The sequence below is a fragment of the Pelmatolapia mariae genome, linkage group LG5 (genome assembly GCF_036321145.2).
Source record: "Pelmatolapia mariae isolate MD_Pm_ZW linkage group LG5, Pm_UMD_F_2, whole genome shotgun sequence".
Lineage (NCBI taxonomy): Eukaryota > Metazoa > Chordata > Actinopteri > Cichliformes > Cichlidae > Pelmatolapia > Pelmatolapia mariae.
Window position 1 is genome coordinate 232304 of NC_086231.1, and position 141336 is coordinate 373639.

The following is a 141336-nucleotide window of genomic DNA, read 5'->3' on the forward strand; positions in this document are numbered from 1 at the left end:
GTGTTCGCCCGGGGCGCCAAACAGGCTAGGACCGCCACTGTTGATGCAGAACAGCTGATTGTTCTGTAAATAGTTTGAAATGTTTATTTAAAAATGCATTGGCTGCATTTAACAAAATAGCTGCAAAAAACTTTGTTTGCCGAACTGAGTTACTTTTTTGAGGAGTAACTATATAATTAATTGCCCAGCATTGATCATTATATACTGTATTTTGCAGACAGAGAGTTACAGACTCTCTCCCAGACCACAGACTCATAATACAAGTCAGAGCTTTATAAAAAAAAAAAAAAGAAAAAAAAAAAAGAAGAAAGTTGTGTTTTCGAAATTGGAGTTCAAGTTATTTTTACTTCCAGTAGTGTTAACATACTACACAGGTCAATGACTAGATTTTTTTACATTTTCATTGTAAGTGGGCTAAAGCAGTTCAAAAGTAGTCTAACATAAATGTAAATGCTGTAATTTGATTATTTTAATAAACCATGTAACTTGGATGGATTGGATGCTGGCGTGACCACAGTGCACACGTCTGATGTCGCTCACAGTGGTCCAAGGGACCGCTCAGGGAGTTTGTGTGTTCGCTCAGACACATGAAAAATTAGAGGGAACATTGCAGTAGACATGTACGCTATGTCACTGACCGACCACAAAACTATATTGATTAAAATAAACATATCCACTAAACCTGCTACTAACTCCGGCTACTGGAAACTCAGTAGCTCACTAGTAAACAACAATTTAAATTTAGATGGAAGTAAAAGACTTGATCTCTACATTCTGGACAAAGGCTACTGAAGAAAATCGTTTTAGAATAAACTTTTTACATTTGAAACAGGGAAACTATTAAAGAAAAATGTTGTAAAAAAGCTCAATCAAAAATGATTATAAGACTCTAATTTTAGCAAAGAGGCTCAAAATGGTCCCAAGTTCCCTCATAGATGAACACAATCAGGTTTTATGGCTAACAGTCATATAACCAACAATATCAGACCAGTGCTGGCTTTTTAGACTACCGTCAACTTTTTGATGACAATGGATTGATGTTACTTTTGGATTTTTATAAACACAGTGGAACAACAGTTCATTTCACAGTCCTTACATAAAGTGACTTTTGTTCATCCACAGACACTCTACTGAAACGCTAACAGCTCAGACGCTAACTGGTGGAACCTGTCCTCGATCTGACAGTAAAATTCATGGTATTTCTGTGCTGGACAGAAATCTGATCATCACTCAGCTGGCTGATGGTGCTACTGGTATTCTAAAGATGAAACCAAAATGTCTGCAGCTCTGGAAGCAGTAAAATTGTTCTCTGGAGCTTCTGCCTAAGATGTCTTGATGCATTCTCAATCATCCACACTGTAAAAAATGGCAGTGAATTTGACATAAAAACCATGTAAAATCCCTACAGAAAAGTATAGTAAACTCAAAAACACAATTTTCCTGCTTCAGTCACAGTGGACTTTTGTAAACTATTAAATATAATGTTTTTGTTATATTTACAACATCAATCTGTGATTATAATCAATTTTTTTGGTTAAAGCTACAAATACTTTGAATAAAAACATTGAAATACCTTAACACTCATAACAAAACAATTATGTTAATTTGACATGCAAATATTGTAAAAATTATAGTTTTAGTCAGTTGTTTTTAAAAATACAAGAATTATATGTAAGTCACTTTACAACTGCATGGATATACTGGGCCTACTTTTAACATGATTCATGAAATGATGCAAATTCAGGGATAGGACTAATAAAAATGTTTTCACAGAAGATGTCATTGTGAACCTGAGAGGTTGCCTCTCTATTTATAGGTTATATAAAAATATACAATTAAAATTGTTTACATTATGTTTTTTTTAAAAAAAATCATTCGGGTTATTTGCAGCCTATTGTAGAGTAACCTATAAGAAATTATTATTATTTAAATTATTTAAGCAATGCTTCTGTTCAGTCATAATGCTTGGATTCTTTATGTTTCTTTTAATTGCAATGTGATACTTAGACTAGACTACTGTTTTGGGTTAGGTTAGCAATGTCTCATTATTTCTATGGTTACTCTTCTCCACGGAGCTGTAAGCTACTGTAGGCTACTCTCTGTTGCACTTAGCGCGCCTAATTTTGAATGTGCATCTGAAGCTCGTCTCTGATTGGATAATGACGTGAGGGCGGGAGGAGAAGAGCGCCTAGTTCATGACTATCGCTAACGAGCCAGCAGCACCATTTGCTGAGTGGAGAGAGAAGACGGGAGCAGAAAACGTCGAACTTTTAGCAACTAAGTTTGTAGGACAAATTACAAACATACGATTTCAAGTGGTTTTTTGAGGATCTGAGTTTGTTCGTCAGAAAGTTTGCACGGTAAGTTTTATATCTTGGCGACTTTTTTTCGAGATAAAAGCACCAGTTGATATTTAGACCAATGCGCCATAACCTAGCGCTAGCATGCTAGTTCAGCTGAAAAGCACGGGCAAACATTTGAAGTACTAAAAATGATCATCTGCGTCTTTTGTAAAAAGGTATTGGTCACATTAAGAGGCTATGTACTACATTGCAGAGTGCATAAGAATGAGCCTTTTTGTCTTTTTAAATGTGTTGGCGCCAATTGCAGTCAAACATTCACCACGTACTCTGCTTTCAAGGGGCATTTTTATCGTGTGCACAATGCACCTGCACTTCAAGCTGCTCCTAAAGCTCTTGTTGCAGATTTAAAATGTGCGGTTTCATTATGTGCCCGCCATTTTCAAACAGTGAAAGAGCTAGTGTCTCACTTAAATGATCATATTGCAGAGGGCAGGTCTGTGTCATGTCCAGTAAGTGGTTGTAAGCATGTGTTTACAAAAAAGTCATCATTTACTTCTCACATGTGTAGGAAGCATAAAGCATGTTCCCCAGATGGTATTGATGACATGTACAAGGAATCTCAACCTCAGCCCCCAAATGACAGTACAGAATATTCGGAAAACACACATGAAGCCATGCCATCTGCTAGTTCAGCCAGTGATATGCCAGAGAACGATAGTCAGTCTTATCTCAGAAACATGTGTCTGTTTTACCTTAAACTGCAAGGACAGCTGCTAATTCCTGCCTCTACTATACAGACTATTGCTGAGGAAATGCAGAATGTGCACGAATTGGGTCAAGCCTACAAAATAAATAAGGTAAGTTGTTTACTAAAAAATGAAATGAACCTATCAGATGAAGCAGTCACTAAAATCTGTGACTGCATTAAAGAGTCAGATTTGTTCTCTGCTTGCCATCAGGGACAACTAGGAACAACACACACCAGAAATCAAACATTCAAGAAAATGTTTAAATACACAGAACCCAAGAAGGTGCCATTGGGAATGGATGAAAACATGACAGAAAAATTTGCTTACTACATACCAGTGGGAGAAACTCTGAAGAGCTTTTTAGAGTCACAGTTATGGAGGGATACACAGTCACAACAGTTTGGGGGTCCTGATGTAGAGATTTTTAAGGATTTATATGATGGAAAAAATTTCAAATGTCACCAGTTCTTTAATGAAAACCCTGAAAGCCTCAAACTGATTTTGTACCAAGATTCATTTGAGGTGGTGAATCCCCTGGGTTCTGCTAAAAAGACGCACAAACTTCTTGCAGTCTATCTGTCATTAGCAAATTTACCCATTCATTTGCGTTCAAATACAGATAATATGTTTTTAGTCTTGTTGTGTGTTGAGAATGACTTCAAGCGTTTTGGAATAGCCAAAGTTTTTTCAGAGTTGTTGGCAGATCTGAAATCCTTGGAGACAGATGGAATAGATGTAGATGGAGAAACAGTAAAAGGGGGTCTTTACTGTATTGCTGGGGACAACTTGGGTTCTCATTGCATAGGAGGGTTTACAGAAAACTTTAGCTGCTCTCAATATTTTTGCAGGTACTGTGAAGTAACACGAAGTGAGTTTTATGCTGATCCGAATGCCTGTGGTCCTCCACGCACTCCAGAGACATATGACGCGGCTGTTGCTGATCTCCAGTCTGAAACTATCCAAGACGTCAGAGGAATAAAGGTAAACTCAATCTTCAATACCCTTCAGTCTTTTCACGTATCCCAGCCTGGTCTCCCACCTTGTCTGGGTCATGACCTCTTTGAAGGAGTTGTGTCATATGATCTAGCACTGTACCTGAAGAACATTATAAAAAATAAAAAATGGTTCACATACTCCCTTTTAAACAGACGCATTAAACAGTTTAAATATAAAGGATCCGAAGCACTTACAAAGCCATGTACTGTCAAACCTGACGGATCCAAATTATCAGGGCAAGCCGTTCAAAACTGGAACCTTTTGAGATTGCTGCCAGTTTTGATTGGTGACAAAGTACAAAACCCTGAGGATGAAGTATGGCAGTTAGCTCTCCAGTTGAAAGACATTGTGGATCTTATTTGTGCTCAGAGCATTTCCTTGTCCCAGATAGCATTTGCTGACATCTTGATCCAAGAATATTTGGAGATGAGAAAGATGTTGTTTCCTGGAATTCAACTTAAACCCAAGCACCACTATTTGCGCCATTATTCAGCACTGTTGTTGAAATTTGGTCCATTGATGCGGTTATGGACGCTTAGGTTTGAATGTAAACACAGTTACTTTAAAAGATGTGCCAGACACTTGAAGAGCTTCAAAAATATTTGTCAAACTTTGTCAACACGTCATCAGATGTATCAGGCTTATCTTTTAGCTGGGCAAGAATGCCGTGAACTGCTGCAAGTGAAGGAGAGCTGTGTGTTTTATCCCAACCTCTACAGTCACACTATTCAGCATGCAGTCAGGGAGTTAGCTTTTTCAGAAAGCAATACCACAGTTACCACAGACATTCAGTACAAGGGCACTGCATATAAAAAGGGACAGTTTCTCGTGTACAGAAATGACGAGTGTATGGAGTTTGGTGAACTTCTACTCATCTTGATTCAAAATGACACATCTGTGTATGTTCTAATGGATATCCACAAAGGCATCTTCCTCTCAGAATACCATCTGTATTCTGTGACAAAGGACAGTCTTGGGTTACAGTGTATCAACATTAATGACCTGCCTGATTTCTATCCTTTGGTATCATACATTCTTGAAGGATACCGAGTCATTCCACTAAAGCACAGTATTGTGGCAAAATAATGTCCAACTAATAGCTCACTTCTCACTGTAAATAGTTTAACATTAATATAAGTGTTACCTGATCCATACCCTGCTCCATTAAGTGTATGAACTGTATGTGATTTTCTATTTTGTTTGGAGGTGGCATTTCTTCTTCAGTGCAAGTATGAGTGACTCAGAGCGAACCTTCCTAGATGTCGCCATCACGGAAGTCCTACCAGAACTTCAAGCGGTGAACAAAAGCATCCTGGAAGAGCACTTGCAGTCCATTGGAGTTGAGACAAGTGATGATCTACTCTTCGTAACGGAGGCAGATTTGATGACAGTATTAAGACCTGTACAAGCAAGAAAGCTTCTTTCTGCTTGGAAACAGAAATGTAAGTAAAAACAACAGACAACTCTTCAAAATAAAAAGTAGAGATGGTCATGGACAGACATACAGTGTGAATCGTAATTGTATTTTTGTTTTTTGTAATTTAAAGACCAAACTCCAGAGAACAGCTCACTGTCATCTGTGGAAGCCTCATCCACCCAGTCGCTGTCATTGCTCTCTGTTTCACCCCAAAGTCTATCGTCGACCTCCTCCAGCAGCCCAGGATGTGACACACATTGGGATGACAACTTTGAAATTCCATGGAGTAAACTTCCTGCAGAAGTGGTGCATTTTCTGGAGAGGGGGAAAAGGCCTTGCCCAAAACTGAGGAGGCAAATGGTCCGGATTGTTGTGACTGAGATGATGGAAAAATGCCCTCATGTAGGTAGAAAACATTCAGTTGACGTTGCAAAAAAAATGGTGGCAAAATATCCCAATTCTCTGCAAGATGTAATAGAGGGTGATATTGTTGGCGCAGGCTACCTTTCCCTTGTCAAACAGTTGCAGAACAGAATTGAAAATGTAAGGCGCACTTCAACACCCAAAATAAGAAAAAGAAAACATCAGACTGACTCAGACCACACAGACGAGATCCCTTTGGAAGAAAGAGCAGCAATGCAGGATACATACGGGTGCATTAAATGGAATGTAGAATTTCTGCCTCTTGAAGAAACTCCAGAGAGCCAACAGCAAAAGATGGAAAAACTCAAGGTGATGTTCCAGCAAGCTGATGCCAATCCAGATGAGGTAAAAAGTCTAATGAAGTCCACTTATTACACACAACGTCAGCATGTCAATCAGGGGAAAAGTATCAAATGCCTTAGAGAGGAGTGGCCGTTTTGGTTTGATGAACTTGGCATGTCTGTCCACTTCAAGGAACTTACTGGGATTGACCTCAAAGAGACATTCACACAAAATTTGGATTTGAAGGGGAAAAGGCTTCTGGACTACATGACCACAGTTGCTGTCAGCAAAAGCAAGGCGTTCCTTCAGACTTATGCAAGGCTTCAGAGGATGCGGGGACCGCAGAGTGGCTGCTCAGATGATGTGAAAGAGATGGTCCTGCTTCTGCTCAGCTACTTTGAAGAGAAGGAGGAGTCCATGCTTTTCTGTGTTGAAGATACATGTCTGGCAGATGAGGTACAACTGGAGCAAGTGCCTCTGACACCCACTATTATTGTGTGTGGTAAGTCTGTTTCATAGCTCTCTCTCTCTCTTTTTTTTTAAAGTGCACTTTTTATAGAATGTCATGTGACTGCCGTGCTTATTGATATACCCTGTTAAATAATTTGTTCACAGGACAGTCCTGCTATTCGTCAAGAAGATACATGCTGAGTATTGATCGGAACCTCGTCAGCACAAACATATCCTCCTTCATTTCTGCACTGTGCCTCATGTTCGGGAGCTACTACAATTTTAACATCCATTATCCATCTGAGCTGGCTTCCACTCTAGAGTTTCTTCAGAGGTGAGCAAATATGGCTTTGTTATTTCTCATAACTGAGACTCTGTGATCTGGAGTCTCGCTTTGTTGTGGTTGGAGTCCAGGTCTGGCTCTGAGTCTCGGTCGGGTTTGGAGCCAGATTCAGTGTGGGTGTTTGTTTGTTTGTTTTAATAAAATATCAGTCTGAATCCGGGTCCAAGTCTGGCCGAGACTCAGGGCTAGACCAAAGGTTAGCTGACGTCTGACTACCTATAACCTTTGCTTTGGATTTTAAAAATGCTAGTGTGGTATATCACTGCAAAAGACACTTGTGAAGGGTGCCAATACTTTTGACCATGCATTGTTCACTTCCCCACAGCATTTTGGTTATACTTTGTCTTGAACGTGGTGAAACCAATTGTTGTTGCAGTTTGGCCATGACTGTGTATATATGTGTATATACTTAATTTTTACTTACTTTGTACTTGTATTTTAACTGATCAATTATAAAATGCTTAATAAACTTTTATGATTTTATTCTACAGGTGTTTCTTCTCCATAAACCCAGAAAAAGGAACCAAAGTAGAGAACAAAAACTCAAAGCGTCGTCTCAGTGTGAACCCTCGAGTCCTCACCCTGATTCAGGATCTCGCCGACCACGAGTGGCGCCAAGCCTAAATCTTGACTCTCTGTGGACTCTTAGTTTTACTTTGTTAATTGTGTTCCACAATGTGTACTGAAACCTTTTACTGGTCGAATGCATGAAGCCAATTCATGAAGATTTTCTTGCTTTGAAGGAATGTTCTTTATAAAAAAAAAAACATGCTGCTACTGCAGTGTAGTTTTGTTTCACCACGTGGTTTTCGGATGTGTTTTCTGACCAAGGCCATGGTTGTGGTGACAGCAGGGTGCGTGTTGCGTTGCATGGTGATTGTGCCAAAAATGATCATAATGTGATTTTTGTTTTAAAGTCTTAACAGGTTATTTAACTTTTTCTGGTAGAGGGTCTAACAAATGCTTGTTTCATGAACATGGTTCTTGCTTTGCAGGAATGTTCCACAGCTTTTATAGCTTATATTTTGATTGAATTGTGTAGTTGCTGTGTGCCCTGCATATTGTTAGTTGGAAAAAATGCATCCAATTGCTGTCATTTGGCTAACCTGGCTGCAAAATAAATTTCCCAAAAGTGAAATTTTCCTCTCTTGTGTTTTCTCAAGATGTATTTTTGCATGTTTGGGTGTAGGCTTAGCAGTAATAAATTTGCTGGTGTATGGTTAAAAATTTACATTAAAACATAAAAATACAACATAATAGATTTTTATGTATATTATGCACAGTTTCACCGTTGTTCTACCATTTTAAATTGTTTTTTTGTTCGATATTTTCCTGTTAATTTTACAATTTATGGATCCACAATAAGCATTTATTACTTGTAAAAGATACAGGAAATAGTCTATTTATATATAACATCAATTTGTGAAATTAACTTCTTTTTTCTGTAGATTTAACAGTTTTAATGTGAGTTTCATTCACTGTAAATCAATTTACATATTGCATATGTAAAGCGACATACTGTGCTGCTGTATTTTTTACAGGAAGTCCCTGGTAACCCCAGCTGCCAGCGTTTTCCTGTAAAAACAGCACTTTTTTTTTTGCAGTGCAGGAAAGTAAATCTCCAAAAGTTGATTCTGTTCATCTGGACGTAGCATTTTGTGGGAGAAACGTTTGGTCTTGAGACCACTTGCGACATTCATGAGTGTCATCACCAAAAACAGCTTATTTTTGTGGCCATTACTTTATTTCTTTTAATCTCTGTTTATTATCGTTGTTTAACAGCTGCTAACATCGTTTATTGAGATGTGCACAAGATCTTTGTTCTGTAATGTTCTGTGTTTGAAATAAAGTACGTAAAAAAAAAAAGGAAAAAAAAGTAGTTTTTTCTGCCATCCCGCCTTAAACGAACTGTGATTAATATTTGCAATGGAAATTACACATGATATAAAAAATTACACATAATGAAATCAGCTGTTTTTTTTGAAGAAAACAAATCATTTAAAAGAGTTTTTAAGTACAAAATTGGCCTTTACATCTGATCTGTTTCACTGTGTCTAATAAGCTTCATGCAGCTGCGCACCAGCAGAAATCACTACATGACTGAAACACAAACTTCATGTCTATATTAGATAGTGTGCACAGCTCACGCAGTGGATTGGATAACAACAAACAGGTTAGATGTTAGAATGCTTTTATTTTTACTTTAGTTGACAGAGTTTAGAAGAGAACAAATATGAAAGCATCATTTGATCATGTGTGGAGCATGTTCAGCATCTCCATGCATCAACATGATGTTTCTCCTCCTGTAGGAGCGCTGCAACATTCCTGGAGAAAGAAACCTGACATTTATATTTGTCCATGCACAACTTTGCCAAACACTGGGGACGAACCTCTATGACCAAACGTCCATCCTTGGACTCTATAAACACACAGAGCTGCTGAGCAGAGGGAACTATAGGGACTCACTCCCTGCTTAGAAACAGCATACGGGCTTTTCAATAGCGTCCTCCCCGCCACAGTCAGACTGATGCAAACAAAAACTACTGAACAATGTGCAACAATAACCTCACAAAGCTCAAAAATGTGCATAACTGTACGACATCTGCAATGTAAATATCTTGTAAAGGGGGTTAGAATGTATAATCTATCATTTACAGTAGTATAGTATTTTGTATTGTCTTATTTATTCTTGTCTTTTTCTAACACACTTACTGTGACTGAGCGAGAGCGCTGCACAGGACTCCAACATGCCAACAAAGAACCTGCAACCTTAACTCCTCAAAGTTGTCAGATGTAAGTGGTAGCTTACATTTAGTGTAAATCTTTTATGTAAATGTTTATTTAGGAGTATATATTTGGTTGTGATTTTAATATTAGGCAAAGAAAAACCAAACAGCTGACCCAGTCTCGATGGACGTTTCCACTTCATAAATGAGTCATTTAGACAAAATCACTTCTTAACTCTTTAACACACTGCGTCCATTCAAAACAGGCTTTGTTGGATTTATCTCCGAAGCCACAAAGACGCAGTACGCCTCTCCATTACAGATGTTTGGTGGGCAGCATTGTACAGTTTTAACATTTATTTAAAATACAAAATATAAGTAACTATATTCAGTTACAGATATTTATGTTATGGAGTAGTTCTATTTGGCCTAAGTACATATGTAAGCAATCAAAGGGGATTGTGGGTACAGCAAATCTTCTCCAAACATTTGTGGATATCTTCCCAGTAACTTTGGGGCAGGACCAGAATACATGGTAGTGATTCACCTTTGGACTTTGATGGGATTTTTTGGTTTGGGGTTGGGAAAAAACAAACCATCCAAACTCTCTCCAGTTGGATGAGCAGGTTGCATTTTACATAACAAATCATAACAAATCCCTCAAATTTGTGTCATCTATTACTGAGCCTGTATCTTTGTCCCATTTCTTTTTAACATGTAAGGTATTGGTGGATTTGTTTTCTTGAAATCCTTGATAAAACTTTCTGAACAATTTTCCAAACTATAGTATTATTATTATAAGAATTTGAAATACTTTTAGAAGTCTATTGCTCTTTTCCTCAGCATTGGTCCCCACAATTTCATTACATCTAGTTCTCATCTGTAGGTATCTAAAGGAATCTTGATTATTTAAACCGTGTTTTGTCTTAAGAGTCTGAAGTTCTGCTAGTGCCAACACACGGTTGAATGTGAAATAAAAAGTAAGGCCTGTCGCTACCCGATCCGTACCGGAAACCCGCATGCGCAAATCCTACGTCACTTCCTCTCTTTGCCAACATTGCGACATTCAATATATTTGAATGATGCGGTTAGCGCCCGGTTAGCTCCTAGCATTTCTCAACAGCTCTACCTCATTTTCGACTGCCCGGGACATTTAAACAGTGGATAATCCGTGTACAAACAAAATTCACGCTTTTCTCCTCAACAGAGAGCGTCTCCGATTGAACAACAGCGCCGTAAAATAAGAAGAATGGTGCCGAATTACCAACTTAATAATACTGACTTAGTAATGTGTCACGTAAAGATTCATCAGTCAGATTAAGCGTTTTCTGACAATTGACAGTGATAGCGGACATCATCATCACTATTCCAATCAATCCTCTCCACACAGACAAGCACAAAAACAATCGACTATCACTAAATCAAATTAAACATGCATTTGTAATGACGCTGCTTCAGTTTACAATACGGTTCATTCGTTTGGTCAGCAGGTGGCAGTATCCTCGAACACTGGGGAGTAAGCTGCCATTAAACGAACAGAAGAAGAAGAAAACCCCTGCACATGCGCAGTACGGATCGGGTAGACCCGATTTGTACGGTCCGACTTTGCACATGCGCAGTAAGGCTCGGGGAGTCCTAATCCGTAACTATCTTTTTATTTTTTTGTTTTTGTCTACATTATATTAAACGTTTCATTATCGGAAACATTTTAAGAGACACTTATTATTCTTAACATCTTAACAGATACTCTGACCAGTAACTATCGTAAAACGCTTCGACCGGAAGTAGACACCTTTCGCGCATGCGGGGTACCGATCGGGTTTCCGGTACGGATCGGGTAGTGACATTGTCGCTACCCGATCCGTACCGGAAACCCAATCGGTACCCCGCATGCGCAAATCCTACGTCACTTCCTCTCTTTCCCAACATTGCGACATTCAATATATTTGAATGATACGGTTAGCGCCCAGTTAGCTCCTAGCATTTCTCAACAGCTCTACCTCATTTTCGACTGCCCGGGACATTTAAACAATGGATAATCCGTATACAAACAAATTCATGCTTTTCTCCTCAACAGAGAGCGTTCCCCGATTGAACAACAGCGCCGTAAAATAAGAAGAATGGCGCCTAATTACAGAGTTAATAATACAGACTTTGCAATATGTCACGTGAAGATTCATCAGCCAGATCAAGTGTTTACTGACAATTGATAGTGATAGCGGACATCATCATCACTATTCCAACAATCCTCTCCACACAGACAAGTATAAACACACTCGACTATCACTAAATCAAATTTAACACACGTTTGTAATGACGTTAATTCAGTTTACAATAGGGTTCATTCGCTCGGTCAGCAGGTGGCGGTATCCTCGTACACTGGGGAGTAAGCTGCCATTAAACAAACAGAAGAAGAAGAAAACCCCTGCACATGCGCGGTACGGATCGGGTAGACCCGATTTGTACGGTCCGACTTTGCACATGCGCAGTAAGGATCGGGGAGTCCTGATCCGTAACTATCTTTTTATTTTTCGTTTTTGTCTACATTATATTAAACGTTTCATTATTGGAAACATTTAAGAGATACTTATTATTCTTAACATCTTAACAGATACTCTGACCCGTTACTATCGTAAAACGCTTCGACCGGAAGTAGACACCTTTCGCGCATGCGGGGTACCGATCGGATTTCCGGTACGGATCGGGTAGTGACAGATACGGTTAGCGCCCAGTTAGCTCCTAGCATTTCTCAACAGCTCTGCCTCCTTTTCGACTACCGGGACATTTAAACAATGGATAATCCGTATACAAACAAATTCATGCTTTTCTCCTCAACAGAGAGCGTTCCCTGATTGAACAACAGCGCCGTAAAATAAGAAGAATGGCGCCTAATTACAGACTTAATAATACAGACTTTGTAATATGTCACGTGAAGATTCATCAGCCAGATGAAGTTTTTACTGACAATTGACAGTGATAGCGGACATTATCATCACTATTCCAACAATCCTCTCCACACAGACAAGCATAAACACACTCGACTATCACTAAATCAAATTTAACACACGTTTGTAATGACGCTAATTCAGTTTACAATAGGGTTCATTCGCTCGGTCAGCAGGTGGCGGTATCCTCGTACACTGGGGAGTAAACTGCCATTAAACGAACAGAAGAAGAAGAAAACATCTGCACATGCGCAGTAAGGATTGGGAAGTCCTGATCCGTAACTATCTTTTTATTTTTCGTTTTTGTCTTCATTATATTGAAATGTTTCATTATTGCAAAAATTTTAAGAAGTACTTATTATTCTTAACATCTTAACAGATACTCTGACCCGTAACTATCGTAAAACACTTCGACTGGAAGTAGAAGCCTTTCGCACATGCGTGGTACCGATCGGGTTTCCGGTACGGATCGGGTAGTGACAAGGCCCTCCAACGCCCATAGACTGTGTGCACCTTAGCATGTGCTACTTCCGGTGGGGAAACTCCTGTAGGGCGCTTCGTTTCCGGTGTGATATTCGCTCCTTGTTTACGGTCGGGTTTTCCAAAACAAGTCAACCAAATGGATGAATCAGAATCAGAATACTTTATTGATCCCTGGGGGAAATTATTTTTTTTGTTACAGTGCTCCATTATAAACCAACATTAACAAAACAGACAACACGCTAACTAAGAATAGTACAATATATATATATATATATATATATATATATATATATATGTACATAAGTCACACAAGCAGCGATTTACATTTCTCGAGATGTCTTGGGCATTTACCAAATATATCTGTAGATGATGTTCATTGACTTGTTGATATTTTTTCCCCCGCGCTTCAGAGAGAAAGGATTCAAATTTTATATTTCTCAGTATTTGTATAGAGCGGTCCCTCGTGTATCGCGGGTGTTATGATCTAAAAATAACCCGCAATAGGTGAAATCCGCGAAGTAGCCAACTTTATTTTTTACAATGATTATAGATGTTTTAAGGCTCTAAAACCCCTCACTACACACTTTATACACTTTTCTCAGACAGGCATGAACATTTTCACACTTTTCTCTCTTGTTTAAACTCTCAGTTCAAACCTTTGTAGAAAAATAAGTCCAGTATTACAGAACGAAACCAAAGATCAAACCCTGTTTTCAGGTCCAGAACATTTAAATAGAGCAGCTGCCAGAGAATTCAACATTAATGAATCACTAATGAATCAATGAATCAGAAGTCCAACTTTTTGTGCGATGGTTATCTTCTTCAGAGTCACACTGCTAGCCATCGATATCGCGATTCTGTACTGTACAGGAGAGAGGGCACGGAGGAGATCGACAATGGTCTGCAGCCAATCAGGACGCAGAACAAAATGCGATGTAAAAAAAAAAAGCATGCAAAATTGCACTAAAAAAATCTGCGAAACAGCGCAGCCGCGAAAGGTGAACCACGTTATAGCGAGGGACCGCTGTCATTTTGAAGGTAAGTCACAACATACCCGTTGCAAATACTAATGCATAGAGACCCTTACCAGCAATTGTTTATTTATTTTTTTCTGTGGCTTTTTTTTTTACGGTTTGCTGACATGCTGTGTAGGTGTGTACTGATATCGACATAACGAGGAAACATCTGTGACTATTGTTCACCTGTAGTTTGAATGCTGAACATTTGCCTGTTTAAATCATAAGCACTGTCACTATACAGAGATGTGCTTCTGAATGTGGACGATGTGTCTTCTGCATGCAGTAATGCAGTTCTGCTTGTGTTGAGTGATGTAAACAAACAATCGATCTACACGCTTCAAACGTCAAAACTGATCATTAGATTTTTTTATGACACAGCAGTGGTGAGTGTTCCCACCTTCTGCTCTTTGTAACTTAACGCGATCTTTCCGTTTTCGTGTTTTGGAGATGATTTTGGAGTATATCTTCGCAGTAGCAATTGACCGCAAAGTAAAGCTACCGGAAATGTACAACCCTACATCCGGTCTCAAACCAGGAAGTTAGCATTTTCTCGTGCACAGTGTCTATTCTCTGCATCTCTGTGTCAAACACACACCGTCTTAGCATCATCTCTGCCTTGTTTAGTTCTCTCTGCACACCTCATTCCAGATCGTAAAAGTTCATTTTATCCGGGGATTTCAGGGTCTTTCAGATACGACTTTAATTTGAAATCTGCTATCATGGTTGGACCGGAGGGCCATTAGTGGCTCGTTCTTCTGTTTCCACCTAGATTTAAATGCTGAATCGCATAAACAAACTAATGGCCTTAACTGGGCAGAACAGTAGTAGTGCTTCAAACATGGTAACAATAGACCGCCCTGTCCTTTGGCAGCAGTAGCGTGCTGTATCTTACCCTGGGAGGGAAATTATCTTGTCCCCTCTGCAAACTGTTGTTTTGAGACTTCAGTGGGGAGAGTTTGATAAAGATCGTGGTCGAATGTTGATCTTTATTCATTCTGTTCTGTTACTTGGACCCGAAGTTCAGACAAGAGTTAAACTTCTTTTTTTTCTTTTTTTTGTAATTGAAGTCTTTATTTGTTTTTATTTAACCAAACGAAAACAAACCAAACCAACAAACAAAAAAAAAGACAGCTTCCAATGGTTAATTCACCTTTCTATTTTCAATAGTTACTATTAGTACACAAAAAAAGGGACAATAAAATCTAATTCTTAAGTTATTCCGTTACTGAGTGCCTAAACAAACATACAACACAGCAAGCATAAGATTTAACTAAAGATATTTGCCCTGACAAAATAAAATCCATCAATCTCAGCCCAAAACACGTCCCCATGATTTGTCAAAACCCTCCATATCATCATTAATCCTACCCAAGAATTTTTCATACGACACCATTTTCAGCAGATTTTCTTCCCACCTATTATATTCTGGAGGAGATGGCTCCTCCCACACACTGAGAATAACTCGGGCCGCTGCGATCACCCCCACCTTTATAACCACAAAATCATATTTTGAAATCCCAGGTAACACCAACCGATCCCCTAATAAGCGCAGTCTTGGTGACAAGGGTATTATCAAACCAATCCACCTTCATAGTCTGTCCAATATTTTTTACCAAAAGGGACGAACTTTCCCACATTCCCAAATAGCATGCATAAATGTCCCTGGATCTGAGCTATATTTCCAGCATGTATTATTGGGACTGATTCCAACTCTATAAAGTTTAGAAGGAGTGAAGTACCATCTGTGCATTAATTTGTACTGAGTAAATTTACCCCTGGCCTCTCTTATATATTTATCGGAGAATGACAAAATTCTACACCAATCTTCTTTAGAAATCAAATCTCTCTGCCATATAATCCTCAGGTTTTCACATATCTCTTTTTTAGATTGTTAAACAGTTTGTAGAAAACAGCTGCTCTGTGTGCTGTACTGGACAATTCTAAAAACTTCACCACCGTATTTGTGCTTTGAGTAAATTTTCCTTTGGTAATACAATCCCTTATTTCTAAATATTTCCAAAAATTATTTTCTCTTATCAAACCATATTTTTGGGTTATTTCGGCGAATGACATAAACACTCCCCCTGAGTAAAGATCATTTATCCTGTGTATGCCTTTGACAAGCCATTCCTTCCAGTACACCATTTTTTCCCCAATCTGTACAGCAGTGTTGTTCCATAGCGAGGTATAAGGTTGTCTTAAATGAGATGCTCCACACATCTTGTGCATCTCTACCCAGACAGCCTTAGAGTACCCGAGCTCTGGGTTATCATGAAAGTCTTGTCCATTAATAGCTGAGCCCTGTGAGAGAACATCCAAGGGTGTAACAGGGCTCACTAGTTCCTATTCGATCTTAATCCAGCTCAGCTCCGTCCGATCCTGTCCAGTGCTTGGCCAGTCTTGACATTTCAAATGCTCAATTATACAACTTCACATTTGGAAGGGCCATTCCCCCAATGTCTTTAGAGGCCCAGATTGTCTTTATATTCACTCTTGGCTTCTTGTTATTCCACAAAAAATCTTTAATTAGCTTCTCAAATTGACTAAATATGTGTAAAGGAATTCTTACAGGTAACATCATGGAAACATAACTGAACTGCGGGGCCACCATGATTTTAATCACATTAATTTTACCCCATAGTGTAAGATTCAGTTTACCCCATTTATCCAGATTTGTTTTTATCTTTACGAGGAGAGGTTCCATATTTGAAAGCATAATATCCTCCAGTTTGGGGTTTAATAATATTCCTAAATACTTCATACCTGAAGGTAAATACTTAAAATTGAATGGAGTGATGCATCTAGAATGACATGATGCTGATAGTGGAATGCCTTCCGATTTGTACCAATTTATCTTATAACCTGACAACCTTGAAAATGACTCAACACATGTGAGCAGCGCTGGCAGAGACTGCATGGGATCCGTTAATACTGCTAAGATGTCGTCAGCATATAGAAATAACTTGTGCTCCATACCTCCTGCATGAACACCTCTGATATCCCTGTTAGCTCGAATAGCTAAGGCCAGTGGTTCCAGAAATATTGTGAAGAGCAGCGGGGACAAAGAACACCCCTGCCGGGTCCCGCGAGTGAGATGGAAAAACTCTGACACCAATCCATTTGTCAAAACTGCTGCCTTGGACTTGAATATACAGTTTTGACCCAGTTACAAAATCCAGGCCCAAACCTGAACCTTGCAAGGGTTGTCATAAGGAAGCCTTCTCGGCATCAAGCGAGAAGGCCACAACCGGGGCTAGACTAGATTTGCTTTTGTGCATGAGACGAAGAAGTCTAATGTTATCACCTGAAGACCTATTCTTAATAAAACCAACCTGATCACCACTGATGATATCTGGTAATATAACCTTTGTCAAAACTTTGCGATCGACTCCTAAGAGGCTTACTGCCGGTAATTTGCCAGGTCATTAAATGTACTCGGTAAGGAGCCTATTTCTAGTGCCTCAAGATAAACTTTATGCAAGACTGGAGCTAAAATATCAATATATTTCTTATAATACTCAATCAGGAAGCCATCCAAGCCTGGCGATTTCCCATTTTTCATTGATGAGATCGCAGCTCTGACCTCTTCTTCAGTTATAGGCGCATCCAGTCTTGTTTTTTGTTCCTCAGAAAGAGTAGGTCATTGTAGACCTGAAGAAAATGTCCTCACCTCCTCCTCATTAAGTGCACCAGCAGAAGTATACAAATCTTGATAAAATGATTTGAAAATTGAATTTATTTCTTTTGATGAGGTTACCACTTGGCTGTCTTAATCATAGATCATCGTCATCATAGATATATTATGTACATTTTCTTGCTGCTTCAGTTGCCTTGCTAATAGTCTACCATTCTTTGTTTTAAGCCTAAATAAGGCATATTCCGCCTTTTTGTTATAAATGTCATTCAGCTGGTGTTTTAATTTACAGATAGTCTGGTATTTATCATTTGAGTATTGTCTCGCTAAATCCTTTTCCAGTTCATGTATTTCTTTATCTCTCTTTTCTTAACTTTTGTCACATATGCAATTATCTTTCCTCTTATATATGCTTTAGACGCTTCCCAAACTGTGGCTACTTTGTCTGCGGAGCCCATATTGATTTCAAAGAAACTCCTCACTAAAACTTTTGTTCTGCAACAACATCGTGTTAAGCCTCCAGCGACCCGTCTTTGTTCTATCTGTGTTTAAATCCATTTGCACCTCTACCGTGGCATGATCACTAATGACAATGGCACCAATCTCACAATCTGCAACTGAATCTACCAAAGACTTTGATATTAAGGCGAAATCTATCCTTGAACATGTTTTATGACAATTGGAGTAAAATGTATATTCCCTTGAACTAGGATTAACTAACCTCCAAATGTCTACAAGGCAAAGGTCCTCCGTCAGTAATTGAATAGCCTCTCTGTCCCTGGGTGTAGACCTACCCCTGGGTTTGCTCTTATCAGTTATCCCGTCCATCACCTGGCTGAAATCTCCGGCCAATATTACCTGCCCCTTACGATCACCTTTTTTCTTGTTAATTCTGTGAAAAAAATCTGGCTCTTCTTTATTAGGTGCATAGATATTACACAAACCCATTCGAACCCCATTAATTAAAGCTTCCAAGCATATAGTGCACCCTTCTTTATCATTATATTTTTTCAGCAACACGAAGCTTAATTTTTTATTAATAAGGATCAAAACACCATTTTGTTTACTCGAGTATGAAAAACAGAGCCACCCAGTCTCGTTTAAACTTTTTTGCCTCTTCTTCTCCAGCAGTGTGGGATTCCTGAATAAATGCTATGTCTGTGTTTTTAGATTTTAAGTATGTCAGAACCTTCCTCCTTTTAACTGGGTCCCAACATCCTTTCATGTTCCACGATATTATTTTAGTATACCTGTTCATCTCTTTCTAATAGAAATGGGGGAAGGACACTCCCTGCGCGCTTTACAACACAACACAAATATATACAGAGGCACTTAATATTACAAAACCCATCTGGTCCCATCAAACTAGCTGTCTTAAAAAAACAAACCTGAACAAAACGAACATCCTCCTTTGCATAACAACCCAGAACAACGTTGCTAAGCAACCCCTCCCTCCTACCCAATCCTAACTAACTTTAACTTGAGTCACTAAACTGTCCTTGGTCCGTGAGACACGCTGACTGTCCGACAGCAGCACAGCCGTCGCAGCCCCGTTCTACCCATTGTTTATTTGTTACCTTATTTTTTTAAAATTCACATACACTTCTCCGATCTGTTACATTATGTCCCGCACTCCTCTAAGTCGACTCCTGCAGAAATTTCTCGGCCTCTTTTCCGTCTTTGAATGTTTTCTTTTGTCCGTTCCACGTAAAAATAAGCGTTGCAGGATACACCAGCCTATGCTTCACTTGTAGCTCTCGGAGACGCTTCTTCACTGGGTTGAATACTTTCCTCTTCTCCGCCAGCTCTCTTGTAACATCTTTAATAGTGGTGACATCTTTTGCTACAACCTGAAGAGTAGCATTCATTTTCTTAATTTCCTCAAAAATGTCCCTTTGGCGCTCGCTCCCCGTACCTTCCTCCGCTGCTGCTGGAGAGGCGGCATCATATGCAGGTGTGTTTTCGGGTGGCTCTGGAACGAGGCTAATGCTTCTTCCTCGTGGTAGCTCCCTTGAAAAAGTTTGCTTTGTTATTATCTGCCATTTTTCAAAGGCTGTAATCCTTGAAAAACTTCAAAGTCGACAAGGGCTACAACTGAAGTGTACGTTTCCAAATTCAGAACATTAATCAACATGTCACGGTTCTGGGTCTGTTGGACCCAGTATTTTGAGTTATGGTTTGGTTTAATTTTGAATGATGGATTGTTTTCTTATTCTCTTGTGATGGTGATGATTATTAGAGTTTCATGTTTCTGTTATCCATGTTTTAGAAATTGTGGTTTCATGTATAGTTCAGTTCCATGTGTCATGTTCTGTCTGTCTCTGTGTTGAGTCCGTGTCTTTGAGTAGTGTTTCATGTTTCCTGTTTTATTGTGAAAGTCTTTGTCTTATGTTAGTGTGTGCTGCTTTGTTTCCCCTGTCTCGTTAGTCCTGATCTCTCCCAGCTGTGTCTCCCTCCTGTTGCCCATTCCCTCATTACTACCCTGTGTGTATATAAGCCCTGTGTTTTCCCATGCTCGGTGTCGTGTCGTACCATCAGACTATGCCTGTGTGTTTCCGTGTCAGTGTTTCAGTATTCCAGTATTCAGTACCATTGCTCAGTTTGTTTTGTTTTCGCACCAGCAATAAAGCTGTGGTTTTAAGTTACAATTCAGTGCCAGAGTCCTGCGATTGGATCCACCTCTCCATCTGCCTGCACACAGAGCCCTGACACAACAGGCTTTGGGAGCTCCTCTAGTGTGCGGCCATCTTCCTCGGCAGTCCCACGTGACTCCGTTAAACTTCACTTTTTAGTTCAATGAGCTGTAGTTCTTTTTTATTGTCACCCCAAGATATTTTATGGAGTTCTTATCCCATTTCAGATTATGCTTATTTTTTAATTCAATGCCGTGTTGGAAGTTTTTTTTATTCCAAAGTGACGTATATCTTGTGTTTAACCTCCACCGAGTGGTGAAAGCCCGCGGGGGGGTTGAAAACGATGCAGGAGTCAGGCATTCCCACCGGCTCTAACAGGCCTCGCCTCCCGGTCAGCTGACCGCTGGTTGGGTAACATGGTGTCTCTGAAAACATCAGAGCACTTTTGCAGATATGTGATGTCTCGATAAATCGAGCAGATATTTGAAGATCACACATTTGCATTCTCATCGTAAATTATCTTTTAAGTTAATTTTGTGTCACAGAAACAGTAATATTCATAAAGTTACTGTTCCAGTAAAACTGACAGTGAGGGGTTACAGGACAATGAATCATATATGTTTTATCCAGTGTATTAATCTCTGAGAACATCTTTATTCAGTGCTGTCTGTATATTTGGTCCATTTGTGTCATCATGAAACACTGTACTGAGTTCTCTCACAGATACGGGAACATCACAGGTCCAAACACAGGATATGGAAGAAAATTTTTATTTATTTATTTAACCTTTATTTAACCAGGAATGTCCCATTGAGATTAAAAACCTCTTTTTCAAGGGAGTCCTGGCCAAGAGGCAGCACATTTCCAAACAAATACATACAAACAAACAAGATTAAAAATTACACAAAACAATTACACATTATTGAGGCAGTCTGTAGGCCTTTGAGTTTAGTTTTAAAAACATTTAAAGACAACAATTCAGTCAGTTTCCAGTCTTTCTGTAACAGGTTCCATGAAAAAGGCGCAGAGTGGACAAAGGCTTTCTTACCCAACTCTGTGCGGACAAGGGGAACAGACAGCAGCAGCTGATCATTTGAACGCAAGGAGTAAGAACCACTATTTGTCCTTGTGACCAAAGTACAAATATAAGGAGGCAACAATCCAAGAATAGCTTTGTAAATAAAAGTGTACCAATGCCCCTGTCTTCTAATGGCCAAAGAAGGCCAATTTACTCTTAAGTACAAGTCACAATGATGGGTCAAATATCTACAATTGGTGATAAACCTCAAGGAAGCATGATACATCGTATCCAACATTAGAAGGCATGAAGAAGAAGCGTTCATATACAGAATGTCACCATAATCTAACACAGATAAAAAGGTTGCAGTGACAAGACGTTTTTTTACTGCAAAAGAAAAACACTGTTTATTACGGAAAAAAAAAAAACGAAGTTTCAGCCTCAGTTTCTTTACAAGTCTCTCTATATGTGGTTTAAAGGTAAAGGAGTCATCTATCCAGACACCAAGGTATTTATATTCATGAACTATCTCTATGACATTTCCTTCAAGGGTGGACACCACTGGAATAGGCTCTGGGACCTTCTTTGACTTAGAAAACAACATTAGCTTAGTCTTGTCAGCATTGAGAACTAATTTTAGCTGGATAAGTGAATGCTGGAAAGCAACAAAGGCTTTCTGTAAGGTTTCAATGGCCTGAGTAAGAGATGATCCATAACAGTAAATAACTGTATCGTCAGCATAAAAATGCAAATTTGTGTCTGAGACATTTTGACCCAAGTCATTGATATATAAAAGAAACAGAAGGGGACCCAAAACTGAGCCCTGTGGCACCCCCTTGTGGACAGCAACAAATTTAGAACAAAGACCTTCAAGTTTAATGCACTGGGTTCTATTATTCAGATAATTTGAGAACCACGCTATTGCATGTTCTGACAATCCAAGGCTGAGCAGTCTGTTTTTTAGGACAGCATGATCAACAGTGTCAAAAGCTTTTGAGAGGTCAATAAAGAGTGACGCACAGTACAATTTCTTATCAAGTGCCATAATAATATCATTTATCACTTTCATAGTGGCAGTGTTAGTACTGTGTTTTTTCCTGAAGCCTGACTGAAATTTAGAGACAATATCATTAGAGTACAAAAACTCCTTCAACTGGTCACAAACTAGCGATTCCATAATTTTGGATAAAACACACAAATTTGATATTGGCCTATAATTAGTCAACACCGATGGATCACCTCCTTTCAACAAAGGCAAGACAAAAGCTGATTTCCAAACCGATGGAATTTCTTTGGTTTTAATTGAAAAATTAAATAGAATTGAAAGTGGTTCTGCAATATAATCCGCTGCCAGCTTCAAAAAATAAGGTTCCATCAAGTCTGGACCAGGAGGTTTTCTGTGATCCAAAGCCTTTAAAGCTTTATGCACTTCATAAACACTAAAAGGTACAAAGTTAAAACGGTCTCCAGAAAACATAGAGAATTCTGGGCAAGAATTTGTTAAAAAAGTTTCTGCAGAATCAAACAAGGAACCCACTGATAAAAAGTGCTCATTAAAGCAATTCAAAATTTCAGTTTTATCATTAATTGAGACTGAATCTTTTACAACAAATTTAGGAAAGGTTTGAGTCATTTTATTGACAGAAAGGGACTTGATTACTTTCCAAAATTTCTGTGGATCGTTGAGATTCTCAGTGGTGACAGACAAAAAGTATTCGGATTTGGCCTTTTTAATAAGAGAAGTGCATTTATTTCTAAGCTGTTTGAAAGCAGACCAATCAGTGGTAGTATCTGTTTGCCTCGCCTTGTCCCATGCTCTATTACGCTTGTGTATGTTATCTGCGAGTGTCTGCGAGAACCAGGGATTTTCTCGGCCTTTAATTCTAACTTTCCGTAAGGGGGCATGTTTATTAACAATTTCCATAAAGCTTTCCTTAAAATATGTCCAGGCTAACTCTACATCTGGTAATAATCCGATTTTAACTACTGACAAATCATGATGAAAAGCCTGTTCATTGAATTGTTTAAGATTCCTTTTACACACTATGCGCGGCTTACATTTTGGGATTTTAGCATTTCTACAAACAGCAACAACACAGTGATCACTTAGGTCATTACAGAAGACACCAAGCGAAGAGAATTTATGAGGTACATTTGTTAAAACCAAATCAATTAATGTGGACTTTTCAGGGCATTTAAGATTTGGCCTGGTAGGAAGATAGACTAGCTGGGTAAGATTAATTGAATCGCAAAATTCTTTAAATTCACCAGAAGTTGCATTTAGCCAGTCCCAATTCAAATCTCCAGCCATTAGTAGTTCAGTGTAATTTAATTTAGCCAAAAGGTGCTTTAGTGAAGATAATGCCTCTTTTGAAGCAGATGGGGGCCTGTAACACCCAACAATGGTTATCGAAAGAGTATTAGCAATATCTACATTCAAAGCCAAAAACTCCATTTGTTTACATATCGATTGGGACAGAACAATCGAGGCATTAAATCTTGATTTGACATAAATAGCTACACCGCCTCCTTTTTTTGGCCTATCAGTACGATATATATTGTACCCATATATATTAATGTCTTCATTAGTAATAGATTTAGTTAACCAAGTTTCAGAGATTATAACAACATCTGCATCTGTAGATTTAACCCAAATTTTGACCATGTCCATCTTCGGTAGTAGGCTGCGCACATTAAGATGAATATATTTAACACCAGACATTATTTTAAAATCAGAAGGAGTCTGGGAATATTGCAGTTCAGGGCCAGGATTTGGTTGCACATTTCCTGACAAAAATAAAAGCAAGACAATCAACAACCTCTGTTTCACCTTTGATTTGGGTTCAGAACTTTGATATGTTGAACCCGAGCTGAAGCCTCCATTAAATGGACAAATGAAATAAGTATGCAAGACCAGAGTAGACTGAAGTTTAGGGAAGTCTCTGGGCAAAACAGGCATGAAACTAATGTCATGATCCAACTGAGCTGGTAGCTGCTCTATTTTTTGCAACATTATAGAGCATGTGCCTTTTTCAAAATTCTCTTGCAGATAAAGATCATTTTCAGAGATTCCCCTGCTATGTGTCCATATGCAATTGCTTATCCGAGGGTCCAAAAAGGCCAAGAGGAATATAAGAATAGCAAATACTGCCATCATCCACAATTTTAGTACTTAACAAAAGTAAACAGTACAGACCTGTGGGTGAAGCAAACCAGTTAGCTCCAGGAAAATGGCACAGGGCCAGACCTAAGCAAGTTAACTCCAAAAGGATAGCGCTTGGCCAGGCCTGAGCCGGTTAACTCCTGGAGGACAGTGCAGGGCCAGATCTTGGCCAGTTTGCTCCTGTGGAAAGATGCTGGACCGGGCCTAAGCCAATTAGCTCCTGAAGGACGGTGCAGGGTCAGGCCTAAGCCAGATAACTCATGGGAGATGGTACAAGGCCGGACCTAAGCCAGTTAGCTCCACAAGGATGGCACAGGGCCAGGCCTAAGCCACTTAGCTCCTGGAGGATGGTGCAGGGCCAGACCTTAGCCAGTTAGCTCCTGGAAGATGGTGTAGAGCCGGGTCTAGGCCAGTTAACTCCAGGAGGATGGTGCAGGGCCAGACCTTAGCCAGTTAGCTCCTGGAAGATGGTGTAGAGCCGGGTCTCGGCCAGTTAACTCCAGGAGAACGGTACAGGGCCAGGCTAGGCCTGTTAGCTCCAGGAAGATGCATCCATCAAATTCCAAGGCATCTACCAACCACACATTTTCCAACAATCCATGCAATATTAACAGCTGATACCCCACACTACACACTAGGTGTGCCATGTGACCTCGTGTCCTTAAATGACCTTTTTCCTTCACTAGCTGGGACACATCATTAATATTATTTTGGATCCATTTCTTGATGATCGTGATCCATCGCTCGTGAGCCACAGATCAAATCTGTTTTTCATTTTTGGATTTAAATGCTGGAAATTAGAAATGACCCTCTCAGACTGATCTCGACAGATGTTAGTTCCCAAATAAGTCACCTGTTCTTTGACAGGAAAACCTTCTTTAAGGACACGAGCCTCTCCGACAGGAACAGGACACATTTTCATGTTTAAAGTCAGACTGTAGTGGATTTTTGTATGATATGTATAACTATGTAATTATATACTCTATATATCTATGTGCACTGAACATATATATTTTAATTTTCTATGTAGAGTCTTAAGCACAAGACATTTTTGCTTCACCGAGGCTAATTAAGGTGGTACAGTAACAGGGCAGTTAATGCTGTTGAGAGTTCGCCTGAATAACTCACTCTCCAGCTCTGGTAACTAACCTCCTCCAATACACACTCAACGTCTTTCATGCAGCACAACCAAAACAGTAACACTGTAACAGAGATCCTGAACACATCACAATAAAATATCATACGATATAAACACACACACACACACACACACACACACACACACACACAATAAATGTTACATGGTAGCAGAGATACTGAAAACAACATAATGAGATCACTGTCATGTACACACACACACTATAAACCTACACTGGAGTGTTTATTTTAATGTAATGCATTTAACTCATATATTTGATGTAGTTAGGCCAAGTATTATTCACATTAATATCATAAGATTATCACAAAAACTATGCTATTTGCTGTACTAATGTGTGACCTTTGACCATGTTGTGACCTATTGTCAGAGGGTAAAGCAAAGGGTTAACCTATTGGTGTCACTTTGGACCGGGCCCTCAGCCAGCGCCAGGTGTGAACTCTGGCCGGTATTTGACCCTGCACCTGCTGTTCCTGGGTGCGTGGGAAAGTTACCCGGCAGCAGGGGGCGGGGATACTGGTCCCTATATTAGGGGACCAGAGGACGCCCCCAGAGCTCTTTTCCTCCTGCTGCTGCTACCTGTCCGTTTCTGTGTTGCTCTGCTGTCTGTGCTTAAGGCTGTACACCCCGGGGTTTTGCTTTGCTTGCTTTCTGCTTTGTAATTTTCTTGCTAAATGTCTGTTTGTATTTTTCCTGCTGTTCATATGATTCAGTGTATTAAACTCTGTTCCAAGAATTCTACTCTTTTACAGAGCATCTTTTTGAGTGTCTTGGTTTTAATTGCATTTGGATCTCCACATCGTTGGTGGAAGAAGGTTATCAGAATGGCTTCAAAATTTGCGACCACAATTGGCGACCACGAAGGGACAAGGAATTAAGGTGATTGCTGGGAGCCTTGGGGAATGCCAAAGCCTTGCACATCAGAGAACACCAAGCGGCCGCTATAATAAGGTAAGCAGAGTTTTTTTCCTGCTTAATGTTGGTGTTGTCTGAGTGCAGAAGGGGGGTTCCACCTTGGCTCCAAGTAGATTTCACCTAACCTTGAAAAGGACTTTAATCAAATGGTCGCTGTTATTCTAAGTGATAAAGTGTTACACTGTAAAAATAATGCTAGTTGCGGATGCTGAAGGAGTGGAGTTTAATACTGCATCATATGTGTGTGTGTTATTCCTGTAACTTGTGTGACCCGCGGGGGGAGTGTGAGTGAGCGCTGTATGTGTGTGTGCGTATTTGGGGTTTTTGTGTGTGAGAGGCTGCTCTGCCCTGTGCTGGAGCATGACTCCAGGGCTGTGTTGGGGGAGTTTGGGTTTATTTTTCCGCTATTCTTTAGTGTATCTGAAGAATAGGCGTAAGTTGCGCAGAAGTAAAAAAGTTGAAGTGATGAAAAGTGATAAAAGTGATGAAAAGTGATGAAAAGTGATGAAAAGTGAAATATATGTCGGCACCCTCAAGGTGGTTACCGCTGGAAACCTAGTTATCCATTTAAGTAGATAAGGTGATACAGGCTAACTAGGTTAACCATTTAATTGGTTAACCTGGTTAACCCAAGTGAATTGCTAGGTAGTCAGGACTGCTCGGGCTTTGGGGGATTTTTGGGGATAAATTCCTAGCCAGTAACGCGGGGACTTGGGGCTCACAGTAGGGATCTGAGGGCTTTCGAGTCCACCGGTCTGGACGGGCTAGATGAAATGCGCGCGTCGCGGAATGAAAGGCGACACCTTCGGCCCAAGTGTAAATATGTAAATAGCTGTTACTAACCCTTAAGTATAATCACTGCTGTAAATATTGCTAAGTAGTAGTCTAGAGTATAACCATGTATTGCTGTAAATATTGCTTAAAATAACTCTTGCTATAAATAAGAGTTAGAGGAATACGCGTAAGGGGTGGGTTTTGATAAATAAATACGGAAAAGGGAAGTTAGTAGGTAAATAAGTAAAAAGTTGTAGAGGGACTGATTTGAGAGACTAAAAAAAACTGAGCTCTCTGTGCTGCAGGGCGCTGTGTCTGCAGGCAGTTTGTGAATCATCCCTACGGTATGTGGAGGAGTGAGAAGAGCATCAGAGCAGTGAAAAGAGATAAGTCTGCAAAAATTAAGAATTGTTTAATATAAAGAGGAAAATAGACACCGCTGCTGAAATATAATGTTGTTGTTTAAGGAATTTAAACAGAAAGATCTGCAAAAATAATATTTGTTAAGCAGCAACATGAAGTAAGGTGGAAAATTTGTGGGTAAAATTGAGTAAAAGAAGATATTAATTACCAAAATAGGGATAATGAGTAAATAGGGATTGCAGGCATTTTTTGGGGGGATTATTAGCTTAATAAAAGTATGACCAAAAGTTAAATAAATTGGAAATAGAGCTGCTTGACTAAAGTAAAAAAAGAAAAGGATAACCTAACCTAGAGCTAAATTATAACATATCCAAACTAATAATAGTAAGAATGAGAACTATAAACTAATTCTAATAATAAAACATAGCTGGGATAAAACTCAGGCCTAAAATAATTAGAGGGAAAGTAAATAAATCACACAAACTAATAATAAATGAAATAGGGAGATTTGTGTTGTGTCTGGAGAAATAAAGAAGGCAGTGGTGATGATCTAAGAACATCTGAACATCTTAGTAAGGAATGAGAGATAGAGACCAAATAAAAAGAACATGTTTGGGCTACAACGGAGATAAGAGAGTCAAAACAGCATCCATAAATCGATCTCAGTAAAATGTAGGAGTTGTAGAAGAATCTAATAAATGTCTCAGAGTTTGCATGTGAAATGTATATTGAGGGTTTGTCATCACTCACCAAAGAGGAGTGCAAGAGAAGTAAATAATGAAGTTTTGCCTTTGTTAGAAAGTTCTGCAGAGGGCTCATGAACTCACCCAAAAGCATACAGAGAGTGCAAGAGGCACCTGAGTAATATGATGTGTGAAGCTTAGAGCAGTTCAGAATAAACAGGCTGACATGTGGAGTGAAGTGGTCATGAGGACAAATATGAACAAATTAACAATAAGAGACACCTGCTAGAGATCTGTTTAAAATGCTGCCGTCACAAATAAGTAGTTGGGAAGAGAAAAGAAGGTAGACAGGGTTTAAATGCAACTAAGTGAAATATTAAACCCAGAGAATAAAAGCTAAAATCACTGGATGGAAAATAGTGAAGTGAAATAGAGTTTTGTTGGAAATGGTGGTTTAATAAGTCAGAGATTGTGACTTAACAATTTAAAGTAAAGTTTAGCGCCTGTTGAGTGTGGCAGAGGGAGAAGAAGCAGAGACAGTAGCAGAGGAAAAAGGAAAAGTATTGAGAGAGCTCACATAAGCTGAGCCGCTGCTGCAGGAGGCGGCCCGTAAACAGCGTCACAGGGTGTAGCTGGCTCAAGTTGCTGTGACTGGAGTGTGTGGGGTGGGCCCCGACATCCTGCCAAGGGTGTCCTTGACCAGTGCACAGGCTTTCAAATGATCTAAGCCCAATGCAAATGTGTGAGAAGAAGAGTAAAAGACTGACCTGCATGTCTCAAAGAGGTTATTGTTATGGCGAGCTTGTGTGAAGCTCAGAGGAGTCACCTGAGACAGGAAACAAAATTGTTTGCTTAAAAAAGAAAAAGAAAAAAGAAAAAGATGTAACTTGTTTGTAAATTTTAGGTCCCACATCAGTGAAGATGCTTAAACAAGTGATCAAATGCTGAGAACAAAAAACAACAAAAAATGTAAAAAGAATAGTGCCCATTAGAGTGAGGAACAGGAAGAAAGAAGCTCTAAATTTGAGAATAAAATATTAAATTCAACACTTGGGACGAAAATGATAAGGCCAGTAAACTGGTTCTCAGGTAAATTAAAATAAATATAGCAAACTATTAAAATAAGAACAGGGAAGTAAGACAGAAGTGAAGAGAGAGGGGCATAAGACATAACAGTAGAGAAGTAGTGGAAAGAATTGAGAATAGTATAATTCAGTGAGTAAACAAAAAGCCTAAATACAATGAAAACTGATTAGAGTGTAATGGTAACAATAACAAGACAGTAACTAGAAAGCGAAAATTTCAGAAGAAATTTTAAGTGTGCCTATGCCGCTGGTAAACAGTGTAGTTTGCCATTCATACAGCTACAGAGAGCAAAACTCAGCAGAGCAGCCATTCTCCACCATGAACTATGGTAAAAACAAACACCGCTCGCACCTCACAGATGACAGCTTACAATTTTGGGTAAAGATGAAGTGACTTTGTACAGCCCCGATTTGCAGACGCTGTGCACATAGTTTCATGAGCAGAAGTCCCATTGTACCACGGCAGACCCGACAATGTTTGCATGAACACGCTTTGAAGCATTACGTTATGGACCACTTTTCACACATGGTTGGTGTACCCACACAGCCGGCTGTAGCTTTTCAACTCACAGCCTGACACACACCCAAAAAACAGCCGAGAGAGCACAGACTACGCCAGAGAGGCGTGATTGCAGATGCCGCTCAGGTGGGTCCACCTCCCCTGCAGCGGCACTGCAGACCACGCCCCGCCACACACATCAATCACGTAAAATAAATATTTATGCACTTTTGCATTCACTTTTTGTTTTTTGTTATTTTTACACAGTGTTCTGAATGATTAACAATGGTCTACAGCCAATCTTGTGTATTATTATACAAACTTTGGTTGTAAGATGCCCTACCTGGCCCCCTGGCAAAAGCTTTGCTAGATCCGCCCCTGCATAGTTACCAGCTGTCAGCTAAATAAAAAAGGAGCTTGGTGTTTATTTCTCTCAGAAAAAGTTCATAACTTCCCTTCAACTCATTCATGTCACCTAAAAAAAAGGTAAACCTGTTTCTCCATCACCAGTTCAGCTCTGATGATTCGGTAAGGTCATCTCCTGGTTTCCACCAAACTACACCTAAACTCGGTTTATATCTGACCCAAATAGAGTGCAGTTCATAACTTCTTACCTGAAATTCAGTTCACCTCACGCTCTGACCGGCAGCCGCCTGCTTCTCCTGCCTTCGGTTTCCCTGATCCACGATCTACCACCGGTTGATCGGCGGTCGCCTTGCCGCCTCGTTCCCTGCATGCTCTGTCTGACACACACTGGTGGATAGCTGCCCTCGGTTGTAGCTCCGCGTCAGCGACCACCAAACAACTCAGTTATTTTTTCCACATCGACCAGCATCTGGACAATCCACCGCCTTTCACTGTTTGTACCGTTACTAAAAAAAAACCCTCATCGGCTCATAAAAACGAAAAATAAGTCCAGCTATGACCCTGAGTCAAAAAGACAGCCAGTTAGCTAGCTAGCTGTCTAGCTCTTTGCAGGCACCGAAACCATCAGAGCTAATATGGGATGTCTTGGTAACACGAGCACATATTTGAAGTTTACATCTGGCCAATCCACCACCTTTCACTGTTTATACCGTTACTAAAATGAATAAATAAATAAATCATTTATTTATTTAAAATAAGTCCAGCTGTGACCACGAGACTTTACGAAGGACCGGGTGTGAAACCAGAGTAAGCCGCTCTCACTGTCATCCAGGCCGGCTGTAGCTTGTTAGCAAAGCCGCGCTAGCCACACTAGCCAGCTAGCCTCAAGCAGAAACGACATCGTCAGAACATTGTCGCTAATATGGGATGTTTTGACAAAATGAGCAGATATTTGAAGTTTACACACCTATATTCTCGCCTGAAAATATCTTAAAAGTTTATTTTGTGACCTAGAAACAGTATTAAGAGGAAAATAAAAACTAAGTGATGGCCGCCATTGTTTGACTCGGCAGAGGCGTGCTATGAATTGTGGGATATTGAGTTTTCCACCAAGCATTACCGTAACTATTGAATGATTTGTGCAACCTTAAAAATTCCAATGGCTCCTGAAAGCAGCGACGCTGTGCGCACCGTTGATATTGTCATCATTACGGTAATCCAAATAAGGGTAGACAGGCCGTACTACTCCCGGCATACCACTAGAGAGAGCCAACACACCACAAATGAAGTTTGAAATTTGTATCAGTGGGACCAAAAGATGGAGCCAACACACCACAAATGAAGTCTGTTTCTATGGCGCCAAAAGAAGAATCTTTCTAAATTTGCACTAAAATATTAATATTTAAAAAACTATAAAAGTCATAAACACCAAAAGTGTATACCATACTAGTCCAGCTCCAGCCGCACAAAATGATCTAACATATGTAACCCTATTGTCAAAACTGTTTGGCAGAGAAGCGCGGGAAAATTTTCACTAAAATATTAATATTTAAAAAACTATAATAGTCATAAACACCAAAAGTCATAGCACACCATTCCTGATCCAGCCGCACAAAATGAGGTAACATATATGAAGCTTGTCTCAAAACTGCGAGGCGAGATTCGCTGCAAAATTTCAGGCGGAAACTGAAGAATAATAATAATAATAATAATAATAATAATAATAATAATAAATCCGACGAATAGTAATATGTGTGCCTCTTGGCATAGGCACACATAATTAGAAAGATGTAATAAATAATGCCATTAAGTGTAATAGTAAAGTAAGAGAAAGAGTAGGTATGAATGAATGAAAAGTGATTACACTCGAGCACTGTAGAGAAAAAAAATTAAAAAAGTGTAAATTTAAATTTAAAGATTATTTGGCTGGGAAAAGAAATAACAGAAATAAAATTGTGGGAGGCATGGCTGGTTAACCTGCAGCTGTGGATCATTAGAAATGCTGATCAATAAAATAAAAGCATGATTAGATATTGTATGGGGGAAGGGATTATTAAAGGGATCATTGGTATCTAAAACACTCGCCTTGATGCTGGTCAGACTGTGTGTAATTCTTCTTCTATAGCTATGAGAGAAATAACATTTAGAGGAGCTTCAGAGGTGCGTGACATAAGAGGGCTTTAACCCTTTAATGCCTCGAGTGTCAGGCTTGAATCAGGGAATATTTAAGTTTTAAGAGTTCCAAAACATCAGAGTGCTTTTTAACACCCAAGAAAGTAAATAAATAAATAAATAAATTGCACTTTATACATTTAAGGAATAACTTGCAAAATGCTGTCTTTAGCAAATGCAATATGGTAATTCTTACATATGCAAAATTAATATTGTTTTTAATTTGTCAAGTTTAATAGGTGTTGTGACAAAATTTGGGGGTAATTGTTTCAGGAATCAGGGTTTTGAATAGTGACAGGGTTAATCCCACAGCTGCAACTTGTCACTTACAGGAAAGTTGAGCAGAAAAACATAAAACTGTTGTATATGATAATAAAGCCCCTATGATTTTGTTTTAGTTTTACAAGAAAAATAAAAGCAAATATAGATAAATCTCTGCTAAATCTAAGCTCCCTGAATAAGCAGTGTGCATCATGCAGGTGGAGATACACAGGAGCAGGGTTTGGAGGGGATGACATAGCCTTTGTTCCAGCAAAAGCTGGTAATTAGAAATAAAACACATTAACCTAAAATGCAATAAGGAGAAATCAAAAGTTGAGCCTTTGTACTAAAAAAAACTAAACAAAAAACAAAAACCATGACAAAAGTGATTATGGCTTAGAAGAGGAGAAGTAAACACGAGAAAGTTTGAGATGTAGGAAGTCAGATAAAGGAGCTGAAGAGTGAAGAGTGATTAGACAGGTGGGACAAAGACAGTTGTGAGTCAGAGGAAAGGAAGCTAAATAGGAGAATTCAAAGACCAGGAGTAAGATAATGGAGAGTAACATGAGGTCGAGCTCACAGGCAAAAACAAAAGAAAAAAGTGGAGCAAATGAAAACAGTTACTAACTGATGTATGCACATACTTCACACAACGACTCTCCTGCTATGGAAAAAAGAAATACCTCCTTACAGATGAAGGAGCTCACCAACTGAGGGGGAGAAACACAGATCACCAGTGAAAGACAGCAGGCCATGAGTCTGTGGAGTAGAGCAACACTGGCACTGCGAAGGCCTACGTCACTGATGAGGCCTGCACAAAGGTGGAGAGGAGGAGTCAGCTGTATGACGACATCCAATGGCTGGCACAGGTGAAAGCCCAGGAACTCCAGAGAGGAGCGTCCAAGGGAAGATCCACAATTCATGAAACTGAGTCTCCTCAAGTCCAATGAAAGACTGTATCTGCAGAGGGCTGGAAAAGTGTATTAAAACACACTTTTAGTCAGCTGACATACTCATCAATCTGCTGAGGACTGACAATCGGTGGCCTCTAAGAGCCAACATCGTCTGCATCTGGGATGTTCTCTGTGTGGAGAACTCCAAGAGGAATATGGGCAGCACCATAACAACAAGGAATTTACTGCCAAGAGAAATCTTCAGTACATGGACTGTGACTGATACCAGAGTACTAACTATCCATGATATCTGCAGTGAACAACATGAAGCAGCTGCATCAGTAATGCTCCCAGCAAACTAATAAGTTTAAAGCCCTGGGCTCCACTCCTTGTGTTACTCTCCCAGTAGAAAAAGAACACAAATTATAAGAACTAGGCCACATGAAAGCATTAGATAGGAGATTATTAAAAATAGATTCATTACTAACACTCTTACATTAGAATATTATTGAAAAGTTTAATACATAAAGGATGCAGACATGACTCTCATTGACACTAGAACAGATACACACAGAGCTTTAGAACCCCAGTAGGGCATGGGACAGATAAGTAAACTTAAAGAAGTTATTAATCCAGGAATGACACCTTATGAGCATTGCATTATTGAAGGGGTGAAACTTACACATGGGGATTTACTAAAAGTTGGGGTACTGATGAAACTCAGGATCCCTGGTAACACGAAATGAGATATTTAAACATCTGCTATTTCTGACCCTGGTACACTGCTCTTGGGTATCCTCCTGACATGTATGTAACTGTGTGGGTGCAAATATGTGTGAATCTGTGTGCAGATATGACAAATAATCTGTCTTTTATCTTTTTCAGTGCGGCTACATATAGACCAGTGGCAGCGACTTCTGTTCATGTATTGAAGCTAATAGTAAGATGCTAGCTCTAAATGTGTAGCACTAAACCATCCATACGGCAATAATTCAGTGTGAGCAATTTGTAGTTACTTTCAAATGGAAGAAAAATAAAAATGAATGCAGTGTGGAGGAGAAAGCAGTGAAGGATTCTGTCATAATCTTAACTGCATTGGGAAAAGGGGGGAACATATAGCTTAGCAGAGCTAAATTGCTAACTCTCCCAAAAAATGAATCCCCCCCCAAAAAAACGAGAAAATCTAAATTATCAGATATTTTGGAGGGAAAGAGGCTAAAGCCTCATCCCCTAAAAAAATGAGCAAACCTCAATTTAGAAAAATGGGGCCTAAATTAGCTTTCCTGTGTGTGGCAGGGTCCAGTTGTCTGTGGATTGACATATTTAAATTACTCAAATGCATACTCTAGTAAAAACTGCATAGTTAAATGACTCTATTCTAGTTCTATTCTAGTCACAGTGTGCAGAGGTAGAGTTTGAAGCACTGAGGAGGGACATGCAGTCTGACCGGGCACTTGGCAACCAAAAGGAAAGAGAAGAACATTTCATTGGTGTGGGGCAAACTGAGAAGATTAAGGTATGGCAGAGTTGAGTCAGCATGATTAAACCTTCATAGGTGAGCAACTATTGACCTGGTAAAATCCAAATTTACAAACTGTTGTAATAGACCTTTTACCCTGCAACTAGAACTGTTTGTTTTTCAGGAGGTCTCAATGTTCCTCATGGCCATCCAGGTGTATTGTAAATATAATACCAATTACGTGTATTATTTACGGTCCAAAATTTACTATCACTCAAGTTAAGGAAAATGGGGTGTGAAGTAATTGTCTGCCTCAGAGTCCACCACCAAAATGTGTAACAAGGTCCAATTAGGGAATTTCTTATGATTACTGTCTATGAACAACCCATGCATGAAAATTTGTATGAATAGTCTAATACAGCTGTTTTAGCTTTTCAATGGCTATTTTTCTATAAGAACAAAGGCTGTCATGCTGTATATTATTCAACTCAAGGTTGAACAGGCATGAAATCATGTTGCCAGTCATCTAAGGGCACTTTATTATCTAAGGATAAACTGCAAAATTAAAACATTACAAAACAATTATTTATCTGACCCCCTTTTAGCAAGAAATTTGGAGAAGAGGAACTCCCTTTTTAACAGGAATAAATGCCCAGTAGAACTGGGCACAGGGGGGAGTGGTCACCCGCTGCAACCAGCTGGAGTGAAGAGAAGGAGACAGGACTAAAAATATGCTGTGTAGGAGAGCCAGAGATTGATAATAACTAATAACTAATAATAACTCAAAAGAGAGACCTAAAAAAACTGGTGGCCTGGCTTCCCATTCTACTTTTAAATATTCTAGTAAGCTTAAAGTTTGAGAGTCAAGTGGGGAGATACAGTACTATAGGAGCAGGATGGTAATTTAAAAAAAACAAACAAAACAGATTTAACAAGGAGCCTATGAAGAGAAATCAATAGGAGAAATGTACTCTGTCATTCTAGTCCCTTTCAGCATTCATGTTGCAACATTTTGATGTAGATGGATGCTTTTTAAGGAGTTACAATGTCTACAACATCCTGATAAAAAACAAATTACAGTGGGACAGCCTAGAAGTAATAAATGCATGAATTTGTCTTCCAGCATCACTCTGGGACAGGACTTTAGAAATCTTGCAGAAATTGAAGAAAGCAGTCCTGAAAAAGCACATATTAGTGCATATTGGGATTTAAAAATTACTCCAAGAAACCTCACAGTGTTAATGGAGACCAAGGTAATGCCATTCAGAGCATTCCTTTAGGTTGACTGACAGGTGTGTGTTGCCTGGCTTCATGGATGGATGAGAGAGAGGGTGTCATCAGCATGGCAGAGGTATGTTGTGTCTTTTGTGGTGTTACCTGAAGGAGGCATGTGTTATGTAAATAGAAATAGATCCTGGTGTGGAACCTTGTGAAGCTCAATGGTTAGTCTTGTGTATGTGGGAGGATTCTTAGAATAACATGTTATGGTCACAAGTGTCGAACATAGAGATCAATCCACTGTCAGAGGCCTTAAGAAGATCATTTTTAACTTTCACCGAAGCTGTTTCTATACTGTGATGTGCTCTGAAACCTGACTGAAACTCTTTAAATAAGGCATTCCTCTGTGGCTATTTTAAAGCATCTCTTGTGGGGATTTTTGACATAAAGGAAAGTTGGAGGCCTATAATTGGCTAGGACAGCTAGGTCAAGTGATGGTTTTTGAGTGATGGTTTAACTACTGCCAACATGAAGAACTGTGTGGTCAATGTGGCATTGTCTAACTTAGCTTTGAAAATTCCAATTTGGTGGCTATAGAGGTGTGGGAAGTTTGATCAGCCATATAGTCAGCAATGCCAAGTCTAGGGCTAAAAGCGCTAATGATGAATTGTGAATTGGCAGCCGGTAACAGAGTTAATGTTTATTTAAAATCAGCATATAAATGTGACATGTGCTCAAATAGTGCTTAAGAACAACGAGGATCTTATAGAAGCTAACAGATCCCCAATAGTGTATTGTATGAAGAGGCAGTAACCCAGCTAGTAGTCGCCCTAAAGCTCCCTAGTCCTGTGGCTGTGATTAGATGTCTTGATCACCAGAAAACAGACACATTAATAGCTAAATGAAACAACATGTTAGAGCTTTACTATGCACTTCCTAAATTGATAGCTAGGTAAAGATAAGTAAAGCTTTCTCTTTATAACAGCATTTGGGACAAACATTTCAAAGTGCTTCACAAAATAAAGCAATGAATTGGAATTTGTTAAGGAAGAGGTCAACTGGGTACAAATATTAACTTTAGTACTAAGGTGCATGCAGTCGTGAACTAACAAGACTAAAACAACTAACATTGCATGGCATACTCACAAAGATCCATAGTTAAGTCCTCATAAAGGGCCTGTATTGGTAACTGGGAACACAACTAATGCACTCTGCAAAGCTATCTTTCTGCAGGTGGAGATGGCATCTGGATAACAGATGGAGATGCAGAGGTACTGGAGCAGGTGCTGGCGATACGAGTGCAAGGGGACAACGGAGTGAAACAGGCTGCTCCAGACAGCTGAGCCATGACCCATCCAGTAGCTGTTGAATCTGCTGCAAAGCCTACAGCCCAGGTGGAGCCGTACAGTGCCCAAACCAGCTTCCTAATGATGGATGTGCAAGATCAACTACTACCCATCGCCGACCCTGACTTTAATCAAGAGTAGGACCAAGTCGTCTCGAGTATTCTTAGAAGCTATGCAAGATCCAGCAGTCAAGAAGTACCAAGAGAGACTTTTCTCGGACTCATAAATTAGTTGAAATATAGACTGAAAAAGGGACACAAGTTGAGTAAAGGTTGAAGCTGCTGCAGAGAAATGTCAACCTTGAAGCTAACAAAGGACGTTTCAAAGCCCACACTGAGAAGTTGTTCAAAAAAGAAGTTACACCTGACCAAGATGAAATCCAAAATTGGGAATTAATTGTTTAATTGTATTGTTTTTAATGTCACACATGGTGTTGTGTAATCCATGTATGTATTATGTGTCTCTGCTGATGTGTTTTATGCCTTACTTTCATTTTCCTGTAATTAGGCTGATTTTTAAGTTTCTTGAGTATTCTGTTAAGGATACTGTGTACCATGATTTGTAAATTAAGACGAATCAAGTTGTCTTAAATTGGTTAACCAAGAGAATTGGAGTCTTGGAAAATGTTATGTTGATAACTATGAGGTTTTTGGTGGAAGGAAGGGCCTATTCATTTGAGCAACAACTGTGTGGGATCTTTATACAAATTCTTATGTTCTATGTAGAGCTTGCTTTTACGTACGTTAGCAAAAAAACAGCGCACGCATTAGTTTTCACGATTTTTGTTCTTCCTTAGTCATGGGGTCTTTTTAGGTGGTACCTTCAGGTACCACAGGGGGGAATGTAGTGGATTTTTGTATGATATGTATAACTATGTAATTATATACTCTATATATCTATGTGCACTGAACATATATATTTTAATTTTCTATGTAGAGTCTTAAGCACAAGACATTTTTGCTTCACCGAGGCTAATTAAGGTGGTACAGTAACAGGGCAGTTAATGCTGTTGAGAGTTCGCCTGAATAACTCACTCTCCAGCTCTGGTAACTAACCTCCTCCAATACACACTCAACGTCTTTCATGCAGCACAACCAAAACAGTAACACTGTAACAGAGATCCTGAACACATCACAATAAAATATCATACGATATAAACACACACACACACACACAATAAATGTTACATGGTAGCAGAGATACTGAAAACAACATAATGAGATCACTGTCATGTACACACACACACTATAAACCTACACTGGAGTGTTTATTTTAATGTAATGCATTTAACTCATATATTTGATGTAGTTAGGCCAAGTATTATTCACATTAATATCATAAGATTATCACAAAAACTATGCTATTTGCTGTACTAATGTGTGACCTTTGACCATGTTGTGACCTATTGTCAGAGGGTAAAGCAAAGGGTTAACCTATTGGTGTCACTTTGGACCGGGCCCTCAGCCAGCGCCAGGTGTGAACTCTGGCCGGTATTTGACCCTGCACCTGCTGTTCCTGGGTGCGTGGGAAAGTTACCCGGCAGCAGGGGGCGGGGATACTGGTCCCTATATTAGGGGACCAGAGGACGCCCCCAGAGCTCTTTTCCTCCTGCTGCTGCTACCTGTCCGTTTCTGTGTTGCTCTGCTGTCTGTGCTTAAGGCTGTACACCCCGGGGTTTTGCTTTGCTTGCTTTCTGCTTTGTAATTTTCTTGCTAAATGTCTGTTTGTATTTTTCCTGCTGTTCATATGATTCAGTGTATTAAACTCTGTTCCAAGAATTCTACTCTTTTACAGAGCATCTTTTTGAGTGTCTTGGTTTTAATTGCATTTGGATCTCCACATCGTTGGTGGAAGAAGGTTATCAGAATGGCTTCAAAATTTGCGACCACAAGACCTGATACTCCAGAGACAGCATTAATGCAGTTTATCATCTTTGTTTTGAACTCATCTTTAATGAAGACAGCTGTATCACCTGTGAGCTGACAGCATTTCATTTCCTGACCTGAGACGGTGATCCGTCAAATGTGTCATTTTAACAGAAAGAAGAAAGGTTCTCTAGCACAGCGGTCCCCAACCTTTTTTGCGCCACGGACCGGTTTATGCCCGACAATATTTTCACGGACCGGCCTTCAAGGTGTCGTGGATAAATACAACAAAATAAAACTAGTACTGCTATCAAAAAAAAGAAGATTTATTCATAACACACGTGAAAAGACCCAGGAAAACCGAGTTAACGATAAAAACGATAACAAAATAACGCTGAAAACCGATAAAAACCCTGAAAACCATACATTTCACACCTGAGCCTCAACTCTTGCTGCCCGGTACCAAACGACTCACGGACCGGTACCGGTCTGAGGCCCGGGGGTTGGGGACCGCTGCTCTAGCATATCGAGACTATCTCTCCACACCGTTACATATTCCATATGTACGGGGTATGACCCCCCTTGGTCGTGGCGTGTGGATTGAAGATATTTGTAGCTTATTTTAGGATATAGAAATGTGTTAGATATGATGTAGAAGTATAGTAGAGACACTGACACTGCCCTGGATGTAATAAAAGCCTAAACGTGTCATAAACTTAGGAGTAAACTTGTAAGAGACCCACCCCCACCTTGAGCTGTGAAAATAAGACAAAGAGAAGCTAAAGCTGAGTGGAGACCCCCACCCAGGTATCCCCTGGGTGGGGGTCTCAATAACTGGATAACTTTGGTCTGGAAAGGAGATGGACTTTTATGACCCACAGGAAGTTACCTACGCAGAGGTACATACACATATATACACATGCACTTACACACAGGTACGTGCACACGCAGGCACTCATGTGCTCGCACACACACAAACATACAAACACAGTGTTTAGTTTTATGGCACCTCGTAGAGGGCTTAGAATGGGGGTCACTTCTATAAAACTGTGTGTAACAGACAAAGGAGTTGAGATCTGCAGAGGAATTCAGGGGTCCTGTACATCTCCCTTCTAGAAGCTGTATTAATGAGTGTGGATGAACAAAAGTGTTGTTAGTTGACTGCTGAGTCTTGGTGTTGTCTCTGGAGGCCTGAGGAATCCAAGAACCGGGGTGAAACTGTTCAGAGGTAACAGGATATTTCTTTAAGACACTCCAGCTCGCCCCCACAGCTCAAGTATAAAACAGCTGTGCAGATGTGACACTGGTGATCGCTTGATCTCCACTTGTGTTATGTGTGTGTGCTTTGCCTTGAGAGTGCTGTATGTATGTGCGTCCGTCAGGAGCGTGTTTTTGCATCCTCCGTGGGCGCTGCCTCTCCCCTGGTATTCCCCGGTATTCCCCTGGTAGCCCCGGTAAGCCCCGGTATTCCCCTGGTATCCCTTAGCTTGGTTCCCCCTAGCTGGCCCTTTGCTTCTGCTTGGTTGGTCTCCCTTCCCCGGCTTATCACCTCGAAAAATAGGCTTATGCGCTGGTCGGACCACGCTGTGCGGCTGCCGGCTAGTGAGTAGCTCGGCTACAGTGAGGAAACACAGCAGGGACGGCTTCAGCGTTCAAGCATACGCTGTCGCCTGGGCACTGTGCAGCTCGGCTGCTATGTGTGTTAACACAGAGGGGATACAGCTTCAGCGTTCCAAGCGTTTGCTGTTGGCATGCTTAACACTGTGGGGAATGAACAGTGGGGAATTAGGCTGTTGCCAGCACGAACTAGGCAGACTGTGCTTGGTTTTTTGAAAACATTAAATGTCCCGCCCCTCCCCCTTCTCCTGCCTCCAAAAAAGAGAGAGCAGGCTACTATGGGGAACATGGCTGCCGCTGTTGTGACACCAGTTAGGCAGGCCATGGGCTGGGTCCCCTCCCACAGCATCCCTCCCATGGCTCCGCCTCTGTGAGGTCTGAACTGGTGAAGGTTGACTATCAGGTGGCAGATGTTGAAGAAGCTTCCATCCTCTCCTCCGGTGTTGCCCACCTGTCCCTGGGCTGCCCCCTGTTGGTCCCCAGGCACAGTGTCGGGCGAGATGGGTCCCTTCAGCTCTTGATTGGAGCATGCTGGGTGTGGGAATTAGCCCCTCCCGAGGTCCCGTCTACTAGAGCGGACCTCAAGGTTGATGCTATCACGCAGCCACAGCGCCTCCTGTCTCAGGTGCCACTGCTACCTGATTGGTCTCAGGCAGCAGTGGCAGTTCGCCGGCTCACACGCCAGTCCGACCTCGCTGTGTCTGATACGTCAGCCAGCGAGTGAGTGTTCTCCAGCACGCAGCGCTGGCTCTCTGTCTAGTGCGTTGCCCCTGTGTCGCGGGTCACATGGCTAGCAGGTGCCCGCTCAGTGAGCTGAAACTTCCCGACTGTCCACCAGTGTCTCATCAGGCCTACTCTTGCTGGCCCCCTGACGGTGCAGAGTGGCTGCTATGCCCTGGTGACAATTCTTGAGTCGCTCCTCACTTGGGCCCTCAGTGGCCTGAGCCACCAGCCCCTCCCCTGTCGTGGATGGTGCAGGTCGGCTGCTCAGCTCCTGGGACAGGCCCTGGGCCTCGTCCTACCTCGGCCATCCACTGAGTGGCCAAGCTGCTGCGAAAGGCTCTCTCTCCCTGGCACTGTGTCACTGCCTAGTGCCAGACGGGAATCTGTTGTGACTTGGCTTCTCCAGCCGGCGGCTCCGACTTCCCATCTGGAGCATCATCCGCATATCGCGGATTTCTGTCACGGCGATAGCCAGCTGCCGTGCTCGAGTGGCTTGGTAGGCTGTGTTCCCCTGGCGTATTGCCCACGTTCGCCGGCTTACACGCCAGTCTGACCTCACTACGGCAAGTGACAGTTTTCCAGCCTAGTGTAGCCTGTTCTTTCTGGCTTGTTGCCCACAGTGCGCAGTTCACACGGCCAGCAGGGCTCCTGTCATTGCTCGAGTGGGGCTGCTTCTTGGCTCTGACTGCAGCTTAAGCCGCCGCTGCTGCTGCTGCAGCTGCAGGCTGTGTTTCCCTGGTGTATTGCCCACGCTTCAGCGAGTGATTGTTCTCCAGCCTGCAGCGCCAGGCCAGGCTCCCTGCAGGCAGTTCGGCGGTTACACGATAGCCGGGCCTTGCTGTGTCTGATACGCCAGCCAGCGAGTGTGTTGTGTTCCAGCCTGCAGCGCCGGCTGTACACGAGTGTCTCGTCATTGAGTTCAGTCTTGTCTGCTCCCCTGTCTACGGACGGCACTCAGCAGCCGCTTGGCCCTGGGGCGACCTGCAGGTCGTGTCCCTGGCTTGGCCCTCTGCTTCAGCAGCTGCACTGCAGCTGTCGGCTGTGTTCCCCTGGCATATTGCCCGCGGTTTACCGGCTTACACGTCAGTCGGACCTCGCTGCCTCTGACGGCTTGGCCAGCGAGTGTGTGTTCTCCAGCCTCTTTAGCCAGTCTCTGTCTGGCATGTGAGCTGCTGCGGCTGCAGGTTGTGTTCCCGATCAAACTATCACCGGTGTCACATCTGCACAGCTGTTTTATAGCTGTGGGGCGTGGCTGGGCGAGTTGGAGTGTCTTAAAGAAATATCCACATGCCACGACCAAGGTCGGGTCGTACCCTGTACGTATGGAATATGTAACGGTGTGGAGAGATAGTCTCTCATTAAGAGAACCAAGGTTACACCGTAACCGTACGTTCAGCAGGACCTCCGTGTTTAACGCCTGAGAAATGGGAACTCTCCGAGTGGTTTCCACCAAAGTTTAACCCAAACATTACCATTATTATAAAATGTTTTAATGCTTTTTTGAAGTACTGACCAAAATGTAGTCCAAAACATCGATTAAGAATTTGTGGTTTACAGAATCAAAGGCTTCAAATATATCAATAAAGAACATAAACCTGTTTTCAGTTCTGATCCGTCACATCCAGAATCAACCTGACTTTGGTACTTACATGTGTTCCTTGCATAAAGACTGACGGTCATCTCTAATGGTATCCAAACACGACTGCAGTCTTTCTGCTACAATATCAGATTGTAATTTCACATTATTGTTAATCAGTGCCCTCTGAACTGTGTGAAATCTTTTTTTAAAGAACAAATATCCGTCAAACATGCTGTGAAACATGTCTGAACCTTTCTGTGGTGCCTGTTTTATTTACAGCCACATTAGAGACAGGCATGTTTACATTCAGCTCTCCAAAATAAAAGCTGAAAGCTGTGTTTTATTGTGTTATGTCGTTTTTGTGGAAAGTACAAGTTACAGTGATTTAATGATGTTTAAAATGATTGATGATGAATCATCTTATAAATCAGGACACACTGTTCTTTCCGACAGGCTTCCTGAAGGATTAAAAGCGTTTCTATCGGTAACACTGGTCCTGTATTTACTTGGTATCCAATCGATAACAAAATTTGCAGTATTGACACACACGCGTGGATACTTCTTTAATATACTATGGCACGCCCCACAGCTTGCATATAAAACAGCTGTGCAGAAGTGAAACCGGCGATTGTTTGATGTCCACTTGGTAGTGCATGTGTGTGCTTAGTGAGCTCCACCCAACCCACTTTGAGTCTGTCACTCAGAGAACCAAGGTTACAGTGTAACCACACAGTTTGTTGGCCTTCACACCAAACTGCAGAACATGAATCTTCATATTTACAAGATCATCTTGTCTTTCCTACGGAGCTGCTCGCACAGAGAGATTATCAACAACATTCAAACTCGATAAGACTGAGTTTAAATGAAACAAACACGTCTCTAAGCTCCACAGCTCTACATTTACAGATTCAAAGACTAATAAACATCTCATTTTATTATAAAAGTTTTATTCTGACCCATGAATGTAGAAAGTTATTAGTACTTATGTATGCCTGGAATGTTTGTGGATGAAGCATGTATCTGTGATCTGCTCCTCGCAGCTTTTGGTGGCTGACCGTGACAGGCTGTCAGTGAGAGCAGAAGTCTGTGTCTGTACTCGGATACAAATGGAGATAAAGCTGCTCTCTTTCTGTCATTCTCCCCTCAGGATACGTGATGATATCTGCCAAAAAATATCAAAATAAAAACACGATTCAAAGATTTCTAAACTTTATTCAACACACTGATGATCAGCTGCTGCAGGACTTTTTCCAAAGTCAGAGCATCACCTGACAGCAAAACAACCAATCAGAGTAGGAGAGAGTGTGTCCCTCCAGGCAATCTAATTTAGCACCAGCTCTGATTAAAGGCAGAGGAGTATGTTGATGAGAACCAGGTGCAGGTTTCTCGTTGTGAAGGTCAGAGGTCAGAGCCCTCCTGCTGCAGCAGCAGGTCCACAGCAGCCTCCACGTCCTCCACCATGTGACTCGGCTCCATCAGGTCAGGCTCCGGTACCAGGTCTCTGTGACCGTGAAACACCGTCTCCATGATGCTGCTATTCTGGTCACTAGGCAGTGGGAAACGGGGATTGTAGACACCTGTGCACACCTGAGGACAGGTACATGAGAAGATAAGCATTTTTGCACTCTTATTATTTTCAACTCAGATGTCTTCAGATGTGCTTTTATTTTGAAGGACTAAATCGCTGATGCTCAAAATCAAAATTAGGCTTAATAGCCCTAATTTACTGACTTGGTGTTGGCTCTCTCTGCAATACAGTATCACTTCCTGTTTCTGTTACAGTTCACAGAGATGTTTTTGTTTAGCCTGTTTAGTTTTAGATAATGACTTATCTTATGGTGTGATCGTCACATGCTTTATCCAAAGAGCACTCTCTGTTGATTCACCCACTAATTATAGTCACAGTATTCACTCACTGTCTTTAGGGATTCACTAACTTAGCTTAGCTTAGCTTGCTAGCAGCAGGGCCTCTTCACCTGTTCGTCCTACACTTTCATGCTCCTTGTGTCAGACATTTAATCACTCCTCGGCCTCCTTTACTAATAACAATACATGTCATAAATGTAGCCTGTTTAAAGCTCTGGAGGCCAGGATTACTGAATTGGGGAGGTGGGAAGTAACCAGGTAATCATACATCGTTACTGTGCTGAAGTAGAAATTTCAAGTATCTGTAACTGAGTATTTAATTTTTGACAATTTCCTACATTTTGCTCCTCATGTTTTCATTACTTTAGGTTCAATGATATAATTTATAGTGTTTATACTTGGAAGTTAAAGCAGGCTGGAGTGAGTGCAGACGTGCTCATAGTAATCCTTCCCACTTTAACCTATGACTGTACTCATTTTTGTGTCCAGATGTGGAGGTAAAGTCACAGTTATTATAATAATAATAATCATATTGATAATGCACAAAGCTCAGTTTATATACAAATAGGTGGTAGAATTGTTGTTCAAGGAACTACTTTTTATTTTCTTACTTTGAGTACATTTCAGAGCCCGTACTTTTCAGTTTTACTTGAGTAAAGAAGTTGATTCAATACTTTTTTTTTTTAAAACAAAAGTGCCTGTACTTCTACTTAAATAAAGAATGTCTGTACTTTTGTCACCTCTGCTAAATTGGAGACTCGGCTTCGCACCCTTCATTCACCCGTAGCTAGCCAGGCCCCTATAGCTGGTGCAGCCCCGCTAGCTGTTCCCCGGCAGACCCCAAGCAGCTGGGGAAAGAGGGCGGCTGGGTGACGGTGAGGAGGAAGCATAGTCTTAAACAGAAGCCCCAGGTACACCACCAACCTGTTCATGTGTCTAACGGTTTTTCCCCACTCGGCGACACACCCGCCGGGGGTCAAACTCTGGTAATTGGTGAGTCTGTTCTCAGACATGTGAAGCTAGAGACACCGGCAACCATAGTCAATTGTCTTCCAGGGGCCAGAGCAGGCGACATTGAAGGAAATTTAAAACTGCTGGCTAAGGGTAAACGTAAATACAGTAAGATCATAATTCACGTCGGCAGTAATGACACCCGGTTACGCCAATCGGAGGTCACTAAAGTCAATATTGAATCGGTGTGTAACTTTGCCAAAACAATGTGGGACTCTGTAGTTTTCTCTGGTCCCCTCCCCAATCAGACCAGGCGTGACATGTTTAGCCGCATGTTCTCCTTAAAGGAGAGATCGTGTGTCAGCAATTTTTCACACCAGCCTATTAATCAACCAAAGACCAAGACAGACTTTTAATTCATTTGAAAGCCTGATGCTTAGCCTTGTCCACCGCAGCTGTGAAACTCAGAAACCAGTCTTGCTTGTTATCATCTATCGTCCACCTGGGCCTTACACAGAGTTTCTGTCTGATTTCTCAGACTTTTTATCTGATTTAGTGCTCAGCTCAGATAAAATAATTATTGTGGGTGATTTTAACATCCATGTAGATGCTAGAATCACAGCCTTTGCACTCCGACCTCATTATTTAAATTCATTTTTTAATGACCATCCACCATTCAAAAAAAGAAAGAATACATCACCTTGGAGGTTTACCTCCAAGGTGATGTACGTACCAGGATAGAGTGGCACTGAATTGCAGACATCGGCTCCTCCTCTGCCATCACCTCACTTCCCATTCCCCGGGCAACCAGCCTGGTGGTGGTTGTCACAGCAGCATGCCGCTGAGCCAGGTAACGGTTGTACAAGTTAGCACCATAGATGTCCGTCATTAGGTTGTCACTAGGAAACAAGAAGACAGTTGGATTAGCCAATAAAGTAGATACTGGTTCCCAAAGTGTGACACTGGGTCACACCATCAAGTGATTGCTGGTGGGCTGCAAGATGCAGTGTAAAATACCATCAAAATCTATAATTAATTAAACTCAAAAGCATTCAAAACTTTGTTGTGGAAAATCTTAAATTAAATTGCACCACCATGTGAGTGATAACATTCTACATGCATGCATACAACTGGTGTCAGGAAAGAGCTTGCTATACTAAAGTGAGAAAGTGATGTTACTATTACTAATATGACACGATTAAAATATGTGATTGATACATCAAAGGAAATTTCCAGTACAACTACAAACAAAGCCATGATTAAATTATACTTTATTCTTTATTTATCTGACCAATTCCCAATTAGGAACTGCTTTATTTCTCAGTTGGAAAAGTGAAACTGCCACAATAACAGGACAATCAAATAGAGAAGGAGCTATCAGCAGATGTTGTTATAGATGATGTTTTACTGATGATGTTACAGATGGTGTTGTTATACATGGAGTTACAGATGTGTGGCTAGAGATGGTGTTGTTATAGATGATGTTGTTACAGATGGAGTTGTTACAGATGGTGTTACCAATGTTGTTACAGATGGAGTTGTTACAGATGGTGTCATTATCGATGTTGTTGTTACAGATGGTGTTGTTAAAGATGGTGTCGTTACAGATGTCATTATGGATGTTGTTACAGATGATGTTGTTATAGATGTTGTTATAGATGGAGTTACAGATGTGTGGCTAGAGATAGTGTTGTTATAGATGATGTTGTTACAGATGGAGTTGTTACCAATGTTGTTACAGATGGAGTTGTTATAGATGATGTCGTTACATATGTTGTTACAGATGGACAGTGTTGGGAAGGTTACTTTTAAAATGTATTCCATTACAGAATACCGAATACATGCCCCAAAATGTATTCTGTAACGTATTCCGTTACGTTACTCAATGAGAGTAACGTATTCTGAATGCTTTGGATTACTTAATATATTATCGTGCTGTTTACAACTACGTGAATGTACTATTGCTGTGATTTATTACTGTTACTGAAGGTCCGCGGCTCCCAACCGTAGTAAAGGGACATCTGGCTAATACGGTGGGTTCCGTGTCGGGCTCGTAGCCGAAAAATAGCTTTACTTTGTTGTCTGGGTCAACTTTGCTTGCCAGAGACAGAGAGAGGCGTTGAAAGACTGCTCCAACGGAACTTATTTTTTCCGGAGGAAAACACGAACACAGCATACAGTTGAGTCTTAATAGCTGGTTATTATTATATTTACATGTTTCCAGCTCCCGTTTTTGCTCCGTGACAGCTCGGACTTTTCCTTTTTCTTCCTCCCTCGCTCACAGACACATAACGTGTATGGTAGTCCATTCTCGCTGCAGCACGGACTACACTGCCCATGAGGCTACATTCTTTAGAGCTATGCCTGTAGCATTCTGCCTTTTAGCTTAGCACAACAACAACAACAAAAAAGCGCTCTCTCACCCAGGAAACACGCAGAGAGAGAGAGCGTCACCCTGTAACCATGGCAACCGTAACGCTTCCGCCTGGAACAACAGAACGTAGCTGTCAAACAAACCCAAACAGTCCTGACCCGCGACAATATGAAACAGGAAAGTACCGCCGTGTAATCCATTTATTTCAACAAAGTAACTGTATTCTGAATACCACCTTTTTAAACGGTAACTGTAACGGAATACAGTTACTCATATTTTGTATTCTAAATACGTAACGGCGGTACATGTATTCGGTTACTCCCCAACACTGCAGATGGAGTTGTTACAGTTGGTGTCGTTACAGATGGTGTCATTATCGATGTTATTGTTACAGATGGTGTCGTTACAGATGGTGTCGTTACAGATGTCATTACAGATGTTGTTACAGATGGAGTTGTTATAGATGGTGTTGTTACAGATGGTGTTGTTACAGATGATGTTGTTACAGATGTTAAAGATGGAGTTGTTATAGATGGTGTTGTTACAGATGGTGTTACAGATGTTGTCGTTACAGGTGGTGTCGTTACAGATGGAGTTGTTATAGATGGTGTTGTTATAGATGGTGTTACAGATGGAGTTGTTACAGATGGAGTTGTTATAGATGTCATTATAGATGTTGTTACAGATGGTGTTGTTGTAGATGGTGTTGTTGTAGATGTCATTATAGATGTTGTTACAGATGGAGTCGTTACAGATGGAGTTGTTATAGCTGGTGTTGTTATAGATGGTGTTACAGATGGAGTTGTTACAGATGGAGTTATTATTGATGTCATTATAGATGTTGTTACAGATGGAGTTGTTACAAATGGAGTTGTTATAGATGTCATTATAGATGTTGTTACAGATGTCATTATAGACGTTGTTACAGATGGAGTTGTTATAGATGGAGTTGTTATAGATGGTGTTGTTATAGATGGTGTTACAGATGGAGTCGTTACAGATTAAGTTGTTATAGATGGAGTTGTTATAGATGGTGTTGTTATAGATGGTGTTACAGATGGAGTCGTTACAGATGGAGTTGTTATAGATGGTGTTGTTATAGATGGTGTTACAGATGGAGTTGTTACAGATGGAGTTGTTACAGATGGTGTTGTTATAGATGGTGTTGTTATAGATGGTGTTACAGATGGAGTCGTTACAGATGGAGTTGTTATAGATGGTGTTGTTATAGATGGTGTTACAGATGGAGTTGTTACAGATGGAGTTGTTATAGATGCCATTATATATGTTGTTACAGATGGTGTTGTTATAGATGGTGTTACAGATGGAGTTGTTATAGATGTCATTATAGATGTTGTTACAGATGGAGTTGTTATAGATGGTGTTGTTATAGATTGTGTTACAGATGGAGTCGTTACAGATGGAGTTGTTATAGATGTCATTATAGAAGTTACAGATGGTGTTGTTACAGATGGAGTTGTTATAGATGTCATTATAGAAGTTACAGATGGTGTTGTTACAGATGGTGTTGTTGTAGATGGAGTTGTTACAGATGGTAGTGTTACAGATGGTGTCGTTACAGATGGAGTTGTTACAGATGGTGTCATTACAGATGGAGTTGTTGTAGATGTCATTATAGATGTTGTTACAGATGGGGTTACAGTGTTGTTGTTATTTGTTACAGATTTCGATATGGATGATATGGTTACCCCACGGCATAGATGGTGTTCAGCCTGCGGTTGCAGTTCTGCTGTCGTAACACCTGCTCAGCATACTGGTAGGTGACCAGACTGGGTTTTCCCAGCAGTGCCTTGTACTCCAGCTCCCGGCCCGTCAGCTTCCTGTAGACTGACTCCAGACACAGTAAGAACATCCCATGGCCAAACCTACAGCAACACAGCGGCGGTCAGAGTCATCAGCAGGACGCCTCCACTTTAGCACCTGTGGGAAGTCTGTGGTTGTTACCGTGGTGATGGGGCCTCGGCCATCCACAGCAAGTCCGTGTTGCAGGCTAAGACTGGCAGCTGTGCTGAAAGCTGGGTGTCATACCCACACTCTGGCCTGCCATTGGTCAGAAGCACGTCAATCAGCAGCTGCAAATTGGTCTCCCATCTGACTGGCTCCCCAAACAGGATGATCGCTATGGAAACACTGAAAGTCAGAAAAGGAGCTGATGAAGAAAAGCCATTCCACTTCCTGTGTGTTGGCTGTCTTACCTTGTATCTGGGGGAGACTCTGTGGTGGAGATGACTGAAACAAACAAACAAACAAAGTGATGATGGAATGAACAAACATAACTCTGGAAGAAGAAACACTAATGAGCATGTGCAGTGCAATTTAACTTACTGATTACTGTCATTTTTGCTTTTTAAAAAAAATCAGCACTATTTACCAGATAGAACGAAGTCTCATTCTCACCAATCAGAAACTGTTTGCACAAATGGCTCTGAGTTTAATGTCTGCAGGACTCACAGGAAGTGTGGGATTCCTGCTGTGGTCCACCATGTCCAGCAGGGGGTGGTGTTCTGAGAGCTGCTCCATGGTCATGACCCTCTGAAAACCCAAACTGGAAGAGCCATTCAGGATTGTAACACCCGGATTTTTCATTCAGACGTTCCGACAATTAAGGTCCCGCAATCAAAAAATCTGTCTGAGTGAAAAACACCTCACAGTGTCTCATCATCCAGACAAATATTTGGAAAAATTTGTTAAAATCAGATTAACAAGCAGGATTAAGGTTAACCTGGGGGGTATTCCAGGAACTGTGTTCATCAAACTCTGAGTTTAAAAACAAACTCTGAGGTGATCAGCCCTGAACAGCTGATCAGAGTTAGTTCAGCCAACTCTGAGCATGTTCAGCCTGAGTTAAGCATGTGCGCAAGTAGAGAAAGAAAGCGCCTCGATTTTAATCCAGGGAACCGAAGAATGCAAACACATGTCAGTGCTGATTGACATTTATCAGTTTAATCACTTTGCACCACTGATTTCATCAATGCTGAAATGATGTAATTTTTAATAATGTCAGCTATCACGACTTGAATCCATCCATCCATTCGCTTATCCTTTTCAGCGTTGCGGGGGGTGCTGGAGCCTATCCCAGCTGTCATAGGGCGAGAGGCAGGGTACACCCTGGACAGGTCGCCAGTCTGTCGCAGGGCTAACACACAGGGACAGACAACCATTCGCACTCACATTTGCACCTATGGGCAATTTAGATTGATCAATTAACCTATCCCCAACAAACTGCAGGTCTGTGGACTGTGGGAGGAAGCCGGAGTACCCGGGGAGAACCCACGCAAAACATGCAAACTCCACACAGAAAGACCCCGGCCTGATAGCAAGACTTGAACTCAGGACCTTCTTGCTGTGCGGCAACAGTGCTAACCACTGTGCTCATGAATCCTAATTTTAGATCTGATTTTAAATCTAATTATTCAGCTGAAGTCCAAGAGGGATCTGCCCTCGAGTCCGTTTTTAATTAAAAACTGTTTGCTACAGTTAATTTCATTATTTCAAAAATTCCAGTATAAATAAAGAATTCCCTGAGTTCTGTCATAACTGGATAAAAATGCTGATAATGTCGCTCTAATATCAGCTTCAAGTTAAAAAAAAGTTTTAAAAAAACAAAACAAACGGGATCAGCTGGGACATGACCGAGCAGACCTGGATCTGGGATTGATCCGATCTGAATCCGTGATCAAAAATCCGTTTGGATCCGTCCTGCTGTGCAAGTGGACTCGGTTTGCTGATCCGTCACGGAGCCCACGTTCTGGCTGATCTGGTTCTGGGTCGACCTGCCGAGGCTGACTCAGGTGATTTTCAGTGGAAAATCTGCCGAGGCTCAGTTTGACTTTAACTGACTGAACCTCAATCTGATTACATTTCAATGTGAAATGTAATCAGATTACAATCAGACTGTCTGCAGTGACTTTAAACACATTTAATTCAGCTTTAGTTTTAAAGCCATCTCAGCCTGAACTTCACTCAAATAAGATCCATTTATCCATGAGAGTGATTGATTATAATGAACCAGATGATTGATCAGTGTGATTGATTATCATAGTTTTTGTAAAAACATCTGCAGATTAATTGTCTGCTCTGAGCTTGGACAGAATTGACTCGAATGAGGAAATGAGTCAGTTGGCTGGTTCAGGTGCAGCAGAGGGGAGGAGTCAGAGAGAAATCATGGCAGCCAGCAGGTTAGTTTGGAGTCTGTTACCATGGTAACTGACTCAGAGTAGATGTTAACAGTATTTCTGGAACAGAAAGTTTCCTTCATCTCAGGGTTAACGCACTCAGAGCTGCAGCTAAACCTGCTTCTCCTCGTGATCTCTCTGTGAGCACCAGGATGAGGTCCTCTCTGCAGTTTTCTGACCCTGATGAACTTGGAGGAGGATACGTGTTGGCGATGTGTGTCACCGGCCCCTGTCCAGACACCAGGACGCATTTATTGTGGAAACTCTTCATCATCTGCAAAGGACTGTGGGAAAGGACCACCTGCTCCGGCGTGATCTACCGACAGAGAGAGACATGAGTGGTCCGAAGAACAGCTGTAGATAAAAGATGGACCCAGCCACTGACGGCGCCTCCACGAGATAAAGTGACGCGCTGATGTTCTTTAGTGTAAGCCAGGCTTTAAAAATGGACCCTCGGAGGCGCTGTAGACTTGAAGTGGTCCCATGATTCTACATTCAAGTCAGGAGGATTCAGGATGAATCCTGGCGTCCAATCACAGCACAGATATGAGCAACAACACAATGAATTAAAACATTTTAGGGCTGTCAACGTTAACGTAACGCAATTAAAGTTTTTAACACAAGTAACCCATCTGGAGCGCAGAATGACTCAAAATCCCAGAAATGTCTCTGTCAACGCATTTCAGGCAGTTTATCCAAAGTCTGTCCGTTCTGCGATCCACATGGGTTATTGTGCTAAAAATTTTAATCGCGTTAATGTTAACACGTTAACACTGACAGCCTTAAAAAATGTTCATGTCAAAATAATGAACTAATTTTAATAAATGTCACTGTCTGACATCATGTTACACAGTACTGAGCCACACGGGCGCGTTTGCAACGGAGGTTAAAGGTGTTAAATTCATAACATTCACAACAACAAGAATAACACACATAAGAGTCGTGACACGGGTCAGCTGAGCTGCTCATTAGAGACAGGAACAGTTACATCCAGCTCTTCAAAATAAGAGCTGAAAGGTGTGTTTTATTGTGTTAACTCATTATTGTGTAAAGTCAAAGTCACGGTGATTTAATGGTCAGTAAAATGTGTTCAGAATTAGCAGATAGATGATTCACTGCCTTTAAAGAGTAAAAGTATCGGTACTTGTATCAGTAGCTCTACCAACCAGAGCCAACCCCTCGCACCATGTGACAGTCATGTGATGTTAGGGCTGTCTTCCTACTCTCCTCTTCATCACCTCCTGAGTTGAATTTAGAGTCATGGGACCTCTTAAAGTTATAAATTAATGACATTAAAGCCCAACAGAGTCCCGTGAACACGGAGCAGCCCTCAGTGTGTTTGTGCAGCCGTGTCACAGCTTCCACAGCGAGAACACGGTGAGCGCAGATTAACTTTACCAGAATCACCTGAGACACACACACAGGTAGGGAGGAGGCTCACTGAGAGGTGAAGAAACAGGCTGACTGTGTTAAATTATACGTAAGAGTCCAAAAAAGCTTAAATAATCGATCGATAAACGGCGCCTACACAGCTGGAATCAAAACAGGAAGTTCTGCAGCCTCCTACCTGGACGTCCAGCAGGTGAGACAGCTGCTGGGCTTTGTGGTGTCTCTGGCAGCTTCCTGCATTGGTGACGAAGACAGTGGGAAATAGGAAGTTGTTGTTTCTGTCCAGGAGCTTCCTGAAAGCTCGCCGAGCAGCTGGGATCACGGCGGACCCACGCACCAGGACGCCATCCACATCGAATATGACGCCCGCCTGACGGACAGGTATGAGAGAGAAAGACAAGTTATTCACTTTTCCTCCATCACGTGAAGAAGCCTACTGTGGTCCGAAGAACAGTAAGACACGATCAATAGATTATCAATAGTTATCAGTCTGGGTTCACAGGATGTCACACACACACTGACCTGCCTGCTGGAAACATGTCTGACCGTCTGCTGCAGGAAACTTCGACACCACATGATGCGCAGGTCCCTCTGCCGCTCATCGCTCTTTATACCCACACAGCTGTGATGTCACCAGTGGGAGGAGCCTGATGCAGCACACTTGTGTTGTCACCACAAAAAAAGCTTTCCTGTGACACACACGGAGATGAGGGATAGGTTACCTGTGGAGGAGAAGAAGGCGTGGCCTCGAGATAACCTGGTCATGTTAGTTTGGTCATTAGTTGATTCGCTCCTATATTAAGCTGATAACAGGAATTTAAAAAAGATCCCGTTACCTGAGCTAAACACTCAGCTTTAAGTGTCAGACATGTGATCTATAAATGAAGTGTAAACTGTACCTGTACAGGTGGGAGGAGTCACCTGGATCCAACAGCACCTCAGGTTCAGCTTCAAGTTGAGGTTCAGGGTCACGTTTGGTTCACTGGAGATAAGGATGCTGAAACAGACTCAAACCTTTCCAGAACCAGAACCAGGTCCTGCTGTGTTTCAGCGCTCCTGGTGCTGTGCAGGAAGGACACACACACACACACACAGACACACAGACACACAGACACACACACACACACACACACAGACAGACAGACACAGACACACACACAGACAGACAGACACACACAAACATACACACACACACACACACACACACACACAGACAGACAGACACACACAAACATACACACACACAGACACACACAGACAGACACACACACACACACACACACACACAGACACACACACACACACACACACAGACAGACAAACATCGACACACACACACACACAGGCACAGAGAGACACACACAGACACACACACACAGACACACAAACAGACACACACAGGCACAGAGAGACACACACAGACACACACACACAGACACACAAACAGACACACACAGACACACACACACAGACACAGACACACACACAGACACAGACACACACACAGACACACACACACAGACACACACAGACTCACACACACTTAAACAGACACAGACACACACACAGACACACACACACACTCACACACACTTACACACAGCCGTTTCCTCCTCACATGACATCACATGAAGCGTTAGGTTATTAATCAGCCACATGCTGCAGAATGTTGCCACCAATCAACCAATCAGCAGGCAGATTGAAGCCACATGATGACACAGACTGAAGTACTGCAGTAACCTCAGTGTTGACAGTACAGCGTGGTACTGTTGATGAACCTTTGACCCCTGCTGCTGCTGAGGTTAAAGGTAGTGTGAATATGAGGGCCAACACAGAAGAAGAAGCGGAGCATTGTTACCATAGCGATGGAAAACCTTTGTGATATCCAGCTCCCGCCTGTGCGAACGTCAGAGACTGAGAAGATTGTTTGTATATAAGGACCTCATTTATCCAACATGACTCGTGTGTTACGCTCCACCGCTCTCTCTCCCTGCTGCTGTCCACGTTGTGCTGAGTGGAAACACACCTGTGAGTGGGGTCTTTCTCAGCTCCCACTCATCGCTCCTGTGCTTTTCCTCTGAGCTCAATATCGGACAACCCAGAAGGGGGTAACCCAGAAGTTTCGATCAGGCTCTGCAACTGGTAAATACTGGTGTAGATACCTGGTGTAGATCCAGGTGTAGATACGGGTGTAGATACTAGAGATGGCACGATACCACTTTTTTATGTCCGATACCGATATCATAAATTTGGATATCTGCCGATACCAATATGAATCCGATATAGTGTGTTTTATAATCAATAAAACATTTTTTTTAAATATCTTGCTACATTTTGTATAAGTTCATACTCAAGTTTAAAAAAACTAAAGCTATTCTGTTACACCTGTATGCAAAAAATACACTGCACCCAAAATATGTCATAGATCAGCAACATTGATCAATCTAATAAACTTAAACCTGCACCATCCTTCCTATTCTGGTATTTTAAAGAGTACTTAGCGAAAATAATAAGCAACCTAAATAACCCTTGTGTTGTCCTTGGGTCATTTGAGAACCACAGCTGTATGGAAATCAGGAGGACATTATGAGGGTTAATGAAATGGGACCAAACGGAGCAGCAAACTGAGATTAAACATTTATCTCCATAAAACAAACAGTCCAAAGACCACTGGATGACATCACAGAGGCTTCAGAAATCGACAGAAAAGCCGATCAGCTGATCATTGATCAGTTTCATGATTGACGTAGCAACAGGAGAGGGAGGGGGAGAGAGGCAGTTGCTCCATATATCGGTTGTTAAGCTCAACGTGGGAATGCTTTACTAACATTCAGAGATGAACTTACACACTTGCTTTACTTCTCTCTGGGATAACTTTCTCGGAGATGAAATGCCGGTTTGGGAGCGAGGCTCCAAATGCTCCACCAGACCGCCGACAGGTCTCGCACGCCACAGCCGCTCTATCACGTGATGCATACTGCTCCAACATGCTGAGGTTATGAGCTGAGTTACGCCATGTCGCAAGTTTTGTGAGGTGCTTTTGTGATATTTAATGGATCGGATTACATTTTTTGTTTCTCTCCGATATCCGATCCAATAATTTAGGTCAGTATCGGACCGATACCGATACGTAATATCGGATCGGTCCATCCATAGTAGATACCCAGTGTAGATACCAGTTGTGGATACCAGTTGTAGATACCAGGTGTAGATCTGGGTGTAGGTCCTGCCATGCTGTGTTCCCCCTAGAGCTGCTGAGCTTTTATTCAGATTAATTGATGTATTTCATGGACTTCGTCTTCCTCCGCCCACCCCACCTGGTCGCAGCATGTGGACGCTCCTCTCTGAGCCTGGTTCTGTGGAGGTTTTTCCTTCTCACTGTCACAAAGTGCATGCTCATGCAACTGAATTGACTGTTTCTAGAAAATGAAAGATAATTTTAACATAAATCTTAATTATAAACAATATAAGGTCTAATACATAATTAACATCTTGCATTGATGTGTGTCTGTGTCTTCTCTGCCTGATATGAAGTGTATGCAACAGTCTTTTTAAGGCAAATTGTTTTATATTTTTAAAAACAGACGGTGACATCGATGCCTGCAGAGTGATTTCAGGCTTCTGTCACAGGACCCACAAACACAGTACAGCCTTAACACCTGCATCAAGCTTCGGTTTATGGAAACTACTGAACTCCTGTTCGATGGATGGCCTTGTGTGCGTCTCTGCTGCCGTACGGACTGACCTAGACTCTGAGACAGCCATGCAGCAAAAAGACATTCTGGCTCATTTCTTACAGTTTCCTCAGCTTTGGTTTAATGCAGACAGTGAGAATGTTAAACAGCCCATGACAAACCAGGTGACATCAGGACTGTGGTCTTAGAGGAGTCAGTAAACTCTGGAAGAACGTCTGTGCTTTTTCCAGGACTGAGCCCTTTACACCTGTGGATACTCTCCTGAGTTCAAGGATAGTTTTGAGCTGCTATGATGCTCACCTTAAATTAACAAGGAAATGAAAACGTGTAAAAAAACAAAACAAAAAAGAATAAAACAAGTTTAGCTGCACAAACATGTTCCAGCCATTTTCTTCTGCTTATCCATTTCACTGTCATGGGGGGTGGAGCCTATTTTAGCTGTCACAGGTGAGAGGATGCACGCCAGTCTGTCACAGCCAAAATGAACTTTTTCCTAAAAATCATGACGTTTGTGATTCTTTTTCCCAGTTTTGACATCAGTTGCACTAAATTGCCGTCGAGTCTCTACGTTAATAGCGCCCGGAGGAGACTGCTGCTGTGGTTTGGTGCCGTGTGCCGATATTCTCTTAAAAGTCTCAGATAAGAATCCGGGCTTTCTTCCCATCACATGACTGAAGCACAGGTGCACTCTTAAGCCCGTGTTTCATTAGTACCTACTGTCACAATTCTCAACAGTCTTCAGGGTTTTCCATCAGGTCGTAGTGCTGTGTACTAAAATAGCACCTGCTCGGCCGAGGTTCCACGCCATCCGAGCAGGTACTAACATCTGACGTCAGACTGCATGCCACCGATTGGCTGGTCAGTGGCGTCACTCACTGAGTCATGAGAGCGTCTCATTCACACAAATCAAAAGCAACATTTTTCAAACTCCGCAACGAAGAAAACGGCTACAAAAACGCCGTGTTCCCAAAGCCACAGACCGAGCAGCAGGTGTATCGTCCACGCCCACCTTTGTTGTAGCGCTCGTGTCACATGCCAATGACATCACAGGACGCTCGACTGTGCTGCTATGACGACGACCACGCATATTAGGAGGCGCTCTATTGTAATGGAAAAGGGGCTTTGCGCTCTGCAGGTTTTTGGCGTTGAAGACAAGCCTGCTCCCGGCGTTAGGTTTAGCAGACGCTGTTCTGCAGGTGGTGGCAGAACAGCGGGAGCGGGATTGGTGTTTGATGCTCGTGTGGACGGTGCTTTGGATGTCTGTCGCAGCAGCGGACTTTGTCAGGACCTGTTGGCGGCTTATCCTGCAAACACGATTGCTCCGTCTGACCGGAGGAAACCGAACCACGTCCACGCTCTCTTCGGTGGCACCACTTTGTCTTTGGCATTCCTTGCCAGGACGTCCCGGCTGACATTTGTTTCTATCACAAAGGACGCAGCTAATGTCGACGTTTCTTTAACCAATAAAACTGGCGTCATGTCGGCATGACCGGCTGCTGTGGTAATGTCACGCAAACCCTGCGCGCTGGCTGATGAGCTTCGTTTATTTTCTCTGTGGAATTTTAAACCTACATTTGTCAGCAACATTTCTTTCCCCTCAATGAAATATGTTCACTTCACTGTCCAGCAGGGGGCAGACCTGAGGTTCACTATAAGCAAGAAAAGTAGACGAGAAGAAACTGAAGAGCAGAAAGTTTTTATTAAGAAAAGGTAAAAAACACGCCTGTATTTACAGCAGCAGACAGATGGGTCAGAGCCCCAGCAGAGCTCGGGCCTCCTGACTCTGAGCCTGAAGAGTCTCGCTGGCGTAGCGCTGCAGCAACTCCATCTTCTTCCTCCTGACCAAAGCCTCCTCCACCTGAGAGACAGACAGACAGGGAGGTTACTCCTGAATTACGTACCACAGGTACTTCATCACTAGACCATTCTGGAGGATTCCCATGATGCACTGGGTGTTTCTTCTTCACTCACTATGTGTTAATAGACCTCTCTGCTGAATCATACTTGTCATTAATCTCTGTCTCTCTTCCACAGCATGTCTTTATCCTGTCTTCCTTCTCTCGCAGCAGATGGCCCCGCCCCTCCCTGAGCCTGGTTCTGTCGGAGGTTTCTTCCTGTTAAAAGGGAGTTTTTCCTTCCCACTGTCACCAAAGTGCTTGCTCATAGGGGGTCATATGTTTGTTGGGTTTTTCTCTGTATGTATTATTGTAGGGTCTACCTTACAGTATAAAGCGCCTTGAGGCGACTGTTGTTGTGATTTGGCGCTGTATAAATAAAAGTGAATTGAACAGACCAAACTCTCCTGAAACCCTGCACGGTAGCCTGACCTGCACCTCCTGGGAAATATAAAGATAACACCGCCTGCACAGGTGTGCTGCTCAAAGGTGACACCCACTCAGGTAGGCCATGTTGTTGGCTCTATATAGGTTGGAGATCTAAATGAAGCGGACACAGTGTGAGTCCAGAGCTGCTTTCAAGGCTCTGGTTAGAATCAGGCTTCATCCTTGGCAGTGACGGTCCTCACGTTGCAGGAAAACGTGTTTGTGTGTCTCACCTCTTTCTGAGATGGAACAGGTACGTGTGCGATGAAGGCGAGTCCTCCATCCTCTCCCTCCTGCTCCTCCTGGTTCTCCTGGTCATCAGGCTACAGAAATCAAAAAAGATTGTTCATATTCAAGCACATCTGTCTCCGATGTGTGTGTGTGTGTGTGTGTCAGTAAATTAGTCTTTATTTTTCTCTTCTCTAAACTTATTTAACTTTGATGATTTAAGGACGCCCTCAAAATGTCCACCATGTTTCTGTAAATACGTTGGGTCACTGGATGTTAAATAAAATGAAATAAAAATCAGGTAAACCCCCGTCTGTCAGACCTCGACCCAGAAGGCTGACTCTGTTCAACTGGACATCTTCAGTGAAACATCATCATCAGGTGATTTCTTCAGTCTCAGCTGACTGCAGGTTTCTCATCCTATGAACAAGCAGCACTGACTAACAGGTCAGTTTCATCATCATTGATATGCAAATTGTTGTAACCACCGATCAAAGACCAGCTGACACTGAAATGTTTCACTGAAAACGATGAACAGGGTCGACCTTCTGGGACTTCCTCACCTGGATGACGTCTACCTCAATGTTTGAAAAATGTTTCAGTGTCTTCAGCTCGTCCTTGTATCATGATAAAGCAGACAAGGTAAACATGGCTAATGCAATAATCCAGCTGTTAACATCAAACTTATTGTATTTCTTAACGATCTCAGCCCACAACAAGTACTGATAATCTGGATTTATCCTTAAACCTGTACCCGGATTAAAATGAAACCTATTCAGTTCTTTTTAAAGGACCGGGACAAAAGTGATCTGGATTACATGATCCATGGAAGGAAAACCCGAATCATTTTATCTGGATTACATGTCAGAGTCGCACGTTCACACCAGACGGTGTGTTTCTACGAGTGAACCGCTCTCAGGTGTGCTGAGGTCACCTGCCAGAAGCTGATTGGCTGAGCAGGTAAAGAGACAGTTCACCTCTTCGTTGTGGACGGTGTAGATGCTCTCCTCCTCTTCCTCCTCCTGCTGTTTCTCTCCAGACACTCGAGACTCTCTCTCTGTTTTCCACCTGTGGACCGCCTCCAGCACAGCTACACACACACACACACACACACACACACACACACACACAGGTGAGGTTACCTGAAGTGTCACACGCATGAACAGAAGCTTCAAATCTGCTGAACTACAATCCAATAATTCCATCATCCAGGATTTTCACATATTCTCTGGATTATTTTATAATCTGGGGATTATGAACCAGTCTGTCGCAGGGCCAACACACAAGGACAGACAACCATTCGCACTCACATTCATTCGCACATCCACACCTAGTGATAATTTGGATTATCCAATTAACCTATCCCCACAAGCTGCATGTCTTTGGACGGTGGGAGGAAGCCGGAGTACCCGGAGAGAACCCACGCAAACACGGGGAGAACATGCAAACTCCACACAGAAAGACCCCGGCCTGATGTAGGAATTGAACTCAGGACCTTCTTGCTGTGCGGCAACAGTGCTAACCACTAGTGCTGGGCGATATGACGATATATATCGTGTGGACGATAGAAAAGCGTCTATCGTGCCATTTGTCTTCTATCGTTTCTATCGTTTCTAACCCGAATTTTACAAATTATTACATAAAATATATCATTAACCCTTTACAACCGGTCGGAGCAGGCACACTCCGTTTTGCCTAACTATTTTTAAATCCCTGTAGAACTGTAACCACGTAAGGTAGTGCAATAATGTTTTGTACTTACATCTTATTCCATTAGCTTGCCCTAGGTCACGGTTTTCTTCCACATATAGCTTTGCAAAAATTGCATAAAAAGCGCTTCCAGCAACAAAAACATAATATTCCAGACTTGCAGCAACAAAAACATAATATTCCAGAAACAGGCTTTGCCGATCCGATCAGCTGTTCATAACACTTCCTAGTTGGAATATAAGTCAGCGCGAACTATCGCATGTCCGCCATTACCTGTCCGAAACCGGAAGTGACGTCACTTTCGCGGAAAATGTAGTTTTTTAAGCTTCAAAGCCTATGTTGGTGTTTTTAAAAGTCATGTTTGACTTTATGTTTTTCTGTATCGTTTCTGGGATGCTTAGAAGTCAAATTACACTGTTGGAAATAGTTTATTTTGATGCACATGCTGTTTTTTGCAAATTTGCATTTATTTATTTTCATTTATATATAAAAATTTGTGTATCTCAAAAATAAAACTATGAAGACACTCAAAATAAATAAATGTAAAGATAAGCTCTGGCGGACTTGGTTCTATGGTAGGGCTTAAAGGGTTAAATAGCCTGTGCAAATATATTAGTGTTGTCTTCTCACTATACATACTCTGAACTTTATGCAAGAGAAAATAAAGTATAAAAAAATGATATTTTTCGCAAAGAAACTCCGTCTTGTGGTTTTGCGACATGGTGCTGCTTTACATGCACCCGGATTTGCGACATGCTTTACGGTAACTCAAAACAAAGACTGCACCCTCTCCACTCGCTGTTTACAGACTGCATACTTTCCAGATGACCACAGGTCAGGTGGTATATCGTGATATATATCGTTATCGTGATATAAAATAATTCATATCGTGATAAATATTTTTTCCATATCGCCCAGCACTACTAACCACCGTGCCACCGTGCTGCGACAGACTGGCGACCTGTCCAGGGTGTACCCCGCCTCTCGCCCCATGACAGCTGGGATAGGCTCCAGCGCCCCCCGCGACCCTGAAAAGGATAAGCGGAAGCGAATGGATGGATGGGATTATAAACCTTGTTTCTCGTACTGCGCCTCCAGAGGAAGAAGGACGCCGTCGTCTTCGTCTCTGTAGCCGTAATACTCTGCATCCACGTCCTTCATCAGCTCCCCCCTCGTCTTCCTCGGCGCTGGGGCAGCTGGGAGATCGCATACTTGGTGAGGACCGATGGCGTGACAGTGTGACATCAAACAGGAAGTGATGCAAATACGTACGCTCCTTCTCGAACAGCTCCCGGACTCCCGGCAGGTCTCTGGCCGCTCCAAAGTATTTATAGCCGCGGTTTCCAGGCACCTCCTTTCCCTCGTGGTCCAACATCCTTGGCCCGATGCGCTGCGACACAAACACGCGGTCAGCTGCTTCGATCGCGCCGATTGATAAATAAGTTGGAATTATCAATAACCTGCCATGATTACTGATAATAAATCAAGATTATCAATATCAAGTCAGGATTTGATGAAAGTCTCGCAGGACGATGTTACACAGATTACAACATTCAGGGTCACGTGACTCATCACAGCAGGCTTTAAATCAGTGGTTACTATGGTAACAGTTCTATTAATCTGACTCCTGTGTATGTCTCTTACTGCATAGTCGGGTCCTCCGAGCTCTTTGATGCGGACCTCCCAGTGACCTTTCTCTCTCAGCAGCTTGTTGATCTCATCGTTCAGATCCCGAATCCTGAACTCACCCAGACCAGCTGCACAGGTGAGGCACAGGTGAGGCACAGGTGAGACACAGGTGAGGCACAGGTGAGGCACAGGTGAGACACAGGTGAGACACAGGTGAGACACAGGTGAGAGAAGGGGAGTGGGACAAGTGAGGAAGAGCCTTGGACTCACCGTTCTGGATCTGAGCGACTTTCTTTGAGATTTCACTGATAATCTGAAACAGGCACACAGGACACACTCAGCACACCTGACTGCAGGTACCATCACCACTACTGATACTAGTGCTGCAGTGTGACTACCTGTCGTCTCCATTTTTCAGCTTTAGGAAGTTCACTGCACTCTGAGGCCAGAAAGGGTCTTCTTTCCTACAGGTGAGAGATCAGGCAGACAGGTGTTTATCTGACGGCAGCACTACTGCTATGGACCGCAAACGCCTGCAGAGAGTGATAACAACTGCGGAGAAGATCATCAGGACCCCGCTGCCCTCTCTGCAGAGCATCTACCATCACAGAGTCCAGAGGAGAGCTGCCTCCATCCTCAAAGACCCCACACCCCCCCAACACGGACTCTTCACACTTCTGCTTAGGACGAAGGTTTAGAAGTGTGAAATCCAGAACATCAACAACTCCTTCTTCCCCACGGCTATCAGACTCTTGAACAGCTGGCCTATTTTAACAGTAATAATAATTTTTGCACATGTATTTTATCTGTTCTAGTTCTATTTGCACATATTAACCGGCATCTGTGTGTGGACAGCAGAGAAAGAATTTCATTGTACAGAGAAACACTTTTCTTTGTACACATGACGATAAACACTTTGAATCTTGAAACTCACCTTGACTTTTCCTTCCTCCAGCTGAGCCTGCCTGAACCGAGCCAGGGCCGTCCTAACAGACAAAGCAGAGGGACACATTTACCCAAAGAGGAGGTGGAGGAGGACAGCAGGAAGAGGAGGACAGGAAGCGGAGGAGGACAGGAAGCGGAGGAGGACAGGAAGCGGAGGAGGACAGCAGGAAGAGGAGGACAGGTGGAGGAGGAGGACAGCAGGAAGAGGAGGACAGCAGGAAGAGGAGGACAGGTGGAGGAGGACAGCAGGAAGAGGAGGACAGGTGGAGGAGGACAGCAGGAAGAGGAGGACAGCAGGAAGAGGAGGACAGCAGGAAGAGGAGGACAGCAGGAAGAGGAGGACAGGAAGCGGAGGAGGACAGGAAGCGGAGGAGGACAGCAGGAAGAGGAGGACAGGTGGAGGAGGAGGACAGCAGGAAGAGGAGGACAGGTGGAGGAGGAGGACAGCAGGAAGAGGAGGACAGGTGGAGGAGGAGGACAGCAGGAAGAGGAGGACAGCAGGAAGAGGACAGGAAGCGGAGGACAGCAGGAAGAGGAGGACAGGTGGAGGAGGACAGCAGGAAGAGGAGGACAGGAAGAGGAGGACAGCAGGAAGAGAAGGACAGCAGGAAGAGAAGGACAGCAGGAAGAGGAGGTCAGGTGGAGGAGGACAGCAGGAAGAGGAGGACAGGAAGAGGAAGACAGGTGGAGGAGGACAGCAGGAAGAGGAGGACAGGAAGAGGAGGACAGGTGGAGGAGGACAGGTGGAAGAGGACAGGTGGAAGAGGAGGTCAGGTGGAGGAGGACAGGTGGAGGAGGACAGCAGGAAGAGGACAGGAAGCGGAGGACAGCAGGAAGAGGAGGACAGGTGGAGGAGGACAGGAAGAGGAGGACAGGTGGAGGAGGACAGGTGGAGGAGGACAGGTGGAGGAGGACAGCAGGAAGAAGACAGGAAGCGGAGGACAGCAGGAAGAGGAGGACAGGAAGAGGAGGACAGCAGGAAGAGAAGGACAGCAGGAAGAGGAGGTCAGGTGGAGGAGGAGGTCAGGTGGAGGAGGACAGCAGGAAGAGGAGGACAGGAAGAGGAAGACAGGTGGAGGAGGACAGCAGGAAGAGGAGGACAGGAAGAGGAGGAGGACAGCAGGAAGAGGAGGTCAGGTGGAGGAGGACAGCAGGAAGAGGAGGACAGGTGGAGGAGGACAGGTGGAGGAGGACAGGTGGAGGAGGACAGGTGGAAGAGGAGGTCAGGTGGAGGAGGACAGGAGGAAAAGGAGGACAGGAAGAGGAAGACAGGTGGAGGAGGATAGCAGGAAGAGGAGGACAGGAAGAGGAGGACAGGTGGAGGAGGACAGCAGGAAGAGGAGGACAGGTGGAGGAGGACAGCAGGAAGAGGACAGCAGGAAGAGGAGGACAGGTGTGTGTGGGTGTGTGTGTGTGTGGGGGGGGGGGTGTCATACAGCACATCTCTGACAGGAAGTACTTACATGGCCTTCTCGGCGTTCCTCGCCTGCATAGACAGAAGATCAGAGTGAGAAACATCTGGAAACATGTGGAGCTCAAAGAGGAGGTAATGTCATGGTAACCAATAGCACGTGAGGTCACCAAGCACCTCCTTTGAACCTCTCCTTGTTGGCCTGCAGCTGGGCCTGGAGGTGTTATCCAGGTAAAGATGACACCTGGGCAAGAGCTGAGACCCAGACTGCCGCTCCCACCAGACTCCATTAAAATCAGCAGTTTAATCAAGCCGAGCATTAATGTTCAATACAGCCAGCTGATAGATACACCAGGTGATCACGGTCTGCTTTGGTTGCTCAGTCGTCTCCATGTTTCAGCTGCTCCACCAGACTCCATTCAAAAATCTGCTATTTTTAACTGAGAGTGTTTTAACACGGTTTGGAGTCGGAGGAGCGGCTCCTCACAGAGCCCGCTGAGCGCTTCCTGATCACTGATTAATAATGAATATTGATTAACGTGCACACGGCTGTGACGTCAGTGAACACAACAGATTAAAATGCTGATTCTCACCATATCTGCTGCGGAGTTTAGCCGTTAATCCAACAACCGAGCAGAAACCATCCAAACACACACGAACACAGCACGCACACTAACAGGAAACACGTCACCGGCTCCACCACTGCATCCGGTTTTATGTCTGCACTACTGCCCCCTGCAGGACGAGCGGCCCGCCTACAACGACATGTAAAATAAAATAAGAACTGTTCACACAAATGTAGAAAATAAAATAGTTAATGTGAAAGCGTAGAACATTAATATTCATCTCCTGTATGACGGATGTGCACGCTGAACTCTCAAACTTATATGAGCTGTGTGAGATCTGATTGGACGGCCACAAACGCCCACAAATATTTCCTAAAATGTTTTGTTTGTTGTTTTAAATGTCAAATATTGTATAAGAAGACAAAACTGAAGCCTTTCACTGAACGACCACTGGTCCTCTGTCTGCACACACATCAGAGCACTGCTGCTATCGGTGTGTTCGTAACAAAATCAAACTGCAGTGTGACTCTGAACAGCCTCAGCATGTTTGTGCTCTCTGCTCAGAAAGAACTTATTTTAACATTTAGCTCAACAACAAACAAATCCTGCCTAACAAAAGAATTACATTAGATTTCCTCATATCAATACATAAGTAGGGGTGACATGGGCCACAAGTGGCCCTCGGGCCACGAGTTTGAGACCCCTGGCCCAGGGGGTGAGAAGTCTGATCATGAACACCACAGAGGTCAGAGGTTAACGCTGGGATGTATTGTTGTACATCAGCAGTGAATGAAATGTTCATGTACAACCTGTATTAAACTTTTTAAGATTCATTGTGTTTATTTATCTGTTTGATTTCCACAGCGGCTTTATTCTTTCACTGTACGCAGATCAAACTTCCTGTGTCCTTAATAAAACTGAGTCAGTCGTTCATTCGATGTAATCAGTGGCGATCGTGGCTCAAGAGTTAGCAGTTTGTCTTGTAATTGGAAGGTTGCCGGTTCGAGCCCTGGCTCGGACAGTCTCGGTCATTGTGTCCTCGGGCAAGACACTTTGCCTACTGATGATGGCCAGAGGGGCCGATGGCACGATACAGCAGCCTCGCTTCTGTCAGTCTGCCCCAGGACAGCTGTGGCTACAACTGTAGCTGCCTCCACCAGTCTGTGAATGTGAGAGTGAATGAATAGTGGAATTGTAAAGTGCTTTGCTTTATATTAATGCAATCCATTATTATTATGATGAGAGGAGGAGATTCTGGAGGTGTCTGACAGCGAGGAACTGAGCAGGTCGTCAGGGATCACTCTGTCCAGCTGCTGCAGATGTTAATTAAACCATGAGGCTTTCAGGTGAGCTCTGGAACTTTGGCTCTCGTTGGTGTCGCAGCTCGTTTCCTCTGATCTGATTGGTCGGTTCGTCTCCTGTGGGTGAGGGGTGCCTGTCTGAAGAAATGAGACAGCCACCGCAGGTCCGCCCTCATCCTTCTTACCTTTTTATTGTCAGGTAGAACATACACCTTTACAACAGCTCACAGGTAAAATGTACAAAAATAAGATTTTCTGGGGGGTTTTGTCCAGACTTCCTGCGGCTTTTTTTCTTGGCGTACGATTCCTCGACCTGCACAAAAACGCACCTGTAAAACATCTGCTGCGACCTGTCCTGATTGGCTCGTCCATCCTGCGATATTATTGGGTGATTGCTGGAGGTGGGGCCAATCATTTTATTTAGTCCAAAAACAAAAATGAAGTTAGCAAGATACAAACTTCCATGGCTCTGTTAGGCCCACCCAAAGGGCAGAGGGGAGGGGCCTAATTTGGCCTTCATACATCACTCTCTCAGGTCTAAAAAAGCTCTGTACATCGTAACACAGCTACCAAACTAAAACACAGAAGAACAAATGGGTTTTGTAGTCCGTCCCCTCCTCCTCCCTCCGTCTGCTCTGACTGGCTGTTACGAGGCTGACCGACAGGCCTCTAGACCAATGACAAGAGGAGGATCAGAGGGCACGAACAGAGAATAAAAGAAGAGGTTTGGGAGCGTGGGGTCAGGGGTCAGAGGCCAGCTAGGGGGTGGCTTCGATGGTGCACTCTTTCGCCAGGTGACCTGACTTCCCACAGTTATAGCAGTTCAACTCGGACGCCTTGCTGCAGTGCACCGCAACATGGCCGATCTCCCCGCACCTGCAGAGCACACGGACAGGTTACACTGGACCGTTCACCTGTGTTTGTAGGCTCAGCTTTAGTATTAGTTTACCTGTAACACTTGACCTTCTCACAGCACTTCTGGATGTGTCCGAAGCTGCCGCAGGAGTAGCACTTTTGCTCGTGGGCGTGGTTACAATCGCGCGCCATGTGACCGGCCTTGCCGCAGTTGTAGCACAGCTGCTCGCGCTCCTTCTTGGGCTCCTTGCAGTCTCTGGAGATGTGACCTCCTCTGCCGCAGTTGTAGCAGGCTGCGGGAAAGATCACACCTGTGCTCACCTGTCTTTAAACTGTTGTGATCTGTAAGCGTGTGTCCTCACCGTCCTCTGTGCGCTCGCAGTCTCTGGCCACGTGCCCAAGTTCGCCACATCGGTAACAGAACAGGTCTGCAACGACACGACAGGCGTGAACCGCCGGGTGTGTCACGTAGTCAGCTGTTCACAATAACAGCACCAATGCAGAAGCTGAAAATGGAAACAGGTTTCCACGTCTCCATGGCGACATCTGTAAAAACTACAGGGTTTTTAATAAACTTTAAAATAAACTCATGGAGGTTTGATGATGGGTGTCACCTTTGCCTCTGCTGCGACCTTTCCCTCGCCCTCGGCCGCCACTCGGACAGTTCTTCACCCAGTGGCCTGAGCGGCCGCAACCGAAACACTCGTTACTGCTCATCGCCACGATCACGGCTGGAACCACAGACAGGAGATTCAGATATGAAACTTTACCTTCATGAAGGTGCAGAATAAAAACCACAGAGGAAAAGGAAAAACACACCAGGAACACCTGAGATGAATTCTCCTCAGTCCTGGGCCCACCCACACAGGTAGAGTTTACAATAATTGATTACACAGCAGTGAGGAATACATTTGAACACAGGAGATGTCTTTCTGGAAGTGCTGTAACAAGATTAAGGATTTAATTCCAGGACTGTTTAATGTTAACTAGTAATGACTTCATGAATAACATTTTAAGCATTAGAGAGAAAAAAAGACTCATAATCATCCCACAGATGTAATATTATCTACAGCTACTTTCAGAACCATTGATATTCATTTAGACTCTTTTTCTCCAATTGATCTTTCTGAGTTAACTTCAATAATTACTTCCTCCAAACCATCAACGTGTCTTTTAGACCCCATTCCTACAAAACTGCTCAAAGAAGTCCTGCCATTAATTAATGCTTCAATCTTAAATATGATCAACCTATCTCTAATAATCAGCTATGTACCACAGGCCTTCAAGCTGGCTGTAGTTAAACCTTTACTTAAAAAGCATCTCTAGACCCAGCAGTCTTAGCTAATTATAGGCCAATCTCCAACCTTCCTTTCATATCAAACATCCTTGAAAGAGTAGTTGTCAAACAGCTAACAGATCATCTGCAGAGGAATGGCTTATTTGAAGAGTTTCAGTCAGGTTTCAGAGCTCATCACAGCACAGAAACAGCTTTAGTGAAGGTTACAAATGATCTTCTTATGGCCTCTGACAGTGGACTCATCTCTGTGCTTGTCCTGCTAGACCTCAGTGCAGCGTTCGATACTATTGACCATAATATCCTATTAGAGCGATTAGAGCATGCTGTAGGTATTACAGGTACTGCACTGCAGTGGTTTGTATCATATCTATCTAATAGACTCCAATTTGTGCATGTAAATGGAGAGTCCTCTTCACACACTGAGGTTAATTATGGAGTTCCACAGGGTTCAGTGCTAGAACCAATTCTGTTTACATTATACATGCTTCCCTTAGGCAGTATCATTAGAAGACATAGCATACATTTTCACTGCTATGCTGATGACACCCAGCTCTATCTGTCCATGAAGCCAGATAACACACAGCAATGAGTTAAACTGCAGGAATGTCTTAAAGACATAAAGACCTGGATGGCCGCTAACTTTCTGCTTCTTAATTCAGATCAAACTGAGGTTATTGTACTCGGCCCTGAAAATCTTAGAAATATGGTATCTAACCAGATTCTTACTCTGGATGGCATTACCTTGGCCTCCAGTAACACTGTGAGGAACCTTGGAGTCATTTTTGACCAGGACATGTCCTTCAATGCACATATTAAACAAATATGTAAGACTGCTTTCTTCCATTTGTGCAACATCTCTAAAGTTAGAAATATCCTGTCTCAGAGTGACGCTGAAAAACTAGTTCATGCATTTATTACTTCCAGGCTGGACTACTGTAATTCATTATTATCAGGAAGTCCTAAAAACTCCCTGAAAAGCCTTCAGTTAATCCAAAATGCTGCAGCAAGAGTCCTGACAGGGACTAGAAAGAGAGAGCAGATTTCTCCTGTATTGGCTTCCCTTCATTGGCTTCCTGTTAAACCCAGAATTCAAAATCCTGCTCCTCACATACAAGGTCTTAAATAATCAGGCCCCATCTTATCTTAATGACCTTGTAGTACCGTTTCTATTTTTAACATTAGGCTTCAAACTTGCTCATAGGGGTCAAATGATTGCTGGGGTCTTTTTTTCTGTTCTATTATTGTAGTGTCTTTACCTTACAACACAAAGAGCCTTGGGGCCACTGTTGTTGTGATTTGGTGTAATATACATAAACTGAATTGAATGGAGCAGCAGGGTCCCATCAGATTCACTCTGACCCCCTCATGTGAGACACCTGGGGAAGCTGTAGAGCTGCTTTTAATGCGGACAGATAGGGGACCACAGGAAGACAGGTGATGACAGGTTCTGATTGTCTCAGGTCTTCACCATGATCAGACTTTTTCCTCTTGTTCATCATGTAATAAGATGCCTCTTCACAGAGCAACAGCTGATCGATCGTGTATCGATCCTCTCCGGTCCTCCCGTCCCACCAACTGTGCTAACCTGCACCGCCCCCGCGGCTGCTGGCAGCCCGACGCCGTTAACAGGCCACTCTGTGCGGCCACCAGCCAAAGGCTCCCCGGCGGATGAGGTCCGTTATACCGGGGGCACGGCTCCCCGCTCCGGCCTGTAAGCCTGTAAACAGCCCGTCATGGCAGCTAGCCTGCTAGCAGCTTAGCATACGCTCCGCAGCGGAAGAAACACCGACACCGTCCGCTCCGCAGCGCCTCTTCCCCGGGGCGGAGCGGCGCGCCAGCCGGCTGCAGTGAGCCCTCTGCGGGCAAAAAAGAGCGGATCGAGCCGCCGGAGCTCCGACTCACCTCAGACCCGAAACTGTGGAGGTTTGTTTGGATGTTGCTCTGCGCCACACGCGGTCTGCACACGGCCCGACACACACACACGCACGCAGACACACACTGATACACAGACACACACACACACACACACACACACACTGATACACACTGATACACAGACACACACACACACACTGATAAACACACACAGACACACTAATACACACACACACACACACTTATACACACACACACACACTGATACACAGACACACACACACACACTGATAAACACACACAGACACACTTATACACACACACACACACACACACTGATACACAGACACACTTATACACAGACACACTTATACACACACACACACACTGATACACAGACACACTTATACACACTTATACATACAGAGACACACTTATACACACACACACACACACTGATACACAGACACACTTATACACACAGAGACACACTTATACACACACACAGAGACACACAGACACACTTATACACACACTTATACACACACATACACACTTATACACAGACACACTTATACACAGACACACTTATACACACTGTAATATTTAAAGAAATTAGGTCACTGCTGAACTGTATATAACCATCATCCCTAACATTACATTAATTATCATTTCATCAAAGTGTTTATTGAAGCTGTTGGCATTATGTTATAAGTTATATTATAGGGGTTATCATAATCAAATATTAACATGTTTATTACAGGTGCAGTTATAACTACTTTAAAATGATTGAGTTAATATATATATATCATAACTCAGAGCCTGAGTATATGGTTACAGTAAAATAGTAGCTGAGCAAAGGCCTGAATGTATTCAGCTTCTTGTGGTATTTGAGTTTGCTTAGTTACAGGTGACGAAAGGATGTCCAGTCCATGGGGACCTCAAAGGCCTGAGATCTTCACCATATTTGGATGGATGGGGAACTTCTGTGTCTGCAGTTATCTCTTAAAATACATGGATGTTTTGTACATGCAAATTATGTGCTTGTAAACGCAAGAAGGGGCGTTACAATACCCTGATGTTATAAAAGTAATCTAGAGTGTATTTTGGGCAGAGATGTACAACTGATGTTTTGCAGTTTACACCTCTCCACGCTGCGTGCATTCATTAAAATCAATTGTTTGACCGACCTCTTCTGGACCATCATTGTTTTACTCTCGTCCTCAATTTCGAACCCGTAACAACACACAGACACACTTATACACAGACACACTTATACACACACATACACACTTATACACAGACACACTTATACACACACAGACACACTTATACACACACACAGAGACACACAGACACACTTATACACACACTTATACACACACAGACACTTATACACACACACACACACACTGATACACAGACACACTTATACACACACAGACACACTTATACACACTTATACACAGACACACTTATACACACACAGACACACTTATACACACACACACACACACTGATACACACACACACACACACACACACTGATACACACACACACTGATACACAGACACACTTATACACACAGAGACACACTTATACACACTTATACACAGACACACTTATACACACACAGACACACTGATACACACACACACACACTGATACACACACACACACACACACTGATACACACACACACTGATACACAGACACACTTATACACACACAGACACACTTATACACACACAGACACACTTATACACACTTATACACAGACACACTTATACACACACAGACACACTTATACACACACACACACACTGATACACACACACACACACACTGATACACAGACACACTTATACACACACAGACACACTTATACACACACACTGATACACAGACACACTTATACACACTTATACACACAGAGACACACACAGACACACTTATACAAACACAGACACACAATCACACCTTGTTTACTCACCTTTAGCCTAAAGCTGATGCTTTGGCTCACCTGTGCTGAACTCACCTGTGCGCCGATACAAACAGGAGAACCTGAGCAGGTTTTGTGTACGGTCAGTGGGAACAGCCTGCTGTCTGACATGATTATGAAGAATGAAACGCACGACAGTGTCTGATCTGCACAAAACACCTGCACACAGACAGACCTGAGAGCTGCTGGCGACCCCGCCTCCTTCCTCTCAGGTAATTAAACACATTGGCTGCTTTCTCGCATGTTTAATATGGTGAAGAATGAAGCCTGTGCCACCCCGAGTAGGCTGAAAGTGAGAGGATGGTTTACAGGTAACTGATCAATGAGCGCGTCACCAGCAGGGTCAAAGGTCACAGGAACAAAGACGCAGCTGCGGGAGGAGTGATCAGGAAGACAAGACGTCAGGCAGACAAGGTGAGTTTCAGCGTCGTACTTAGTCAAAACTTTCCACTGGAACCACAGCTGACCGTCAGCTGATCGTCAGCTGATCCTGTTTAACTAAACCTGGTTTCTGGGTTAGAGCCGAACCTCAGAGTCACAGGACAGTGATTTATTTATTTTCAGTGTGATAAATGAATCTGTTTGTTGGTCACTGTTCTGATTCTTCTGCTGATCCTTTGATGTCACTCTCTGATAATCAAAATTCACCTGAAACAGCTGCTGAACAGAGCTGCTGTCACTTCCTGTCCATTCCAAAAAACTGGCTGCAGTTCAGCTGGTGGTGCAGCAGGGGGCACTCTGAGCTGAGGATTTCCAGCTGCTTCTAGAATTTTATTTATTTTATTTCTCGGTGAAGCTGAATCAGTTCAGCGTTCTGCTGCTGCCTGCTGATTGGTCAGTTAGGGCAGGATGTCGTTGTCCCTCGATGGCGCCCGTTTCTAAACGATGCCTCTGGCAGATGCCAGGAGTGTAGCTAAAGCGCAGCAGAAGAAGCAGCTGGTTGTGGTGGTTGAATGTGAAGCGATCGTGAGGCCACTGGTGGCTTCATGCCCCAAATCAACATGGAGGATGCAGTAAAGTGACTGGTGATGCTCTAACATCCTTGATATGCACAAAAAGTAGAAACTTCAGTAGAAACATCAAAGAATAGAACAGTATCTAATGTCCCGAGCCTTTCCATCAGAGTCATGAACAGCTCCACTGAGTCCCATTCATTCTGCATGAGCTCAAGGGCGCCCCCTGAACAGGAAGTCACTAATGGCCTTCACCAGTGGTCATGTAGGGATGTCAAACTTTAGACACCTGACAACCAAAATGCTCTGATCCTCCTGCAGGTCCAGCCTTCATGCCATGTTGGGGCGAACCGCCTTCCATACTGGATGCTGCAGGTTTCAGCAGTGCTGCTTCCTGTCCTTGCCTCCTCCCCATCCACCTGAGCTGCACAGACTCCATTACCCAGCAGGCAGTGGGAGCCGGAAGCTGAGGGCGGGACAGGAGGCGGGGCAGATAAGTTCCGCTCAGGTCGACCGGATCTTAAAGGTGACAAAAATCAGACTCTGAAAGTGTTGACTGGTGATGTCACACATCTTAATGACTGTTTGTTTCCAGGCCAATGAATACAGCCTTACCCTCCCCAGAGGCCCCGCCTCCCATGGCGTTCTGGGTTTTCATAGCAACATGTTGCCATCCAACCTCCCCTGCGAGGACCGTCAGAGCAGCGCCACCTGCCTAGCGGGTCGTGGAGGCGTGTTGTTCGGTGTGTTCGACGGTCACACAGGGCCGGCCTGCGCCCATGCTGTCAGTCAGAGGCTCTTTTACTACATTGCCGTGGCAGCGCTGCCGCTGAGGACACTGGCGGAGCTGGAACGGGCAGTGGAGGAGGAACGGGCCATAACACCACTGCTGGAATGGCATAAATACCCCCAAGACCTGAGCTACCCCAATGGAGGTGTGACGTCCTTCCATAGCCTCCGGAACTACTGGCAGGAGAGGCTGGAGACCGAGGAGGAGGATGAGGAGGAGGTAACCAGGTGTCCTGACACATCACAGAATCACATTCACGGACAGTGCAGGTCCAAAAAAAAAACCCAAAACGTGCCTGAATGTCAAAGCCTTTACCTGGTCTCAACCAGGTGCAGGCGGACTTTTCAGAAACTGATTTTCCTGTTTTGGTTTCAGCAGAAAGTTCACCTGTGGTGACATCATTATCTGTCCTCTCTGATTGGCTGCAGGATGACAACAGAACGACATCAGCTCTGGTCAATGCGTTCCATCGCCTTGACTACGACCTGTCTGTAGAAGCCCAGGTGCATCTGTCCCTGACCTCCCCCAGGTAAGAACAAAGTTGTGTTTTCTTTAGCAGAACCTGCAGGTGAGTCTGTTTCAGCAGGTTAAGCCTCTCTTTGTGCCCACAGGCAGGTGTCTTTCCCTGGTGAGGGGTTGTCTCTGACCTCCCCCCTCCGGGTGGCGCTGTCTGGTTGCACAGCCTGTGTCGTCCACATCTCCAACGGCGTTCTACACGTGGCCAACCTGGGGGACAGTCGGGCAGTCCTGGGCGTCCAGGAGGCAGACGGAAGCTGGTCTGCGATCAACCTCACCAATGACCACAATGCGCAGAATCCTGAAGAGCTGCAAAGGATTCTGGGAGAGCACCCAGCGGAGCAGAGGACGGTGGTCCGCCACGATCGCCTACTGGGCCTGTTGCTGCCCTTCCGGGCGTTCGGTGACGTCCGCTTCAAATGGAGCACCGAGATGCTGAGTCGGATCTATGAAACTCGACCGGACGTCCTGTCTGTGGTCAGTGAGGCGGTCCGGACGATGCCGCCGCACTACCTGACCCCACCCTATCTGAGCGCTGAGCCAGAAATCACCCAACACTGTGTTGGACCTGCAGACAAGTTCCTGGTCCTCGCTACTGATGGACTGTGGGAGCTGATGCATCGACAGACGGTCATCCAGCTCGTGGGGGATCATCTGACAGGTCAGAGCCAATCAGTTACTGATCCTTTAAATAGCAACACAGTAAAGCTTGTAACTATTAATATATATATATATGACCTCTGTAATATTCTGGTTATTTATAATTGAACTATTTGTATATGTTAGCGCTATTACATACATTTTGTAAACTTTGTAATATTTGGTTTTATTTAATTTAGGTCAGTCTGTTACTGTTGTTGTCTTGGAGCGACTGTATTCTGATCATATCTAATAGACTCCAATTTGTGCATGTAAATGGAGTCCTCTTCACACACTGAGGTTAATTATGGAGTTCCACAGGGTTCAGTGCTAGGACCAATTCTGTTTACATTATACATGCTTCCCTTAGGCAGCATCATTAGAAGACATAGCATACATTTACACTGCTATGCTGATGACACCCAGCTCTATCTGTCCATGAAGCCAGATAACACACACCAATGAGTTAAACTGCAGGAATGTCTTAAAGACATAAAGACCTGGATGGCCGCTAACTTTCTGCTTCTTAATTCAGATCAAACTGAGGTTATTGTACTCGGCCCTGAAAATCTTAGAAATATGGTATCTAACCAGATTCTTACTCTGGATGGCATTACCTTGGCCTCCAGTAATGCTGTGAGGAACCTTGGAGTCATTTTTGACCAGGACATGTCCTTCAACGCACATATTAAACAAATATGTAAGACTGCTTTCTTCCATTTGTGCAACATCTCTAAAGTTAGAAATATCCTGTCTCAGAGTGACGCTGAAAAACTAGTTCATGCATTTATTACTTCCAGGCTGGACGACTGTAATTCATTATTATCAGGAAGTCCTACTCGTGTTTCTTCTCCACTCACTTTTTTTCATGCTCCATATGTTTACACACCAGAAGGTGAGTTCATATTTTACCCTGAACCACGACCTTATTCTGAAAACGTCCCATTGCCACCTCTTGGTCACCTTGTTTTTACATTAAGCCGTCCCAGCACCTCATCACATGCCAGTCTTCACCTGTTTAGTCCATGTTTTCAGTGTTGGAGTTTGAGATTCTTTTAAAGACTGAGGTCACAGATAATCACTCACAGTGCTCCAAAAAGTGCACATGAGGTGTGAGCGCGCTCAGACGTGTCCACCTGTCTTTACTTCCTGTCATCGTCCTGACTCTGTGTGCGGTTTGTCGTTGCGCAGGCCTCCAGCAGCAGAGACCTATAATTCCCTGCGAGGGAACGACGCTGGGCGACCTGCAGCGCCTCTTGCTGGAGAGGAGGGGGCGGGTCCTGTCGGCGCTTGAGGACCAGAATATCGCCACTCACCTGATCCGCCACGCCCTTGGCGACGACGGGTACGGAGCGGTAGCTCCAAATCGTCTCGCCAAGATGCTGAGTCTGCCTGTGGATCTGGCCCGGAGGTACCGTGATGACATCACTATCACCATCATTCACCTGAATGAGATCTAACACCTGCAGGTGATTACCTGCTTGGTAATCACCCCGCTGACCAATCAGCAGCAGGCGTGCTCATTCCAGCGCTCATCTTCATCCTTTTCCTTAACCGTATCCCAGCTCTGAATGGTTGAAGGGTGGGACACACCTGGACAGGTCACTGATCAGGTGTTTCTGTTATTTTGTCTGCCTTCAAGAAGACCAGAACTCGACACACACACAGGTCTGAGAAAAGCTCCACGAACGACACCGGAGCTAACCTCACACTTCTCAAACATCACTCTTCAGGTGTGGAGCAACACAGTGAGCATGCTCAGTGAGTTGATGTTCTGCACTTGGAGTGGAGAAGTGGCGCCACCTCCTGGTGGCACACTGAAAACACAGTCAATAATTTTCACGGGCCACCTATCTCGCCCACTTCCTGAGAATCACCAATCGGAGACACAGCAGGACTTCCTGTGAGGTGGTGATGGTGGCTTCTCTCTGTGCTTCTCAGACTGATGCTGTTTTTACTCGTTAATAAAGTTCCTGTTTGACTTCCTGAAGGTCCGGCCTGGTTTTTCGCCAGAGTTTCACTTCCTGCTTATCCTTCAGCGTGTTAATGCCGGCTTGTAAACGATAAAGCAGCATTGAAACAGGATGCGAGAACTTACCTGCCTGTAGAAGAGGAGGCGGGTTAAACAGCGCCATCTACAGGCTGAACACAAACATGTGGCTTCCCTTCAGAGTGGTATGAATTCATGCCCAGAGTGTAACCCTGATCACAACAATTCTAAAATGTTGATCAGAGGACAAACTTCACAGATTGTCCCCGAGATTAAACCAGTGGTTCCCAAACTTTTTTTGCTGGGCCCCCCTTTGTTTTACAAGAAAAATTTTTGCGCCCCCCCCACCACCTAAACACCCCCCGCACAAACACCCTCCAACCACACACACACCCATATTTTGTTTTCAAACTCCATTGCGGTTTATTTCACACCTCAAACATTTGTTAAACAATTAATCAAATACAAGTAAAGTGCAATAAATTATAGGTAGTAATAAAATACACTAACTCTTTTACGCTACGTCCACACCTACACGGGTATTTTTGAAAACGCAGCTGTTTCTATGCTTTCGGACCTTCCGTCCACACGTAAACGGCGTTTCAAATCACCGAAAACTGAGATTTTTTAAAACTCCTGTCAGGTTGGAGATTTTCGAAAACTCAGTTTTTGCGTTTACATGTGGACGAAGAATACGGAGTTCATCACGCAACGCCAAAGGTATGTGCCTTTTTTCACGTCACGCTGTGCGCCACGTTATTGTTTACATGAGATGAATTTCTACAATGAGACAAAATACTGTTAATCTGACTATCTGCAGGTTTTACACGCTTACATACACACGCAGTTACTGTCCCTCCATTTAGAAAGGCAGAGGCGTCACGGTGTAATTATTTTACGTGTAGTTGTTTTTTTCCTGTGTAATAATATTCAACATTTTTCAAAAAATGCCTCTCTGTGCAAAATGGGTTTAAAAACATAAACAGCTGTGGGATACTGTTTGTCCGTGATTTGGAGAGCCCAGCTCTGCTCCCAACACAGGGAAACCAATTCTGCAGGGAAGACCTACCTTGGCACTTGTGCAGGTGAAGCCAAAGGGAAGATATGCTTCACCATATTTTCTTTGGCTTGGAAGGAAGTTGGTTTGGAAACATATTTGGCGATGCTTCATCTCCTGCTTTGCGTTTGTGTGGGAGCCCCGTCAAAAACCTGTCCATGATGCTAGCAGTGTCCAAGCTTTCTTCTTCTTTTTTTTTTTTTTCCTTTTCATACCCCCCCTAGGGGGCGGGCTCCACACTTTGGGAACCTCTGGCTTAAACACAACGATCAGACGGACACGTCAGTCTGTGCACAACCAGACGCAGCATAATTATCTTGAGGCCTCTGTGGTCGGCCTCGATGCTTTTAACTCTAAGTTTCCTACGTAAAGCCATCCAAACACAAAGATAAATGGATCAATAGCAGACCAATACCTAGCATTACTGTAGCTGCGTAAATGTAGAAGAGCACAAAGTGACACCTTATCAATCAATCAATCAATCTTTATTTATAAAGCACTTTTCATACAAACTGTAGCACAAAGTGCTTTACATGGTTAAAAGCAGCCCACCTCACCCTCCCACTCATTCCCCGCACTGTCATTAACAGAAGCGGTCATGATACACACATCCCCCTACCCCCCCACCCCCACACACACACATACACACATACACACACACACACCTAAAGAGTAAAATTGGGCTGGGTACGTATTAGCCAAGTGAGGAAACACTATCACAGGGAGCTGTCTGCACCGGGAGCCGGTCACAGACCGCAGCCTCCAGGCTGGGCACACAGCAGGAGGGAGGCAAAGAAGCCCCCTAGCCAGGCTCAGAGGACCCACAGGGCCCCAGCAGCCACGGTCGATCACAGCCCCGGTGCAGAGAACCCCCTCCGAGGAAACACTGGAGATATGACCTAATAAGAATATAAACAGGATAAAAAGATAAAATAAATAAGAGTGGGATATAATATAAATATAAGTATAAACAGAGTAAGAAGATAAAAAATGAATAAGAATAAAATCAGTAAATATTAGGTAAAACTAAATGAATAATATAAATAGAATAACAGGATAGAATAAATAAGCATTAAATAAATAAGCGTTAGTTAAAAGCTAAATTAAAAAGGTGGGTCTTGAGCCTGTTTATGTTGTGTTAATATATTTAAGTGATGCTATGAGTTTACTGCCAGATCTGTTTGGTAGATATGGAGGACACAAAAACATCTCAGAGAGGAATTCCACCTTCAGAACTTTAGGAATATACACTGAACAAAAATATAAATGCAGCACTCAATGATCTGAAACATTTTCTACAAACACAAAGACCCATGACTCTCAAATATCAATTCACATCCACTGGTGTGGTCACCATTTGCCTCACATAGTGCAGCACATCTCCGTCACATAGAGTTGATCAAGTTGTTGGGCCACTCCTCTTCAATAGCTGTGTGAAGTCGCTGTCCTACAAGCTGATCCAGAGCATCCCAAACATACACAAATTTTATTGGTCACACAGTACAACATATAATGAACATGTGTCCTAAACTGCGGACAGCAGGCGTAGCTGGTTTTTAGCAGGGGGGTCTAGCCAGGACCCTACTGGATACCATGTGGGAATCAAACTTGCAATCCCCGCTCCAGAGGAGCGTGTACCCTTACCACTACACTATCCAGCTGCCTAACATGCTCGATGGGTGACGTGTCTGGTGAGTCTGCTGGGCGTGCAAGAACTTGGAAGTTTGCAGCTTCCATTGTGTACAGATCCAAACTGCACATATCAGCCTTTTACTGTGGGGGGTCTAAGGCACACCTGTGAGGTGGAATGGGTTATCTCAGCAGAGGAGAAGTGCTCACGCACACAGATTTAGACAGATTTGTGAACGATATGAGAGTAATGAGTCTTTTGTGTTTTGTAGAAAATGTTTCAGAACTTTGAGTTCAGCTCATGAAAAATGGGAGCAAAAACAAAAGTGATGCATTTATATTTTTGTTCAGTGTATCTGCCAAAAGAAGCTTCATTATTAGTGGAGAAGCCATGAAATAACCATTAATTTTCTGCTTCCTTCCTCAGTCTCACTGAATGAAAAGATAAAAATCCCTCCATGGCAGCTCTTTTGATTTCAGGTGCTCGCAGCAGGAAGCTCAGGTTACATTTAAAACAGTGCAACTCCCTGAGGAAGAGGAGGGGTGGAGCTGCCCAGCTTGCCGCGCAGTCCGGAATAATCATTCCAACCAGAGCGGACAGGTGTGAATGCTCCATCCTGGCTGATGGAGATCATGTTCTGGACTTTGTGGAGAAGCTTAGACATCAATGTTTTACTGAACCAGCAGGAGAGGGCCTAAAGTCCAGCGTCCAATGAGAGACCAGTATTAGTTATGGTGACACTGCAAACTCTGATATCTAGGTAAATACAGACCATCATCACTGACACACTGTAATCTGAATACTGTTACCTGCTCCTGAATGACCTGCTCTGCTCACAGCCAATCAGATCGGGCGTGTGCCCGTCAGAATCAGACGCCACAGCTCAGAGTGACAGAAAATAAAATTTAATCAACAATTTTTACAAAATCAAACTCGTTTACAAAAACATTTAAACTGCAAACCAATCATGTCATCAGGCCACACCCTCGCAGCTCACAGAGCTCAATCACTGGACGATACTTGGGGGTGTGGCCGCACAGAGACTCTACAACAGGAAGAAACGATGGCGTGGGGAACCAGCCAATCGAGACCGGGCAACATGTTTGTATCAAACAAACAGCTGCCGACCTCTGACCTCGGGAACCACACTGAGCATGTGTGACGACCAGCAGGACAGGGCTGGGCTCTGAATTACAGTGTCCAATCAGAGGGCAGCATTGACAACGAGTCACCGGCGTGGGGGTGGGGCCAGCAGCTGCGTCGCGGTGACAGACTCCGGGAACAGGTTGTGGTAGGTGGGCAGGGGCACGTACGCCGCGGTGATCATTTTACCTGGAAGGACAGGTAAGAATGTGTCAGAGGTGCTCTCTGATTGGCTGACCGACGACACACAGGTCATGTGACGCGGAATCTTACCAGCAAAGAATCTCCCGTGCAGGGCGTTGACGGCAGCCATGGCGGCTGGGATCGAAGGACACTTGACATAGACGTTTCCCTGGAAACAGCAGAGGTCAAAGGTCATCGCAGTGAAAGTAAACAAAACCAAAAGTGAAAGAAACAAAAGTCAGACTTTAGGAACAAACGAAGGTCAGAGTCAGGAAAATAAAATCTTTGCCCCAACAAACTTCGCTCTCTCCACCGCGGCCGCAGCAAGGAGCTCACGACTACCGGCTGACTCGATAAGGTCAGAGGTAAGAGGTCAGGTTCTTACCTCAGTGGAGTTTTTGTCAACGTAAATGTGAACAACGCCGCCATGTTTGTTACACTCCTCTATGACGTCATGCTGGATGTCCAGCTCCCACCCAGGAGCCTCCTCACTGAAACACACACACACACACACACACACACACACACACACACACACACACACACACACACAGAGGTCAGGTGAGGCCCACAGGTCCTCCTCCTCACCTGTGGACACACGTGGGCAGAGATATTTACCTGCTGGGGTTAAACATGTTGGACAGCTGGAAGCAGTGCGTCGCCAGCGGCTGAGATGGGAGGTTCAGAGCAGGAGAGTTCATGTTCATGTTGAGAGTCGGGTTCATGGCCGCTGAAAGAATCCGACACTTCACATCAGTGAACAGGAACCAACCAGCAGCCAACAGGTGTGACACGAGTTTCTCGTGTTGCTCAGTCAGTCATCTCAAGGAGCTTTATAATGTAAATAATACAGAGAAACCCCAATAATCATACGAGCCCCTATGAGCATGTTAATATGAGGAAGGAAACTCCAGGCACATTTTTAGCATCTACATGGATGTTAAAATCACCCACAATAATTATTTTATCTGAGCTGAGCACTAAATCAGATAATTTTAATCAGATAATTAAAATAATCGGAGTATGTGGCAGGGACTAAACACAATCACAGACTTTAGAGGGAAAACCAGCACACCGCAGACCACGGCCTCTCTGTGTGAGGATCTAAACGTATTCTACGCTAGATTCGACACAGCGAACACCACGAGACCGGACAGTGCGCGCACCGCGGATGACGTCAGTGCGCACACTGTGTCTGAGGAGGATGTGCGGAAGTGCTTCAGGAGGGTGAACGCACGCAAAGCTACTGGTCCGGACGGGATTCCCGGCCGCGTCCTCAAGTCATGCGCGGCTCAGCTGGCTGGAGTGTTTACACACATCTTCAACCTTTCCCTCTCTCTGTCTGTAGTCCCAGCCTGCTTCAAAATGGCCACCATCGTCCCTGTACCCAAATCCTCCACCATCTCCTCATTGAACGACTGGCGACCCGTAGCCCTGACCCCCATCGTGAGCAAATGCTTCGAGAAGCTGGTCAGGGACTTCATCTGCTCTGCACTACCCGACTCACTGGACCCTCTACAGTTCGCATACCGCCACAACAGGTCCACTGATGATGCCATAGCCCTGACACTCCATGCTGCCCTGTCACACCTGGAGAAGAGAGACACGTATGTGAGAATGCTGTTTGTAGATTACAGCTCAGCATTCAACACCATCGTTCCCTCGAAGCTGGACAGGAAACTGCAGGATCTAGGACTGAGCAGCTCCCTCTGCAGCTGGATCCTTAACTTCCTGTCTGACAGACGCCAAGTGGTCAGACTGGGCAGCATCACCTCATCCCCCATCACACTGAACACTGGTGCTCCACAGGGGTGTGTACTGAGCCCTCTCCTGTACTCACTCTACACCTACGACTGCACGGCCACTAGAAACTCCAACATCATTGTGAAGTTTGCGGACGACACTACAGTGGTGGGTCTTATTACCAACGGTGATGAGACGGCCTACAGGGAGGAGGTCAGCGCCGTGACCCACTGGTGTCAAGACAACCATCTCACCCTCAACGTCGCAAAGACAAAGGAGTTGATAGTGGACTTCCGGAGGTGCAGAGGAGTACACACCCCCATCACCATCAACGGCGCCGCTGTGGAGAGAGTGAGCAGCTTCCGCTTCCTTGGTGTACATCTGGCTGAGGATCTTACGTGGTCAGGACACATAAACAAAACTGTGAAGAAGGCGCAGCAGCGCCTCTTCTTTCTCAGGAGACTGAAAAGATTCGGCATGAGCCCCCGCATCCTCAGGACCTTCTATCGCTGTGCCATTGAGAGCATCCTCACTGGATGCATCACCACCTGGTACGGCAACAGCACCGCTCACAACCGCAAAGCTCTCCAGAGAGTAGTGCGGTGCTCTGAACGGATAATTGGAGGTGAGCTTCCCTCCCTCCAAGACATCTACAGGAAGCGGTGCCTGAGGAAAGCGGGGAGGATCATCAAGGACTCCAGTCACCCCAGCCATAAACTGTTCAGACTACTTCCATCAGGAAGGAGGTTCTGCAGCATCCGGTCCCGTACCAGCAGACTGAGAGACAGCTTTTTCCATCAGGCCATCAGACTGCTGAACACTTCATAGACACCTCACCCTCACTACTGGAACTTCAACATTATGCACTCCATACTGTATATAAATACCACTGTTTTGCACATACCAACCTCTGTATATTTTATATATCTTATTTTATTGTTTACTCTATTTCTTTTGTAAAATATGTATATACATACTCACACACACACACGTAGAAAAACATATTTAGTATACACATCCAGTAATGCATATACTCTTATATATTGTACATATATTTATTACTTTCAGATTTAGCCATTCTTATATTTTGCTTGTTTTACGTTATTGTATTTTTGCACAACTCTGTTGCTTGTGAAGCTCGCACACAAGAATTTCACTCTCATGTACTGTACCAGTGTACCTGCACATGTGATGTGACAATAAAAGTGATTTGATTTGATTTGAAAAAGTCTGAGAAATCAGAGAGAAACTCTGTGTAAGGCCCAGGTGGACGATAGATGATAACAAGTAAGACTGGTTTCTGAGTTTTACAGCTGGGTTGGACAAGGCTAAGCATCAGGCTTTCAAATGAATTAAAAGTCTGTCTGGGTCTTTGGTTGATTAATAGGCTGGTGTGAAAAATTGCTGCCACACCGCCCCCTCGGCCTGTGCTTCGAGGTTTCTGGTAGTTAGAATGACTATTTCTTGCATACAGGTTTAACAGAATAGCTTTAGTTTTGTTTTGTTTTTTAAAACTTGAGTGTGAACTTATACAAAATGCAGCAAGATATTAAAACTGTTTTATTGATTATAAAATACACTATATCGAATTCATATCGGCAGATATCCAAATTTATGATATCGGTATCGGACATAAAAAAGTGGTATCGTGCCATCTCTATCGTGTACTAACAGAGACTTGGAGGAGAGAGACCTAATATTTAATAATCCACATTTCACTGTTTTACTCTTTGGAGCTGACACAGTCTCTATGGAGATGGGGTTTCGGGGGGTTTGGGGGGGTTGTTACCCCAGAGAGAGGTGTGTAAGACTGCAGCTCTGCTTCCTGTCCCAACTCTGTCACATTTTGGGGGGTTTAATAAATTTGACCAGATTTCTGGAAATGAGAGCTGCTCATCTCCAAAGTGGGATGGATGCCGTCTCTCCTAAAGCCCACGTTGTTGTTACCTGTCACTGCAGCCATGGCTCCGATGGCAATAGCCCCACTCATCTGCAGAGCCTGCTGAGCAGCAGGAGGGATCTGCAGACCAGTACCTGCACACACACACACACACACACACAGAAGTCAGAGGTCACACAAACAGTCGGGGTTACAGGTGTGATTTCAGGTGTGACCTCAGGCTCACCCTCAGCCAGGCGGGCCATGAGCTGCAGCCTCCCGGTGGTTCCCAGGTCGATGCCGGTGTGTTCCAGCTCGTCGCTGTCAAGGAGGGACGACGCCATGGAGACGTCGGTCCGCTCGGTCACGTGACCCACTTTCATGGGTCTCCCAGCTAACTCGAAGCCATTCAGCTGCTCCAGAGCGTTCTTGGCGCACTCTGCATCTGCAAACTGACATTAGAGCACATCGTGTGACGCCCGACACGTCATAACGAGCTCACCTGAACGTGACCAGGTGACCCACAGGTTCACCAATCAGAGGTTGGTGGCTCTGCCCACAGTCTCTGTCACTGGAATCAAACTCACGGTGATGAAGCCGTATCCTTTGGAGCGCCCCGTCTCGCTGTCCATCATCAACTGGATGCTCTCAATCTGAGACACAAACACGGCATCAGAGGGTCACCTGAGAACAGCCGAGTGTTTGTGCGTGTGTGTGTGTGTGTTCGTCTCACCCGTCCAAATGGCTCAAAGATCCCTCGCAGCATCTCCTCGGTGATGTTGAAGTGCAGCGAGCCGACGTACAGCCTCATCGGTCCAGATGTTCCTTTTTGCAGGTTGTTGGCTGCAGCAGCAGCAGCAGCAGCTCGGTTCTTCTCTGCCTGAAGACACACACACACACACCCACACACAGGGTCAAGTTCAGGTACATTAAAGTATTCTAAATGTTCAAAGTTTAATGTGAGCCTGTGTGTGTTCCTGTCTAGCTATCTTTGTGAGGACCAAAATCTGCATTCTACTATACTTGTGAGAACCAGCAGTCACTTGTGAGGACACACTCACCGGTCCTCACAAGTTTGAAGACATTTTTGAGGCTCAAAATGTGGTTTTAGTGTCAGGGTTACAATTAGGTTATGGTTAGGTTTAGGGTAAGGGTTAGGGGCTAGGGAAAGCATTATGTCAATGAAGGTCCTCACTAAGATAGCTGAACGGAGTTGTGTGTGTGTGTGTACCTGTGAGGCCTGTACGATGATGGGAACTCCCAGCAGCCTTTGTCCCGTCAGCCCAATGGCCAGAGGAACTGAACTTGCCTCCACGAACTCGATGTAGGCGATGCCCTTTGACCTGCGGGAGTTCCTGTCTGAGATCATCCTGACGTCCCGAACCTAAACACAGGAGCAACATTAGTTGCCATAGGAACCAACCAGCCGATGCACCGGAGTAATCAGAGTAAAGCCAGTGCAGAGGTAGGGATCGCCGGGACGTTCCCCTGACGGGGCCGGCCGCGCTGCTGTTCACGTATCATTATTATCCATCGTCTGTCTAACATATATGTATATGCATTATGTTTACTGTGTAACCATTCTGCAGCTCACGTATCACATTCAGCCTGTCCCAGAGCGCCGTGTCCTTCCACTGAGGAGCTGACAGCGATCAAGTAAAAAGCTCACACAACAGAAACATAACTATGGATTCGATGGTGTTCACAGCGTACGTGGAATATCCATGATCAAGCTGTCAGTGTGAACTATCACGTATCATAACAGGAAGTGATATCACTTCCCTAAGGTTTAAACCCCTCCAAGGCCTATGACAGTTCTGATTTTTCAAATAGAGTAGATTTGAAAACACTTTACACGCCGATGGTGGAACGAGTGGGCGGGCTTGAGGGTCCGACTGCTCGCAGGTATGATCGGCCGAGGCTCGAGCGCACGGCGGCGACATTCGGTCTCCACCGTTTTCTGTGACCAAACACTAACGTACAATCTGTAACGTGAACGAGTAAAATAGAAGTAAAGCAATGAACCAAAAATCACGACAAGAAGAACTCCACCAACCAGAGAAAAGAGAAGTGAAGGAGCGCTCACGGTGAGCACGAAAGCATTAAAGCGCTGAAGGTTTAAACCCCACCAATCAGACGACGCCTGCGGTCAGCACGTGGCGAAAGTGGGAAGAAAAAACTCCCTGTGACCTGCAGTCACCCCTACACGCTGAGGAGGCGCTGCAGCAGGTCCTACTGCTCAACGATAGAAACAGGAAGTTGGCGTCTCACCTTCCCCACCGCAGAGAAGAACTCCTCCAGGTCTCGGGGGCGGATGCGGGCGGCGAGCTGCATGCAGAACACCGTGCGGGCGTCTCGCTCCTCGGGCGTCAGGTTATCGATGGGCTGCCTGCAGAAAGAACGCCATCAACACCAGTTATTGATCCCATGAGGCAGGCACAGACTCCTCCCCTCAGACCCACGCTCTCACCTGATTGGACTCTTCTCCTTCCCGAGGGGACTCTTACTCCTCGACCGCCGCCGGCTGAAACACGCACACAGGGTTCTACTGCAGATTCTACTGTTCTACTGAACACTTCCTCTACAGTTTTCAAGTTAAAAGCCTTCCTCTGTGTTAGGGCTGCCACAAACGATTATTTTGATAGTCGACTAGTCACCGATTAGTTGACTAATCAGATCGTGCATCCATTGGACGTACAACGTACAGCTTATTGCACCAGCAGCATCTGCTCTTATATAACGATCATTAGCTTACAGCTTTAAGTGTTTCAGGTACGTGCTAACTAAAAATAAAGACAAGATGATAGTTTATTAAATTTAAATGAAATTTGCAGATTGTCTCAGTGGAGTTTAATAAACTCAGCCGTCTGCTCCTTGCTATCTAAAATATAACAGGACACCGGAGTATATTCTGGAGCATCTCACACTTCTGATAATCAGTTGTCTGCTTGACGTTTATTCAGCTGTGTAAAAACTATAACTTTAATCTCAGCCAAACCGATTTACTCAGGAACAAATAAAATACTGAAAAAAGCCAAACAATAACATTTTTAAGTTATCTAAGTGACTTATATATCATCTTTAACCTGAGTAGCGAAAGACGGCGGTGGGTTTGAAAACGATTTGCCGGGAGTCCGGTGTTCTCAGCGGCTCTAGTGAGCCTTGAACCCCGGCTCGCTATCGAGCTGGTGGGTAACAGACGTCTCCGAAAATGTCGGAGCGCTTTTGAAAATATGTGGTGTCTTGATAAACTGAGCAGATATTTGAAGTTTACACAGCTACATTCTCGCCTGAAAATATGTTAAACGTTTATTTTGTGACACAGAAAGAATAATAAGCGTAATATTAAAACTAGCTGCCGCCATTGTTGGAAACTGAGCTGGGCTGCGCTATGAATTCTGGCCACGAAGTATACACCCGACCCATCCTTCAAATCTGGGGAAATGAAGGGCGTATTTGTCGGCCGCATTTGTCGGAGTCTTCGAATTTGGACAGTCTTCGTCGTGTCACTGTAACGTAATCGGCCTACAAATGCGGCCTCAGGAGGATGCGGTTCCTGAATTTGGACACAGCTACGATACCGGCGGTTGCTTCTTCTTCTTCGGGGTTTAACGGCAGCTGGCATCCTTGTACATGCAGTGCTGCCATCTTCTGTTTCAGTCCGTTATTACACTCTTAAATCCTACTACTTATTCCTGCGTCTTTTGGGATCTTACAAAGCTTCAAATGACGCGTCGGTTATTACATTAGTCGTCGACGATTTTAATAGTCGACTAATCGTGGCAGCCCTACTCTGTGTGTTAGCTTTTAATGTGAAAAACACCAGGAAGCAACTTACTGCTTGTGGTGGTCTCTGTAGCGCCCACCGCGCTCTCTGCTACGGCGGTGCTCTCTGCTGCGGCTACGACTCCTCCGTCTGTCTCGGCTGCGGCTGCGTTTGCGCTCCCGACTCCGGCTCCTCTTCCTGTCTCGACTCCGGCTGCGCTTCCTGTCGCGGCTGCGACTGCGGCTGCGTTTCTTCCTGCGAGACACACGGCAGCCAATCAGAGCACGTCCCGACGATCACGCTTTCAGTCTGAGATGGTTTGCACATGTGCAGAGGAGGAGAGTGGACATATTGGATGACGGACGATGAAGACGGTACGACGGCGTGTCAGGGCCACGTCAAGACAACGTGGAGATGTGCTGGTGTTTCAGGACAAACTGCCTCCAGGGTTGTGAGGTCATACTTCAGTTTTAGTAACAAGGAAGTGATTTCTCCTTTAGCGCACAGACACGGCGTGGTGATCGATGTCAGGACGCTGAAGAGAAGGTGCAGATGCACGGTTACCGATGGTTACAGCCTGGCGCAGTAAACGGGATGGATGTTGCATCACAATAAGAGCTGATGAGTTTGTCTCGCTCATCTTTGTGTAGCGCCTACAGCGGCCGTCTTGAAACAATAGTCATCTCCACATTTCGCCTTTTTTCTCAAAATGATCAATTTTGTTCTTGACGTGGCGCCAACACGCCGTCCTAAGATGGAGCTGCCAAGCAGGAGGAAGAGAAAAAGAGGAGGTGAAGGAGGATATGCAGAGGACTGATGTGACAGAGGAGAATGCTGGGATAGGAGGAGGAGGAGGCAGATGATTCGCTGTGGATGTGCAGGCAGGTGAATACCTCTTGGAGCGCTCGTCCTGTCCGTTGGGGCTCGAGATTTTGGCGTCCTCCTAAGCGGGGTCGACAGAGAACAGCATGAGGTGGTGTCAGGGAGTGTAGGGGGTGGGGGGTGGGGGGGGACAGGAGAAAATATAAACAGTTTAATGAGCGTCATTCAAACAGGAGGGGGAGGGGCTGTGTGTGTGTGTGTGTGTGTGTGTGTGTGTGTGTGTCAGACACACACGCTCCAAAGTCCAGCTGCTCTCCAGGTGTGTGAAACTCCTGTGACGGGCCCTGAAGCAGACAGGAGGATTACAGCCTTGTTTCCACTCGCACCTTCTCTACTCGCTCGGGTTTTAGGGTTTTCCAGCAACTGCTAGTACCTGGTACCTAAAAAAGTACCTGGTACCTAAAAAAGTACCTGGTACCTAAAAAAGTACCCGGTACTGTACTCTTTTAATACCTACTCGGCCGGGGATCCAGGAGATCTGAGCCGATCCAAAAATGTGACGTCATCAGACTGCATGCCAGCAATTGGCCGGTGAGCGGCATCACTCGATGAGTCACGAGTCTCCCTCACGAAAATCAAACGCGCCATTTTTTTAAAACCAGAGAACGCTGCACAAACCATCCCGCCGTGCAGCGGCGAGGACGCCATCCTCCGCTGTTACGTTGATCGTGTCACATACGAATGACACTACCAGACTTTCGGCCACGTTTCTATAGCAACACGTCGAGGTGGTACTTGTAATGGAAAACAACAGAAAACGAGTTGAGTGGAGCAGGTAGTAGTGGAAAAGAGGCATTAGTCACTCAGAGCCAAGAACCAGAACCAGAGCTTAGGACACGCCCTCACCTGCACTACATAAATAATATCTGATTAAACTGAATAGCTGCACACCTGTGTGAAGTCACACCTGTGTTGTGCAAGGTCACACTGTGCACTTCCTGCAGAGCTGCTGCTCTAAATCTCGGCGCTTCCCTCTGGCAGAGAGCAACGTTGCTGCTCACCTGCACACAGGTAGGCCCCACCCTAACCCACCCCCACGTCCTGACCACCCGCATGCTAAGCTAAGCTAACTCTTCACTGTTCGACTTCATCTCCCAGAATCCTCTGCACTACCTCACCAGTGGAGGGGGAAGGGATGAGGGGGTCGGACCAGAAGCAGGTGACAGTGTAACCAAGGGAACTACAGTCATGTTACCATGGGCACCAGAGTACAGCAATGCATGATGGGGACTTTTACTACCTTCTGAGTGAGACAGATCACAGTGGCTTTCAGGGGAGCAGAGGTGAGAAATCGTTAGGCAAGTCTACAAAGAGAGATAGATGTGCGTTTATTCATGTGAAGGACGCGTCATCATCAACATCATCATCAGGGTCAGCCGCGCTCTGCTGCTCACAGCGCCACAGCGGATTTCAGGCAGTGTTTGGTCACATGATCACGTATCAGCTGAACCATCAGCCAGCAGGCGGGCTGTGCTTCGTCTTCATATTCATCATCATTTATAAACAACGGTGAACGTTAAGCAAATGAAACCCAGCGTTAAAAAACGGTGACATTTTATTGGTCAAAGCAAAAATGTATGAAAATCACAAACGTAACGGCTCGACCGTGACGTGAGTGAAGTTTCAGAGAGGAGGAGCTCAGAGACAGGGGGGTGATCAGATCAACTTTTTAAAGTTTCAGGTTTGTTGTTCATTAAATGTCACAAACATGAGGACAGAGCCTGATTCGGCCAGAGGTTTTTCATGTTGAAAGGTTTTTCACCACATGCGTGCACACAGGGGGGCGTCTCTGTGTCACTGTCCTTACCTTACAGCACCTGTATACGACTGTTGGTGTTCTACAAATAAAGTGGAATTGAACTGAGGTGAACGCCTCCTAGCTGAGGTTTTTCAAGTTGAGGAAAATATCTGAATCTCCTCGGGATCCCTCAGGTGGTTCTGCAATAACCCTCTCCTCCTCTCGCTGCGGTTTCAGGTTTGTTGTTCATTAAATGTCACAAACATGAGGACAGAGCTTTCTGTTACTCACTCAAGATTCACACACCGATTTTAAACTAAGACTCCTCTCTGACTCCTCCTCCATGGTTTCCTGCTGCAATACACTCTCTTATCTGGCACTTGTCTTTATATATTACAGTTTTTTCAAAATAAGAGTCCTCTCGCTGCACTCTGCGTTCCAATAGTCCCTTTTGGACAGATTTATTAAATGAGGTAAATTATTGTGACATCACAGGGTGATCTAACAATTAGCAGTTCACAGTAAAAACCAACAATCAGCTGAGAGAATGTTAATTAGTGGCTCAACAATCCTGAGGAGGGTGGGCGAGGGAGGGCGAGGGAGGGCGCTGCAGGCCCGCTAACCAAAATAATCCAGTGTGAGCTCAGGTTCAAGTGTTTGTCTCTGAAAACAGCGAGGCAGATGCATGAGAGGAGGCTGAAGGAGAATCAGTCTGCTTTGGATTTAACAAATAACTCTTGTGACAGAAACCAATGAGCACTGTGCAAAGGTCTGAGGGTCTGAGGATTAGGACTCAGGTGGAGCTCGGGATTCATCTACAGGAGAGCTGCATCATTACAAACTGAAGTCTGTGTGAACAGGTGACCTGGACGATGTGCAGAAGAACAGGAACGCCATTTACCGTCTGATCACGAGCCGTCCCACTTACCACATTACTATACGAGCCCCCCACGCACTCTTCTGATTTCCATCTACTCTATTAAACAAGGTGGGACTCTTTCACTGTTAGTCTGAGCAGTTTGCAGTAAACTGTGTCTCACAGACTTTTTCTTTTGGGTATTTTTAAACGGGCTGTTCTCATTTCTATGACCTCCATAAAACATCAGGGTCACAACACGTTGTGGCAAAGTAAGATGCACAGTTTGTAGTCCATTGTCTGCACGTCTGCAGTTTTAACATGGCAGACATCCGGCGCCACGCTGTTAATGAGAGAAGAGCGTGAGGTCATTTCAATTCTCTGTGCACGGCTCCTCTCTTTTCCTAAGTCCTCAATACGGAAAAGTGAAAGTGGTTAGGAATAGGAGATGGGAGGGACTTTTGGAACGCAGCCCTGGTGTCAGTCTGGATCCCTGTGGAAGGTCCAGAGAGGAAGTGATGTCAAAGAGCCTTAACCCTGTGAGTAGGTGAAGGAGGAGGAGTTACAAATGAACTTTGAGCTGACATAGTTTTGTTCAGCTTCCAGCTCACTGCACGACCAATTAAACTGCTTACTGACGTCTGAAGGCGGCAGAACTCTGCAGGTGGGCGGGGTCAGGTGAGCAGCAGTGGGTGGAGCAGCAGAGTTCGGCTGACGGTCTCATGAGCAAAGGACAAACAGACTCTCACCTTCTTGTATGGCGCCTCCAGCATCGCCTCGATGTCCAGGTCATCTGCCATCTTGCTACCTGCGCACCTACACATGCACACGCCGAGATAAAGAGTTTAATCACCTGTCACAGCTGTCCAATAGGTACAAGTTAAATCCATTACCAGCTTATCAGTATCAGTTACCATGGTGACCAAACAGGTAAACAAAAATACCTGCCGACACATGTCTCTGACGTCACTGTTACGCCTGTCAGAATCTACTTAAAGTGTAGACAAACATCATCTGATGACGGGATCAGCAGGTAAACGTTACACCTGGACTCCCGGAGGCTCAGCGTAGCGTGACTCACAGACAGGTGAACAGCACCTGGCTGTGAGCCTAACGTTAGCCTCTCAGGTGAACACGCGCTCAGTGACCCCCCCCCCCCCCCCCCCCCCCAAAAGCGAGGCCGGAAAACCACCATCGGCGAGTCCGGTGTTTGCGCGGGCTCGGCCGGGAGGCTCCAGGTGAGTGTCACCTGAGTCCTCCACAGCAAGCAGCTAGCTCAGCATGCTAACAGGAGCGGGCCTTCCGCCGTTTCTCCGTGCTAGCGGGCTCCTCGTCGGGCTGAAGCCCGGCGGACAGGCCGGTACCGGGCTTACCTGGATGCAGAGTGGCTCGCCGGGTGTCAGCGAGCAAAACGTGTCTGTGTCCGGGTAACGGAGCCTCTCCGGTGCTCGTCCGGGGGACGCCTCTCTTAGCTATAATGGCGAACGACGGGAGCGCTAGTGCTCTCGCGAGATCTGGATACAGCGAGACCAAAACAAAACAGCCGCGGAGTTACAGAAACTAAAAACTGAGATACCCCAAAATCAAACAAACTAAAGCAGTTTGACTATGGCCACGTTAATAAACAGCCAATCAGAGGGCGACACCTTTCACTCGGGACACGCCTCCCTGAATCTGCCGCTCACAAACACCGCAGCCAAGAATTCAAAATACTAAAGTACTATAAAAATGTCTTTATTATTTCCATCCGTTTCTAGGCTACCCAATCCAAAAATATGACGTCAGCTCCCTTTCAACAGTATCCACACGTGGAAGAACTGCAACAATCTCTCATGATCACAAAACATGTGAATGGAAATAAAAGGATGAATACCAAAAGAAAAGATTCAACCAGTGAGAGAAATGAGCTCCATGATGGAGCCGCAGAGCAGAGGGAACCTGCTGTCATCATCATCACGATGAAGACTTAAAGACACTCAGTCACACCTGTTCTCACGTGAGTTCTCGAAGAGGTTCTACGTCCTTTGATCTGCACGGTCAGAACATAAAACCCTTCAAACAAACCATCGCTGTGTGGAAATGATGAGTGTGCTGTGGTGCAGTGATACATAAGTCACAACAAACAGGCAGATTCAGGTGTGTTCACCTTTATTAGAAACAGAAAAGTCACCTGCAACGCACAGGTATGGCAGCATTTCAACAAAGCAAGTAAAAACTCAAAGCGTGAACTTCATACAAACACAGGCATTCAGGTCCAATCATGTACCTGAAGGCCTGGGGTCAAAGGTCAGTGAATGACTGTTCCTTGACACCTTTCAGCTGATCACCACCTGTCATGGAGCCGGACAGGTGAGGGTGAGAGGCTGGCAGAGGGCTCACATTTCTTCTTTCTTCAGTCATTAAAGTCTTTTAACGGAAAACACAGATTCTATTTGACGCCTCATGACCTTTTATGTGACATCACCATTTCATGACCTCATAAGCGTCTCACGCCAGCCAATTAGATGTCATCCTGCTCTGCTCGCTCTCTAGAGGAAACCCACCTGCTGACGATCATTTCCTGTGGAGACAAAACTACATCACCAAAGTGTTTCACCAGCAGGCAACCCTAAACCCTGCCCCCATTACTAGCAACTTGGTCATTGAGGCGGAGCTTCTATTCATCGAGTCACATGAGTCCTCCTCAGCCCTGCTCGGCTGATTGGCTGCTCTGCTCCAGTCTCACTCTTTATTTGCAGATGGCTAACGTGGCTAACGGGTAATTGCTCTTAGTTAAGTAGCTCATGCTAACATGTTAACATTCCTGATAACAGGTCGATACGTCAGTGTTGCTGAAACAGGAGCTTTACTGACCCCTTACACTTCTCGTGAAGTGTTGGTCAGTGTGATGGACGTTAATGACCTCAGCTGTTACTGAGGGGTGGAGCTGCATGAAGTTGACCTAAAAACCGAAATGCTGGGATGGAAGCAGCTCCTAACCCTGGGTTTCAGCTCCATGGCAACCACTGCTTCTACATCCATGTTCTACGGCTCATCGGGCTCTCAGGTTCAGAGGCAGCGTGTTAGAACACTACTTCCACCTGTCTCAAAGGTCACGTGGGTCCTTCCACACTGGCTCCAGGACTGTCTCGAGGTGTGATTCAGGGTCTCGTCCTGGTGGGACATGGTCAGAACAACAGGGAGAACGACCAAGCCGCTACATGGAATGGACCATGTAGGATCTGATGACATCAGTGTCTGAATGGTGCACATCTTGAATCTTCACAGGCCTGAAGTTTAGGAAGAGCAGAGGCTTCACTTAAAGTGTCAGAGCACTGATATGTGGTCAGAGGTTTCATGTGTGTCCAATGAGGAATATCTGACCTGAAGGACATCAGCATCAACAATCTCAGGAAGTTGATTCTATTCATCTGGATGTAGTGTTTTCGGTGGGAGGAGCTAACACTGAGTTCATGATCAGTTGATTTATAATGCACAGACTAACAGTCACAAAGCGAGACAGGTGCAGAAGCCGGGTACGAGTTTGGTGCCCGTTCATAGGGTCGGGAAGCTGCAGTCAGCTGAGCCTGAAGAAGTCACCTGATAATGACGGTTCTCCCACTGACTACGTCCAGGTGAACAGAATCAACATTTTGGGATTTTCTCCCCTGAACATCAAGACACGACAGGGAGTTTGAACATTTTGACTTCTCCTCGTCTAAAATAAGGCACGGTCATTCCAGCTCCATGTTATCCTGCTTAGAGGAGCTCCATGAGTGGTTCACGCATCTGCCTAAAGAGTGAAAGATGCCAGTTCGATGCCTTTAGAGTCGGTCATGAAAAAATGTCCCAAACGAAACGCGCTGTCGCCACGGCGCCCCCCGCTGCTGTGTGCAGAAGGCATCAGCTCTGCATGAGTCACAGATCAAAATAATCCTCCTTTATCTGATCCTGTTTTAGCTGGGAGCTGTTTTAGCCCCCCCCCCCTTTATGGTAGCTTTCTTCTGATTTGCTGCCCCTCACAATTCACAGGTTTGAACAGCAGGTGGGCAGAGCTCTGTGCCTGAGATTACCACAAGGTCAAAGTCAGAGTATTATCGATAGTTTCAGTTCTGGTTTCTTACCTGGACCTTCAGCCTTCTCAGACACACAGGTGAGTCCAGCTCAGCCTCTGATAGGTCGGCTGGATAGATGACGTAGCACAGCATCAGCTCCTGTAAGACAAACACAGGCGGTTCTCTGAGGAAACCAAGAGCAGAGAGTTCCGTCCATGCGGGATCGCTCTGATGGCGTGTACCTTCGACACGTTGGCGGTAATCCTGCTGAGAGCTGCCAGAGAACGCCACGAAAACGGGCGCAACGGCGAGGCCCTGAATGCATTGTCAGCCCGTTCAATAACCACCGAGTAGCTACAGGAAGAGGATGGAGACAAAGTTATGCACCCTAAGAATAATCAGAGATGTCAAAGGTCACGAGTTTAAAACAGAAAATATCTGAAATACTTTGAAAGCAAAGATGCTTCCCAAAGACACGCCCTCCATAGAATCACCGCTCTGTGTGTGTGTGTTTGCTACCTGGCATGGTAGAAAGGTGGTCCTTTCCTGTACAACACTGAAAACAAACACAGCATGATCAGATATCACACCTGGCCAGTCATACTTTAGACTCCGCCCATGAGTTTAGGCTCCATCTCTGGGGTTCATTCACGTTTTCTGACTTATAGCAACTAGGGCAGGGCGATATGGCCAAAAATATTTATCATGATATATATTTGAAAATTTGCGATAACGAGATAACTGACGATATAATTGATGCGAGACAAAATACAACTCCACAACTTTACTAGCGCAAAAAACCCCCCATCCATTTATTTTCACTTAAACAAGCAGCTGTTTTTTTATGTGCATTAAAGCTATATAAAAATGTAACAGTGCAAATGCAAATTCCTTGCTGAAAGTTTAATCAAAAGGCATTTCCAGTAGAAATGGGCTGACATATCCTGAGCATAACCATGTATAATATCCACTGAAGTTAAAAAGAGGTGCTTTGCAACATTAAACCGCAGTGTGCCAAATAAAAAAGTCAAATACGTATTTTTCAGACCATAAGGTGCACGGGATTATAAGGCACATTAAGCGAAACAAAGCAGTCAGATAAATCAAACTTTATTCAACTCATTCTTCTTGCTTCCTCCACTTCTGTACCATTGATTCATTAATGCTGAATTCTCTCACAGCTGCTCTATTCCCATGTTGTTGCAGTATATTAATGACTAACCTCGTATTGTGGATGGATTATCTCAGTTGTTCTCCTGACTGAAGTTTGGTCCGTTTACAGCATCCTGCCATGCGATTGCATTTGTCCCTAACCATCGGGAACCCTCACGTTAACTTTAATCAAGTGGAAAAGTGTTAGCGTTCATCCTCCAGCTTCACTGTGTTTATGTTATGCTAACATAGCTGTGTAGCTAGCGATCACGTAGCACATCATTATATACCAGCTAGCCCAACTTCAGTAACCCTACAAACGTCACTGCTGTTTAGTTTTCTGTCTTCATTTATGTTGGAAGTGATAGCAGAGCTGTACGTTTGAATTTTTTCAGAAATCTCTCAGTCAGAACATGCTATATCATGTTTAGGTGGAAGCTAGCGAGCTAACTTCCTGCTAACTTCCTGCTAGCTTCTAACTCCGTTAAACATCATAAATTCTGTTTTCATGGATGCCTGGATGTTAAACTTAATTGTTACACCTGGTAAAGCAGCAACGCTGATCATTTTATTAAAGATGAAAGAATTTAGACAGTTTTTAACTCTCAGTGATGCTGCAGTGTTCGTTTGACTTTGGGACCTGAAGTGGACAGAGTTTGGGACCCAGATTACTCCCAGATTTACGAGCACCTTAGTCCGACAAATACGGCAATAACGACGGGCCGCTTGCACGTTCTACAAAAAAAATGTGCTTTGGTGTGTATCTGACGGACAAACACCAAACCAGTTCCACATCACTGAAGTGGCACCATTTTTACAAACCAATTCTGGTTCATCCGTTTCACTCAAAGATCTGCCATGCTTTTTCGGCCATGTGCTTATGAAAGCAAAGGCACTGCGCGTTTTACCCATATTCTATCGGGATATTTCATTTTCTTATTGTTGCCTAACATTGTACCGGTATTACCATGAACGGTATAATATGGCCCAGCCCTAATAGCAACCCCCGCCCAAGTGTTTGTGTGTTTGTCTTACTGAGGTCTACGCCATACTTGGCTCCGCCCCCTCCTTTAGGGACCCACCCCTTGCTGCGGAAGTGATGATAGACTGCATAGGAGCTGACGAAATCAGGACGCAGGGACCGAAACGTCCTCCACAGCTGCACGATGGACAGGGGTTCCTGACCAATCAGAGGTTAGTAGAGCAATAAGGTCAGAGTGGGAGGAGCTTTGAGTAAAACACATGAGGCAGAGAGAGAGAGACAGTTACCTGCTGCAGGTAGACGGACAGGCAGCCCAGACTGTAGACCAGGAAGAAGGCCTGAGGGCGACACAGACAAAGAACATGAACCTGTTGTGACCCCAACTGCAGCTCTGAACACCTCACTGACATCTCAGCTTGTTCAGGTGGAGCAGGAGCTCACCGCTGTCAAACCTGACTGAGCTGAGGATTGTTGGTAATGTAGGACCTGCTGTGTGTCTGACACTCCTGGAAGTAACTGTGAAACCTGCTCAGTGCAGCTGAAAGCCTGAAACCACTCGACCTTCAGACAACCATCACCATTATCTACCTGTGGGAGTGGATGATCCTGTCATCGTGGAGGTGTCTAAATTCTTTCATCTGTAATAAAATGATCAGCGTTGCTGCTTTACCAGGTGTAACAATGAAGTTTAACATCCAGGCATCCATGAAAACAGAATTTCTGAAGTTTAACAGAGTTAGAAGTTAGCAGGAAGTTAGCTCGCTAGTTTCCACCTAAACATGATATAGCATGTTCTGACTGACAGATTCAAACGTACAGCTCTGCTATCACTTCAGACATAAATGAAGACAGAAAACTAAACAGCAGTTTGTAGGGTTACGGAAGTTGGGCTAGCTGGTATATAATGATGTGCTACGTGGTGGCTAGCGACACAGCTATGTTAGCATGACATAAAAACAAGAAGGAAAATGTCTGAACACCTGAACCTGAAGTTCTACTTAAACACCTGTTTGCTCAACTGGAAATCCCCCCCCCCCCCACGTCAAAGACGACTACATGAGAAAAACGGTGCATTACCTCCTCCAGACTGAGCTGCAGGTACTCGGAGAGAAAGAACGGTGTCCGCCTCACCTCCCTGACCCCGCCTCCAGTCTGCGCGTACATACACAGTGATCAGATGTTAACTCCAGCTTCCTGCGATCATTAAAACAAGGACTTTTTTTCTCGGGACATCCGGTCAGCCTCCACCATGAAGACCCACCTCACTGTCAGAGACCACCAGGAGGAAACCAGGACCAGGAACCAGAGGAGCAGGAGCAGGATCAGGATCCGAGTCAGGATCACAGTCCAAACTGGAGTCGGAGTCCTGTTCTGAGCTGGAGGTGTTCACAGAGAACTGGTTCACACAAACTGAACTGCATCATCTGCATAAACCTAGACCACCTGACCGGGCTGAGAGCCATAACACGAGGAGAAACCACATGGACCCGTTTATGAACTTTGGCCTGAATGCCATCGTCTGAGCCGTGAGCCTACACAGATGTTTAGAGTCAAATTACTGATGATAATCGGCCAAATTCAGCCGAAGAAGCAACGACATAGTGTTTTAGTTTTAGGTTTTATTTGTCCTCTCATGTTTTTCAGGTAAATGAAGCAGAATCTAAAATTGACTGATTTTTAAATGGACCCTGGGTGCAGTGAAACAAAACACTCTACCTGCAGCTTCTCTTGGCCTCCGGCTCGACCTCTGACCCCCGTCTTGACCTCTTCATCTGGGGGCTGACTCCTCCTTCTTGCTCCGGCTCCTCCTTCCCCCTTTCACCGTTCTCCTCTGCCTCCCCCCCCCCTCCCATCTGGTTCCTCACATCCTCCATTTGTATTGGCTGAGAAAGCCTGAGCAGGGTTTGATGAACAGCCTCTTCATCCCATCCCTGAGCAGACAGAGCTGACCCCGCCCACTTGAGCAGCTCCTCATACCTGTGAGGTAAAAGGTGACATCACTGTGTGAGCAAACGACAACAGGAAGTGGTGTGATTAAGAATATAGACAGGAAGTGGTGTCACTAACCTGGCCTGTGAGACCACAGGTAGAAACACGCCTTCGTGTTCTGTAACAGAAACAGAGACCAGCTGACTCCAGAGAGCAGCCCTGATTGGAGGAGGCCGGAGATGATGTCATTGTGCAGGTGTAAACTCACGCTCCCATTGGTTGGAGATGCTGTGCTCCGGTCTGGATCTGGACAGAACCCCTTTACCAAAGTAACCCTGAAAAGAGCACAGGTGTTCAGCTGTCAGCACCTGGCTGCACTAAGGTGGATACAGGCAGAGCAGTGGGCGGGACTAAGCCTCTTTCCAATTTGATTGGCTGAGCTGTGAGCACACATGAATGATTGTCATCTCTAAAACCTGAGCCCTGTTTCAGTCCAGGGCGTCGCTGTGGAGGACTATAAATCCCTCAGAGTACACACTGATAGTAAACTGGACTGGGTTTTAAACACCTCTGCTCTCTACAGGAAGGGCCAGAGCCTCTGAGGTCCTTCAACATCTGTCTGACAATGCTCAGGATTTTCTATGAGCCTGTTGTGGTCAGTGCTATCCTCTATGCTGTTGCAGGCTGGGGCAGCAGGTTGAGGGTCGCAGACGCCAACAGACTGAATAAACTGATCACAAGACCAGTAATGCTGTGGGGACGGAGCTGGACTCCGTTAGGGTGGTGTCTGAGAGGCAGATGCTGTCCAAGATAAAGACAATGCTGGACAATACCTCCCACCCACTCCATGACGTGCTGGCCAGTCACAGGAACACGCTCAGTGGGAGACTGAGATTACCCATAATGCACCACTGAATGACACAAGAAGTCATTCCTGCCTGTGGCCATCTCTGTGCAACTCCATCTAATACACAGCACATGGTGGAGTAGTTACAGTGTTTGTACGTCCTTCACAGTGAAAACGACAACGTTTTACAGGTTAGAGTGAAAAATGTCAATCATGTATATTTAATCTCTGTAATAATCTGGATATTTATCATTGAGCTATTTGTTTATATAGTGATATTTCTTATTTATTGTGACTTTGTAATATATTGTATTTAATTTATATATTTAATTTAGTTGAGTCTTTTACTGTTCTTACTCCTATTAATAAAGGATTCTGATTTAGTCATAAGTGCATCAATTCAATTTTATTTATCCAGCGCCAAATCACAACAACAGTCGCCTCAAGGTGCTTTATATTGTACAGTAGACCCTACAATAATAGATACAGAGAAAAAGCCAACAATCATATGACCCCCTATGAGCAAGAACTTTGGCGACAGTGGGAAGGAAAAACTCCCTTTTAACAGGAAGAAACCTCTGGCAGCAAATTGCTGATGCACCTCACACTGCACCTGCTGGTCAGGATGTGACGTCAAATTGTGCGCTCGACACCAGGACCGGCGACAACCAACTCTATTTCAGAAAGACACAACTTGTGTCCCAGCGGCCAGTGCTCACTGGAATAACTAATTAGACTGGGACCTGGAGTGGAAGAAAATTTGGACCTTACCATAGTAAACTCCTGTTAGCCAACACAGTAAAGAAAATTTCTTTTAAAATCATTCATCGTTTTGACCCCACCAGAACTTTTCTTGTACGATATAAAAAAGACTGATGTTAACTGTTCATTTTGTTTCCTGTCAGAAAGAAGAGATTCCTCACGTGTCTTTGTCCTGTTTATGTTCTTTATCTTTCCTGTCACGATTTCTGTGCCTTTGTTTCTATGATCTATTCTGACCGCTCTCTCTGTTATGGAAAAATATTGTTTGGCTTTTTTGACCCTGGAAATAAAGCAAACGAAGTTTATTTGATTAATTTACTAATCTTACTGGCTAAACCTCATATACATCAGTCCAAATTTTCTAATGCAAACAAGGCAATATGTGACAACATTCCCATAAAGCTGCTTGTTTGATATGTTGTTTCAGCCCCAGTTTGTGTCTAACGGTCACTACACGGACCCCGTGACCGTCTGTGCCCGTGTTCTCACGCGCGGCTGTTAGCTCTGCAGGAGATGGGAGGGGCTCAGGTGAGGTGGGTGTGGTCAGACCTGGTCGTGGATCTTCTGGCTGTGTTGCGGATCACAGACCAGCACGTGCTGATTGAGGAGCTCTGCCTGGAAGTGGCTCCTCTCGCGCGGGCTGAGCGGCAGCGGAGCCTCGAGCTCCTCCGTGACCCGGAGGCGGCGCCGGGGAGCTCGGAAGTCCGCGTACATGCTGCCTGGGGTCGAACCAGACCGGGCCGGGACTGCGGGTCTGGCACTGCTAGTTGTTAGCCTCCGCGCGGTTTGTTTGGCTGTGGCTTCACCGAATCTGTGTCCGACAGGAACTGTCGGTCTCCTCCGTGTAGTTCCGCCTCCAGTTCTTCTTCTTCTTCTTCTTCTTCTTCTTCTTCTTCTTTTCCCGTAACCCGTTACCACCCCCTGCGGGCTCCTGTCATCCTGAATCTGACGAACACTTCCTGTCAGGCTAAAAACGGAAGCTGTCCCTCCGGTAATGAATCGATCCATCCACGCTGCCAGCACCACCTGTGTGGATGCACTCCATCCATCTGCCACTAAAAGCCTCTGAAACAGGGGCGGATCTACGGGGTGGCATGAGGTGGCACCCTAACCTGCCTCCCTGGCTTTGCATGTGATAATGTTGTTTATTAAAATAAGTTAGCATTAACACTTTGAGCCTAGCTACAAGTTAGCACTAAATATAAATAGTAACACATATTATATCACATAGTGTCACCCCCGCCCACGTCTGTGCCAGAGCACATTTTGAGCAGGCTACTAAAACCAGAGTTATAAAAAAATATATGCAATGATTTTTTTAGAGAGAGATAGAGAGGGATATGGACAGCGAGTCATGAGATGTGAGAGATTTGTGATGTTTGTCATGTTTGGAGTGTGTAGTTAGTGTGTTGTGTAGTCATTTGTTTTGTTTTGTGTGTCAGTGAGGGCACTTATGAACGTCACAAAGGCAGACTGCAGTGTAAACTCTGTCTCCACGACGAGTGATCCACTTCCTGTTGTCAGACCTGCAGGTTTATCCCTGTGGGAGTTCTCCTCTGTCTTGTGGTGGACAAACTATTTTTTGTACTGTGGGGCATCTTATTGTGTCACCTGATTGTTCTTTAATTTTAGTTTTAGTAGTATTCTTAAAAGGTTGTACCAAAATCACCAGATGCATCGGCTGCATTTTTAGGTCAATAGTTGTGTAAAACTTTATTGTTTATCAAATTTGTGCATAAGTTTTTAAAATAAAATGAATGTTTTTATGTTCTTGTGTGATTTCAGATCAGTTGTAGGTTGTGCTGAAAAAACAATGAAACAAACAAAGTGAGAAAAAATGAATAATAAATGTAAAATCAAACGTAGTCAAAAATGAGCCGTTATATCCTGGAGCCCAGCGGGTTAACCCAACGAATCCTGAAAATTAGGTTTTTCACATTTCACATTTTTGGTGAAAAATGTTTCATGACGTGCACATTTCTGACATTTTGTGTAAATTTAAGCAAACAATTTCATTAATTGTAATAAAAAGAGTGAAACTGAAGTTAGACTTGTGTTTGTAACTGAACCATGTTTTGTAGCTTTCTGGATTTTATACTTATTGGGCTGCATATTTATTTATTATACAGGCTATAGCAGGGGTCGGCAACCTTTCTGATGATGAGTGCCATCTAAAGTTTCCTCAGAAGTCACTGTGCCATATGATTGCATTAGCAATAAATTTAATAACTCTCTATACCAACAGTTACACACTATATAGAACAACTTTATAGAATTATATTTGTTCACAGATGTTGGCAGCTGTCAGCGAATAGTTATCAGCTGTTTTGAAACAAAAAAAGACTTTTTATCCATAACAGCAAATGAACTGTACAACAGAAAATGCAAATGCTGTTTATGGTCTCCTCACAACAATGATAAGATAAATAAACTGGGCCAATATGGCATGTTTGTTAATACAGAGACACACATGTTAATGTGATCTCTGGTCTCCCACTCAGAGACACAGGTCTCCGAGTGTCCAGCATTCAGACGGCTACCTGAGGACACTCATGTGAGAGAAAATCTGCTCACACAGATATGTAGAGCCAAATACTGTCAATAAGGCCTCTGCAACGTTCTGAAGACAGTTAAACTTGTCAGGTAGTGATGTCCAGCAGGTGAAAATGCAGCTCCATGAACACGCACAGCTGTGGATTCCAGCTGCGTCTGTAGTTCTGCAAACTTTGACCCCCACAGAGTCGAGCTTTTCAGTTCAATCAGCTGCATTTCGATGTCCTCTGTGTCCAACCAGTTAATGCGAGACAAATCCAGCTGCTCATTAAAGCTTTCTGGTTTGATCAGTCTCGAATCTACGGATGTATCCGTGTGTTTCCGTGGTGCTGATGCTGCACTGAGCGGACAGCTCCTGAAGCATTTGAAGTGTCTGAATGTGGAAATTTCAACATCGCTTGAAAAAACTGCCAGCTAGCAACGTCCCTCTCACCGGTAGGCGAAGTTATTTTTAGCCAATTACAAGTTGAATCTGGTAGTTGGGGTTGTTAGCTAAGATACCGTCATTAAGAAGAGGCACAACTAATGTGTCTATGCGAGCTAATTTGCAATGTGCATCGCTGGCCCGGCCATTTATTTTTTGATGCACCTTCTCAGATTAATTCACTGCGTGTCGTGCCCAGGGCTGGACTGGGACAAAACATCAGCCCGGGCATTTTGACTAGAGACCGGCCCCCCAGGTATTAAAGCCATAAAGCCTTTGAATGAAAACAGACGCTGTTGTGACAGTGATGTCTGTCTTGTTGGTATATGTATGATTTCTATACATTTTACATCAGATAAAAACTTTGGTCATAAGATTCAGATAATTATTTATTAAAAGCATTTTAAATGAGAATAAGAAAGAAAGGTATTTCTTTGTGCCCCCCTCCCCCTGTTAATGCCCTACCTGGCCCCCCTGGCAAAACTTTGCTAGACCCGCCCCTGCACAGTTACCAGCTGTCAGCTACTTAGAAAAGGATCCTGGTGTTATTTGTCTCTCAGAAACAGTTCATAACTTCAACTCATTCATGTCACCTAAAAGGTAAACCTGTTTCTCCATCACCTGTTCAGCTCTGATGATTCAGTAAGGACATCTCCTGGTTTCATCTTCATGTTTCCCTCTCACCACATATCCAAACCGACATCATGACCAGCAGCTTTACAGCTGTGGCTCCAGCAAACATCAGCTGATACTAGAAATTAATATTAAATAAATTCTAACAACAGCTGATCAAGCTTAAACGTGCTGCTGTTGTTTAACGCGACATCCGCTGGTTTCCTCTTTCTGGCGCAAAGTGGGCGATACACAAACGAGAAAGACGGGACTTGCGGCAGAAAAGCCGATCAGCTGATCATTGATCAGTTTCATGATTGAAGGAGCAACAGGAGAGGGAGGGGGAGAGGATGAGAGGAGAAGAGGCCGCTGAAAGCGTAAAGACGCAGAAAAACTGCAGCATTGTGTCTTTTTCCATTCTAGCTGAAGTCTGGGACAAACTGTGTTTGTCATGGTCCTGGGTCGGTGACCCAGTGTTTTTGGTTTTGTACTTTTACTTTTGATGGTTTTGTATTATGACTGTTGTTTTGGGTTTCCTAGGGTTTAGTGGTGTTCCCTCTGTTTGGTGTCTTCCCTGCTTGTGCATCCCCTTAGTGTAGTAGGTCTCTGTGTTTAGTCCGCGTCTCTGAGTCTGTGTCATTATGTGTATGTGTTTCCTGTTTTACTTTGAAGGTCTCTGTCTTATGTCAGTGTGTCCTGGTTACGTTCCCCTGCCTCATCGGCTGTTATGTCTCCCAGGTGTGTCTCCCTCCTGTTTCCCATCCACTGATTACTGGTGTGTATTTATAGTGTGTGTTCACCCGTCCTCGTTGCTGGTTCGTCTGTGTTGTTTCCCCTCGGTCTCCCAGCGTCTCTCCATCCGTCTCTCTGTGTGTATTTCCCCGGACCTCCCTGCATCTTTGTTCTGGTTTGTTTTGTTAGCTCTGCCCAGTTAGGTTTTCTTGCTCATGTTCACCCGCCATTGCTGTTTATTTCTCCTGCGTCAATAAATACTCACCTGCACCAGAGCTGCCGCTTCCTGGTCCTAAATAGTTCCCACACGGCTTGCCTCGGCAGACCGTGACAGTGTTCCTTTTCAGCTCAATACGAAACGCGTAATATTTTCTCTGAATACGAGACGATTCTGTTTTTTACAGGACGGTTGGCAACTCTACTAACTAACCTTATGAATAAAATAAAGTTCACTATCAGTAACATCATAGCACCCACCCAGCTGTATAGAAACTCCGTCATGCTAGCTAGTACGCAGTACGAGTTATTGTAACTGACGGTAAAAAGTCAGCACAACGAAAATAAACTCCACCTAAACTTGGTTTTTATCTGACCCAGATAGACTGCAGGTCATAACTTCTTACCTGAAGTTCAGTTCACCTGACACTTGGACCGGCGGCCGCCTCGGGTCTCTCCTCCTCCTGCCTCTCCTCCTCCTGCCTCCCCTTTCCCTCATCCACCTGCTGGCCTCTGTGGAAGCTCCGCCACAGCCATGTGTTATTTTTACACATCGACCAACATCTGGCCAATCCACCACCTTTCATTGTTTATACCGTTACAAAAAAAAAAGAGAAAAAGAAAATCATCAGCCCATAAAAACGAAAAATCACCATCGGCCCGGCCGATGGCCAGTCCAGCTGTGGTCGTGCCATCAGTTAACCCCCAGGGTTGCCGACCCCTGGGCTATACAGTACATATATGATGCACATTAAAGAATGTAACACCTACATATGTGTAAAAAATGGCTTTGGTTTCCACGCCAGCCTAGCCGCGCCCCTGCTCTGAAAGCATTCTGATTGGTCTGCACTGAATCACAGAAACACTTGAGGCCTCCTCCTGCAAAGTGTAAAATCATACATAATAAATGTGAGAGCTCAGAGTCAAAGCAGCAAAACTCATTTATAACTTCAGGATTTTGAACAACGATACAAATAAAACATGTTTTCTGAATAAATACCTGAATATGTGTTGTGTTACTTTACTGATTATTTATTTTCAAACATAATTAGTTACTTTATTACTTAGTTACTTTTTAAAAACATGATACACAACCTGAATATGTAATAAAGTAACAGACCTTCTCTGTTACCAGACTGCAGGCTTACTTGTTGTTCCTAGAGTATTTAAAAGTAGAATGGGAGGCAGAGCCTTCAGTTTTCAGGCCCCTCTTCTGTGGAACCAGCTTCCAGTTTGGATTCAGGAGACAGACACTATCTCTACTTTCAAGATTAGGCTTCAAACTTTCCTTTTTGCTAAAGCATATAGTTAGGGCTGGACCAGGTGACCCTGAATCCTCCCTTAGTTATGCTGCAATAGACGTAGGCTGCTGGGGGATTCCCATGATGCACTGGGTGTTTCTTCTTCACTCACTATGTGTTAACAGACCTCTCTGCATTGAATCATACCTGTTATTAATCTCTGTCTCTCTTCCACAGCATGTCTTTATCCTGTCTTCCTTCTCTCACCCCAACCAATCACAGCAGATGGCCCCGCCCCTCCCTGAGCCTGGTTCTGTCGGAGGTTTCTTCCTGTTAAAAGGTAGTTTTTCCTTCCCACTGTCGCCAAAGTGCTTGCTCATAGGGGGTCATATGATTGTTGGGTTTTCTCTGTATCTACTGTACAATATAAAGCGCCTTGAGGCGACTTTTGTTGTGATTTGGCGCTATATAAATAAAATTGAATTGAATTGAATTGAATTGACCTTTCAGCCCAATTCTATTTTTCTGCATAATCCATCATATACAATGTAATCAAATGAAAAAGTCTCTTTTTAAAACTTATTTTATTTGTTTTAATCTTTGCATCAAGCAAATATTAAATTATATGCAACAGTGTTTAACATTGTTTAACTTGTTTAACATTTAAACCTATCACCTGCAGCATATAAAATAAAATCATGTTTTGTGTTTACACTCTTTCCAACAGATGAAAGTAAAACACATCAGAAAAGAAATAAAATCACAGATTCAGCAGCACTGAGTCCTGTCGCTCTTAAATTTATTGTCACCTGTTTAGTGTGTGGGTGGAGGTTTGCCCACAGCGGTCATGTCAGTGGGAAGATCCAGGGGTTTCTCTGTGAATGTCACGTTCCCGTGGCAGCGTACTCGCTGCTCGCTCAGATTTGAAGTTTAATGTTTCACTGTAAAAAGAAGTTTTCTTCCCACGCAGAGTGTACAGCGGACGCTAATGTTTTTATCACTTTTTATGGACTAAAACTCAAAGTAATGTGAGTACTTCCATGCTTTAAATGCTGCATGGTCGTACTTTCATGGTCATGGCGATGACCAGTGTTGGGACTAACGCGTTATTAAGTACAGTACGTTACAGTAACTACGTTATTATTGTGGTAACGAGCACGGTAACTAGTTATTATGCCAAAACCAGGAACGCGTTACTCGTTACTGGGATTTAGATAGGCTCGTTACTCGTTACTTCGTGTGGTGGATATCGCGGAGCTTCCACAGATTCAGTAACATTAGCAAGTGGTGGAGGCCAGCAGGTGGATGAGGGAAAAGGGAGGCAGGAGGAGGAGAGACCCGAGGCGGCCGCCGGTCCGAGTGTCAGGTGAACTGAACTTCAGGTAAGAAGTTATGACCTGCAGTCTATCTGGGTCAGATATAAACCAAGTTTAGGTGGAGTTTATTTTCGTTGTGCTGACATTTTCGTACTGTGTGCTAGATAGCATGACGGAGTTTCTATACAGCTGGGTGGTGCTATGTTACTGATGTTGAACTTTATTTTGTTCATACGGTTAATTATTAGAGTTGCCAACCGTCCCCTAAAAAACAGAATCGTCTGGTATTCAGAGAAAATATTTCGCGTTTCGTATTGAGGTGAAAAGGAACGCAGTTTGTCCCGGACTTCAGCTAGAATGAAAAAGACACAAAGCTGGAGTTATTCTGTCTTTGCTGCACAGCTGCCTCTTCTTCTCTCATCCTCTCCCCCTCCCTCTGCTGTTTCTACTTCAATCATGAAACTGATCAATGATCAGCTGATCGTCTCTCTTGTTTGTTTATCGCCCACTTTGCGCCAGAAAGAGGAAACCAGCGGATGTCGTGCTAAACAACAGCAGCACGTTTAAGCTTGATCAGCTGTTGTTAGAATTTATTTAATATTAATTTCTAGTATCAGCTGATGTTTGCTGGAGCCACAGCTGTAAAGCTGCTGGTCATGATGTCGTTTGGATATGTGGTGAGAGGGAAACATGAAGATGAAACCAGGAGATGTCCTTACTGAATCATCAGAGCTGAACAGGTGATGGAGAAACAGGTTTACCTTTTAGGTGACATGAATGAGTTGAAGTTATGAACTGTTTCTGAGAGACAAATAACACCAGGATCCTTTTCTAAGTAGCTGACAGCTGGTAACTGTGCAGGGCGGGTCTAGCAAAGTGTTGCCAGGGGGCCAGGTAGGGCATTAACAGGGAAAGGGGGGGACAAGGAAATACTTTTCTTTATTATTCTCATTTAAAATGTCTCGCTTTTAAAAAAATAATTATCTGAGTCTTACAACAAACGATTGATAGATTGATACATATATACCATCAGAACAGTGTACATCACTGTCACAACAGTGTTTGTTTTCATTCAAAGGCTTTATGATTTTTCCTATAATGGCGGGCCGGCCTCTAGTCAAAATGCCCGGGCCGATTTTTTTGTCCCAGTCCAGCTCTGTATGCAGCTCATCTGCAGTCTGGTGTTACCTACATCTTCCTATTCAGAAGGCAGAATTTCCGAGTTCTGAGTACAATCAAAAGCACCACGACTGCAGTTTTTGTGTTGGATGTAAAAAGCGCGGTCATGGCGGCGGTCAACGACAGTCCAGGCGTGGGATTTCTCTCGTGGAAATGTGCACATTATTTTTTCCTTTCTGTTGGTAGGTGGCACAGTGCACTGTGGCAAGTAAGCAAGCTAGAAGACTGGCAGTGTTGCTGGGTATCCAGTTACGGAAGCAACACATTAACAAGAGAATTCTGAGTAAAACCAAAGTTACTTTCCCTAGTAACTAGTTACTTTGAAAGTAACGAGTAACTTGAAGTAACTGAGTTACTTTTTTAGAGAAGTAACTAGTAATGTAACTAAGTTACTAATTTAAAGTAACTTACCCAACACTGGCGATGACCCACCCGCCACATTCTGACCCCTGAGGGTGAAAACCTGCAGCTCCACGGCGGGAAACAGCGGAGAGCTGCAGGAAGTGTGATTTAAGAAACTTTATTTCAGAATAAAATAAAAGATGTAATTTCCTCTGAGACCCTCAGTGTGGCTCAGGGACAACAAAAGGTCAAAATTCACACAACTAACGAGCTAAAGAAGATCAGGTGGAGGACGAGCAGCCCCAGGTTCAAATCCTCACACACACAGACATGAACCAAAGCTGTGTCTGTGTGTGTCTGCGTGTGTGTGTGTGTCTGTGTGTGTGTGTCTGCGTGTGTCTGTGTGTGTGTGTCTGCGTGTGTGTGTGTGTGTGTGTGTCTGCGTGTGTCTGTGTGTGTGTGTCTGCGTGTGTCTGCGTGTGTGTGTGTGTGTGTGTCTGTGTGTGTCTGTGTGTGTGTGTCTGCGTGTGTGTGTGTGTGTGTGTGTCTGTGTGTGTGTGTCTGTGTGTGTGTGTGTGTGTGTGTGTCTGTGTGTGTGTGTGTCTGTGTGTGTGTGTGTGTGTGTGTGTCTGTGTGTGTGCGTGTGTGTCTCTGTGTGTGTGTATGTGTATGTGTGTCTCTGTGTGTGTGTGTGTGTGTGTGTCTGTGTGTGTCTGTGTGTGTGTGTAAAGTTCAGTTCATTGCACATCAGGTCTGACACTGAAGCATCACATGTGACCAATGACAGCTGCTCAGCTGCTGGGCTCCGCCCCCTGAGCGTGCTGCTGTCGGTCCACCGTGTAGAACTGGTGTTTCTGGATGTGCTGGTACAGCGTGGTGTATTTGGACACCCTCCTCATCCTTGGCAGGATGAAGGTGTGGGTGAAGTCGTCTCTGCTCAGAGCGCCGCGGCCCTCGGCTGCCAGAACGCTGTTCACAAAGTGCAAACAGAAGCTGAAGCAGTTGTGGTTGTTTTCATCAAACCTGCGACACACAGAAAGAAAAGCTGTCGAGATTTCTACACCTGTAGGTGATGGTGGTGATGGTGGTGATGGTGGTGATGGTGGTGACGGCGCCGTGGCGGCGAAACACACCTGTGTCTGGCGACCACTGCGGGTCACCTCAAACCTGTCTGACAGCGAGGGAGGCTCATAACGACAGAACGCGTTCAAGCTTCCTACCTTCAAACAGCTCTCAGGTATACTGTCAGGAAAGTCAGGTGTGAGTTACCTGTGCCAGGCAGGGTCCCACATAGGCCCATCAGAGAAGCGCTCCAGGTACTGGTCCCACTGAGCGAGCAGGTGGAACATGTCGGGTCGGACCAGAGGGACGCTGATGCTGCGCTCCCAGCCGCTCTGATCCCTGCGGACGCCGCCACGAGTGTAGTTATACACAACACCTGCACACAGATAGGAGGAGCTGAACACTGGCCACGGGTCATCGATCACATTGATTATTGATCATTGTTTGGCTGCAGATCAGAGCTGAAATCAGTCAGGCGCTGCGTGGGAGGATCACATCACATCTGTCTGAGATGTTTAAACGTGTCTGAAAGTTTGATTTTGGTGTCAGTCGGTAAAGTCGCCGACTCACACTGACGCTCTGCACTCGCCTTCGTCCTTCCTGTCGCCGTGACCTCACTGAGATGTGTTTGAACGTCTTTGATTAGATGAAATCAGGGATATGGCAGGTCGGGGGCGTGGTCAGCGATCATGTAGCGTCCTATTGCGAGAGGATGGTGACTGTCTGCGAAAGTTTGATCTGAAGCTGAAACGACACCTGACCAAGCCTCCACCTGTCTGCTCGCCTCCTCGCACCTGAGCCCACGATCACCAGGTGACCCCTGACCTCAGAGACCTACCTTTGGTGTTGGAGATGCCGGTGTGAAGATCAGCCGCCCCATCAAAGTCTCTGAGGATCAAACAGCAGGATACACTGGTTAGACTGGTTACACTGGTTGGACTGGTAGGATTGGTTTAGTAATTCTACTGGGTACACTGGTTATACTTGTATCACCTGGTCCAGTATAATGAGTGGTTCAAACTGCTTCATGTTCCTTTGGGTACACTGACTGTGTACCTGGCAGTATGCTCACCTGTGTGTAAAGACCTGAGTACTTTCACCTGTGTGTGTGTTACCTGTCCAGGTTGTCGTGTGCTGGTGTGACCAGCAGGCAGCAGGAGGTCTTGTGCCCGTTGGTGAAGGGGGAGGGGAGGCTGACCGGCGCCTCCTGCAGTCTGCTCCCCCTCAGCTCCTCCCCGCAGCTCGGGCACTCCTCCGGCACAGAGAAGCAGAAGATCTCCTTCTGACAGTGAGTCAGACGGATCACGCTGCGCTCCATCACCTCCTCCTCTCTCGTCTCCTCTTGTTCTGCTCCTCCGTTTCTCCTCTTTGACTTCTGCCTTCCTCTTCTTCTCTCCTTCTCCTTTTCAACCGGCTGCGCGGTTACAGCCTATCAGATAACATCACTGTCTGGCCCCAGCCTATCGGGTTGTGGGTGCAGTCACAAAGATGGTCACGTGACCAGGCTCACCTGTCACTCCTTCCCCTCGAACAAGGCGACCTTTGGACTGCGTGGGCAGTGTTGTCACGGAAACGGGACCTGGCCTGCAGACGGGTGTCGCTCTGAGCTGCAGTGCATTCTGGGATTTCAATGTCCTGTAATCACAGGCCTGCTTTTATTTAAAGAGCACATTTAAAAACACAAAATGCTGCACAAAAACAAAACAAAGAGCACATCAACTCACACCGCTCCAAACGGAAAAAGAGACTTAAAAACAGGACGCGAAGATGCCTGTCTCATATTTAAAGGCAACGTGTTCCAAAGTTTGGGAGACACAGTTGAAAAAGTTCTCCTCCAAGTTCCAGCCTAGTTTTCAGGACAACCAAAAGCAGCTGGTCAGCTGATCTAAGGGCCGGCGAGGGAATATAAGGCTGAAGAACATCAGAGAGGTATGGAGGAGCAGGACCGTTCATAAGCCAACGTTAGGACTTCTGTGATAAACAGGAAGCCGATGATGAGAAGACAAGATGCTGCATGTGATAGTGAAGGGACGGGCAGCAGCATTTTGAATAAGCGTTACAGCAGGAAGTGCCATACAAAATAAAAGACAGAGAAACTTGAGAACAACTGTCATTATTTCCAGAGAATAAGGAGAACAGCCGGCTTTGGCTGCAGTCGTCACTGAGCTGTGATTGGCCGAGCACACAGGACACGCCTCAGTTTTTCCGTCTCACCTGTCAGGAACACCTGATCCACGAGCTTCGAAGTCAGATGACAGATTTGCATCTCACTGGAAGTCGACCAATCACATTTCACTTAGATGGAAACCAGAGGTTCCCGTCACTCTGACACAGTCAGAAGATCTGCTATGACATCATCAGATTTTATCATCACGTTGAACGTGACTGAAGCAGCTCTGCTTCAGGGCAGCTTCCTGTCCTGAGACTCTCTGATCGTCTCCTCCATGTTTTGGTTCTGCACCAGATGAGCCGATCGCATTTCATTTCCCTGATCTCCTCCATGACGACACGGCTGACCAGCCCTCCCCTCCGTCAGCACCAGCTGCTGCCTGTGGGCCTCAATCTGCCTATCGCAGTGACTTTTACTTTCCACAATAAAACAGACCTTTCAGCTTTTATTTTGAAGAGCTGGATGTAAATGTGCTCGTCAGCACTCGGCTCAGCATCTGTAGTTTTAATGTGGCTGTAAATAAAACAGGCCCTACGGAAAGATTCAGGCGTGTTTCACAGCATGTCTGTGGGATCCCACATACCAACCTCAGACTACTCATCATCAAACACACTGCTGCTTGCGCTCTATCTAACCCAGTGGTTCTTAACCTGGGTTTGATCGAACCCTAGGGGTTCGGTGAGTCGGTCTCAGGGGTTCGCCAGAGCCTCCGCCATGACATGCATGGCTCATTTCGTGCACCAGTAAAAGACATATCTATGTCCTGAATTTGAAAAAAAAATCATATTTTATTTTTCACTAAAGAGGGGTTCAGTCAATGCGCATATGAAACTGGTGGGGTTCGGTGCCTCCAACAAGGTTAAGAACCACTGATCTAACCTATTAGTATTAGGTGGGGTTGGGGGGGCACCGAGGCTCTCATTAGTTCCCAGAACTTAAAAAAATTGTGCGAACTCGTTGCCTCAAAAAAACGAAGTAATGCTTACTGAAGATAACGACATCGTGCTCAATGTTTCTGACTGTGCAGTACGAACTTTTACCCTCTGACAAACATTTCAACTTCTACTGCATTAAAAAACTATTTGTGGTAACTTTTTAAATTTTGCTGACACACTAATTAAATGCAACTAAATCACATTATGTTTGATCTCATTGAACTTTAGAGATTTCTGGTACAACATTTAATACAAACACTGTATGATTTAAACATAATAATTAACAACACTTCTAAAGTCAGCCCAACTTTTATTTTCAAATCCACAATCAGGTGATCATCCAACATCCTGTTCTACTGAACACCAAACGAGTACAATGCCATCACTGTAGCTTTTGTTATTTAATTATATTTTAAATATGATCACATTTAAATGTTATATTTAGTTGTTAGCATATTTAAATATTTAATAATCTCACAATGAAACAAAGTCTCAGATTTAATTATTCTAAACCAAGTTTAGGCTTCCTGTAACTTTGTTTCCAGAAGCTGGCGTGTTGTAGTATTTTAAGGATGGTTTATTTCCATTACTTCAAGAAAGAAGAACAACTTTAATAATTGACCAACGCGTTTCGGCTTGTGGCCTTCATCAGGGTCATAGTAAAACATTGTAAAAAAATTGCTTAAATACAAGACAGGAAACAGAAAAAAATTCAAATTAACCAGTCAAAACTTCACAGATAGGTCAGCTGACATATAATAAGTAGGTATTGGTTAATTGGTTAAGTCACGCCCAAGTAAATACTGGACTAGAACATTAATGATGAGGAGGAGAGGGGGGTGACATAACCTCCATATGTCTGAAAATAATACATGCATGAATAGCATAAGAAGGATACTATAAATATACACACAGGTCAAAAAAAAAAAAAAAAAATATATATATATATATATATATATAAAAAACCAACAAGGGGCAGTCTTTAATGGTAAAAGCATGTTTGAATTGGAAAACAAGATTACATCAACACATGGGAACATATTTGTTAAAAAATCCTAATTTATGTCTCTAAAATTTAGACTTGAAGTGTAGACTAAAGATGAGATGTCTAGAACGCTACGCCTTCTTTGGCTGAAATAACAAGATTAACTGAATAAACATTACTCATGTGAGAGTAATTTAACTGATAAAAGTAGGATAAAAAATAAAAATAAAATTTATTTAAAAAGCTGTAATTCATAAAAACTCATTGATAGAAAAATCCTCATTCATACCTCTGGGGTGCAGACTCTTAAAACGGAATATCCAAAATGCTTCTCTTTTTTTCCGGATAAAATTTATATTGCCACCTCTTTGGTTTAGTTTAATGGCTTCAATGCCTAGGAAAAATAATGGTGAATTTGGATGTTTAACATTGAAGTGTCTTGCAACAGGGCTGGTTAGATCATTCCTCTTGATCGAACTTCTGTGTTCATTAATTCGATCTTTAAGAGGGCGGGATGTTTCTCCTATATATATTTTATTGCATGGGCACTGTATCATGTAGATTACATTTTTAGTTCTGCATGTGATAAAGCCCTTTATGGCAATGGTTTTGTCACCTATAGGGTCTTTGAATGATTTAACATTTTTGGTGTATTGACAATTAATGCATGCCCCATTTTTTTTATTTATTTATTTATTTTTATTTATTTTTTTGACCTGTGTGTATATTTATAGTATCCTTCTTATGCTATTCATGCATGTATTATTTTCAGACATATGGAGGTTATGTCACCCCCCTCTCCTCCTCATCATTAATGTTCTAGTCCAGTATTTACTTGGGCGTGACTTAACCAATTAACCAATACCTACTTATTATATGTCAGCTGACCTATCTGTGAAGTTTTGACTGGTTAATTTGAATTTTTTTCTGTTTCCTGTCTTGTATTTAAGCAATTTTTTTACAATGTTTTACTATGACCCTGATGAAGGCCACAAGCCGAAACGCGTTGGTCAATTATTAAAGTTATTCTTCTTTCTTCAAGTGTTGCTGGAGTTCCTGCTTTTTTAATTCTTTCATCTTCTCCATGCACCTTGGAAGCAGGTGAAGTTGTGCCAGGATTTTTAGCTGTGATTTATTTCCATTACTGCCTGAAGAAAGTCTTTAACACTGTCCCAGCTTCCCTCCAGTACAGTGGCAGTGGATGTGGGTTGGAGAGCCAATGACCTTGATCCTGCAGGTGACCATCTTCACTGACTGCACCACCTGTGACGGAGGACTCATCTCACCTGATGTAAGCAAACAATTATATTCTTTAGAACACCGACCTATTTGCTTTCTTAAACGTTTTCCCTGTATTTGCTACAGAACAGACCTCAGGACAGACAATCGAGCTGCATTATTACACTATTACCAAACAATATTGTAAGTTTGATATAAACATGATGCCATCCATCCATTTACTTCCACTCATCTGCAGCTGGGTCGTGGAGACTGGCAGTCTAAGCAGAGAACCCCCACACCTCCCTCTCCCCAGCCACCTCGCCTAGCTCATCCAGGGGAACTCCAGAGTGTGCTGGTCCTGGGACACGCCCACAACCCCTCAGCCAGGAGGCATCCTAGTCAGACCACGTGGACTGGCTGCTTTCGATGTGGATGAGCAGCAGCTCTACTCTGAGCCCAGCTTGAGTGACTCTTCACCAGGATGGACTCCCTCCACATCACTGCAGCTGTGGCCCCAATCCATCCATCTCTCGTTCTCATGAACAACACACTCCTCAACTTGGGGCACCAACTCATACCTGATGCAGAGTGGGCACTCCATCCTTTTCTGGCTGAGGATCGTGGCCACAGATTTAGAGGTGGTGACTCTCATTTCAGCCACTCCACACTCAGTCATGATTTGCTCCAGTGAGAGCTGGAGGCCACCACCTGATGGCTGACCAAGCCTGACAGAACCCCGACAGGACCCCTCTTCAGCTTCATGCTCATTACCACCGACAGGCACCAACCACCCTAAAGTCACAGCTCCTTGCAGCAGCCTCAACGATGTCCATCCTCAGCCTCTGTCAGAATGCTTTTGGGTGCGCTAGGTGTGTCCGGCATACTCCCTGCCACCTGAGCCACCTCACCACCAGGTGGTGATTAGTTGAAAACTCAGCTATCAACTCAGTATCAGGCTAGCTCCCCACCGGAGAGGTGACATTCAACGTCCTGTTTGTCAGTCTGGATAGCCCTGACCACCACCTGCCACACTCCTTCTGTGTGAGGGAGGAGGAACACACTGACGTGACATTTTCAGACCATATTTTTTTCATCCTTCAGCTGAAGGGAGACTGCCTTTTGTCTGTTTCTTTGCAAAATCATTCGATAATGAGATAAAATAAATACAGTGACCATTTCATCTGGTTTTATTTAACATTTTTCAGGCATTTGTGTGACCTAAGATGTAGTTCTTTGTTTTTGTCTAGAAACAAAAACAAAAAGTAAATCAAAAATTAACTAATTAATCATTTTAGTTGCACTTATATCCACACCTGGGGGACTTATTTGCATGTTTTATATACAAACGTCCAACAGTAACATAAACTGTCAGATGATGAAGTAAAATATAAAATACAGTGAAGCAACAACAGAGAGAGGAATAAAAGGGAAGACAAAGAAACCTCTACTCTCTACAGGAAGGGCCAGAGTCTCTGAGGTCCTTCAAGATCTGTCGGACAATGCTCAGGATTTTCTATGAGTCTGTTGTGTGCTATCCTCTGTGCTGTTGCATGCTGGGGCAGCAGGCTGAGGGTCGCAGACGCCAACAGACTGAATAAACTGATCACAACAGTAATGTTGTGGGGACGGAGCTGGACTCTCTTAAAGTGGTGTCTGAGAGGCAGATGTTGTCCAAGATAAAGACAATGCTGGACAATCCCTCCCACCCACTCCATTACATGCTGGCTAGCCACAGGAGCGCGCTCAGTGAGAGGCTGATATTACCCACAATGCACCACTGAACGACACAGGAAATCATTCCTGCCTGTGGTTGTCTCCCTGTACAACTCCTCCATCTAACACACTGTAAACACTGCAACAGTTACAGCCTTTTGCACACACTGTTTTCTTATTCGGTAATGTTGATGTCTATCTTCTTGATATTTATTTATAATCACATCTGTCAACCCTGGATATTTATTATTTGGTGATTTGTATATATTGTGCTATTCCTTATATTGTATTGTTAAATAGTCCAGTCTGTTTTTCTTAATGTTACTGTACTGGAGCAACTGTAACCCACATAATTTCCCTAGGGATTAATAAAGTATGCTGATTCTGAAAAGCTCGAGTAAAGCAGGCGACCTATGAGTGGTAATCTACTCAAGTACAATATGGGGTAAATGTACTTAGTTACATTCCACCACTTTTTCTAATTTAAGCCAACTCAAATAAACCGAGCTTATCAGCTTTTTGGATGAAAACTCGTTGTTGATAAAAACTGAGTTCAGGCTACTTATTTTCGATTAAAGACAATATTAGGTTTATCAGTTTACCACTCCAGCTTAGTCGACTCTTGGAGTCTTTTAAAAGCAGTTGAATACTTTCTGTTTAATCCACCCTTCTGCTGATATTCTTTCATTATTTGTGTGTTGGTTTTTTGTTTTTTTTTTACCTTAAATTCTTTTGTAACGTGATTCTTTCTTTATTGTGTTGTAATTGTTGTTCATTGCTTTATGACTGCCGGTCTGTGAAAAGAACATTATAAATTAACTTTATTTACTTACTAAATGAAAACACTGCAAACATGATGCATGTTGGAAGGAAACTTCTCTGCTGTGGTAACACCACCAGCTTATATGACGACATGAAGAGCACGAAAAAGAAGAAAAGAAGAAGCAGCGACAGACAGACCCTGGCAAAGAAACTCCAACTGAAAACACTCAAACAGACTTTCAGCTCAATTTTATTACCGAACACACAGAGACCTTCACATTCCAGCTTTTCAAAAATCCCACTTGCAAAATAACAAAAAAACTGACTGTGTTGTGATTATTGTGGTAAAAGAGACGCTTTCCGCGGGTTCGTACTTCCGGAGGAAGTGGAACCTTACTGCTGTGCCCGCCGCTCTCCGTCGGAGCGGTTTAAGCGGCGCACCGCGGTGACAGCTCGGAGCAGTCGTTGAAGGTCCGCGGGGAAGATGAGCACCAAACAGGTGACCTGCAGGTGAGGGTGCGTGCGTGTGCGGGCGTTTGTGTGTGTGTGTGTCTGATCTGTCTGAGTGTCGTCGGGTGTCGCGGTGGTGTGACCCGGATGTCCGCGGACTGTTAGCCTCGTGCTAATGTTTTTAGCTCTTAGCTCCGCACTCGCCTGTCCTCGTCAGCGCGTGTGCCTCTAACTCTAACTGATCGATTACTAATCAGTGACTCCAGGTGTGTTTAAGTGAAAGCTGAGACTAATCAGCTTCTCCAGGATCGATACTTCTGATTTAAAGTCACGTAAAGAGCTGCAGCTTTAAATCAGAGGGCAGACTCCGCCCCGAGGCTCACCTCGGGGTCACGTGAACGTTCCCTCCTGCGAAAATGAAGGCGGCCGCTGATGGCGTGAAACTTCAATAACAAGCACAGGAACACCGGAAGCTGGTCCGAGTCTGAGCGCTCTCCGGTAGTTGGTAGGTTACAGGGGGTGGGAGGGAAACAAACTGTCAAACAGCCAATCAGAAGCGGCTGAGACTGCAGCTGCAGTCCCCCTGGTGTCCAGCAGGGGCAGCAGTGACTCAGTCCCCACAGACTGACATGTTAAAACTTTACAGCAGAAATAAACATGTTTACAGCCTAACACACAAACTGTTCTGGCCTCTAGAGATAATTTCCCCCTTTGTAACACCTGTATTAAACTTTTGTTACAGAATAAAGAGGACGTAAAAGAGTGGGATGAGAAGGAAAAGTGTCACTGTATGCAGATGATGCACTTTTAAATACTGGAGAAGGCTTTAACAGTTTATCTGGGGTTCATATCACGAGTCAGAGACAATTATAAGGGCACAGGAGGAGAATGTTTTTAGAACTCACCTGTTTAAACTCAATTAAAGGGGGCGTGGCCTCTGTAAGATCTTTGATGAATCAAAACACAAACAGAATGATGAAAAGATGAAAAATGTAGCGCGTGTACAAAACTACAAGTTAAAAACTTTATTTAAATAACTTTCAAAACAAAAGTAAAAAATAAAGTCTTATACAAGTTCAAAGAGGTTGACACCTCTCCGATCAAATATTCATCCGTCCAACAAAGAGATGTCCTCTCTCTGTCACCCTGGGGTCTGAAACACCTGGGCGGGTAGAGTAGGATCCTGAATGGTCAGAATGTGAAGTAAACACACAGTAAACTGAGGTAACAGGTTAAACTGCAAGAGTGATTTCACTAGAGTAGCAGGTCTTGTGGCTCACAGGTGTGCTGCGTTTCAGGTACTTCCTCCACGGCGTGTGCAGGGAAGGCAACCGCTGTCTCTTCTCCCACGACCCGAGCACCAGCAAACCCTCCACCATCTGCAAGTTTTACCAGAGAGGGGCGTGTGCCTACGGAGAGCGCTGCAGGTAAGGCCCTGCCTACCTCTCACCTACGTTTGCATCACTGTGACTCATTTCACTTCCTGTTTGTGCTGCAGGTATGATCACATCAGGCTGTCATCCAGAGGAGGAGGGAGCGGAACTTCAGAGGACCTGACAGGGGGAGGAAGAGGAGGAGGAGGGGCAAGTAGGTCTGGCAGAGGTGGAGCCAAGAAGACGCTGGTGCTGAGAGACAGAGGTGAGGAGACAATGAAGCTCTTACAGAGTCACGATAATGATCGCAGGTAACCCCGCCCCCTCTGTGTTTTCTCAGTGCTGGGCGTCGAAGACGTGTTCAGGGGCCCGTCAGACAACTCGGGGTCAGAGGTCACAGCAGCAGCGACTGCATCTCCGCATTCATACGTGGATGCCATCAGGGCGGGTCTAGACGCCTCGGCACAGGAACGAGGTAAGACTTGAGAATCCTCACATTTGATTGGCTCTTATTGGTAGCACGTGATGATGTTTACTTGTGCTCTCTGCAGCTCCTCCTCCAGGGGGCGGGGCCTACCCAGACCTCCCCCAGCTGTGTCCCTACGCTGCCGGCGGCCGCTGTTTCTATGAGGACAGTTGTACGTATCTCCACGGCGACCTGTGCGAGGTGTGCGGCCTGCAGGTGCTCCACCCCCAGGACCCCGAGCAGAGGAGAGCGCACGAGAAGGTGTGCATGCTCATGGCGTTTCAGTGACCTCTTTGCGTTCATCAGTGTGAGCACACACAGATGTGCTGCAGCTGTAAATGATCTCGTGTCTGTCTGCAGATGTGTCTGCTGGCCTTCGAGGCCGATATGGAGAAGGCGTTTGCGGCCCAGCTCAGCAATGACAAGGTGGGTTTGATTTGTTTTGGGTTTGGTTGTCTCGGTGACCGGCCTTAATTAGTTACCTGTTGTTCAGGTGTGCTCCATCTGTATGGATGTGGTGGTGCAGAAGGCGAACCCGTCAGAGCGCCGGTTCGGCATCCTGTCCTCCTGCAATCACATCTTCTGTCTGTCCTGCATCCGAAAGTGGCGCTGCACCCGAAACTTCCACAACAAGATCATCAAGTAAGAATCCGACAGGACCAGGTCAGGCACCGGGGTCAGGGGTCAGGCACCAGGGTCAGGGACTGGGTCTCTGTATACTGGGGGGAAACCAAGACTGATGGTGTCTCGTGAGATCTGATTGGGGCTTTACTTTGTTTCACTCTCGTTAGGACCCTTCCCTGAGTCAAAGAGCAAATATAATACAAAAGTCTGCTGAATAATAATTTCCTCAGTGTTAAACAAATTCTCTCATAAACATTTAAACTTCACCTAAATCATACAGGTAGGTATTTTAAAATAACTACAGATATTAAATAATGACACTCATCTCTAGGCTTTCCCAAAATATGAAATTCACTTAAACGTTTGATATGTTCAGCTGGGATACCACGAACTCCAGACCTAAATATACCCAGAAACCCCAAACGATCAAACTAAACAAATAATTCTCCAGTTGGAAGTCTTTCTTAAATGTTCTGTAATTTCTAAAGAGACTAACATTAAACATTTCAGAATTCCAATTTTGCCTCGTCTGATTACACTTTTTATACACCTGTCATTCACCACTCAGGTATGTTCTCATATAGGGCTGTTCGATATAACGATATACAGTGGAACCCCGACTTACAAATACCCCATTTAACAAAAAATTCAAGTTACGAAGGCACTTAACGGCAATATTTCTGCCCGTGTTACGGCAAAATACCCGCGTAACGAAATCCGCTGGCTCTGATTGGCTGAGCCCAGAATGCCTACAATGCCCACAATGCCTTCCGAATCATGTGACAACCCCCTTGGCTTTCGTCCTTGCGCTTCGCTGTTCCACTGGAACGACGTATTGTTGTTGCAGTTAGCAATTAGCCTATAGCCTATCGTTCACTCAAAAGGCGTGATGGGTGCTTCGACTTACGAAAATTATCGACTTACGAAAGACCCTCGGGAACGAATTAATTTCGTAAGTCGGGGTTCCACTGTATATCGGATGACGATATAAAAACGTCTATCGTTTCATTTTACGCTATCGTTTGTTTCGTGGTGTCGCAAAATAAACTGTTTACAGCAATATTTGTTCATGGTTTTGATGGTCACTGTAGTTATTATTCATTTCTTAAAGTTCTCTCTTTCTCTTATATTTAATATAACCACACTACGGACGGACAAGCGCCTGTTTTTATGCGTTGTCGTTAGCAACAACGATGGTAAAACCATCGCGTGTCCGCTTGTTTATTTTCCACATAAACCTTTCACAATAAAGCTCAAGATCCTGTTGAGACTTTTCAAAATAAACTGAATCACGTGAAAGACTATGCAGAGCATTGACGGATGAGAAGCAAAAAAGAGCCGTCAGGTGCTAAAAAATAAACCTTAGACTCAAACGTTAGAACAGACTTTTCCCCGCAGCACGCCGTGTAATAAATACTCACAAAGAAAACGGCGGCCGTTACAACTTATGTCTAAAAATGTATCGTTTCATGCATCGGTTAAAACACTCGACTCCAGGTACACGACGCCCAGCTGGAAACACTTCACGCAAGTCGAGCTGCCCGAGATTCACAGAATTTACAGAAAATGTAAAATTTTTGTGATTTATATCGTTATCGGACGATAGATGTCTTATATCAGGATATGAGATTTTGGTCATATCGCACAGCCCTATTCTCATAAGTAAGAAAGTCCTGGATAATCAAATACTGGCTTCAGCTTCATTCTCCACTGTGACTTAAAAACATCTTCATCACATTGAGTCTTCAGAAAACTAAACAGAAGAAACACTTTATTTCCATCTCCATTCAGTAATCTGGGTCTGACTGGGTCTGGTTGAGTCTGGTTGGGCCTGACTGGCTCTGGATGGGTCTGGTTGGACCTGACTGGGTCTGGTTGGGCGTGACTGGCTCTGGTTGGGTCTGGTTGGGCCTGACTGGCTCTGGTTGGGTCTGGTTGGGCGTGACTGGCTCTGGTTGGGTCTGGTTGGGCCTGACTGGCTCTGGTTGGGCGTGACTGGCTCTGGTTGGGTCTGGTTGGGCGTGACTGGCTCTGGTTGGGTCTGGTTGGGTTTGATGACCTCTCTGTTTCTTTCAGGTCGTGTCCACAGTGTCGGGTCATCTCAGAGTTCGTCATCCCGTCGATGTACTGGGTGGAGGACCAGGATGAGAAAGACCACCTTATAGACCTCTTCAAGTCCGGAGTCGGGTGAGTTGCCTCTCTGTGCCACGCCCACCTGCTCTCAGGCGCTTATGAAGAGGATCCAAAGATCTTCCAGGATGTGCTTTCAGGTGGTGAAAACAAAGGTAGCTAAGGTGTTTTCAGCTTTCATTCATACTCTGTGTGTGTGTGTTTGCAGTAAGAAGGCCTGTAAGTACTTTGATCAGGGCCGTGGCTCGTGTCCGTTTGGTGGGAAGTGTTTGTACCTCCACGCCTTCCCGGACGGATCGCGGGCGGAGGCCGAGCGCCCACGGAAGCAGCTGAGCTCGGAGGGGAGTGTGCGGGTCAGTTTGAGTCCTTGTTGTTGTCCATAAGTGGGGGGCTGCTGGGTGTAGTAGTCTCTGAACTCTGTCTCTCTGTTTAGTTCATGAACAGCGTCCGCCTCTGGGACTTCATCGAGGAACGCGAGCAGCGGTCCGTCCCTCCCCTGCCGTCCCTCACTGATGACATCACAGAACTGAGGGAGCTCTTCATGCAGATGTCGGGGCCGAGCCACGAAGACGAGCCGGAGACCTCGCCCGCTGATGACCTGTAGTCTCCATGAAACCTGTGCCGGGTCCACACCAGATCATGTGATAAGGGGCACGTTGTGTCCGCAGGTTTGATTCCCTGAGACGGGATGGCGCTTAATTTATTGTGTACATGAGTAAATACAGTCTGAAGAACAGCTTCTGTGTGGTGGAGTTATTTTGGTGGTGGAGGGTGGGCATAAAGGTCCCGGAAGGTCCTTAAAACTCAAAACCAGATCTGATATGAATGTGGCTCATGTCCTGGTGCACCTCTGATGGCTCCCGCTGTGAGGTCGGCTCTTCAGACTGAGGTGCAGGAGGAGACGAGCTGGCGGTGCTCTCTGAGGTTACCTGCTGCTTTTTAACCTAAACAAGAATCCCTGATGCTGATTTCAAAATCAATTTTAAAACTGGAAGTTCAAGCTATTGGTTTTTACTGTAAAGAGCGCCTCGCCGTCCCGCCGCAGTGCTCTGACAGCCCTCCAGGGGGCAGCAGTAGCAGACTCCATGTGAGTGTGATCCAATCAGAAGGTCGGGGATCAATTTCAGGATGCTCTGCATGATGAAGGTTGTGTTTGGGGTGTAATTTTATGATAATATGACTGGAAAGGAAAACAATTGAGCTGCTGAAATAAAATGTGGAGTTGTGAAAGAATCGTATGAAGCAGTGAAATAAAAACGTGTGAGGTTTGAACTCCTAAATCTGCTCCAGACAAACACAACGGGCCTCTGCCAGCGAAGAAACTCAGACTGGAACTGAACGCTGAAGACTGATGAGCACTGCTGGGTGGCACTGCAGACGTTAGTATCAATCTGATCGTTAATACTGAAGACTTTTACCTTTTAAAGTCAGCTGATTATGGGCAGAGCAGTGTGTCCTGATTTATGACATGAACCATCAAAACACACTGATCATTAAATCACTGTCACTTTGACTTTTCACAATAAAACACCTCCCAGCTTTTATTTTGGAGGGCTGGATGTAAACGTGCCTGTTTCTAATGTGCTGCAGGCTGTAAATAAACCACAGAAAGGTTCACGTTTCTCAGCATGTTTGACGGATATTTGTTCATTAAGAATGATTTAACACGGGTCAGAGGACAGAATCAAATATCGATCCGATACCAGCGCCGGTATCAGATCGATATGCAGCATTAATATTCAAATGTGTGTCACTGGTTCACTTCATTCGTACGAACGCTGAACTCCTCAGACTGTCTGCACTCCTCTGAGAGGAGGTAAGGAGGAGACTTAAAGCTCTGCTGTCTCCTCTGATTACTTTAATCCAGCCGGAGCTCCTTAACTCCTCACAGCTGAAAGCAGGGAGTCAGGCAGGAACAGGTGGCCTCCTCCTCCTCGCAGTCACACTGCGTGTGCTCAGCTGGCCGCTCCTCTCTGGTTCCTGCTGGTATGAAGTTTTCGGAGTCGCCTCACAGTCTGGAGGGTTAACGGAGCCCAGCGACCGGGCTGTCAGGCTGCCAGGCAGCAGGGCGAGCAGGAGGAGGGGAAGGCGGAGGAGGGGGCGCCGAGGCTGCTGGGAAAAAGCAAAAGAAGGAGAAGTTGTGGGGAGGACGCAGAGCCGGGGAGAGGCCTGAGCAGGGCTCCGAGGATCATGGGAGCAGTTTATGGAAAGAAGGTGAGTGATAAGCGCTGATCAATGATCCGATCATCTTTACAGTTAGTGAGAATACTCTGATCAGATCCTCACACGAACACTTTAAACTCAGAAATCTGGTGTTCGGTCATGTGATCACCTGCATGTATGTGTGAGGATATTCATTCTGCGCGATGAAGGTTGCAGCAGGTGTGCTTTAAATGTCCTGACAGGTGACAAATTGAAGGAAAATGGTACCCCTGTGGTGCAGGGTGGGGGACGGCTGTAAGCACCATCCATGGTGCAGACATCAGAGATCGGTGGGACGAAGAGCTCACCTGTACCTGCTGGAGTGAATCTGAGGCACTCTGTGGTTTTAGTGTGAGTGTTTGGTGTGCTGCAGAGCACCTGATGGCGCTGTGGGCGAGGGCTGGTCGCCTTCAGATGAAGCCGTTTGGCGCTGCGGTCGAGACTGCCGCGAGCCGCCATTTTTAGATGTGATAAATGAAAGGATATAAAAACAGATTAGTGACTGACATCACCGTGAGTCTGTGAGCCTACAGCAGTCCAGAACAGCTCCTGAAGGCAACAGACTGTAGGTAAAAGATGGCCCATGTGATGCTACCCGTTGGTCAGGGAAGTTATCACACCTTGAGCTGAGCGTTTTCCCGTTCCATCTTTGTGTTTTGAGATGGGACGTGAAGAATCTGACCGAGGAGCGAGACGCTGCACGACATTCTCCTACTCCCTGTTTCCTACTTCCTCCTCTGAATGGGACCAAAATGAGTTTTATGTTTTATTCAGTCAGACCTAAAAGCAGTGACTGACACCATAAACTCGTCAGTAAACATCTTCCTGATGAGCTTCTATGCAAGCAGACTTCCAGGTGAGTCGCCCCCTGCTGGACATCAGTTAGAAGTTCACCTCTGATGGCACCTAAATTCAGCAGAAGCTGGCAGATAAAATGAAAGATGAGCTGTTTATTGTTGCTGATTGAAATCACAACCTGCCACCGTACGAGTGTTTCAGAATCTCTGAGGATAAACAAGGTTTTTGCGTGGAGGTTCCAGTTCTTTAGCGTCGAACGCTCACCTGGATCATGTCTCAGATCACCTGGCTCCAGACGTTCATCACCTGCTCCGTAAGGTTCGACTTTCAGAGAAACTGAATGAGTCACATGACCTCATGAGCAGAGGTCAGAAATCGTTTCAGAAACTTTTATTTGAATATTTGGAAAAAGCACCGCTTTACAAAAAACACCTAAGAGCGTCCAACCTGAATCAGCTGATCCACCTCGAGCACAGGAAGTGAGTTATTCTGAGGTCAGAGTGAGAGAGGCTTGGTACTGCACATCGTTTATTTACAGGTTTTTAACTCGTTCAGATGATTTCCTGCGATTCATGTTTGGCTTCGAAACACCTCAGAACAAAGGAGCACCTGCTCTCACCTGAGAGCTTTAGCCAGGTGGGAACTGAGCAAGCCTGAGAGAGGACGAAGGCCAATCGTACGCCTCTCCGATCAGGGTGAGGATGACTGCAGAGTGGAATTCCACAGGGGAGGAGACAGCGGGAATGCGACCTTATAGGAAAGCCGAGCTCTCGCAGGTATCCGAGTTATGAGGCGGCGCAGCTGTCGGCGAGGCTGAAGAGCAGCTGAGAGGAGGCGGGGCTAGAGGTTTGTCTGTTTTCAGTGCAGCAGGTGGAGACGGGCTTGGAGCATCGAGTTTCAGGAACGATCTGAGAGGAGAGGTCCGGATTTATCTGGGGGGGGGGGGGTAGCCATGGTGTTCAAATTACCACACACAAACACACGGTTTGTGTTTGTGTGTCTGTGTGTGTATCTGTTTGTGTGTGTGAGTGTGTGTCTTTAGTCGGGCAGATTAAGGTCCAGCAGTGAGTGAAGCAGCAGGGAAAGATCAAAGTGATGAGGTCAGAGGTCAGAGTGGAAGCTCACACACAGCTGTGAGATGTGTTTTGGCCTGCGGTCCAATCACATTCCTTGCTCGATCAGATGATGCTAGTTGGTGCTAATGCTAACCTGCTACAGCCCCCCTCACCGCTGACCCCGGCCTCGGAGCTGCAGCTGTACCACTGCCGAGAGTCCAGCAGGGGGCAGACAGTCCTCAGGGTTCCGGTGGTCTTCTGCTTCCTATTCCCTTTCCAGCAGCGGCCGGAGCGCTCATCTTAGCTGCTCTTCTTCACATCTGTGCCAAAGTCTCTAACACACCTGTTCTTCACACACAGGTGTGCCTCGGCTCTTCTTCAGCCTGAGCTGCAGAAACGGTCCTCCAGAGCCAATCACAGCGTGTTTTATTACTTCAGCTTTCGTCTGTTGCTACAGGAACCCAGAGACTCAGACCTCTGGTCAGAAGCTAGTGACCTGAGCACAGGTGCAGCTGCGTCTTTCTCACTTCATCATGTTTGTTTTTCATTGTGAAAACTGGTGAAAGTGTCTTTGTTCTTATTTTTGGATTCAAATCTTTCTGATGTTGTTGGCTCGTGTTTTCTCGCTCTGACCCGGACTGTTTAACCCTTTCACCCCCAAAAACCTGAGATCAGCTGATTCTGGGTCAGCTGACTGATGAAGTGATGTCAGGTGGATCATTAAGGTGGCAGCAGCAGCTGAAGTTTCTGAGGGTGATCTCACACACACGAGACTGGCTGTCTCTGTGATCAGTGATCAGTAATAATCTGATGCTTTTACTGTGAAAGTTCAGTTGGAGCTCTCGTTGTTCCTGCTGTCTCAGTGTTGGTTCTTCTGTCAGAGGAGGATAAAAACAGAGAAAGCTTTTAGCAGTGAGGTGTCAGGATCTCCACCTGTGAGACTCACCTGTGTGAGTAAACGAGTGAATGGAAGCTTGAAGCTGTGACTGCACTTGTTCCTGTTTTACCTGATTTTGCCAGGTTCGGGGATTTTCAAACACCTGGAGTCACTGCGTGTGTTTCTTTTTCTCTTGTTCTTAGCCTAAGTTGGCCATTCCCCGCTGATCTCATCCTCCTCTTCAGCTAAATGATGAGCCTTTCTTCTTTGTTTTGCAGAAGGCGTATAACATTGACCATCAGGCTCTGCCGAAGCAGCCGCACAGTGTGACAAATGGAAAGCAGCCAAACAGCAAAGGTGAGTTAGGCCGTCTCAGGTAATAAAGGCGGTACAACCTGTGAGCAGCCAATGTCACAGACCTGTTCTAGAATAGAATAGAATAGAATAGCCTTTTATTGTCATTGTACATGTACAACAAAACTGTGGGTGCTCGACACCAACTGTACCAGAATAAAATATTTATAAGTTGCAAAGTGCTTGGAGGTAGTCCAAAAGGACTTGGTCTGAATAGAGTCTGTGTGTGAGTGGCCTGAGTGATGAGGGTTTATTATAAGGGAGTATTAATTAATGCTTCAATCTTAAATATGATCAACCTATCTCTAATAATCAGCTATGTACCACAGGCCTTCAAGCTGGCTGTAGTTAAACCTTTACTTAAAAAGCATCTCTAGACCCAGCAGTCTTAGCTAATTATAGGCCAATCTCCAACCTTCCTTTCATATCAAACATCCTTGAAAGAGTAGTTGTCAAACAGCTAACAGATCATCTGCAGAGGAATGGCTTATTTGAAGAGTTTCAGTCAGGTTTCAGAGCTCATCACAGCACAGAAACAGCTTTAGTGAAGGTTACAAATGATCTTCTTATGGCCTCTGACAGTGGACTCATCTCTGTGCTTGTCCTGCTAGACCTCAGTGCAGCGTTCCATACTGTCGACCATAATATCCTATTAGAGCGATTAGAGCGCGCTGTAGGTATTACAGGTACTGCACTGCAGTGGTTTGTATCATATCTATCTAATAGACTCCAGTTTGTGCATGTAAATGGAGAGTCCTCTTCACACACTGAGGTTAATTATGGAGTTCCACAGGGTTCAGTGCTAGGACCAATTCTGTTTACATTATACATGCTTCCCTTAGGCAGTATCATTAGAAGACATAGCATACATTTTCACTGCTATGCTGATGACACCCAGCTCTATCTGTCCATGAAGCCAGATAACACACACCAATTAGTTAAACTGCAGGAATGTCTTAAAGACATAAAGACCGGGATGGCCGCTAACTTTCTGCTTCTTAACTCAGATCAAACTGAGGTTATTGTACTCGGCCCTGAAAATCTTAGAAATATGGTATCTAACCAGATTCTTACTCTGGATGGCATTACCTTGGCCTCCAGTAACACTGTGAGGAACCTTGGAGTCATTTTTGACCAGGACATGTCCTTCAATGCACATATTAAACAAATATGTAAGACTGCTTTCTTCCATTTGTGCAACATCTCTAAAGTTAGAAATATCCTGTCTCAGAGTGACGCTGAAAAACTAGTTCATGCATTTATTACTTCCAGGCTGGACTACTGTAATTCATTATTATCAGGAAGTCCTAAAAACTCCCTGAAAAGCCTTCAGTTAATCCAAAATGCTGCAGCAAGAGTCCTGACAGGGACTAGAAAGAGAGAGCAGATTTCTCCTGTATTGGCTTCCCTTCATTGGCTTCCTGTTAAATCCAGAATTCAAAATCCTGCTCCTCACATACAAGGTCTTAAATAATCAGGCCCCATCTTATCTTAATGACCTTGTAGTACCATATCACCCTATTAGAGCACTTCGCTCTCACACTGCAGGCTTACTTGTTGTTCCTAGAGTATTTAAAAGTAGAATGGGAGGCAGAGCCTTCAGTTTTCAGGCCCCTCTTCTGTGGAACCAGCTTCCAGTTTGGATTCAGGAGACAGACACTATCTCTACTTTCAAGATTAGGCTTCAAACTTTCCTTTTTGCTAAAGCATATAGTTAGGGCTGGACCAGGTGACCCTGAATCCTCCCTTAGTTATGCTGCAATAGGCTGCCGGGGGATTCCCATGATGCACTGGGTGTTAGGGTTAGGTCTCACTGTCACCAAAGTGCTTGCTCATAGGGGGTCATATGATTGTTGGGTTTTTCTCTGTATGTATTATTGTAGGGTCTACCTTAGAATAAAAAGCTCCTTGATGCGACTGAAAATTGGATTGAGTCGACCTGATTGAGGCCGGTTGGTGAGAAAGTCTTTGATCCAGGAGCAGGTGACAGGGCGGATCTGGGATCGATGTTTGGGATTATGTTGTTGAACGCTGAGCTGTAGTCCATGAAGAGCATCCTCATGCAGCTCTTCCGGTTCTCCATTCATTGAGGCTGCTTTTGGGGGTTGGGTGCTCTCTCTGCTGTTTACTGATGATAAGTTGAAAGTGATTGAGTGCTGAGGTAACATTGGCATTCGCGGGGGGTGGGGGGGATGTAAACAATGGTAACTATGGCTAGATAAAAAGGCCTGGCCTCCAAGTCTGGTGGGCAGTGACTGTTTACAACTCTGCTGTTATGGCACCAGTCCTGAGGCACAGAGCCCACCACCCCTCCCTTACCAGAGTCTTTGTTGTGTGTGTGTGTGTGTGTGTGTGTGTGTGTGAGAGTGATTGTGTGTGTGTGTGTGTGTGTGTGATGGCCCAGAGGAACATGAAGCTGATGATCAAACTTCTTCCCGACATGTTTTCTTTTTGCTGTGTTTGAACCTTCGGGGCCACCGTACGCCATAGTTAGAAATATAAATGAATTCAACATGCGCACAGGTGTAACTCACACAGCTGTGATTGGTCAGGGTTGGACCATGTGACTGAAAACAAGAATAAAGTCAACTGTTCACAGTTTCTATCAAAGATAAACCTGACGTCAGGCTTGATGATGTCACAGATCTGTCCATGCAGCATTCAAGGAGCTTTATTGTCATTTGCATCACATGTTAACATGAGGTGGAAAGAAATTATGTGCACACGGTCCCGGAGCGAAAAGAAACCAAATAATGAAGAAACAATTTTTTTTTTTTAATAAAAAATAAATGAATAGTTGTTTTTTTTGTTTGTTTTTTAACAAACAGAATAACAAGTAATAAAACAATACGATAAATAATACAATAAGTAGAGTGCAACAACCTGAGTACCAGTATGGAGTATGGGCATAGAGTGTAGGTATAAACAGTGTTGGGAAGGTTACTTTTAAAATGTATTCCATTACAGAATACCGAATACATGCCCCAAAATGTATTCTGTAACGTATTCCGTTACGTTACTCAATGAGGGTAACGTATTCTGAATACTTTGGATTACTTAATATATTATCATGCTGTTTACAACTACGTGAATGTACTATTGCTGTGATTTATTACTGTTACTGAAGGTCCGCAGCTCCGAACAGTAGTAAAGGGACCTCTGGCTAATACGGTGGGTTCGTGTCGGGCTCGTAGCTGAAAACTAGCTTTACTTTGTTGTCTGGGTCAACTTTGCTAGCAGAGACAGAGAGAGGCGTTGAAAGGCTGCTCCAACGGAACTTATTGTTTCAGAGGAAAACACGAACACGGTGTACAGTCGAGTCTTAATAGCTTACTTACAGCTGGGCTCGTCAGGCACTCTTCTTGGCTGCAGTGGTTATTATTATATTTACATGCTCCCAGCTCCCGTTTGTGCTCCGTGACAGCTCGGACTTTTCCTTTCTCTCCCTCCCTCGCTCACAGACACATAACGTGTATGGTAGTCCATTCTCGCTGCAGCACGGACTACACTGCCCATGAGGCTACATTCTTTAGGGCCATGCCTGTAGCATTCTGCCTTTTAGCTTAGCACAACAACAACAACAAAAAAGCGCTCTGTCACCCAGGAAACACGCAGAGAGAGAGAGCGTCACCCTGTAACCATGGCAACCGTAACGCTGCCGCCTGGAACAACAGAGCGTAGCTGTCAAACAAACCCAAACAGTCCTGACCCGCGACAATATGAAACAGGAAAGTACCGCCGTGTAATCCATTTATTTCAACAAAGTAACTGTATTCTGAATACCACCTTTTTAAACGGTAACTGTAACGGAATACAGTTACTCATATTTTGTATTCTAAATACGTAACGGCGGTACATGTATTCCGTTACTCCCCAACACTGGGTATAAATAAATACTTTAGCAGCAAAGAGCATGATGACCAGCATTGATAAAGTGACAATGTCGGCAAGAAGAACAAAAGTGTTTAAAGTCGCCGACAGGAAGTGTGAATATTAAAGATAAATGTCAGATTAAATGTTGTGAGATCATCATTATTTATCTTCGTGGTTCGCATGCAACCCACACTGAGAGTCTGCTCCAGGCTGCAGTGAGAGTCAGCGCCCCCATCAGGGTGGCAGCGGGATTTCAGGCTGGGTGGAGCCGCTGGCTGATGAATAGGAGCAGCGTGGGAAGCGGTCCCGAGGAGGAGGGGCAGTCCACGTGCCACGTGACCGCCGCCTGGCTTTGAGCTGAGCAGGAGAGCAGGAGCAGAGGAGCAGAGGAGCTCCGGTAGCATGGAGCCCAGCACTGCCCAGGGGAGGGTGGTGAAGTCCGGTAAGACCCGGCCGTGGACAGAGCTGAGGATCGAGCTGTGAGGCTGTCAGCTGCTCTCAGATCAGATTCATGCTGAGGAAAGTCAGCTCCCAGCTTTTTGAATCTTTTACTCCACAAATGGAGAAACAAGCTCAGACTGACGTCATTCACACTTGTAATGCTTTTCACTAAAGTTATCATTAAGCTGTGACGTCATCTCTAAAAAAAAAACTTTTAAAAATAAACAGGACTTTAGTATGACAGCTGGAAGTTTTAATTATCATCTCCAAAGTGGAAATAGAGCCTTCATCAGCTTTGTGTTTCTATCAGAAACATTTCTGCATGTTTGTGTTTGTGCTCAAGTTTGACTATGTGAGGCTCTGAGAGCACGGCTGATGGTGGTGGTGTGGATGATGATGATGGTGGTGTGGATGATGATGATGGTGGTGTGGATGATGATGATGGTGGTGTGGATGATGATGATGGTGGTGTGGATGATGGTGGTGGTGGTGTGGATGATGATGATGGTGTGGATGATGATGGTGGTGGTGTGGATGATGGTGGTGGTGGTGTGGATGATGATGATGGTGGTGTGGATGATGATGGTGGTGGTGTGGATGATGGTGGTGGTGGTGTGGATGATGATGATGGTGGTGTGGATGATGATGATGGTGGTGGTGTGGATGATGGTGGTGGTGGTGTGGATGATGATGGTGGTGGTGTGGATGATGGTGGTGGTGGTGTGGATGATGATGATGGTGGTGGTGTGGATGATGGTGGTGGTGGTGTGGATGATGATGGTGGTAGTGGGGATGATGATGTGGTGGTGTGAATGATGATGATGGTGGTGGTGTGGATGATGATGATGGTGGTGTGGATGATGATGGTGGTGGTGTGGATGATGATGATGGTGGTGGTGTGGATGATGATGGTGGTGGTGTGGATGATGATGGTGGTGGTGTGGATGATGGTGGTGGTGGTGTGGATGATGATGATGGTGGTGTGGATGATGATGATGGTGGTGGTGTGGATGATGGTGGTGGTGGTGTGGATGATGATGGTGGTAGTGGGGATGATGATGTGGTGGTGTGAATGATGATGATGGTGGTGGTGTGGATGATGATGATGGTGGTGTGGATGATGATGATGGTGGTGGTGTGGATGATGATGGTGATGTGAATGATGATGGTGGTGGTGGTGTGGATGATGATGATGGTGATGTGAATGATGATGGTGGTGGTGGTGTGGATGATGATGATGGTGGTGTGGATGATGATGGTGGTGGTGTGGATGATGATGGTGGTGGTGTGGATGATGGTGGTGGTGGTGTGGATGATGATGATGGTGGTGTGGATGATGATGGTGGTGGTGTGGATGATGGTGGTGGTGGTGGTGTGGGTGATGATGATGGTGGTGTGAATGATGATGGTGGTGGTGGTGTGGATGATGATGATGGTGGTGGTGTCGATGATGATGATGGTGATGCGGATGATGATGGTGGTGGTGGTGTGGGTGATGATGGTGGTGGTGGTGTGGATGATGATAGTAGTGTTGGTGTGGATGATGATGATGATGGTGGTGTGGATGATGATGGTGGTGGTGTGGATGATGATGATGGTGATGTGGATGATGATGGTGGTGGTGGTGTGGGTGATGATGGTGGTGGTGGTGTGGATGATGATAATAGTGTTGGTGTGGATGATGATGATGATGGTGGTGTGGATGATGATGGTGGTGGTGTGGATGATGATGATGGTGATGTGGATGATGATGGTGGTGGTGGTGTGGGTGATGATGGTGGTGGTGGTGTGGATGATGATAATAGTGTTGGTGTGGATGATGATGATGGTGGTGGTGTGGATGATGATGATGATGGTGGTGTGGATGATGGTGGTGGTGGTGTGGATGATGATGGTGGTGGTGGTGTGGGTGATGATGATGGTGGTGATGTGGATGATGATAATAGTGTTGGTGTGGATGATGATGATGATGGTGGTGGGGATGATGATGGTGGTGGTGTGGATGATGATGATGATGGTGGTGATGTGGATGATGATAATAGTGGTGGTGTGGATGATAATGATGATGGTGGTGTGGATGATGGTGGTGGTGGTGGACATGTTGCTGCTCCTGTCTGTTCAGCATCTTCTTATGTAATTGAGGTGCTGCGTTGTACCAGAGCCACTCACGGCTCATGAAGCGCTGTGAGGAGCGAATGCTGATGAAGATGAAGTCACCGCTGGCATGCAGACAGACTGCAGTGGGAGTTCACATCCTCTGCTTGAGTTTTAGCCTCGGCAACGAGGAGTCATGTAGAGCTTCAGTGTTGATGTCAGTGGTGTTGATGGTGGTGGTGGTTGTATTCATGGTGGCTGTGTTCATGGTGGTGTTGATGGCTGATCATCAGGTTTGTGACAGGAAGCGGCGTTTCCTCAGCAAGCCTTTTAGCGGCTCGTCTGCTCTGATTTAGAGTCTGCGGCGTTTCCTCAGGATGAGCGAAAAAACGAGCAGATGCGTTATGGCCTGCCGTTACAGAGCAGCGCGATCACGTTTCCTCCCGAGGTGCGGCTCCGGCCTCAGACTCGAGCTCAAGTTGTCCGCTTTGCTGTAACCAGATTGGCAGCACTCACGGGGACGTCGATACAGAGAGGCTCCGGTCTGCACGTCCCCCCTCCGATCAATACAAACCTCAGAAAGGCTCAAAGTCCAGCAGACAAACACTGAGCTAACAGAGAGAGGCGGGTAAAGTTCAGCAGCAGAGCTCCCTGTTACTGTAACTTCTGTGGGTCCCACAAGTTTTTAATAACACTCAAAATGCGTGGCCTTCAGGTCATACACTGTACATAAAAGATGTACACAGACACTGGTTTCTGCACCTCATTGTTAACCATGTTTGTTTTTAATTTAACCCTGGTCATTCAGAATCCTTTAGGATTTAACACATAAAATGTGGAGATTATATACTGAGCTCAAGCAGGAACTATTAATAACGAAAAGATTACATCACAAAAAGATCAAATGAATAAACTGTGGGGGTCTAATCACAAAACAGGAAGTGTTTTCTGTGTCTCAGTGTCTTCTACAAATTGATTGTCTCACTCCTTAAAATCCGATGCAGTGGTTCAGTATTTAAGAGTGAACGTCTGAGGTCAGGTATTTCAGGTGTTTCAGGCTTGTTTCAGATGTGATTCAGATATTTTCAGACACGTTTCACAAGTGTTCAGGCGCGTTTCAGGTGTTTCAAGCTTTTTCAGGGTTGTTTCAGACATTTTCATATTTGTTTCAGTTGTGTATCAGATGTGTTTCAGATTTGTTTCTGATGTGTTTCAGACATTTTCATTTTTGTTTCAGACTTGTTTCCGATGTGTTTTAGACATTTTCAGATGTGTTTCAGACTTGTTTCAGACATTTTCAGATGTGTTTCAGACTTGTTTCCGATGTGTTTCAGACATTTTCAGATGTGTTTCAGACTTGTTTCCGATGTGTTTCAGACATTTTCAGATGTGTTTCAGACTTGTTTCCGATGTGTTTCAGACATTTTCAGATGTGTTTCAGACTTGTTTCCGATGTGTTTCAGACATTTTCAGATGTGTTTCAGGCTTGTTTCAAACATTTTCAGATGTGTTTCAGACTTGTTTCCGATGTGTTTCAGACATTTTCAGACTTGTTTCAGACATTTTCAGACTTGTTTCAGGCTTGTTTCATATGTGTTTCAGACATTTTAATGCTTGTTTCAGGCTTGTTTCAGATGTGTTTCAGACTTGTTTCCGATGTGTTTCAGACATTTTCAGATGTGTTTCAGGCTTGTTTCAAATGTGTTTCAGATATTTTCAGATCTGTTTCACACGTGTTTCGGGCTTCTTTCAGACATTTTCAGACTTGTTTCAGGCTTGTTTCAGATGTGTTGCAGACATTTTAATGCTTGTTTCAGGTGTGTTTCAGATGTGTTTTAGACATTTTAATGCTTGTTTCAGGTGTGTTTTAGATGTGTTTCAGATGTGTTTCACATATTTTCAGACCTGTTTCACACGTTCAGGCGCATTTCAACCTTTTTCAGGCTTGTTTCAGACATTTTCATATGTGTTTCAGGCTTGTTTCAGACGTGTTTCAGACATTTTCAAACTTGTTTCAGGCTTGTTTCATATATGTTTCAGACATTTTAATGCTTGTTTCAGGCTTGTTTCAGACTTGTTTCCGATGTGTTTCAGACATTTTCAGATGTGTTTCAGGCTTGTTTCAGACGTGTTTCAGACATTTTAATGCTTGTTTCAGGTGTGTTTCAGATGTGTTTTAGACATTTTAATGCTTGTTTCAGGTGTGTTTTAGATGTGTTTCACATATTTTCAGACCTGTTTCACACGTTCAGGTGCATTTCAAACTTTTTCAGGCTTGTTTCAGACATTTTCATATGTGTTTCAGGCTTGTTTCAGGTGTGTTTCAGATGTATTTTAGGTGTGTTTCAGACATTTTCCAACTTGTTTCAAGTGTGTTTCAGATGTGTTTCAGACATTTTCAGACTTGTTTCAGGCTTTTTTCAGATGTGTTTCAGACATTTTAATGCTTGTTTCAGGTGTGTTTCAGGTGCGTGTTTAAGATGCGTTTCAGATGTGTTTCAGACTTATTACAGATGTGTTTCAGACATTTTAATGCTTGTTTCAGGTGTGTTTCAGATCTATTTCAGGTGTGTTTCAGACATTTTCCAACTTGTTTCAAGTGTGTTTCAGGTGTGTTTCAGATTTGTTTCAGTCATTTTAATGCTTGTTTCAGGTGTGTTTCAGACATTTTCCAACTTGTTTCAAGTGTGTTTCAGGTGTGTTTCAGACTTGTTTCAGGCTTTTTTCAGATGTGTTTCAGACATTTTAATGCTTGTTTCAGGTGTGTTTCAGGTGCGTGTTTAAGATGCGTTTCAGATGTGTTTCAGACTTATTACAGATGTGTTTCAGACATTTTAATGCTTGTTTCAGGTGTGTTTCAGATCTATTTCAGGTGTGTTTCAGACATTTTCCAACTTGTTTCAAGTGTGTTTCAGGTGTGTTTCAGATTTGTTTCAGACATTTTAATGCTTGTTTCAGGTGTGTTTCAGACATTTTCCAACTTGTTTCAAGTGTGTTTCAGGTGTGTTTCAGACTTGTTTCAGATGTATTTCAGACATTTTAATGCTTGTTTCAGGTGTGTTTCAGATGTGTTTCAGACATTTTAATACTTGTTTCAGGTGTGCTTCAGGTGTATTTCAGACATTTTAATGCTTGTTTCAGGTGTGTTTCAGATGTGTTTCAGACATTTTAATGCTTGTTTCAGATGTGCTTCAGGTGTATTTCAGACATTTTAATGCTTGTTTCAGGTGTGTTTCAGATGTGTTTCAGACATTTTAATGCTTGCTTCGGGTGTGCTTCAGATGTGTTTCAGACATTTTAATGCTTGTTTCAGGTGTGTTTTGGGTGTGTTTCAGACATGTTAGATGTGTTTCAGGCTTGTTTCAGACATGTTTCAGACATTTTTATGCGTGTTTGAGGTGTTTCATGCTTGTTTCAGATGTGTTTCAGACATGTTAGATGTGTTTCAGGCTTGTTTCAGACATGTTTCAGACATTTTTATGCGTGTTTGAGGTG

General features: G+C 44.2%; 10 protein-coding genes across 18 annotated transcripts in view; 4 read left to right on the forward strand and 6 right to left on the reverse strand.

The window, feature by feature from the left end:
• Positions 1-3089: 3089 nt before the first annotated feature.
• Positions 3090-7752, forward strand: LOC134626867 (uncharacterized). Its single transcript, XM_063472758.1, has 6 exons — positions 3090-3160; positions 3901-4033; positions 5255-5490; positions 5596-6672; positions 6786-6954; positions 7455-7752. Exons 3-6 carry the CDS (start codon positions 5280-5282, stop codon positions 7585-7587), a joined length of 1590 nt encoding a protein of 529 aa, XP_063328828.1. The 5' UTR covers positions 3090-3160; positions 3901-4033; positions 5255-5279; the 3' UTR covers positions 7588-7752.
• Positions 7753-44750: 36998 nt separating this feature from the next.
• On the reverse strand, positions 44751-54910 carry zgc:77375 (uncharacterized protein LOC402927 homolog). Its single transcript, XM_063473273.1, has 9 exons — positions 54857-54910; positions 54513-54704; positions 53149-53261; positions 51222-51315; positions 50966-50999; positions 50715-50889; positions 50459-50635; positions 47109-47274; positions 44751-45145 (listed from the first exon to the last, which is right to left on the reverse strand). The coding sequence occupies exons 1-9, from the start codon at positions 54908-54910 to the stop codon at positions 44957-44959; spliced, it is 1194 nt and encodes a 397-aa protein (XP_063329343.1). The 3' UTR covers positions 44751-44956.
• A 4799-nt stretch (positions 54911-59709) lies between these two features.
• isy1 (ISY1 splicing factor homolog) lies at positions 59710-66962 on the reverse strand. The gene is made up of 11 exons (XM_063473274.1): positions 66867-66962; positions 66326-66348; positions 64852-64903; positions 64316-64381; positions 64188-64230; positions 63933-64045; positions 63561-63678; positions 63362-63484; positions 61556-61668; positions 60584-60673; positions 59710-59887 (listed from the first exon to the last, which is right to left on the reverse strand). The coding sequence occupies exons 1-11, from the start codon at positions 66867-66869 to the stop codon at positions 59780-59782; spliced, it is 852 nt and encodes a 283-aa protein (XP_063329344.1). The 5' UTR covers positions 66870-66962; the 3' UTR covers positions 59710-59779.
• Positions 64851-72831, reverse strand: cnbpb (CCHC-type zinc finger, nucleic acid binding protein b). 4 transcript variants are annotated; one of them, XM_063473277.1, is made up of 8 exons: positions 71549-71754; positions 69815-69936; positions 69610-69726; positions 69358-69423; positions 69090-69288; positions 66867-69016; positions 66326-66348; positions 64851-64903 (listed from the first exon to the last, which is right to left on the reverse strand). In XM_063473277.1, exons 3-6 carry the CDS (start codon positions 69710-69712, stop codon positions 68899-68901), a joined length of 486 nt encoding a protein of 161 aa, XP_063329347.1. In that variant the 5' UTR covers positions 69713-69726; positions 69815-69936; positions 71549-71754; the 3' UTR covers positions 64851-64903; positions 66326-66348; positions 66867-68898. The 4 variants fall into 4 exon arrangements, with proteins under 4 accessions (XP_063329347.1, XP_063329346.1, XP_063329345.1 ...); XM_063473276.1 differs by lacking the exons at positions 69815-69936; positions 71549-71754 and adding an exon at positions 72195-72831; XM_063473275.1 differs by lacking the exons at positions 69815-69936; positions 71549-71754 and adding an exon at positions 71761-72188.
• A 1294-nt stretch (positions 72832-74125) lies between these two features.
• LOC134626868 (pyruvate dehydrogenase [acetyl-transferring]-phosphatase 1, mitochondrial-like) lies at positions 74126-79160 on the forward strand. Of its 2 annotated transcripts, none has more exons than XM_063472759.1 (7): positions 74126-74382; positions 74482-74584; positions 75445-75649; positions 75719-76132; positions 76342-76442; positions 76525-77090; positions 78260-79160. In XM_063472759.1, the coding sequence occupies exons 3-7, from the start codon at positions 75461-75463 to the stop codon at positions 78526-78528; spliced, it is 1539 nt and encodes a 512-aa protein (XP_063328829.1). In that variant the 5' UTR covers positions 74126-74382; positions 74482-74584; positions 75445-75460; the 3' UTR covers positions 78529-79160. The 2 variants fall into 2 exon arrangements, with proteins under 2 accessions (XP_063328829.1, XP_063328830.1); XM_063472760.1 differs by having other exon boundaries at positions 74509-74584.
• A 3474-nt stretch (positions 79161-82634) lies between these two features.
• Positions 82635-95454, reverse strand: LOC134627317 (RNA-binding protein 39-like). 3 transcript variants are annotated; one of them, XM_063473280.1, is made up of 15 exons: positions 95309-95454; positions 94685-94751; positions 91353-91402; positions 90532-90714; positions 89164-89217; positions 88965-89082; positions 87925-88077; positions 87427-87573; positions 87281-87346; positions 86941-87145; positions 86762-86848; positions 83690-83801; positions 83457-83562; positions 83162-83240; positions 82635-83077 (listed from the first exon to the last, which is right to left on the reverse strand). In XM_063473280.1, exons 2-15 carry the CDS (start codon positions 94733-94735, stop codon positions 82974-82976), a joined length of 1515 nt encoding a protein of 504 aa, XP_063329350.1. In that variant the 5' UTR covers positions 94736-94751; positions 95309-95454; the 3' UTR covers positions 82635-82973. The 3 variants fall into 3 exon arrangements, with proteins under 3 accessions (XP_063329350.1, XP_063329351.1, XP_063329352.1); XM_063473281.2 differs by lacking the exon at positions 89164-89217; XM_063473282.1 differs by lacking the exon at positions 91353-91402 and having other exon boundaries at positions 95309-95448.
• Positions 95455-95891: 437 nt separating this feature from the next.
• tsen2 (TSEN2 tRNA splicing endonuclease subunit) lies at positions 95892-104494 on the reverse strand. 3 transcript variants are annotated; one of them, XM_063473283.1, is made up of 12 exons: positions 104191-104494; positions 102301-102367; positions 102171-102210; positions 101820-102080; positions 101365-101479; positions 101181-101255; positions 100391-100441; positions 100157-100301; positions 98489-98525; positions 98212-98323; positions 98039-98128; positions 95892-96495 (listed from the first exon to the last, which is right to left on the reverse strand). In XM_063473283.1, exons 1-12 carry the CDS (start codon positions 104353-104355, stop codon positions 96436-96438), a joined length of 1218 nt encoding a protein of 405 aa, XP_063329353.1. In that variant the 5' UTR covers positions 104356-104494; the 3' UTR covers positions 95892-96435. The 3 variants fall into 3 exon arrangements, 2 of the variants coding, with proteins under 2 accessions (XP_063329353.1, XP_063329354.1); XR_010093894.1 differs by lacking the exon at positions 95892-96495 and having other exon boundaries at positions 98417-98525; positions 100204-100301; XM_063473284.1 differs by lacking the exons at positions 95892-96495; positions 98039-98128 and having other exon boundaries at positions 98212-98525; positions 100204-100301.
• An 8553-nt stretch (positions 104495-113047) lies between these two features.
• On the reverse strand, positions 113048-114639 carry LOC134627440 (MKRN2 opposite strand protein-like). Its single transcript, XM_063473503.1, has 4 exons — positions 114434-114639; positions 114157-114206; positions 113526-113694; positions 113048-113279 (listed from the first exon to the last, which is right to left on the reverse strand). The coding sequence occupies exons 1-4, from the start codon at positions 114634-114636 to the stop codon at positions 113048-113050; spliced, it is 654 nt and encodes a 217-aa protein (XP_063329573.1). The 5' UTR covers positions 114637-114639.
• A 6822-nt stretch (positions 114640-121461) lies between these two features.
• Positions 121462-126883, forward strand: mkrn2 (makorin, ring finger protein, 2). The gene is made up of 10 exons (XM_063472761.1): positions 121462-121614; positions 122853-122981; positions 123053-123192; positions 123268-123402; positions 123479-123654; positions 123754-123819; positions 123887-124035; positions 126094-126204; positions 126356-126500; positions 126581-126883. Exons 1-10 carry the CDS (start codon positions 121589-121591, stop codon positions 126749-126751), a joined length of 1248 nt encoding a protein of 415 aa, XP_063328831.1. The 5' UTR covers positions 121462-121588; the 3' UTR covers positions 126752-126883.
• A 1266-nt stretch (positions 126884-128149) lies between these two features.
• Positions 128150-141336, forward strand: part of si:ch211-236d3.4 (actin-associated protein FAM107A) — a 20939-nt gene continuing 7752 nt past the window's right edge. Inside the window, exons 1-2 of the mRNA XM_063472762.1 lie at positions 128150-128361; positions 131358-131436. Of these exons, the coding sequence (XP_063328832.1) occupies positions 128338-128361; positions 131358-131436 (103 nt within the window). The 5' untranslated portion in view covers positions 128150-128337. The remainder of the gene's footprint in view (positions 128362-131357; positions 131437-141336) is intronic.

Bases quoted from the DNA above. Each gene is read 5' to 3' on its own strand.
- LOC134626867 (XM_063472758.1), top strand. From the start codon at position 5,280: ATGAGTGACTCAGAGCGAACCTTCCTAGATGTCGCCATCACGGAAGTC. The intron at 5,491-5,595 runs GTAAGTAAAAAC...TGTAATTTAAAG, and splicing joins TTCTGCTTGGAAACAGAAAT to ACCAAACTCCAGAGAACAGC. The intron at 6,955-7,454 runs GTGAGCAAATAT...TTTATTCTACAG, and splicing joins ACTCTAGAGTTTCTTCAGAG to GTGTTTCTTCTCCATAAACC.
- tsen2 (XM_063473283.1), bottom strand. From the start codon at position 104,355: ATGTACGCGGACTTCCGAGCTCCCCGGCGCCGCCTCCGGGTCACGGAG. The intron at 102,368-104,190 runs GTCTGACCACAC...TGCTCTTTTCAG, and splicing joins GCCAGAAGATCCACGACCAG to GGTTACTTTGGTAAAGGGGT. The intron at 102,211-102,300 runs GTGAGTTTACAC...TTTCTGTTACAG, and splicing joins CATCTCCAACCAATGGGAGC to AACACGAAGGCGTGTTTCTA.
- isy1 (XM_063473274.1), bottom strand. The intron at 64,904-66,325 runs GTAAGTACTTCC...TTTGTCTGTTAG, and splicing joins AGGAACGCCGAGAAGGCCAT to GACGGCCCTGGCTCGGTTCA. The intron at 64,231-64,315 runs GTAGTCACACTG...TGCCTGTTTCAG, and splicing joins CTGAAAAATGGAGACGACAG to ATTATCAGTGAAATCTCAAA.
- mkrn2 (XM_063472761.1), top strand. From the start codon at position 121,589: ATGAGCACCAAACAGGTGACCTGCAG. The intron at 123,655-123,753 runs GTGTGCATGCTC...GTCTGTCTGCAG, and splicing joins AGAGGAGAGCGCACGAGAAG to ATGTGTCTGCTGGCCTTCGA. The intron at 124,036-126,093 runs GTAAGAATCCGA...TGTTTCTTTCAG, and splicing joins TTCCACAACAAGATCATCAA to GTCGTGTCCACAGTGTCGGG.
- LOC134626868 (XM_063472759.1), top strand. From the start codon at position 75,461: ATGTTGGGGCGAACCGCCTTCCATACTGGATGCTGCAGGTTTCAGCAG. The intron at 76,443-76,524 runs GTAAGAACAAAG...TTGTGCCCACAG, and splicing joins CTGTCCCTGACCTCCCCCAG to GCAGGTGTCTTTCCCTGGTG. The intron at 77,091-78,259 runs GTCAGAGCCAAT...GTCGTTGCGCAG, and splicing joins CGTGGGGGATCATCTGACAG to GCCTCCAGCAGCAGAGACCT.
- cnbpb (XM_063473275.1), bottom strand. From the start codon at position 71,791: ATGATGAACAAGAGGAAAAAGTCTGATCATG. The intron at 69,289-69,357 runs GTGAGGACACAC...TCTTTCCCGCAG, and splicing joins CTGCGAGCGCACAGAGGACG to CCTGCTACAACTGCGGCAGA. The intron at 69,017-69,089 runs GTAAACTAATAC...TGTGCTCTGCAG, and splicing joins GAGAAGGTCAAGTGTTACAG to GTGCGGGGAGATCGGCCATG.
- LOC134627317 (XM_063473280.1), bottom strand. From the start codon at position 94,735: ATGGCAGATGACCTGGACATCGAGGCGATGCTGGAGGCGCCATACAAG. The intron at 87,146-87,280 runs GTGAGTTTGATT...CTCTAATGTCAG, and splicing joins AAGGATACGGCTTCATCACC to TTTGCAGATGCAGAGTGCGC. The intron at 83,802-86,761 runs GTAACAACAACG...GGATTCTTTCAG, and splicing joins AGCCATGGCTGCAGTGACAG to CGGCCATGAACCCGACTCTC.
- zgc:77375 (XM_063473273.1), bottom strand. From the start codon at position 54,910: ATGTGGTGTCGAAGTTTCCTGCAGCAGACGGTCAGACATGTTTCCAGC. The intron at 51,000-51,221 runs GTGAGTCCTGCA...TGTTTGTTTCAG, and splicing joins GCAGGAATCCCACACTTCCT to TCATCTCCACCACAGAGTCT. The intron at 45,146-47,108 runs GTACGTACATCA...ACCTGTCCTCAG, and splicing joins TTCAGTGCCACTCTATCCTG to GTGTGCACAGGTGTCTACAA.
- LOC134627440 (XM_063473503.1), bottom strand. From the start codon at position 114,636: ATGGAGCGCAGCGTGATCCGTCTGACTCACTGTCAGAAGGAGATCTTC. The intron at 114,207-114,433 runs GTAACACACACA...TTTGATCCTCAG, and splicing joins GCACACGACAACCTGGACAG to AGACTTTGATGGGGCGGCTG. The intron at 113,280-113,525 runs GTAACTCACACC...TGTGTGTCGCAG, and splicing joins TGGGACCCTGCCTGGCACAG to GTTTGATGAAAACAACCACA.